Source organism: Mixophyes fleayi, chromosome 7 (assembly GCF_038048845.1).
Source record: "Mixophyes fleayi isolate aMixFle1 chromosome 7, aMixFle1.hap1, whole genome shotgun sequence".
In the NCBI taxonomy this organism is placed as follows: domain Eukaryota; kingdom Metazoa; phylum Chordata; class Amphibia; order Anura; family Limnodynastidae; genus Mixophyes; species Mixophyes fleayi.
In genome coordinates this window covers 114,637,194-114,771,929 of record NC_134408.1, presented here as the reverse complement: position 1 = coordinate 114,771,929, position 134,736 = coordinate 114,637,194, and the positions used below count along the sequence as shown (strand labels likewise).

The following is a 134,736-nucleotide window of genomic DNA, read 5'->3' as shown; positions in this document are numbered from 1 at the left end:
TCGTAATTGCAAAGTGAACAAGGTGAATTCCACTGAATGGGTAAAAAAATGACTGATGCAGGTGCAAGCAAACACTTATATGACAGAGACTGGGAGAAATAGGAGCTATTCAGATGGTGTCTGAACAAAAACAGATTGATGTTAAAATTAAGATAAAAGAATTCATGCCCCCCAATATTTGTTATTGTAAACCAGAGAAGCCCCTTTGTTATACAGTATACTGCTTACAATGATCACATTTTACAAATTGTCTGTAAATATTGTTCTCTGTTACGTGATAAGTGTCCCCATGATCTGGAATTTAGAAAACCAACCCTTATGTCCTATCATATTTCATACTCCCCTCGGCCTGGTGTGGTGTTCTTTTTCTTCTTTGCGGCGCCGAGTCTTCTTCCACCCATCGGCATCCGCTTCTGGTCCTTATATGATTTCGGTAACATGACTGCTTCTGCCCCTGTCACGCCCCCTCTCTCATGCCAGTATTTAAAGTCGCTCTGTGCACCGTTAGGTATCCTGGTGCAGTACCTATTCCACTGGTATCATGGTGGAATTCCTATTCTGCTGGTATCCTTGTGCAGTTCCAAACCTCTGCCATCAACGCCACGCAGTTCCATATTGCTAGCATTATTCTGGTGCAGTTCATATAAAGCTGGTATCTGTGAGCAGATCAATACTTTTTTATATACTCTATCAATCGGTGATAATCATATTTCTGACGGAAGAAATACTGACATTTATCCTTTTGACACAAAGACTAAATGCCAGTATTTTGAATATCACAGGCAATGAAAAAATACTGACAGTGTGCTTGCCGACAGTCACAATGCCAACAATAAAATGGCAATGTCTGTGTGTGCGGTAATGACTGTACAGTTTACACCAGTGATGGGCAACCTGATATACTTCAAGCACCAGACCTCCCTACATGCCCCTCACATGCCACTCAGAACTCCCCAAATGTCACTCAGACCTCCCCATGGGCTCCTCACATGCCACTGAGACCTCCCCACATGCCCCTCACACACCAGTCAGACCTACTCATAAGCTGGGGATGGGGATGTTCGAGTACAAGAATGTAACAGGGTGAGAGAGACCCTTGTCTCGTATGCAGTGCACTTCCAATGCAGTGGCAGTCATATATCCGACGGTAGTAACACTGATGGAAATATAACTGACGGCAGGCTGAATGCCGACATGTATATAATCCCGACATTGAGATTGCTGACAGTGAAAACGCTGACAGTCGCAATGCCAGCATTAAAACGTCAATGTGAGCGGGTCCGGCCGGCAATGAACAGTGTTAAAAATAGACAAATATAAAAAAAATGAGCGCTCTCCAGTCATATTAACCCTAGTGATGCCAGCCTAGTGCTGGTTGGAGGAAAAATGGGGAGACAAACAGCATTGGGTAACCCCGATTTTCCTCCAATCAGCCCTAGTCATGGTGGTACTATAGCAGGTGAACCCGCAGTAGGGGGTTACAGTGCCACCAGCCTCGGCTGGCTAAGCCTAGGAAATGCTGGTGTGGGAAGAGCCCTTGTGCTATCAGCACAACGCTGGATACACCTAGGGAGGGGGCCTGCATTTTTTTGCGGACCGCAACTTCCTAGGGAATCTATCCCCGTGGTGGTTAGCCTGGGACTGGTTGGCATCATAGCAGGGGGACCCCTGCTGCGGGTTCCCCGGCTATAGTGCTACCAGCCCTGGCTGGTTTTCCTCCAACCAGCACTAGGCTACTAGGCTGGCAGCACTAGAGTTAATATCACTGGGGAGGAGGGGAGGGGCCCATGTTTTCTTTTACATTTATGGATTTATGTTTAACACTTGTGGTATTGCAGTTTTAATGTCGGCATTGTGACTGTCTGCATTTTCACTGTCGGCAATCACAATATATATATTTTATAAGTGTTGGCGAAATTGAAATGCTGCCATTTAGCTTGTTGTCAGGATAGGTGTCGATATTTCTTCTGTCGAAATTTCGTGCCCAACCCTATCAATAGGCACACACTGTGAAGTTCTTTGTGGTATAGCAGTTGTGACCGAGTAAGGGGCCCGGCACCATCTCCTGGGGCAGATGGTGTTGATGGCAGTCAAGAGATTTCACACAAGTCCAAATATTTCGTGCAACTGGCCGAAGTTAGTTTTATTCAGTAAGAAAACTAAAGGAAAACTCCAAAATAAACACCTTGCTGTCCGGTTCCAACTAAACACTGGTCACTCCTGAATAACAAACTAAGGCAAAGCAAAAAGAATTTTCAGTAAGTTTACTTCCAGCAGATATCAGGCTTTCTCTCACAGCCCCTGTCCCCAAGCAGTGAGAGACTGACTGAGCTGTCTTGCAACCTTTTACCAGCACCACTCATGTGCAACTAATGATTACCAGCAGAATCACTGGTAACTTGGAAGACTCTGTAAATGTGCCTAATAGATGGAGCCTGCGTTCTCTCTCTCTCCATCCATACACCCTGGGCCCTTTTCCGCCTTTTCAACAGATCTATAGCCCTTCAGCAGCTTACACACAATACACATTTTTCTGGGGGTTTAAAAGAAGTAGGTTAAGAACCTATATGAAATATACTTGCCATCAAACTCTAATCCAGTGACTCTGCCACACTATTTATAATAAACTGTTTAGTTATCAGCATACAGACATGAGAGGATCTTGCATGAACAGCAGCAATTACTAAAACATGCCTGTACAACAGAGTACATTTCTATAATACAGAGTGATAACACATCAACAAATTTAGTAACCACCTGTTGTCCCGCCAGTGTAATCACTCAAATACCAAGTCTCAGTCTATTGTAATATCTCAACATTATCCAGGTGCAGTTCCTGCATCGTTTACATCTGATGCTGTTCCCTGCTATGTTGGTGATGTTCACTGTTGGCACTGTACCTTACAGACTATTATATAGTGCACCTTATTCCGCCAGTGGCATCCTTGTACCTACCTTCCAGTATTCCTCAATAGATATTTATACATCAGATACATTTCTGACATAAACCCCACTCAAGACCTACTCCAGGAACAGCGTGTTACACGCCGGTCCCATAGCTAGGTGCCGGCGCTGTGACTTTCTCTTTAAGAACCATGATTGTGCTTGCTTCTGCTTCAGAGACATTACTTTTATACAGGTGTTCCTTGCTACCTTGATCTGGACCTCCTCCCGAATCTAATTGGTCCTGGAGCACTATTTTAACCTCCTATGATTATGGACTCATTGCCTGTTCATCGTGTTACCCACGCTGCATTGGGATCTGGCTGTATACATTGACCTTCCGTTTGTCCGTTACCTGCTTGCTGGGTTATACTTGCTGCCGAAGTTACCTGTCATCTTTGATTCCTGGTCGGCTCAGCTGAAACTCCTCTCCGCTGTTCATCTGCACGCTGAACTACTATCCGCAATGGATGTCGGGCGGGCGTGATGACGTCACGCCCGACATGCACTGCGAGCGTGACGGAGGAGGAGACCAGGGAGGGAGCCGGATCGCCAGCTGACAGCACGGTAAGTATTTTCTTCTTTTCTTTTTACAGGTTTTTTTTTTTTTGGCTTCCTCCGACGGGCCCCCCTGAGCTGCAGGGCCCCCGGGCACCTGCCCATTGTGCCCTATGGGAAAGACGGCCCTGCATTCGGCTTTGCAGTGTACTCTGGTGAAGACCGGCGTCTGTTAGACTCTGTGCCCTGGGAATAGGTAGCACAAGCTGGACTGGTTTCTGATCATTTCCTCAGTGCTTCCTGATATGACACTCTGGCCATGGATCCTGCGGGAAATCCATTGCCGCCTTATGTTCTTCAACATATTCTGGGCCGAGTGGAGAAACAAGAGATGTCTCATACACAGCTCATGCAGTGTCTTCAGAGTTTCTCTTCTCGTCTAGACACGCTTTGAAATACTCTGGCCAGGGCTACCACCAGAAATTGCGGGGCCCAGTACATACGTAACAGACAGGGGCCCCTCTTTCCTTCACCCCACCCTCATTTTTAAATTATTCTCTACCGAACATTTGCCTTCTCCCCATTCTCTACAGTCACCCCCCATCCCCAGTTCCATCTATTCCCTGCAGTAGTTTACTTACCTCTCTGTATCATCTTGCTGTCTCCTTTCAGCTCCTCTCTATTGACAGCGCTGTGACGTTATTAAATAATCTCTGTCTGGGAGCTGGGCACCTAAGGGGCTGGGACTCGAGCAAATAGCGGCAGCTCTGGGGCCCCAACACCTTGGGAATGGAGGCAGACATGCTGTCTTCAAGGGGACTTGCTGCCGCAACCTTAAATACGTGCAGAGGTCTCTCACATCTCAGGCACAACTGCTGCTTAGATATTGCTCCCGCTACCTCCCCTTATTAACTGGGGAGGCCTCCGCCTTTAATAAATTTGTTTGGGCCCAGAGCTGGTGGGGCCCCATACTGCTGTACTCCCTGTATCCCCCTGATGGCGGCCCTGACTCTGGCTACCCCAAAGGTTTTTGCTCCTACATCCCAGGTGTCACGAGCCGTGGCGGCTCCGGGCACTGCCGCGACTTGCTCTCAGCATCCCGGCCGTCGTCATGACTACCGGGGCGTCACTTCCGGTTGGTCCCGGCCGTTGCCAAGGCAACGGTCAGGACACTATCTTGTAGCACCGCGTCCCGGCAGCCGGGCACGTGCGCAATTGGATAATTAATCAACAGCCCCCTGTGGCTGATGATTCCTGCTGTGTCCCAAACAAATGCCATTGGCTATTGCCTGTATATTAGGCAGGGATGGCCAAGCCTCCCTGCCGGTTATAGTCCCTGCTACCCTGTATATTTCTCTTGCTGTGTTGTTGCTCCTGTTATTGTTATTACCGTTGCTGAGCCCTTGCCTGGATACTGACACTGTTGTTTTGCCTATGACCCTTGACCTCTTGCCTGGATATTGACGCTGTTGATCTGCCTGTTACCCTGAAACCTTTGCCGGGACCCTCACTCGGCCTCTTTGTTAAACACCTGCACTATGTTCTTAGGCTATCAACTCCTACTACTAGAAAACAAGACATGGGGGCATGCAAGTACCTGTGAGCGCGTCCGGCTGCTATAGGCGAAGACCTCTGAAGTGGTTCTAGGAGTTGATACCTGGGGCGTGAGCCCTAACACCAGGTTGCTTCTTTCTCAGCATATCCCTCACAACTATGGAATTCGACTCCAGCTAACTTTGATTGTGATCCTAACACCTGCCGCGAGTTTTTAAATCAATTTCCAGTTCAGTTTGAATTTCTCCCAGCCAACTTCCCTTCTGAAAAGGCCAAGGTGGCATACATCATCTCTCTGGTTAAGCCTTGGCGCGAGCCTCACATCAATGGGAGCACAGTAATTCGTTGCTCCAAAACGGTTCCCTATTCCTGTAAACCTTTCGTAAGATATTTGATGAGACTGAATTGGCCATTTCAGGCATTCTACTTTTACGTGAAGTTTGGGCAGTATGGAATGCAGTTCCGTACATTATCTACTGAGCTTTAGTGGAACAACAAGGCTTTTGTGGCTACCTTCTGGCAAGGATTTTCTGTGGGAGTCAGGACTATTATCTCCCTACATTCCTCTTTGGAAAAATCCCTGTCAAGCTAGATGGTCGCAATTCTATTCCCAATTTGATCTCCGTGTCACTTTCCATTCAGGAGAAAAGACTAAAAAAGCAGACGTTCGATCTCGATCTTTTGAAAGCAAGGATTTCGAGACTTTCAATACAAATTATTTAATTCTGAATTCCCAAGCCATTCATTTAGCAGCAACCTCTGCTTCTCAAGATCCTCCTTCTGGTAAAACTATCAGAAAATCTATGGAAAAAAACTTCTTCACTGGGCTCATACCTCTCGCTTCTCTGGACATGCTGGAGCCAAAAAGACATTTCAGTTAATTATTAGAAACCATTGGTGGCCATCTCTTCATAATTAAGAGAGTATGTGGCTGTGTGCCAAGTTTGTGCATAAAACAAGCATAAAGTGGCATAGCCCATTGCTTCCTTTAGCTCCTCCCATATTACACTGGTCATCACCAAACCACCTACTAGTAAAGGATTTAATCTGGGTTGTGATGGATCGATTTTCCAAAGATGTTCATTTCATTGCTCTTGTCACTCTTCCTAGTGCCTCAATTCATGCAGAACTTTTCGTTAAAGAGATTTTCTGCTTCCCTGGTTGTCCTACGGAGATCATCCCTTACCGCGGGGTACAATTTGTTTCCAGGTTCTAGAGAGCTTAATGTAAAGAACTTGAGATTCAGTTACAATTTTCTTCCGTCTTCCATCCACAAACTAATGGCCAACGGGAGACAGTGAACCAAGTCTTGAACACATTTATAAGAATCTACTCCTCTGCTAGCCAAGACAACAAGGTGAACCTGCTACTTTGGGTGGAATTTGCCCACAATAGTCATTATCATGAATCATCTTCTTTTTCTTCATTATTTTTCATGTATGGATGTCATTGTAGACTTCCGTACTTTAAGGCTGCTTCTTCAGAAGTACCAGTCGTAGAGGTTCTATTTTGTACATTTTCTACTATCTGGTCCATTATTAAAAGGAATCTCTTGAAATCATCATCTTGCTACAAATTATTTTCTGACGAAAAAACGTCGATCTGTTTCTGATGTGCAACCAGGTGTCTATTGTCCACTCTAAATATTTCTTTGTGACTTCCCAGCCTGAAGTTTGCTCCAAGATTTATAGGGCCTTTCGAAATCCTACAGATTGTCAACCCAGTGGCATTCAGACTTGAGTTACAATCTACTCTGCTCATTCCCAATGTGTTCCATGTCTCTCTGTTGAAGCCTCTCATTATTACAAAATACTCTTCTAAGCTTCAAACACTTCCTGCGGTAGATGCTCCTCAATTTGATATATTTGAAGTAAAATTCTTTTGGGGGAGGTTCCAATTCCTTATTGACTGGAAAGGATATGGTCCTGAAGAGCATTGTTAGGTGAAAGCTAAGGATGATTATGCTCCCCGCTCCTTACAAGAATTTCACAAAAGATTTCCTCTCCAGTCATTTCTAAAGTGTTCACCTCTAAAAGGGAGGGGGGGGGGGGGTAATGTCACACTCCGGACTCACCAGATCATTTGTTTTTGACCCCACTATAGGTTGTTCTTGGCTTTCTGTACTATCAGTTATTAGTATTCTCTAAATTGTTTGATTCCAGTGGTGCAGTACTCTTCCGCTGTTAGCTTGGTGCAGTTTCTATTACGCATGTACCCTAATGCAGTTCCAATCCGCTGGTATCCTGGTGCAGTTCCTATTCCGTTGGTATCCTGCTACAGTTCCTATTCCACTGGTATCCTAGTGCCGTTGCTATTCTGTTGGTATCCTGGTGCAGTTCCTATTCCTCTGGTATCCTGCTACAGTTCCTATTCCGCTGGTATCCTAGTGCAGTTCCTATTCTGTTGGTATCCTGGAGCAGTTCCAAACCGCTGCATTATGTCGGTGCAGTTCCATATTGTTGCATTATGCTGGTGCAGTTCATATTCCGCTGATATCCTGGTGCAGTCCCTGCATAGCTTACCTCTGGTGCTGTTCCCTGCTAGCATATGTTGGTGTTGTTCTCTGCTGGCCCTGTACCTTATTGACTATTATTATTTGCACCTTCTTCTGTTAGTGACATCTCTTTACCTATCTTCCAGTGTTCCTCATTTGATATATATACGCTATTTCCATTACTGCACATAAACCACGCTCAAGACCTACCCCAGGGTTCGCAAACTGCGTGGCACACACAGTCATTTCCATCCTGCTTTTTAGCGAGCTCTTGTGAAGACTGGTGCTACATTAGACTCTGCGCCCTGGGAATAGGTAGCACAAACTTAGGCTGGTTTCAGATCATCTCCTCAGTGCTTCATAGAGGTAAAATCATGTGTCGATAATTCTTTCAATATGATTGTCAGGATGAGAGCATAAATCTGATATGATGAAATAGAATATTGAATGTCAGGGCCCAAATAAAACTTTGCATGGCTACATATAAATGAACCTGATCTTTAGCTCAGATAAATGTGTGACCAAATGTTTGTTTTTGTTTTTTTAAATGAAGCAATGAGCCCAGTAGGAGGTAATTAAGTTAGGCAAACCCTTTGTGAAGAGACCAGCTTAAGATATGCAGATCACAGACATCCATTATATTTGATCATGTATTTCCCTAGCTAATTGACTTCCTTTCAATAGGGTTGTAATCACAACTAACCACTAGGTGTAAATTGGAGAGCCATATGCCTAGGTGAGAATCTTGGAGACTCTTGTATAAAACCGGTATGGTCTTTATGCAGATATATAGAAATATGGACTTGATAGGAAATGCCTTCATTTTTCATATTTTGGGAAATTTGGGTGCCACTCCGTACTGAGGGGCAAATACTATGCAAGGGTCTTAAAACAAAGACACCAACTACACAGGGAACAGCCATAGTCACATGTATTTCATGATGAGATTGGATAGTGTTGCAATCTCATCATATTTAAATGTGCTGGAAATTATGAACGGTTTATTGAAGGGAATGCTATGTCTCTGGGAGATATGTGAGAAAAGCTAAGACCGGTGAAAACTTAGGAATAGTTTGAACAAACCTTAGGTGACACCCAGGGGACATTTCCGCCCCACTTTAGCATTCACACTGCACTTGTGAATGCCGTCCCATTTGAGTTTGCTTAAAAATCTGTGTTCTGGAGGGACAAAGGGTCAGACTTTTTGGGGAAATCAAGTTACATTGATAAGCTGTCCATCTTCCTAGCCAATTCCCCATGGCACACAGTATGCAACTCACGTAAGTGCTATTCTGAATGTAACCCTTTTTATTTTAAACTGTTTTTGCTTGTTATGTCAATATATTAATTGTTTATTCATTATTTTTCTTTATATCTGAATGCCCTGTATTTTTGTATATTAAATCTATAATTTAATAAGTTGCGTCCTTAATACTCTAACGAATCCATTAGCCCATTAGAAGAGAGCTCGACCAAGTTAACCCTTGGAATGCCAGTGTGTGATTTGTTGATACATTTGGTTAACAAGCTGTGTGTGCTTGCATTTACATTTGTGTAACAGTCTGGAGGTGTGAAGAGTTAACCATGTGTGTGTGGTGTGGGTCTTGCTAGTTTGTGGAACTAGAAGCCCGTGTGCCAGTGTGGGACAGTATATTGGGGTCCTATTGCCCGTACTCAATAGTTGGTGGCAAACCTGAAGTGTCTGGGGGTGTGAGAGTGCTGTGTTTGGGGTCGATTCCGTAGGTCTATAACCTATGTGATAGGTAGAGAGAGACTGCGGGCTGAAATCGTGTGTGACCTCACACAGCGAACACCCCAAAGTCACGGCAGCTGGGAGCGTGTTCGTGACAATGATTTATCCTGAAAAAGTAGTAATGGAAAAGATTAGTACTTTTCTAATTATTTTTAAATTACGCTATCCATGTTTGTTCTATACTCAGTGCAGTAGTGTTATTAAAGAGTCTTATTTACACACTCTCATTCCTGTAAAAAAAAAAAGTATGGCTAGGGATTTCAAATAGAAATAAAAGAGAGCGCTAAGGTTAAAAACACTAATTCCCTAGGAGGTGGACCAAAGAGGATTACCTAGAATTAAGCTGGGTACACACTACAAGGTTTTCAGATACCCAGTTAAACAAGTGTTTGACCCGATATCGCATTAGTGTGTATGCTCGAACGATTATTGTTCCAAAGCACATCATATTGTTTCATTTGATTTTTAAACTGAACTAAAAATCTTGTTCAACAATGGAACAACAATGTTCCAATCCTGCAGTGTGCTTGCACTCACATTCAGGATCTCCATAGAGTTTACAGTGTTATGATCTTTACAGCAGATGGTTATGACAGATGAGGAACACAGATCTGAGGGTAAATTGTGTGTTGTGTGTACACCTCAATCGGCATGCTGATCGTGACTTTTTCTTTTCCAGTTGTTTGTAAAGTCGTTAATGATATTGCATATAGATAAAAAAAATTGTAGTGTGTACCCAGCTTTACAAACATGCTTCTCAGTGGCATTATGGGTGTCCTCATTCTTGAAATATGTTTATATACATGTATCTACTGATCCACTTAGTAACATTTATAAAATTTAACACTGTGGATAGCGGCGGATTGGGAACTTAAAGTGGCCCTGGAAAAAATTCTTCAAGTGGCTTCATGTGGGCGAGACCAAAACAACTGTAGGTGGATCCAATACAAAAATAGACGATTTTAGAACTACTGTAATTTGGTTGTAGTAACTTTTAGGAAAATCTAGATGTGATGACTTAACATTAAATTAATAACATACGCATTTAATAAATAAATCAATTTCCCTCTCCCCAAACAGCAGTAAATTAATAGCATTTGCGTTTAATAAATATAACCATTTCACTTATTCTTCCCTGGCTTTAAATAATTCATATTCACATTTAATAAATAGCCCTCCTACCCAAACTCAGCATTAAATTAAAGATCCTGTCACCTCACTTTAAATTAATAGGACCCACTATTAAATTAAATAGCCCCACCACCCCGCATAAATAAATTAATAGCAACCACATTTTAATAATTAGCTGAGTCACAGTCCAAAATTAAATTTATAGCCTACCCCCCACCCAAATTACAGTAGACACTCCTGCTGAGCAATAAAATCATAGCATTTATGTTAAATAAATGTACCTATTTCCTGCAACTATCACTGCCATTAAATATATAATGTATTCATATAAAACAAGAAGTTTATTTGTTTGTAGGCGAATATCTTTGACACCCCTGCACTGATTGGGATGAAACCAACCTGAGGTAGTCCAGTTGGATTCTGGTGTACGCTAGAAAGAACTTTGACCCGAGGAGTCTGTTCTGGGCCTTCCACTGGATGGATTTGGATAACATGTAATATAAAAAACAAAAACGACTCTGGGCAGCCATTTTAAAATGTGACAGTTACATCCAACTCATTGATAACTCAATAACTTGAAGATTTATGATCTGCAGGCAAATGAAGTTAGGTGGTTGGTCCCGGAGGAGGGGCCAATTTTAAAAATTTTAATTTTTAAAATAATAATTTTTAAAATAATTAAAAAAACAAAACATCAGGCGGCCTCATTCCCGATAAGGCTTATGCCCAATCCGCTTTAACTATGGATTCAATTAAATATTATTTAATAAGATCTTGAGAAAAATTCAAACACATAATTTATCTATAAGTATATTACTAATTGCAATTGTTTAACATTAAACATGTCTATGTATGTACAATTAAGTATAATTAATAATATAATAAAATGAGGACTCTTTTCATGTAACATTGTGTTATAGATGCAATTTGTACATTATACAATTACCCAATTGTAAAGCGCTATGGAATTTTCTGGCGCTATATAAATAAATGTTGATGATGATGATAAACATTTAGTAGCATATTAAGTTACAAACAACCTCAAAATAGCATTTAACCCCAAACTACTAGTAATACTAAAATCTCTAAACAGAAAAATAAAAGAACACTTCTACAGGTACTAAGAAATAATGGCATGATAGATAGATTGTACAATAGATTAATAACAAATATTACAGAAATTCAATCAACAGATAATATAAATGTTCAGAAATTGGCATAGGTGAACAAAGGAATAGCAAATTACATATACTACAATCTATTGGAAATTACGCATTAATTTCAAATTCGGATATATGGTCTCACACATATACAGTATATACAGACATACAAGTAAGCCGGGCTGGGCGCCCAGTGTGAAGCATATAGTCAGAGTCTTTTGTAAGATTGCACAGCATATGTAAACTTTGTTCACCAGTGTCACGCTTCAATGCAGAAAACTGGAAATCACAGCTATGGAGCCCGGTATATGATGAAAGCATAAGATGTTTATTGAACAGGTAAAAACCTGAAAATACAGAAAATGGTAGGAAACAAATATTGCAGATACTGAACATGGATTTCTGAGTGAAGCTGAAAACTGGTAGCAATAAGGAATACAGCTGATGCAGGTATAATGAATGAGTGGAGAGAAATTTGATACAGCGATATCAGCAGCAGCATGTAGATGTCCCAGAGAACAGGAGAAGCATGAGAGCACTACAATAAGGAACAGCAACATAACAACAATGACCAGCACAGGTAATTGGTAGAGGCAGGCATAAATAGGAGACAATCAGGTGCAAATGATAAGCTTAGTGCAGCTAGTTAACCTCTGGTAGTGAGAGGAAAAAGGCAACTCTGGTTGTTCACAGGTACTGCAGAGTAAACACAATAATAAAGTCCAATATAGTCCCAGAGGCAGGAGCTGCTAAGATGAAGCAGCATCCTGAGGCGACACTGCAGAAGAAGCAAGGCAGATCCTGACAACCAGGAGCAAATTTTATAGTATTTCTGAGTATATAGGGCTATCCAATTATGAAAACTTGGGTATTCAATAGCCATCCATGTTCTTGCAATAACGATCTTGGCCAGAGATAATAGATTGATTACATATTGTATTGAGGTGTTATTTAACAGTAGGTCTAATGCAATTGTGAATATACATGTTTTAGGGAATAAAAGAGGGACATTTATACATGTCTTTTGTGTAGCTTCCATCATCGCAGCCCAAAGCAGCTGTACCCTGGGACTTTCCCATATTAGATGCTAGAAGGAAGCAAATCCATTCCATATTTAGGGTGTTTAGAATTGTTTATTCTGCCCAACTGAAGAAAGCCTTAGGGGAGGATAGTATACCCTGTGAAAAATGTACATTTGGATTTGTCGGAATCTAGTGCATGAGGTGGCGTGTTTCGCACTAGATAACATAAACCTCCATTCCTCATCAGCCAAGGGTCCTAAGTCAACCCCCTATTTATGTTTGAGATTATTCAGATCATTTGTATTAAGGTGGGGAATTATAGTAGCATGCATACATAGGAGAGATAGTGTTTTTTAGTACAACTGTTTGAGAAGTAGTTTAATTGGGGTGGGACTGAGTGTGATGGAGAAACCACCAACTGGGCTATTATGGGATGTCTCAGTGATAGAAAATTCTTCTTTACTTTTTCAAAAGATTTGAAATAATTATTGATGTACAAATGGCCAAATGAGTGGACTCCAATTTTATGCCAATTGCTGTTCTTTCCTAATTTGTTTAATTCCCTAAGGTCGGAGTTATTCAAAACAGGGGAGTCTGGGTCGATACCTATGTCATCCAACGCCACTTCCATCATAATCCAAATTAGCACTGCCTGTCAGGGAAGTGGTGCCTTCTCTGGAGACTCTCATACCTGACTCTCGAAGTGAAGAGTCCCGTCTGCTCATAGAGGGACCCACATAAAATATCAGTTTGGGAGTCCCCGATCCATTCTCCCAAATGTGCAGCTATATAATATTCTTTCAAATTAGGAATTGCTAGACCACCTGAGTGTCACGGGCACTAGGAGTCTTTACCCAGGAATCACCAGATGGTAGGCTTACCAGAGCAATGTAGATGGTAATAGGGTACTCTGGTAGCTGGGTGATCACGGAACATGAAATGATGACCGATGAGATGCTCAGGAAAGTCTATGACTAGCAACACTGGAAATGAGGTAATGATAAACAAGGAACTGTATGGACAAGGACACGTGAAGGTAGTCAGTGGTCTGCGATAGCAAGTTGTACCACTGCTATAGTGAGGGGGAATGTCCAACAGAAACAAGGAGGTGATGAGAGTCAGCGGTCTGCGGGTAGCAAGTTGCACCGCTGTCTGAGTGAAGGAATGGAATCCAAGTGGAGGTATCCAGGTAGTCAGTGGTCTGCGGTAGCAAGTTGTACCACTGCTATGTGAGAGAATGATGGAACAGGTGATACCGGAAACAGGGATCAGTGGTCTGACATCAGCAAGTTGTACCACTGAATATATATGTGAGGAGGTGCACAGGGGAAGACTGCAACACAGGATATACACAGGCACCTTATACACGATCCACAGTAATATGCACAATATAGATATATATATATATAAATGACTGAGCAGGTCTGCAATCTAGAAAGTCTCTTGAAGTAGTCCAGCACAATGATAACACAGTCAATGATGGCAATAGACTCAGCGGATAGCAGACTCCAGAGAGAACCAAACACAGTCCAGCAAGGTATGCAATACACAGTCAATGATGGCAATAGACTCAGCGGATAGCAGACTCCAGAGAGAACCAAACACAGTCCAGCAAGGTATGCAATACACAGCACAGTCAATGAGAAGTATGCATACCGTGGTTCAGCAGTAGCAGTCAGATGGGATTGCAGCGGTACCTGAGCGGCTGGAGACCGACTGGATAGGAAGTCCCTGGATAGGTGAAGCAGCGGTCAGCAGGTGCAGCGCACAGGTGAGTAGACCGACAGGGACACGAATCCACAGAAGTCAGCAACAGGTGGAACTGGACTTATAGGAAACCCAGGAGAATGGAGATGATCCAGCAGAGGGTAGTAGAAGCGATACAAATCCAATGCTGACAGGAGGGTAGAGACCAGTGGAACACGTGAAGGCGTGGAGAGAGGATCAGCAGGAGATGGACGATAGCGCTGACCACAGCGGCAGGACTCAGCGGCACACGGAGGTAACCAGTAGCAACCACAGGAACCAACAGCGATGGGAAACAGGAGTGCAGCGCAGGGCAGGAGCAGATGATCACGAAGTGTAGCAGATGATAATGAAAAGCGGCAGTCTCGAGGAAGCCACAGCAAAGATGAGATGAGAGTGTAGTGCACGGAGGCAGCGGGTAGCAATCAGCTGGCAGTCACGATGTTGAACACAGGCGAGTTGCAAGCAGGAGACTGTAGTGCACAGCGGCAGCGGATAGTAGTCAGCTGGCAGTCACGATGTTGAACACAGGCGAGTTGCAAGCCGGAGACTGTAGTGCACAGAGGCAGCGGATAGTAGTCAGCTGGCAGTCACGATGTTAAACACAGGCAAGTTGCAAGCAGGAGACTGTAGTGCACAGAGGCAGCGGATAGGAATCAGCAAACAGACTTGATGAGAAGCAGGTGAGTGAGGTAAAAGCTGGAGTGCACGGAGGCAGCGGATAGCAATGAGCAAACAGTCACATTGATATAAAATAACGTTGAAGTGGTTTAGCAGACTGTAGTGCACAGAGGCAGCGGATAGGAATCAGCAAACAGTCATGATGATACAGTTGATGGTAGAAGTGGTATGGAACCACAGTAGTAGAAGTGGTTAGGAAACCACAGGAATCAGCAGCGCTGAATACACGAGTAATACAGGAACACCTTCAGAGACTCATGAGGAATGAGACTCCAAGATCAGGCAACGTGGTGTTGACCACAGGTGCTTAATATAGGGAGTGTTGCCTGATCTGCCAATTGAGTTAAAGGGGTATACACTGAAGTATAGAAAAGGGCTGCGCATGCGCAGACCCTCAGGATGGTGGACGGCCACGGTTCCTAAATGTCCGGGAAGAGGCACTCACGGTCCGGTGAGTGACAGTACCCCCCCTTTTAAAGGTGGGCACAGAACGCCTGGAACCGGGCTTGTCCGGATTTTTGGAGTAAAACTTCTTCAAAAGGGCAGGAGCATTAAGATCTTCAGCTTTGATCCAAGAGCGCTCCTCAGGACCAAAGCCCTTCCAATGAACGAGGAAGTGGAGGACTCCTCGCGAAATTTTTGCATCTAGTACCTCGGTAATCTCAAAATCCTCCTCCTGATGGACTTGAACTGGCTGCGGAGCTGAGGGAGGAGTTGAAAAACGGTTGATAATAAGAGGTTTGAGCAAAGATACATGGAAGGCATTAGGAATCCGAAGACTTTTAGGAAGAAGGAGTTTCACACATACTGGATTGATAACTTGAATGATCCTATATGGACCAATAAAACGAGGGGCGAATTTCATGGATGGAACCTTCAAACGAATATTTTTTGTGGATAACCAGACACGATCTCCAATTTTTAGTGGTGGAATAGCCCGCCTCTTCTTATCAGCGAAAGATTTATATTTGACAGATGTCTTCTTTAAACAGGTTCTGACCTGAGACCAGATATTTTTAAAGGTCTGACAAACAGTTTCCACCGCAGGAACTTGGGTGGGCGGGAGGGCAGGAAATTCCGGAAAAGACGGATGGTGACCGTGAACCACCAGCACTTGACTTTTTGAAGATGACTCCTGAGATCCATCTTCAACGTCCGATGACGTCATGAACGCCCGATGAGGAGGAAGGCGTTCAGACTGAACTTTATCACACAGATCCGTAGATGAAGGATCTTGTGGAGGAGGACCTGGTGGAATAGACGAATGCTGTCTTTTGAATGAAACCACTTGGGAGAGACAACGATGATGACATTCAGTTCCCCAAGATGTAACTCGAGGAGTGCGCCAGTCAATCTGGGGAGAGTGACACTGAAGCCATGGAAGGCCTAAGACAATCGGACTTGTCGTAACTGGAAGGATCAAAAACGATATTTCTTCATGATGCAGGGCACCAATCTGAAGGGTTACTGGAGACGTACTCTGGGTGATGAGACCGTTGATGAGACGTGATCCATCTATAGCCGTCACAGTAATGGGTGTTTTTAAGGTAATCACTGGTAGAGACCATTGATTTACTAATGATTTGGAAATAAAATTTCCTGCTGCTCCGGAATCAATCAATGCCTGTGACTCAAAGGTTTTGGTAGCACAGGAAATCGTAACGTCAAAGGCGCAGACTTTAGATTTCATGGAAGATGGAGAGGACTCCAAAAACCCTAACCTTATCTCCCCAGTATTGGTTAGAGCCCGGCATCTCCTGGGACAAGAATTGAGCATATGCGTAGAATCGGCACAATAGATACAAAGTCTATTCTTTATTCTTCGGTCCCTCTCCTCTAAAGTTAATTTGGAGCGACCTATCTCCATGGGTATCACCGGAGATGAAGCTGGGTGAAATTGAGGATTTGAGAGAGGAGGTGTTTTAACCGAAGTTGTTTTCTCAGGTTCTCTTTCACGAAACCTCAGGTCTACCCGATGGCAAAGAGAGATCAAATCTTCTAAAGAGGAGGGTAGTTCTTGTGAAGTCAGTGCGTTTTTAATTTTATCGGAAAGCCCCTGCCAGAAGGCGGCAACTAGTGCTTCAGTGTTCCACTGAAGTTCAGAGGCTAAGATCCTAAATCGAATGACGTACTGAGCCACAGTGCGAGATCCTTGGCGAAGACGGAGAATGCTGGATGCAGCGGAAATGACACGACCTGGTTCATCGAATACACTTCGGAACGTGGAAATAAACTCGGCACTATCCTGTAACAATGGATCGTTTCTCTCCCACAGAGGGGAAGCCCATGCGAGAGCTTGTCCAGAAAACAATGAAATAAGATAGGCCACTCTGGAACGATGGGTAGAAAAATTTTGAGGTTGGAGCTCAAAATGAACTGAGCATTGAGTAAGAAATCCCCTACAAGTTTTGGGGTCTCCATCGTATTTTGACGGAGTAGGCAGGTGAAGCGTGGAAGCTGTAAACACCTGGGATGGCACTGGGGAAACGGAGGAAGGCACAGGAGCATCAACAGTAGTTGTGGCATCTTGTACAGACGGTCTTTGGGAGGCTAAGGCCTGGTAACACCGCAGTAAATGCCGTTGGCGAACTTCCTGTTGCTCAATACGAGTAACCAGATGCCGCAGCATCTCTTTGGCTGTAGGTTCCGTATCTGGGTCTGTCATGGCCTGATCTTACTGTCACGGGCACTAGGAGTCTTTACCCAGGAATCACCAGATGGTAGGCTTACCAGAGCAATGTAGATGGTAATAGGGTACTCTGGTAGCTGGGTGATCACGGAACATGAAATGATGACCGATGAGATGCTCAGGAAAGTCTATGACTAGCAACACTGGAAATGAGGTAATGATAAACAAGGAACTGTATGGACAAGGACACGTGAAGGTAGTCAGTGGTCTGCGATAGCAAGTTGTACCACTGCTATAGTGAGGGGGAATGTCCAACAGAAACAAGGAGGTGATGAGAGTCAGCGGTCTGCGGGTAGCAAGTTACACCGCTGTCTGAGTGAAGGAATGGAATCCAAGTGGAGGTATCCAGGTAGTCAGTGGTCTGCGGTAGCAAGTTGTACCACTGCTATGTGAGAGAATGATGGAACAGGTGATACCGGAAACAGGGATCAGTGGTCTGACATCAGCAAGTTGTACCACTGAATATATATGTGAGGAGGTGCACAGGGGAAGACTGCAACACAGGATATACACAGGCACCTTATACACGATCCACAGTAATATGCACAATATAGATATATATATATATAAATGACTGAGCAGGTCTGCAATCTAGAAAGTCTCTTGAAGTAGTCCAGCACAATGATAACACAGTCAATGATGGCAATAGACTCAGCGGATAGCAGACTCCAGAGAGAACCAAACACAGTCCAGCAAGGTATGCAATACACAGTCAATGATGGCAATAGACTCAGCGGATAGCAGACTCCAGAGAGAACCAAACACAGTCCAGCAAGGTATGCAATACACAGCACAGTCAATGAGAAGTATGCATACCGTGGTTCAGCAGTAGCAGTCAGATGGGATTGCAGCGGTACCTGAGCGGCTGGAGACCGACTGGATAGGAAGTCCCTGGATAGGTGAAGCAGCGGTCAGCAGGTGCAGCGCACAGGTGAGTAGACCGACAGGGACACGAATCCACAGAAGTCAGCAACAGGTGGAACTGGACTTATAGGAAACCCAGGAGAATGGAGATGATCCAGCAGAGGGTAGTAGAAGCGATACAAATCCAATGCTGACAGGAGGGTAGAGACCAGTGGAACACGTGAAGGCGTGGAGAGAGGATCAGCAGGAGATGGACGATAGCGCTGACCACAGCGGCAGGACTCAGCGGCACACGGAGGTAACCAGTAGCAACCACAGGAACCAACAGCGATGGGAAACAGGAGTGCAGCGCAGGGCAGGAGCAGATGATCACGAAGTGTAGCAGATGATAATGAAAAGCGGCAGTCTCGAGGAAGCCACAGCAAAGATGAGATGAGAGTGTAGTGCACGGAGGCAGCGGGTAGCAATCAGCTGGCAGTCACGATGTTGAACACAGGCGAGTTGCAAGCAGGAGACTGTAGTGCACAGCGGCAGCGGATAGTAGTCAGCTGGCAGTCACGATGTTGAACACAGGCGAGTTGCAAGCCGGAGACTGTAGTGCACAGAGGCAGCGGATAGTAGTCAGCTGGCAGTCACGATGTTAAACACAGGCAAGTTGCAAGCAGGAGACTGTAGTGCACAGAGGCAGCGGATAGGAATCAGCAAACAGACTTGATGAGAAGCAGGTGAGTGAGGTAAAAGCTGGAGTGCACGGAGGCAGCGGATAGCAATGAGCAAACAGTCACATTGATATAAAATAACGTTGAAGTGGTTTAGCAGACTGTAGTGCACAGAGGCAGCGGATAGGACTCAGCAAACAGTCATGATGATACAGTTGATGGTAGAAGTGGTATGGAACCACAGTAGTAGAAGTGGTTAGGAAACCACAGGAATCAGCAGCGCTGAATACACGAGTAATACAGGAACACCTTCAGAGACTCATGAGGAATGAGACTCCAAGATCAGGCAACGTGGTGTTGACCACAGGTGCTTAATATAGGGAGTGTTGCCTGATCTGCCAATTGAGTTAAAGGGGTATACACTGAAGTATAGAAAAGGGCTGCGCATGCGCAGACCCTCAGGATGGTGGACGGCCACGGTTCCTAAATGTCCGGGAAGAGGCACTCACGGTCCGGTGAGTGACACTGAGTCTCTAGATCTGTATAATGTAGGCAGTTTATTACACGTCTCCCCCCCTCATACCAGAGAAGAGAAATAATTATTTATCTTCGAGAAGATCCACCATGGGAGATATAAGGGGGCATATTGCAACTGATATAAGAATTTGGGTTGAAGGATCATCTTAATCAGGATAAGCATTAGTCTAGATCTAGACTATCTGTTGTTAAGTTTGCAGTCATAGTTTTTGTGTAAGTGCAGATTTTGACTATAAGGTACATTTAATATACTTTCCTTTTTGTGACAGTATGTGAATCAAATTGACATTTGTAATTTTAAAATGTGTACTGGTAAATATTCTATTATCTCTAATTGAAATATTTTAATCTAGGAAAATAATTTTAGTTATGGAATATGTATGGATGCATTTTAGATTATGCTTCGCAATTTTCAAAACCAAAGTAAATTCATCTTCAGTATGCTGAGTACCATCCCATAACATGAGGATATTGTTGATGAATTATATCCACAGAATATTCTTTGGAAGAATACAAACCCAACAGTCTATTAACTTCCCACTACACCAAATAAAGGTTAGCAACAAAGGTGCAAAGTGAGTCGACATGACAGTCACATACTGTATGTCTAGATATAGAATACGTCTTCAAAAACAAAACAATTGTAAGTATAAATTTAATAGGTTCTAAAATAAATTGTTAGTGAAGTGAAGATAAGTGACTGCTGGGTAAGTAATGAGAAAGTGCTTTTAATCCCAATTAATGTAGAATCATGGTGTAAAGAGAATGAATGTCTATTTAACCAAATAATAAGTAGAATGACAAGTTAATTTTGACAATAGAGTGAGAAATATTATGACATTTGAGAAACCAATGGTTGTAAGTAATATTATAGATCCTTTCTCAGATACTAAGTGGTGGTGATGAGGACGGACATATTATTATGGATTTTGGTAAGATGATATAAAATAGGTATCATATATTCCTCAACTATAATATTTTTATATTCTGTTTTGTTGCTGTAGCTAATAAATAATGTAATTCTATCCGGTAGTGAACTGTAGGGTCTATTTTTGTAAAATTATTAATCAGATAATATTCTATACACTTCCTGGCAATATTGATTCTATATTAATACTCTGCTGCCCTTGTCAGCTTCCTTAATACCTATACGGGGATGTTTTTAATTTTCTGTAAAACCATTTGCTATTTATTGGTAAAGATTATTATGGAATGTATTCCTACTTTTAAGTTTATTTAATTAATCTTAAATGGTAAAAATCAAACAATTCTATTGTTGGGCATGAAATCTAGAGAGTGGACTGGAAAGTATACTTGTTGGAATCTTATGATCTGAAGAATTGCTCATACATAAATTATTATTAACAGATAAATATGATCTCTTTAAAGTTCATTTTCTTAGAACTTTTTAAATATCTAAATAAATATTGAATGCATTAGTATTATTTTTAAAGGGGCAAAATTTAGACAGTAACTGTCCTTCTAGGGAAGAAATATTAAATGCACCAGTAGAACCTATATTTATATTGTCATTTTGTGTTTTGTTGGAGGATCTTTGTAAAACACCCCCTTGGTATAGGGCTGTTTAATTTTTATCTATTTCTAATATTTGGATCCTATCTTGTAATTTAATCAGATTAGAAGATAATGCCTTTACATTCTGTTATCTTTTATTAGCCACCCTTCTCCACTGATTTTCCTCTTATTTTTTTAGATAAGTTCTTTTTAAATCTGGTTTAGACTGGTAACCTAATTGTCTATTATAAGGTTTTAGTACTAAGTAGGGATAGTGAGTGCTAAGCAGTTAGCACTAATATCTTTGGTCTCTGGAAATTTTTACTTTCTAATATTTTTTTTTATTGTATAAGATGATTCTCCATTTATGATAATAAATCAGAAAACTGATATTTACTTCTCATATTTCCAAATCCAATGTTTTAACTTCCCTTTTACATTATTGAATGAGCAACCCATCAAATAAAGTCAGCAATTTCCTAGTTTTATATTCCATTCACTCATGCATTTCTTATTATTGATGTTGTGGGTAAGTAACTAATGAATCCTCCAGGCCTAGGGACTCTATATATTCATCTACAGTGACTATATACACCACCAAATCTGTAAATCCATGTCTAATTCATATATGAATGCATACTCCTTTACTTCAGTACTATCAGCCCTCCTCCTAACTCGTTTACCTCGATTATCATCTTCACTCCCTAACTTGGTACCACCCTATATGAGTCTTCTCCTTCCCTTTAGCATTTAAGCTGTCACGAGTAGAGCCCTCTTTCCTTGTGTTCTTCTTCTACTATTTCATCATCCCTGTACCTCTAGGCCAGTTTTCCTAGCCCTGTTTTCTTGAGAAAAGGCTTATTTCATGTTGGACATTATAAAAAAGTGGGGGACTATGTAGATTAACGTTATATATTACACCAAATGCTCCTATTTAGAATGATATATTGGGTGTATTATTCATCATGTGTTCATAGAAGGTACAACCATTATACATAAATAAGCATTTGTCAAAAAACAAAGAGAAGAGTATGTATACTCCACTGCACCCTACATCTCCACCCTCCTCTCTATTCATGCTCAATCCCGCCCTCTCCGATCTGCCAATGACCGTCGCCTCTCTTCTCCCCTGATCACCTCCTCCCATGCGCGTATCCAAGACTTCGCCCGCGCTGCCCCCCTCCACTGGAACAAGCTCCCTCCCTCCATCAGAACTTCCCCTAATCTGTCCAGTTTCAAACGGGCTTTAAAAACCCACCTTTTTCGTAAAGCCTTCCAGTCTCCCACCTAATTACCTTCCTTTTCTTCTGCCTCTTCCCCTTCATTCCCCTTCCCCTATCCGTCATTCCTCCCTCTCTCCCCCGTGTCTTTCTGTCTGTCTACCTCACCCCTTAGATTGTACGCTCCTTTGAGCAGGGTCACCTCTCCTCCTGTCTCACCACTGTTAACTCTGCTCTCCAGCAACCTTGTCGTCCTCCTCGAGGACCCTCTTCCCCCTGTCCCCTACCGCTCCCTCCTCTCCTCCCCTGGGGGTCTCCCTATAATCCGTGCCCTCCCTCTTGGGCTCCGTCGTATGCAGACCTTCCCCTCTCCCCTCCCCCGCCCTTGCTGTGCTTTGAGCTCACGGAGTTACTGTGCTTATTGTTTACTGTACTGTGCTGTCTCTCCTTGTATTGTAATTTCGTTTGTCCCTCTACGGCGCTACGGACACCTAGTGGCGCCCTATAAATAAAAATTAATAATAATAATAATAATATACAAAAAGATACACATATCTGGAATTCCCTTTTAATAGAGTTATTCATGTTGGACATTAACATCACTCTCACTCACTGTTCCATAAATAACTTCATCTGCATTACCATGCTATCTGTGTATTATCTTTTTATTTAGTACATGTCTGGTCTTTGTATTATTATGTTTTTCATGTATTATGTAATGTGCTTTGGATCCTTGCTATTTGTGTATTGTATACTACTGTAAATGTCATGTATGGCACAGCAGACCTTTTCTGGTGCCTTAGCAATAAAAGATAATAATTTAATAAATGGTCGTGTACATACAGTGTTAAGTATCTAAAAAAATGCATATTTTGGATGTTTTGTTTAGATTTGTGTGACATCTGCTCTCTAAAATGACTGTGTGGCATCTTATATATTGGGGAAAACTCACAGAACATTATAGATCATGTATCTCACCTTAAAGTATAAATTAAAAGCAGTGTGCACTCTATGTGATACATTTTTGACAAATAAATAATGACTATCCTTTATAGAAAATCAATTTTGCTCATTTGAAGCATTGGGGTAAATAGGGAAAGAGAGGTTAAAGCCATGAAATAAAAATACTGGTGTCTGAAACGAGAGGCAAAGGGCCTGCTAGAGACTTAATTCTGTAAGTCTACCGGTTACATTTTTGTACTTTCCACTCATTTTAAATTATTTTTTGGTACAGGTATGCACACTTGTACTTTCTATAAAAAAAAATTAAAATTAGGTGGGGGGTGGGGTTATATTAAAAAAAGAATGTTAATACTGGAAAGAGAAAAAAATAGGGTTATTAAAAGTTGCAGAAGGTAATGTACTAGATAATAATTTAAGGTCTCGTACCCACTGGTGTTTAATAGCTTTTGAAAGCTAGTGTGATGTAGGTAAACGTAGGTACCATTGGAACCCATTGTTTACAATGTCACCACAGCCAGTTGTATGTTTACTTGAGGCTGGGCACATTGCCTTTGTGATGCATTTTTTATTTTTTTTTTTAAATAAAGTTTATTCAGATTTTTGTCAAAAATAAACGGTACAGCATTTGTTATGGTCAAACAATTCATAACAATATTAACAAGAGTTTGCAACACAGGTGAGGCATAGAACTCGGAGCCACCATAAACGTAGTGGTCAGCAGGATTAGTAATGTGCAGGTAAACGAGAGTCAAAAGAGATATGGTTATGAAATATCCGGGGTACCATGAGGGGAAGCAGGAGAGGGGGAAAGGGAGAGGAAATAGTGGAAGTGGAAAATAGAGGAGAAGGGGAAGAGCAAAGAAGAAGGAGGAAGAGGAAGCAGAGCCTAGCAAGACTTAGCGCTAACAATTACTAAAGTACATTATTTTCATTCTTTAAGAAAGGGAATGTGTAGCAGAGAAGTGATCTTGCCACCTGTGCCATGTGGAGAGAAATTTGTAGGGGCGATCATTAACTACACTAGTCATGTGCTCTAGGTTGTGTATTTGCCAAACACTTTGAATTAGTTCCGAAACAGAAGGGCACTCTGATTGTTTCCATTTCTTGGCTATTAAGCATCTGGCTGCGGTTAGGATATGGCCCGGAAGTAACCACATAATTTTATGGGTGTCAGGGGGTAGTCGAGGGAGGAGAAAGTATGAAAGATGGAATGGAGATCTTAGATTAGACACTTTATAAATAAGGTCGGCTACCTCCTTCCAGAAGGGGATGATTTTCGGGCAGCTCCACCAGATGTGGGACAGGGAACCACGCTGGCCACAGAAGCGCCAGCAGAGGTCCGAAGATGCCGGGTAGATTGTTTTCAGTCTGGATGGGACTAAATACCACCGGAACAATAGTTTGTAGGAGTTTTCTTTTATATTTGTACAGATGGAGGATTTGGCGACAGCCTCGCGTATCTCAGTCCATTCCTCCGGATCCAGAGACTCGGCCATCTCCTCCTCCCAGCGGACCTCATGAGTCTCCTTGTCAGGCAGATTATGATTCAATAGTAGAGAATAAAAAGTAGATATCAAGCCTTTAGAAGACGTTTTGTTTTTACAGAAGGTTTCTAGGGGGGAGCGATTGTGAGGAGCACGAGGGTCTATTAAGGAGGAGAAAATGTGACGAATTTGAAGATATTGGTAAAACACGGAGGACGAGAGATGGAAACGCTTACGAAGATCAGCAAAAGTCGGAAAAAAACCCATTGGGACAATATCGGAAAGAAACAAAATATTCTGTTTTGTCCATTGGGAGAAAGATTTCAGGTTGACCCCTGGAGGGAAAGAGGGGTTATGCCATAGAGGGAACATCCGCTTGGGGTTAGACAAGAGTTTAAAAGTGCGTGTGCTATATCTCCATATTTCAATAGAGAAACGAACTGTAGGGGGGAGGGAGAGCAGGGGAGGAAGGTCCTTCGGGTCTAGCCGGAACAAAATACTGGGAGATAGCATCTGGAGGAGGTCAGCCTCTGTGTCGACCCAAAGCCTAGTTTGGGGGGGAGAATGAGAAAGAACGGCTTGGGTGAGGTGTGACGCCAGGTAGTATTTATGGAGGCACGGTAGCCCTAAACCACCGTTCCGGGCGTGACGAAAGAGAACTTTGAGGCGAACTCTAGGACGACGGCCAGACCATATAAATTGTGAGATGCTTGCCTGGAGATCTTTCAGAAAGAGTGATGGGACACGTACAGGGAGAGTCTGGAAAAGGTAAAGAATCCTTGGTAGAATATTCATCTTAACGGAAGCCACTCTACCAATCCAAGAAATATACCTTGGGGACCAGGACTTAAGATCGCGCTTCAGGGCGGCTACTAGTGGGGGAAAGTTGGCCAAAAATAGACGATCATATGTTTTGGTGAGATTGACACCTAGGTATTTAATGTGATGGGGTTGCCAGTGAAATTTGAAGGTGTCTTGTAGGTGAGATTGGGTGTTCGGATGGAGATTAAGGGCTAGGGCTTCAGTCTTATCGGAGTTGATTTTAAAGTTTGAAAGGAGACCGTACTCGTTAATTTCAGCAAAAACAGACGGGACAGAGACATGAGGGTTTGTAAGGGTTAGAAGGACGTCGTCTGCGTACAGGGCTAGTTTCGCCGATCTTAAACCTGTGGAAATACCAGATATATTAGGGTTGAGGCGAATCCTGGAGGCCAGAGGTTCCATCATTAGAGCAAAGAGGAGGGGAGAGAGGGGGCATCCCTGTCTGGTACCATTCCGAATTGAGAAAGCCACAGAAGCACATCCGTTAGCCAGGACCGTTGCTGACGGGTTGAAGTAGAGAGAGGCAATTCCATTGAGGAAGGGACCTTGAATGTTTGATGCTTTGAGAACCTCGTGCATGAAGGGCCATGAGACCCGGTCAAAGGCTTTTTCAGCGTCAAGCGCGAGCAACAGAGCCGGGGTTTTAAGCTTATTTGAAGCATGGATTAAGTTGATGGCTTTCCTTGTGTTATCGGCTGCCTGGCGGTTGGGAATGAACCCCACCTGGTCAGGGTGGACCAAGGAGGGGATCACACCGGCCAAGCGGTTCGCTAAAATCTTAGCGAAGAGTTTCAAATCAGTATTTAGTAATGATATTGGGCGATAACTAGCACAAAGGCTAGGATCTTTACCCTCCTTCGGGATCACCACTATATTGGCTCTGGTGGTGGCGCTGTCAAACTTTTGGCCCTTGAGGATCGAGTTGAAAAGATCTAGGAGCATGGGAGAGAGGACAGGGAGCAACTTTTTGTAGTATATGGCAGTGAGACCATCCGGGCCCGGGGCGGAGGTATTTCTCAGAGATTTGACCGTAAGTTTCAATTCGTCAGCAGATATATCTTGACTAAGTGAGGTAGATTGCGATATGCTTAGCACTGGTAGACCACAAGTATTTAAGAATGTTTTAATACGAAATCTGAGGTCTCTAGGGGGGGAGCGTCAAGATTGAAGGTTGTACAGTTTGGAGTAAAATTCCTGGAACCGGTTAGCTATTTTTTGTGGATCAAATTGCTTACAGGAGGAGGCGTCTAGAATATGAATAATTCTGTTGCGGGTCCGTTTGTTACGTAAACTACGAGCCAAGAGGGCGTCAGCTTTATTTCCTTTCTCATAGAATCTTTGGCGGAGCCATTTCAGGGTGTTGGCTGCTTTGGTGGACAAAAGTTGCTGTAACTGAGCTTTTACAGCCAGGATTTTGAGGTAAGTTTTGCGTTTTGGGTAGCGTTGATGTTTCTTGGTGAGGGAGAGAAGCTCAGATTCGAAATCTTGTATCCGAGTTAAGTGAACTTTTTTCTGGGCTGATGACATGCTAATTAAGAGGCCTCGGATAGTGGCTTTATGAGCCTCCCATAAAACCGAGTGCGAGATATCCGGGGAGGAGTTGAAGTTCTTGAACTCCTCGATTGCCTGTGACACTTTCTGTAAGTTTTCCGGTTTGGTGACAAGGGTGTCGTGCATGCGCCAGGACCGATGAGGGCGGACTGCGGGAAGGATGTCGACATTAAGAGCGACCGCCGCGTGATCTGACCAGGTAACTGGGATTATATCCGAAGAGCGCAGGGTGGAGGTGGAAGATTTATCTGTGAGAATCATGTCAATGCGTGTATGGACGTTGTGAGGGACGGAGAAATGAGTGTATGCGCGAGCAGAAGAGTTCAAAACCCGCCAAGAGTCATAGAGATCATATAGCTTTATTAGGGAGCAGAGATGACGAGAGTCTCTAGAAGTCCGCAAGGTGGAGGGTGACGGAGGAGAGCGGTCTAGCTTTGAGTCCAATGTGACATTAAAGTCACCACCCAGAATGACGTGTCCCTTAGCTGATTGAAAAAGTTTAGCGAAGAAATCTGAAAAGAAGGATCCCTGTCCCACATTAGGAGCATAGAGAGTCGCTATGGTTATAGGCGTTTGGGAAATAGATCCAATCAGTATTGTATATCTGCCTTGGTCATCTGTTATTGTAGAGTGTACGGTTAATGGAACTGACTGATTGACTAGGATAGCAGTACCGCTAGTTTTGCGAGGGGAGGTGGAATAAAATGCGTGCGGAAAGGTTCTATTTGTAAGGCTTGGGTGCGAGTGTGTGAAATGTGTTTCCTGCAAGAGGACTATGTGAGCCTTCAGGCGTTTTAATTCTTGGAGCGCCATGGTGCGTTTCTGTGGGGAATTGAGACCGTTAACATTTAAAGATATTATCTTGATAGTCATGGTGGGTGTAGAGAAGGAAAGCTTAGTGAGGCTAGCCTGCAAGCTAGGCAAAGAGGGGGAATCAGAAAAGATGTTAGTAAGAAGGGGGAGGAAGGGGAAGGGAAGGGACCGGAGATGGGAGTCCCAGACTCCGGTTTAAACCTATGTGGAAGACACATCCTGTGTGTCAATGTTCGTGGGGGTCGTGACTGGCAGTCCAAGTGACAGTCAAGGACCAGAACCAGCTAACAAAGTTGTTCAGTTAGAAGGGGGGAAGTATGGTGAACCTTGGGGAAGGGATCGTGATCTGAGGGGGCATTTTGGGAGTGATGCCATGTCTAGGGGGGGGCCCAAGACCTATATCCCGAAGCTCCATACAGACAATGGCATATCATTTGAACTGGCATAAAATCATGTCTAATATAATAAAGTGAGATCTGGGGGGGACATCCATAGAAGCGGGCAACATCGCAAAAGTGGATTAACGACTATATACAACTGGGGAGGGTCTCTCGTCAGGTCAGGGAGAGATTAAATGTGTGCGTTTTAGAGGTTCAGGGTTTGTATAGGGGGAAGTCTGAGAATCGAGTGGACATAACGACAGTAACATGTTTTAAATCAACAGCATCTAAGAGGACTAACAACATCTCTAGAATAGTGAACATATCTAAAGGCAGTTATTGGGTAACAATAACCTATCTAGTATACCCTTGTCGAAATAGTGTAACTTAGGGAGGACTCACTGTGCAAACATGATCTCCAAATAACACCACTGTGACGGTCTATTAAACAGACATTTTACAAAAGAGAAAGCATTATGCGAAATATCAAACAAGAGTTATTGGAAACAATGGTATTAGGGTGTGTTAACTAACAGAGTCATAACCTTGTCAAAGTAGTGTAAGTTGGGATGGGCCCACCTGAAATGCATAGGTCAGTCACAGAGTAAACCACCCTGTAGAACTATTGAGTAAGAAGATAATCACTGGCTGGAAGTGACAAGGAACAACAAACATATATGAATAATAAAAAACAAAAAAACCCCCCAAAAAACAGTTACATGAGTACTATTAAGTCGAGTCCTCTGAGGATAGTCCGGGATCTAGATCGGCGCTGATCTGGGGGTCCGAAGAACCTGTAGTGGAAAGCAGAGAGAGGGAGAGAAAAAAGAAAACAGGGAAAAAAAAAACAGCGATGCATTTTTTAAGTTACTGCCTGCTTCATTTTTTGCGTTCAATACAAGCGATTTAATTACAATCAATGAACAGTCCTCCATAAGCCTCCCCGAACACTCGTTAACCACTGCATGTCATTTGTAACCTGGGGAGGCACATTTACCCCTAGAAAATCTAGCCCAATGCTGATTAGCCTAGGGTACCACATTGCAGGTTTCCCTGCCATAGTACCACCAACTCTGGGTACCATATCCTAGTGCTGGTGGAACTGGTAATTTCAGGGAAACCCTATATTTTTTGTGTATGCTTTCTTTTTTTTTGGGGGGGGGGGGCGCTCATTTTTATTTATTTACTCTTCTTTATAACAAAATGCAAGGTCCATACTGATGATCCTCATCTTGCAACAGGGGGTAAGCAGTCACAGCATATTTGCCTCCTAGAGGAGTAGCTGCTTCCTCCTCAAAATAGTACATAATGAGTGTTAACACCTATGCCTGTCAGGATCTGCCTGCAAGCTTATGCATTACATGCTGCTTTGCCTGGCAGCTCCTGCCTTTTCTCCTTATTGTATTGCAGCAGTACCTCTGATTACCAGAGGTGCTGCTATTGTGCCTATCTTGTTTGCATTAGGGGTTAACTTGTTCACTAATTATCCCATGGACCTGGGTGTGTTCTCATTTCTCCTATGAATACCTGTCTCCCCCAGCATTCATTGCTGGTTATTGATGTTACACTCTGTGGTCACTTCCTCCTGCTGTGTTCCTGCGTTTATGCTGCTTGAGATCTCTACTTACATTCTGCTGACCTGTTTCATCTGTGAACCTGGTATTTACCTCTGCATTTCCCTGTACTCCTGTTTACCTGCAACTGCTGTATACCTGGCAATTACTGCAAGCTCATTAGTACATAATCTGTTCAGACTCTTCAGCAATAAACTTGAATGTTTTTTCACCTTATTTATGGCTCCTTGGCTGTATTCCTGCATTGGTTCGTGACAATGCCTATCCCTGCTTGCCCCTTCCCTCCCCAATTTTGTGGGGAAATGCTCGCATACTGATATGTAAATCTTCATTTGCATTTGTGCAGTAAGTAAAAGCGCATTTTGCACTTCTGCATCGATCTTAGGTTTGACTCTACATGACCCTCCCTTATGGTCAAATGCTAGAGGACACCCAGTGTAAAGTCTTAAGGTGGACAATGCCTCTAAGAACTTATTTTACATTATTTGATAAATATTCATATTATGTAACACAAATTTCAACTTTTGGGAGCAATACTAAAAGGTTTTTAGTAAACTATAATCTGTAAATTTTAATTACAGGTAATTGCAAAAGGGAAACATGATTGTGCATTTTAGCAAATTCATCAGTTTAAGTTTTTGTTCTTGTTCATAGTAATATGCACTTCTGTCCATAAATATATTTTAAGAAACTTCTTTTATTTTTTGTATTGTGAAAATGGCAAGTATACAAATCAAACAGCAGGTTAATCAGCAACATTGTTCTGACAAAGGACATACACCAGATAAAGATAAGTTTTCCAGGTTATTAGGACAACAAATAAATCTGAATTCTCAGTATCCTATCTGATCATCTGCAGAGATGCTGCTGCCGATTTCATCTAGTTCTGCTCTCCTCTTTGTCTTTATAGGAATTATAAGCCAAGCTAATGGGGGTAAGCTGCTGGTTGTCCCTATGGATGGCAGTCACTGGCTCAGTATGCGTCCTGTGGCAGAGAGACTGACTCAAAATGGGCATCAAGTTGTTGTAGTAATGCCTGATAGCAGCTTATCTATGAGTGGATCTAAACTATACACTATGAAGACCTTCTCTGTCCCATTCAACAGCCAAGAGATAACTGCACTATTAGAGAAATTTGGAAGCAATCACTTTACACTTCCCTCATATTTCCCCTGGGTTGGTATTAAAATGCTTGACGAGATGATGAAAATATTAGATGTGTACCACACAATGTGTGAGAGCTTACTACTCAATCAGGAATTCATTCAGAATCTTCGGGATGAGAGGTTTGACGCTGTGCTCACTGATCCATTTTTTCTATGTGGAATGTTACTAGCAGAACATCTTGATTTGCCAAATGTGAATTTCTTAAGAGGGTTGCCCTGTTCTTATGATTATCAAAGTGCTCAATGTGGAATCCCACTGTCCTATGTGCCCAGATTATTTAGTAAGAACTCTGACAAGATGATCTTTATTGAACGTCTGAAGAACCTATTTTTCAAAATGCTTGAACCCTATTATTGTGGAATCGCTTATTTACGAATGGAGCGGCTGGGCTCCGAGATCCTAAAAAAAAAGGTTACGACTGTGCAGCTCCTCAGCAGAACATCTATCTGGCTCCTGAGATATGATTTTGTCTTTGAGTATCCAAGACCAATGATGCCAAATATGGTTTTTATTGGCGGCATCAACTGTGGCCTAAAGAAGTCTCTGCCCAAAGTAAGAATCACCTAAATGTTTAGTATGTAATAAAATATGTGTGTTGACTTTTTTTCCCTTTTATGGTTTATGTTAGCTGGGAACTTTTACAAATGTGTACGGATAAAACTACTCGACTAAAAAAAGTAATTTTTGTCCAAATTGGGAAATAATGCTGTTTAGATGCACAATACTTTTTTTAAAAATTACTTCCATAAAGCTGCTGCACTACATTTTTGTTTGTGATAGATTCCAATAGATTGGCAAGTAATTAGCAGTGTTTTTTTTCAACCATTAGGCTAGCGACACAAGACTAATTTGTTCGATTAGTATATAGATGGCAAAGTGCTTCTGTGACTGCTTAAAGATTTTCACACTCCTATCCAAAATTCTTCTTTAGTCACTATTTTTGTGTATTAATTATTAATTTTTAGTTAGTAATTCACAAAATAATGTTTAATATCTTTTAATATTGTGATCACCACAATACTAATAGGTAAATATTGAGTTGTAAACCTAATAATAATATTGGTATCCTATAGTATGGAAATGTACAGTAAATGAATGACTTAAGTGTATAATACTGAATAAAAAAACTAGTATTCAGATACAAAATACTATGGTAAAAATTCATAGCATAATAAAAATATGAAAGTATCCAAAGAGCATAAATAAAGCAATTATATCAGGAAAATAATTGTTCATAACTTGGTGATTTGTAAAATGGATTGCAATAACATAATAAGTAAGGATGAGCGCGCTCGGATTTCTGAAATCCGAGCCCACCCGAACGTTGCGGATCCGAGTCGGATCCGAGACAGATCTGGGTATTGGCGCCAAATTCAAAAGTGAAACTGAGGCTCTGACTCATAATCCCGTTGTCGGATCTCGCGATACTCGGATCCTATAAATTCCCCGCTAGTCGCCGCCATCTTCACTCGGGCATTGATCAGGGTAGAGGGAGGGTGTGTTAGGTGGTCCTCTGTGCTGTTTAGTTCTGTGCTGTTTAGTTCTGTGCTGTTTAGTGCTGTGCTGTTTAGTGCTGTGCTGTGCTGTGCTGTGCTGTGCTGTGCTGTGCTGTGCTGTGCTGTGTTCTGCAGTATCAGTCCAGTGGTGCTGTGTGCTGTGCTCTGTCCTTCTGAGGTCAGTGGTGCTGCTGGGTCCTGTGCTGTGTCCTGTTCAGTCCAGTGGTGCTGTGTCCTGTGCTCTGTGCTTCTAAGGGCATAGTTATTTCCCCAATATTCCCCTGTGTTTAAAAAAATAAAAAAATTTTTTTTTTATAAAATACCAAAAACTACTTTAATATTTTTTAATTACCACAAAATTTTCACAACCAATCCTGCAGTATAAGCCCATTGGTACTGCAATATTACCAAGTTCACACATTCAGCAGTAAAAGTCCAGTGGTACTGCAATATTACAAAGTTTACACATTCTGCAGTATCAGTCCAGTGGTGCTGTGTCCTGTGCTCTGTCCTGCTGAGTTCCGTAGTGCTGCTGGGTCCTGTGCCGTGTCCTGTTCAGTCCAGTGGTGCTGTGTCCTGTGCTCTGTGCTTCTAAGGGCATAGTTATTTCCCCATTATTCCCAAGTTTGTAAAAAATAAAAAAAAAGTAAAAAAAAATAAAAAATTAAAAAAAAAAAAAAATATATAATAATTATAACCAAATTTGCAAAACCAATCCAGCATTATAAGTCCATTGGTACTGCAATATTACCAAGTTCACACATTCAGCAGTAAAAGTCCAGTGGTACTGCAATATTACAAAGTTTACACATTCTGCAGTATCAGTCCAGTGGTGCTGTGTCCTGTGCTCTGTCCTGCTGAGTTCCGTAGTGCTGCTGGGTCCTGTGCCGTGTCCTGTTCAGTCCAGTGGTGCTGTGTCCTGTGCTCTGTGCTTCTAAGGGCATAGTTATTTCCCCATTATTCCCAAGTTTGTAAAAAATAAAAAAAAAGTAAAAAAAAATAAAAAATTTAAAAAAAAAAAAAATATATAATAATTATAACCAAATTTGCAAAACCAATCCAGCATTATAAGTCCATTGGTACTGCAATATTACCAAGTTCACACATTCTGCAGTATCTTGTGCTACATATAATGGAGAGCAAAAATTTGGAGGATAAAGTAGGGAAAGATCAAGACCCACTTCCTCCTAATGCTGAAGCTGCTGCCACTAGTCATGACATAGACGATGAAATGCCATCAACGTCGTCTGGCAAGCACGATGCCCAATCTCCTAGTACAGGGCATGTAAAATCCAAAAAGCCCAAGTTCTCAAAAAACAGCAAAAAAAGAAACTTAAAATCATCTGAGGAGAAACGTAAAGTTGGCAATATGCCAATTACGACAAGTAGTGGCAAGGAACGGCTTAGGCCCTGTCCCGTGTTCATGACTAGTGGTCCAACTTCACCCAAGGATCAAAGCCCTCCTCCCCCCCCCTACAAAAAATTTAAGAGAGTTATGCTGTCAGCAACAACAACAAAACAGCAAAGAACTCTGCCTTCTAAACAGATGACATCACAAATCCCCAAGGCGAGTCCAAGGGTGTTGTTGGTTGTGAACCCTGACCTTCCCATCACTGTACGGGAAGAGGTGACTCCATCCAGCATTTGCAGCACGCCCTCTGCATATGCTGGAAGGATCACCCACAGTCCAGTTACAGATTTGGCTAATGAAGGTGTGAATGTTGTGCACTGGGAGGAGGATATTGATGTAGCTGGCGCTGAGGAGGATGTTGATGATTATGATGCAGACAGATACCAAATTGCATTTCTCAATTTCTATTTATATTCTAGATTATATAACGGCTGAAAAGTTTTCTGTTTTACTCCTAGTGGAGAGGGGATCTGATGCAGACAGATACCAAACTGCCTTTGTCCATTTCTTTGTATATTTGAATTGCTAGTTCTACAGTCTATGCAGGCTGCTTTATTTATATTCAACTACAAGTGTAGGGCGGGGGGGGGGGCATAGATAGCCACCAAAGTAACGTGGTCCATTTAATTTCACTTTCTAGCTCCACAGTCTGTGCAGCCTGCTTTTTTTTTATCTTCAAAGTATTTATATTTACAAGCCTTGCAATCTAAATTAACTAGAGGTAGTGACGTGGTAGAACTCCAAAAGGCAGTTTGGAAGCCCCTGTACAAACTGGCTCTATTTTTTAACTGAGTTGTCCCCCCTCCAGTGTGTACTCGGAAAGAGTTTTTAGTGCAGCGGGGAACCTGGTCAGTGAGCGGCGAAGGAGGTTGCTTCCTCACAACGTTGAAAAAATGATGTTTATAAAAATGAATAATCAATTCCTCAATGAAGTACAGCACTGCCCTCCAGATACTACAGAGGGACCTGTGGTTGTGGAGTCCAGCGGGGACGAATTGATAATGTGTGATGAGGAGGAAGTAGACACTGTAAGGGGAGAGGAATCAGAGGTTGAGGATGAGGACGACATCTTGCCTCAGTAGAGCCTGTTTAGTCTGTACAGGGAGAGATGAATAGCTTTTTTGGTGTGGGGGCCCAAACAAACCAATCATTTCAGTCAAAGTTGTTTGGTAGGCCCTGTCGCTGAAATGATTGGTTTGTTAAAGTGTGCATGTCCTATTTCAACAGCAGACCTCTCAACTGCAGCTCATCCCTCCTCTGCGGGGATAATGTCTCCTGTGCTCTGACACGTCACTCTGTGTACTCTCAGCCTCAGGATCTGACACTACAGCTACCATGCCTCTTGTAGCAGCCCTCACTCCAGGGCCTCTTCCATGTGCAGTGTCCCCCTCTCTCTTGGGTTCACTATAGTGGCATGGAGTTCTCCCCCTCATCCAGGGCACACATTCCTTGCCCTGGCTCAGTCACCACGCTCAGACTTCCAGGCAATGCTGGGGGAGCCTGGGAGCTTCCACCCCAGGTCCCCAGCTACAACTCTCCTCTCCTGTGTCTTCTCTCTCTTTCTGACACTTGAAAGATCGTGCCTTTAAATGAAAAAGTCAGTCTTGATTGCACGACTATGTGCAAGTGCAACAGGGACATTTTTTTGGGTTTACAAAGTCAAACAGTAACACTACGACCCTGTCTGTCTGGGGTCTGTCAATGACGAATTGTCTGGAGCATGTTTTGAGGAGGTATTGTGGCCCCGGTATCAAATTGGGTACCGGGGCCACCCCACTATGCAGTCCAGATACTTGTTTGGTGGAATTCCGACACGTGGAGGGTTTTTTAATTATATTGTGGCCTCGGTACCAAATTGTGTACCGGGGCCACCACACTACGCAGTCAAGATACTTGTTTGGTGGAATTCAGACCAGTTGAGGGTTTTATTATTATATTGTGTGGACCACTCTATCTATACCACACTACAACTCTATACCACTCTATTTCCTACTTTAATTCTATTTAATTCTATTTCCTACTTTAATTCTATTACTAATTAATTACCATAAAGAGGAACCAAAAAAACCAATTTTACCAAAAGTATAATATGACTTAGACTTACAAACACTACACTTGAAAGATCGTGCCTTTAAATGAAAAAGTCAGTCTTGATTGCACGACTATGTGCAAGTGCAACAGGGACATTTTTTTGGGTTTACAAAGTCAAACAATAACACTACGACCCTGTCTGTCTGGGGTCTGTCAATGACGAATTGTCTGGAGCATGTTTTGAGGAGGTATTGTGGCCCCGGTATCAAATTGGGTACCGGGGCCACCCCACTATGCAGTCCAGATACTTGTTTGGTGGAATTCCGACACGTGGAGGGTTTTTTAATTATATTGTGGCCTCGGTACCAAATTGTGTACCGGGGCCACCACACTACGCAGTCAAGATACTTGTTTGGTGGAATTCAGACCAGTTGAGGGTTTTATTATTATATTGTGTGGACCACTCTATCTATACCACACTACAACTCTATACCACTCTATTTCCTACTTTAATTCTATTTAATTCTATTTCCTACTTTAATTCTATTACTAATTAATTAACATAAAGAGGAACCAAAAAAACCAATTTTACCAAAAGTATAATATGACTTAGACTTACAAACACTACACTTGAAAGATCGTGCCTTTAAATGAAAAAGTAAGTCTTCATTGCACGACTATGTGCAACAGGGACAGTTTTTTTCTTTACAAAGTCAACTAATAACACTTGGACCCTGTCTGTCTTTAACATACTTAATGGGATCTCAATGACGAATTGTCTGTAGCATGTTTGGAGGAGGTATTGTGGCCCCGGTATCAAGTTGGGTACCGGGGCCACCCCACTACGCAGTCCAGATACTTGTTTGGTGGAATTCTGACACGTGGAGGGTGTATTTATTTTATTGTGGCCCCGGTATCAAGTTGGGTACCGGGGCCACCCCACTACGCAGTCCAGATACTTGTTTGGTGGAATTCTGACACGTGGAGGGTGTATTTATTTTATTGTGGCCCCGGTATCAAGTTGGGTACCGGGGCCACCCCACTACGCAGTCCAGATACTTGTTTGGTGGAATTCTGACACGTGGAGGGTGTATTTATTTTATTGTGGCCCCGGTATCAAGTTGGGTACCAGGGCCACCCCACTACGCAGTCCAGATACTTGTTTGGTGGAATTCTGACACGTGGAGGGTGTATTTATTTTATTGTGGCCCCGGTATCAAGTTGGGTACCGGGGCCACCCCACTACGCAGTCCAGATACTTGTTTGGTGGAATTCTGACACGTGGAGGGTGTATTTATTTTATTGTGGCCCCGGTATCAAGTTGGGTACCGGGGCCACCCCACTACGCAGTCCAGATACTTGTTTGGTGGAATTCTGACACGTGGAGGGTGTATTTATTTTATTGTGGCCCCGGTACCAAATTGTGTACCGGGGCCACCACACTACGCAGTCAAGATAGATAGATGCGTATCATAGATAAAGTACATTCAGTGGTGTGGGGCAAATTGAAAAATATTCAAAATGCACTGACATTATCAAAAACAAGAGGTTGTCACACGCTAAAACTCCAACATGTATATGATGGAGAGGATGGAGGAGCAGCCGTATGTGTAGTGTAATGCAGACCTGTTGAAGGTTTTTTATATATTTTATTGTGGTGCCCAGTGCCCACTCCTCTACGCAGTCCAGGTACATTTATTGGTGCGAATCAAACAAGTTGATGGTTTTCTTATTATATATATTGTGGTGACCCACTCCTCTACGCAGTCCAGGTACATTTATTGGTGCGAATCAAACAAGTTGATGGTTTTCTTATTATATATATTGTGGTGACCCACTCCTCTACGCAGTCCAGGTACATTTATTGGTGCGATTCATAAAAGTTCAGGGTTTTTAATAGATATTGTGGTGACCCACTCCTCTACGCAGTCCAGGTACATTTATTGGTGCGAATCATAAAAGTTCAGGGTTTTTAATATATCTTGTGGTGACCCACTCCTCTACGCAGTCCAGGTACAATTATTGGTGCGAATCATAAAAGTTCAGGGTTTTTAAGATATTGTGGTGACCCACTCCTCTACGCAGTCCAGGTACAATTATTGGTGCGAATCATAAAAGTTCAGGGTTTTTAAGATATTGTGGTGACCCACTCCTCTACGCAGTCCAGGTACAATTATTGGTGCGAATCATAAAAGTTCAGGGTTTTTAAGATATTGTGGTGACCCACTCCTCTACGCAGTCCAGGTACAATTATTGGTGCGAATCATAAAAGTTCAGGGTTTTTAATATATATTGTGGTGACCCACTCCTCTACGCAGTCCAGAAAGATACCTTGTTGCAACGTTTTGGACTAATAACTATATTGTGAGGTGTTCAGAATACACTGTAAATTAGTGGAAATGCTTGTTATTGAATGTTATTGAGGTTAATAATAGCCTAGGAGTGAAAATAAGCCCAAAAACTTGATTTTTAAACTTTTTATGTTTTTTTCAAAAAAAATCCGAATCCAATACCTTAAATCCGAACCGAGACCTTTCGTCAAGTGTTTTGCGAGACAAATCCGAACCTCAAAAATAACGAAAATCCGGATCCAAAACACAAAACACGAGACCTCAAAAGTCGCCGGTGCACATCCCTAATAATAAGTAGCAGGATAATAGAGAGCTATTATTGATTACTAGATGGTGTCAAATTAATTGATTACAGTCACATAATGATATATTGTAGCTAAAACATAATAGATCAGTTTACCCTAAAGATGACACAGTTCTGTAAGGGAAACTGACTGCCAGTGAATTGTGACCTACAAACATGTTTTCTGTAATTATATTATATGAGATCTTTGCACGGTTATGTTTGTGGATAAGGCTCTCTTCTCTTTTCTCTGGACCCTGTTATCAATCATGAATAGGGACATTTCATGGCAGATTAATTATATAACTTAAAGGCACTATTTCACTTTCTGGACACTATTTTTCTTGGCACTACAATTTTGTTTTGCATATGACATTTTTATTTGTTTGCATACATACTGCATTCATTTTTGCGGGACTATTTTTATAATCATGGCAACAAATACATATTTTTTGGGCATAATTATGTTGCCTTTGAATAGTTCCACTAGATACAATTCTGACTTAATATGTTTTTGATATAATCAAAATATAATTAAGCTATGCTAATACATTTATTGGACATCATCTATCAATCAATAGCAGGAAATTAGTTTAAGCTCACCGGAATATTTAAAGGGAGTATAGGCATGTGCTTGTAAATGAAACTTATTTAGGATAAGGTATTAAGAACAGGAGTATAATGTATCTTCAAATAGAGTGAATGTGAACTGTATTAGGCGTACAGAAATTTAAACATGCATATGGTTGGCAAGCGGGTAAAGACTTTATTCAGCATGCAAAAACACATAAATATCGAAGTACATCAGAGTCATAAATATACTGTATTAGGCATACAGAAATAGTAATACATATGTTGATAATCTCAATATTCACAAAAATCAATGATTGAAATCTGATACATACATATGCTAAATTGCTGATTTGGTTGCTGACAGTATCATCATCATCACCATTTATTTATATAGCACCACTGATTCCACAGCGCTGTACAGAGAACTCATTCACATCATTTCCTGCCCTATTAGAGCTTACAGTCTAAATTCCCTAACATACACACACAGACAGAAAGAGAGAGGCAGAGAGAGACTAGGGTCAATTTTGATAGCAGACAATTAACCTATTAGTATGTTTTTGGAGTGTGGGAGGAAACCGGCGTACCCGGAGGAAACCCACGCAAACACGGGGAGATCATACAAACTCCACACAGATAAGGCCATGGTTGGGAATTTAACTCATGACCCCAGCACTGTGAGGCAGAAGTGCTAACCACTAGGCCACTGTGCTGCCCCCAGTATGCGACTCACTACTGCCAATAGAGATGCCAGTAACTCGGTTTTAAGGTGAATATATGTGAGGGTTTGTACATTAACCTCAACAAAGTCTTTTATGTTAGTGACAGGCTTATAGAGTCTTAACACAGTAGCTTTGCTGGTGGGAGCAGGTTGATTATGAGTTCAAGACTGTAAGTATAGAGTGCTCTGTGGTTTCGTAACCGGTAACGTGGAAGCGCTATAAGTCCATATCGTGAGGCTAGTTGAAGCAGGAAAATAAGTGATATGTCTTACCAGCTGGTGCTGGGGTGGAGATTTGTTCCACGATGGGTACTTGGTAGAGTAAAGTCGTCGTGTCTGATGGAAAAATCTCTGCTAGATAGAAGTCGGCAGTATACAGACAAAGCTCTTAAAATCTGCTGTTGTGAACGAAGTCTCCAATGCGGATAGGGGTAGGATGGGACTGGTCCACAAAGAAGAATAGAAGGGTCAGGTAAGTATAGTAGCCCTTAAGGGAAATGCAGGTACCTACATGTTTCGCTTTACAGGCTACCTCAGGGATCAGTGCAGTGTACTAAGCACAAGAGGAGAAGCTCTTTTGAAGTCCATGGCTGTGGGTGTGTGTAAAAGAACCCACGTTTATGCCTTAATTGCGCACACTGTCTTGTATTCTGTTCCTGGATGCGTTTGTTACATAACTACACGCTTTACACTTTCCCTCTTATGACACGACTACTTCAGTCCTTTATATCTAATTTACTGTATCTCACAGAGTTCTATATATAATAATATCTCCTGCATCAAGGCATTATAAATTCATAATGTAACATAGATATATATGTATGAAATAGGATCAATAATATAATATAATTTCAATAACATAATCTTACACATGGTACATATAATAGATAACAATCTATGTGTAGGTACAGTAACTTGTTAATTTCTTGTTAATTTCTTGCTAATTGTGTATTTCTTAATCATGTGGATGAGTGTATATATGTGTATGTATCTCAGAATTCATTACCATTCCCATGTTCACTGCATTATCTCCACCTTACATATAGTGATCCAAAATATATATATCACTATTCCAATACATATAATCTAGTGCTCACAATAAAACTTATTTTACAGCCAAATCTTGCCAATACAACATCACAGCTTAATAAAATGTCCCTGCGCAAAGGCACTACTTAAAAGGTCGACCTCATACCATGCATTGTTGAGGAAACATGCTAACAGCATGTGGCTCTCTGATGGCCCTTTTTCTAATTGCCTGGTTTACACCACTGAAGATATGTGGCTATAAAACAATGCAACCTTTATAACTATAGAAACAAGCCTAGTCCTTAACTTATTAAACTATACAACCAGTATTAGCAATATTCTTATTAAACCTCCAATCATACATTATTATACAATACTTGCAAGTCCACCACAAATATTTCATAATATATTAGACATTACACATTGTCCACTAATCTCCCTTTGGTCTCACAGGGGGAGGGGATGTCTACAAACAAACCAACAGTTTTCTAACATTTACTAACAATTAATACAAATATTTACTACGTTCTATCAATACTATCTTTCCCACTAACATTCACTACAATTTCATTACAAACTATGTGCAAAGTCACTACTTATATCTCTTTAGAACAATATCTCTAAAGCACACTTACATTTATTAGGCCCAGGAGTTAATTCTAACTTCTGCAAACCAACTAAAATGCATTTACAGAGTCCCACAATTGTACAGCATTGCAGGATTTAATTCTAATATCTGCAAACCAAAACCAACCACAATGTATTTATAATGTTACAATATCATAGTCACACACATTTCTACAATCCAAAGACAATTCCAATCTAACACCACATCATTGCTGACCAATTTATGTGATCTTTCCAAGAAACCAGTCCTCCATGTTGCCCTAACTCAGTACCACCCTATTTGAGTCTTCTCCTTCCCTTTAGCATTCAAGCCCTGATGAGCAGGGCCCTCTTTCCTTGTTTTCTCCTTCTACTATTCCATCACTCATGTACTACTAGGCCTGTTTCCCTAGCCCTGTTTTCTTGAGCCCAGGCTTACTGCATGTTGGACATTACCATCACGTTCACTCCCTGTCCCATAAATAACTTTATCTGCATTACCAAGTTATATGTGTATTATCTTTTTAGTTAGTAGATGTCTGGTTTTTGCATTATTTTGTTTTTAATGTATTATGTAAGGTGCTATGGATCCTTGCTATCTTTCTATTGTGTACTACTGTACATGTCAGGTATGGCGCAGCAGACCATTTGTTAAAGATAAAATAATAATAATAATACTTTTTTAAAGATTTTGGTATAAATACAGTGTTAAGTATTTCCTCTGAAGAAATCACCCGGCAGGTGAAGAAACGCGTCTGGTGACTTGCATACCGCACTGAGCCGCTGGATATTATTGCCCCTTGACCGGGTTACCTTTCACACTGAATCCCTGGAGGTTGTCTTCACTTTGGTTTGTGCCACTGTCATCCGTTTGGTGTTTCGCTTGTGTCAGCCGCCATCTATGCCTTCATTTGGACTGAAAATCTTTGGCTAAAGGCGTCACTATTAGCTCTACGGAGCTTCACCATATCATGAGGTGTGTGCGCATCCAGACCTTAACACAGGACTGAACATTGACCAGGTCTGTATTGCGCTAACTGCTGAGGCAGTGAAGTGACCTTGTTTCTTTCAAAGAGTGTTTCTGCATTTGCCATTTATGACAGACATCTACCTCCGGGATCTATGTGTTATTATCACTGAAGTGATGTTTATTGCATCAACGGTACCATTCATCGTGTGATTAATAGTGTGGCCACACTTATACATCGTTTACTGCTTCACTTCAGGCTTTTATACCAGGTCATTACCAGGTCATTGGACATTGTTATTTCCATTGCGGGACTTACAGTTTGTCACCTATTACTGAGTGACTGAGTAGATTATATATTATTTGCATTACATGTTTTTTATCAATGCTACGGATTCATCCGATTTTTATTTATCTGTTTAGTCCTTCATTCACTGGCCAGTGAGGATTTTTCATTCATGGTTTGTTTTTAATAAAGTGTTATATACCACCACACGGTTCTATTTTATGTATTATTCGTGTTCATCAGTTATCAGCACTGTTGTTTGTTGAGTTGTATTTCAGAAAAAATGCCTGTTTTGGATGTTTTGTTTAAATTTGTGTGACATCACATCTGCTCTCTAAAATGACCGTGTGGTATCTTATATATTGGGGAAATAATGTATCTCACCTTAAAGTATAAATTGAAAGCAGAGTGCAATCTATATGATACATTTTTTGGAAAATAAATAATGACTATTTTCTATAGAAAATTAATTTTTCACATTTAACGCATTGGAGTAAATAAAGAGAGAGAGGTTAAAGCCATGAATGAAAGATACCGGTGTCTGAAACAGGAGGAAAAGGGCCTGCTAGAGACTCAACTCTGTAAGTCTACTGCTTACATTTTTGTACTTTCCATTCATTTTATGTTATTTTGTTGGTACAGGTATGCACACTTCTACTTTCTATAAAACATAAATAAGAAAAAATTAGGGGGGGAGGGTGTTATATTAAAAATTGCAAGTTAATGCTGAAAAGAAAAATAAATAGATTTATTAAATGTTGCAGGAGGTAATGTACAAGATAATAATTTAAGGTCTTGTACCCACCAGTGTTTAATAACGTTTCAAAGCTAGTATGGTCTGTGTAAACGAAGATACCAATGGAACCCATTGTTTCCAATGTCACCACAGCCATTTGCATATCTACATGAGGCTGGGCACATTGCCTTTGTTTTGCATTTTTTATGATACTGCTTGCTTCTTTTTGTGCGTTCTACACAAACGATTTAATTACGGTCAATGAAGTGTCTTCCATTAACATCTCCAAACATTTGTTAACCTCTGCCAGGCAACCGTATCCCGGTGGGGGGCACATTGTCCCCTAGGAAACCTGGCCCAATGCTGATCAGCCTAAGGCACCACGCTACAGGTGTCCCTGCCATAGTGCCACCAACCCTGGGTAGCATATCCTAGTTCTGGTACCAGTAATTTCGGGGAGACCCCATGCTTTTTGGTTATGCTTCTTTTTTCTTTGTGTAAATCTTCATTTGCACATGTGAAGTAAGTAAAAGCGCATTTTGAACTTCTGCATCGATCTTAGGTTTGACTCTACATGACCCCCGTTGTGGTCAAATGCTAGAGGACACCCAGCCTAAAGTCTTGAGGTGGACAATGCATCTAAGAACTTATTTTACATTACTTGATAAATATTAATTTTATGTAACACAAATTAAACTTTTGGGAACAATACCTTGATTGGGAGCAATATTTTGTCCTAAAGTGGACAATTCAAGAAACGTTTTAACTTAAAAATGTAATAAGCCAAACTTAAGTAATTTTGAAGTAATCTTTGCTTACAAACGAAATGATGATCTTTCAATTATATAGATATTTGTTCGGGGATAAAATAAAAGGTTATTAGTAAACTAAAATCTGTACATTGTTAGTACAAAAAGTAAACTGGATGCTCTGCAAAAGAGAAACATGATTCTGCATTTTAGCAGTTTATGTCAGTTTCATCAGTTTAAGCTTAAGTTCATGTTCATTTGCTCTTCTATCCATAAATATATTTTAACAAAATTATTTTATTTGGAAAATGGCAAGCATACAAAGCAAACAGCAGGTTAATCAACAACATTGTTCTGACAAAGCGCACGCAGATAAAGATACGTTTTCCAGGTTATTAGGACAACAAATACATCTGAATTCTCAGTATTCTATCTGATCATCTGCAGAGATGCTGCTGCCGATTTCATCTAGTTCTGCTCTCCTCTCTGTCTTTTTGGGAATTCTAAGCCAAGCTAATGGGGGTAAGCTGCTAGTTGTCCCTATGGATGGCAGTCACTGGCTCAGTATGCGTCCTGTGGCAGAGAGACTGACTCAAAATGAGCATCATGTTGTTGTAGTAACGCCTGATGGCAGCTTAACTATGAGTGGATCTAAGCTATACACGATGAAGACCTTCTCTGTCCCATTCAACAGCCAACAGTTAATTGCACTATTTGAGAAATTTGGAAGCAATCACTTTACTCTTCCCTCGTATTTCCCCTGGGTTGGTATTAAAATGCTTGACCACATGGTGGAAATATATAATGTGCTCCACATAATTTGTGAGAGCTTACTACTCAACCAGGAGTTAATTCAGAATCTTCGGGATGAGAGGTTTGACGCTGTGCTCACTGATCCAATTTCTCTATGTGGAGTGATACTAGCAGAACATCTTGATTTGCCGAATGTGAATTTCTTAAGAGGGTTGCCCTGTGTTCAGGATTATCAAAGTGCTCAATGTGAAACCCCACTATCCTATGTGCCCAGTTTATTTAGTAAGAACCCTGACAAGATGATCTTTATTGAACGTCTGAAGAACCTACTGGTCAAAATGCTTGAACCCTATTATTGTGGAAAGACTTATTTACTATTTGAACGGTTGGGCTCCGAGTTCCTAAAAAAAGAGATTACGGCTGTGCAGCTCCTCAGCAGAACATCTATCTGGCTCCTGAGATATGATTTTGTCTTTGAGTATCCAAGACCAATAATGCCAAATATGGTTTTTATTGGCGGCATCAACTGTGGCCTAAAGAAGTCTCTGTCCAAAGTAAGAATCACCTAAATGTTTAGTGTTTCATAAGAAATGTGTGTTGAGTTTTTTCTTATATTAACTTTTACAAAAGTTTACGCTTAAAACTACTGGACTAAAAAGCAAAGACACTTTTGTCCAAATTGGGTAATAATGCTGTTCTATTGCACAATACTTTAAAAAAATGACTTCTATAAAGCTGCTGCACTACAATTGTTTTGTGATAGATTCCAATAGATTGGCAAGCAAATTATCAGTGATTTTTTTTCCCACCATTAGACTAGTGACACAAGACTACTTTGTGTTCTATCAGTATATAGACGGCAAACAAAGTGCTTCTGTGACTACTTAAAGATTTTCACACTACTATCCAAAATTCTTCTTTAGTCACTATTTGTGTGGATTAATTATTAATTTTTAGTAAGTAATTCACAAAATAATATTTAATATCTTTTAATATTTTGATCACCGCAATATTAATAGGTAAATCTTGAGGTGGAAACCTTATAATAATATTGGTATCCTATAGTATGGAAATGTACAGGAAATGAATGACTTAAGTGTATAATACTGAATAAAAAACTAGTATTCAGATAAAAATAACTTTATCTGCATTACCAAGTTATCTATTATCTTTTTATTTAGTATATGTCTGATCTTTGTAATATTTTTTTGTTTTTCATGTATTATGTAATGTGCTATGGACCCTCGCTATCTGTTTACTGAACACTACTGTAAATGTCGTGTATGGCACAGCAGACCTTTTCTGGCGCCTTATAAATAAAAGCTAAAAATAATAATTTTAAAAAAATGGTGGTGTACATATAGTGTTAAGTGTTCCAGAAAAAAATGCCTATTGTGGCTATTTTGTTTACATTTGTGTGACTTCACATCTGCTCTCTAAAATGACCATGTGGCATCTTATATATTGAGGAAACCTCACAGAAGATTGGAGATCATGTATCTCACCTTAAAGTATAAATTGAAAGCAGTGTGCACTCTATGTGATTCATGTTTGTCAAATAAATATTGACTATCTTGTATAGAAAATCAATTTTGCTCATTTTAAGCATTGGGGTAAATAGGGAGAGTGAGGTTAAAGCCATGAAATAAAGACACTGGTGTCTGAAACGAGAGGCAAAGGGCCTGCTAGAGACTTAATTCTGTAAGTCTACCAGTTACATTTTTGTACTTTCCACTCCTTTTATGTTATTTTTTGGTACAGGTATGCACACTTGCTCCTTCTATAAAAAAAACCTGAAAATTAGGGGGGGGGGATTTATTAAATGTTGCAGGAGGTAATGTACAAATGATGTGTGTTAACGTATGGCAACTGTATCCTGGGGGGGGGGGGAATTTTCCCCTAGGAAACCTGGCCCAATGCTGATCAGCCTAAGGTACCACGCTGCAGGTGTCCCTGCCATAGTGCCACCAACGCTGGGTAGCATATTCTAGTTCTAGTACTGGTTATTTCGGGGAGACCCCGTGCTTTTTGGTTATGCATTTTTTGTTGTGTAAATCTTTATCTGCACATGTGCAGTAAGTAAAAGCGCATTTTGCACTTCTGCATCGATCTTATATTCGACTCTACCTGGCCCCCTTATGGTCAAATGCTAGGGGACACCCAGTCTTATGGTGGGCAATGCCTCTAAGAACCTATTTTACATTACTAGATAAATATGAATTTTATATAACACAAATTCAACTTTTGGGACCAATACTTGGGTTATTTACAGGTGTTCTAAAGTGGACAATTAAAGGAACTTTATAACTTAAAAATTTAATAAGCTAAACTTAAGTAATTTAGAAGTAATCTTTGCTTACAAACCAAATGATGATCTTTCAATTATATTGATATTTGTTTAGGGATGTTGGAACAGTCAATGTTCTTCCAAATAAAATAATATTATTAAACTACAATCTGTAAATTGTTAGTGCAAAAAGTAAACTGGATGCTCTACAAAAGAGAAACATGATTCTGCATTGTAGCAGTTTCTCAGTTTAAGCTTAAATTAAGTTCATGTTCATTTGCACTTCTATCCATAAATATATTTTATGAAAATTCTTTAATTTTTTGTATTTGGAAAATGGCAAGCATACAAAGCAAACAGCAGGTTAATCAACAACATTGTTCTGACAAAGCACACCCAGATAAAGATAAGTTATCTAGGTTATTAGGACAACAAGTACATCTGAATTCTCAGTATCCGACCTGATCATCTCCAGAGATGATGCTGCCGATTTCATCTAGTTCTGCTCTCCTCTTTGTCTTTTTGGGAATTCTAAGCCAAGCTAATGGGGGTAAGCTGCTAGTTGTCCCTATGGATGGTAGTCACTGGCTCAGTATGCGTCCTCTGGCAGAAAGACTGACTCAAAATGGGCATCAAGTTGTTGTAGTAACGCCTGATGGCAGCTTAACTATGAGTGGATCTAAACTTTACACTATGAAGACCTTCTCTGTCCCATTCAACAGCCAAGAGTTATCTGAAGTATTACAGAAATTTGGAAGCAATCACTTTACTCTTCCCTCATATTTCCCCTGGGTTGCTATTAAAATGTTTGACGACATGATGGAATTATATGATGTGCTCCACATAATATGTGAGAGCTTACTACACGACCAGGAGTTAATTCAGAATCTTCGGGATGAGAGGTTTGACGCTGTGCTCACTGATCCAATTTCTCTATGTGGAATGATACTAGCGGAACATCTTGATTTGCCAAATGTGAATTTCTTAAGAGGTTTGCCTTGTTCTTATGATTATCAAAGTGCTCAATGTGAAACCCCACTATCCTATGTGCCCAGAATATTTAGTAAGAACTCTGACAAGATGATCTTTATTGAACGTCTGAAGAACTACCTGATCAAAATGTTTGAACCCTATTATTGTGGAATTGCTTTTTTACGAATGGAGCGGTTGGGCTCCGAGTTCCTAAAAAAAGAGATTACGGCTGTGCAGCTCCTCAGCAGAACATCTATCTGGCTCCTGAGATATGATTTTGTCTTTGAGTATCCAAGACCAATAATGCCAAATATGTTTTTTATTGGCGGCATCAACTGTGGTCTAAAGAAGTCTCTGTCCAAAGTAAGAATCACCTAAATGTTTAGTGTTTCATAAGAAATGTGTGTTGAGTTTTTTCTTATATTAACTTTTACAAAAGTGTACGCATAAAACTACTGGACTAAAAAGCAAAGACACTTTTGTCCAAATTGGGTAATAATGCTGTTCTATTGCACAATACTTTAAAAAAATGACTTCTATAAAGCTGCTGCACTACAATTGTTTTGTGATAGATTCCAATAGATTGGCAAGCAAATTATCAGTGATTTTTTTCCCCACCATTAGACTAGTGACACAAGACTACTTTGTGTTCTATCAGTATATAGACGGCAAACAAAGTACTTCTGTGACTACCTAAAGATTTTCAGACTCCTATCCAAAATTCTTCTTTAGACACTATTTGTGTGGATTAATTATTAATTTTTAGTAAGTAATTCACAAAATAATATTTAATATCTTTTAATATTTTGATCACCGCAATATTAATAGGTAAATCTTGAGGTGGAAACCTTATAATAATATTGGTATCCTATAGTATGCAAATGTACAGGAAATGAATGACTTAAGTGACGGGCAGCACAGTGGATTCCCGACAATGGCCTTATCTGTGTGGAGTTTGTATGTTCTCTCCGTGTTTGCGTGGGTTTCCTCCGGGTGCTCCGGTTTCCTCCCACACTCCAAAAACATACTGGTAGGTTAAATGGCTGCTATCAAAATTGACCCTAGTCTCTCTCTGTCCGCGTGTGTGTGTGTATATTAGGGAATTTAGACTGTAAGCTCCAATGGGGCAGGGGCTGATGTGAATGAGTTCTCTGTACAGCGCTGCGGAATTAGTGGCGCTATATAAATAAATGATGATAATGATGATAATACTGAATAAAAAACTAGTATTCAGATAAAAATCACCATGGTAAAAATTCACAGCATAATAAAAATATGAAAGTATCCAAAGAGCATAAATAAAGCAATTATATCAGGAAAACAATTGTTCATATCTTGGTGATTACCAAATTTGATTGCAATGACATAATAAGTAGCAGGATAGTATACAGCTATTATTGATTATTAGATGGTGTCAAATGAATTGATTACAGTCAGAAAATTATATATTGTAGCTAAAACATAATAGATAAGTTTATCCTGAATATGGCATGGTTCTGTGAGGAAACTGACTGCCGGTGAATTGTGACCTACAAACATGTTTTCTGTAATTATATCATATGAGATCTTTGGACATTTATGTTTGTGGATAAGGCTCTCTTCTCTTTTCTCTGGACACTGTTATCAATCATGAATAGGGACATTTCATGGCAGATTAATTATATGATTTAAAGGCACTATTTCACTTTCTGGACACTATTTTTCTTGACACTACAATTTTGTTTTGCATATGACATTTTTATTTGTTTGGATACATATTGCATTCAATTTTTGCGGCACTATTTTTATAATCATGGCAACAAATACATATATTTTTGGCATAATTATGTTGCCTTTGAATAGTCCCACTAGATACAGTTCTGATTTATTATGTTTTTGATATAATCAAAATTTAATTAAGCTATGCTAATACATTTATTGGACATCACCTATCAATCAATAGCAGGAAATTAGTTTAAGAGCACCGGAATTTATGGAGTATAGGCATGTGCTTGTAAATGAAACATATTGAGGATAAGGTATTAAGAACAGGAGTATAATGTATCTTCAAATAGAGTAGAGATGAGCGGTTCCGGAATTACTAAATCAGAACCCCCCCGAACAGTGCCGATCAAAGCCCGGATCCGAGCACTGTTCGGGGGTTCCCGCTGATCACGAACCTCAGAACGAGGCAAAACCTCGTCATCACGCCGTCGGATCTCGGGAGGTTTTATTTATCCCGTGTGTAAATGACAGGGTGGTGAGAACTAGGAGGGAGGAGGGAGGCAGTAACAGTCGAGCAGGTTCATGTGCCTTTTAGCAGTGCCTTATGACTCGTCACCCAGCAGCATATCTGAGGCAGAGGCTACATATAGATAGATATACAAATAGTACTCTTCATTATCACTAGAGAGAGGGTGGTGAGTAGCTTGCGACTTGCAGCACAGACAAAAGCCAGCCCTTGCCCGAAGCTGACAGATCAGTGCACAGTCTCCTATGGGCACAGGGGAAAGAAGGAGTCTGCTCTGAATGCCTGCACACTGGAGGAGATGTTTGCAGCGTAACATACCCTGACACCTCTCTGCATTGCCTCCATTGAGATCTGCTCCCTTATCCTTTCTCCAACTACATTACCAATAGACAAGCAAAAAGCAACGCAACATGGGGAAGAAGATGAAGAAAGGTTGCGACTGCAAACATATACTGAAGAACAACTGGCTGCTCCTGACCACCGTAGTGGCAGTGGTTTTAGGTCAGTTCTCGTATTATCCAATCTCTGCCTATGTAAAGCATCCATATTATGTGCAGAATTCTACCCTATCTATCTATGTAGCGTTGACACTACCATCCTTAGTGTGCTCATTTCTAACTGCAGAAATCTGGCATTTGTATTCCTGCCTAGTACCATTTCTGCAGCCTAAACTGAGCAGTAAGCAGTACATTATATGTAATTGGGGTGGGGGATTAGGGGGTTATTAATTGCAATAATTGGTTTTTGTTTAAATTGCTGGGTGGATGGTGACAATTTGCTAACAAATATGAGATAAATGAACATCATAAATATCCTATTCTTATACAGTGTCTTAGGAGATTTGCGTCTATCCACCTAGTTTATTTGTAAAACGTGTTGAAGGAGCTGTGAAATTTGCGTTACCTAGGAGACTGCAAGCAAGGCACTGATCCTGCCGTATAAGTCCAGTGGTACTGCTGTTTAAGTCCACTGATCTTGCCACGTGTTGGGCCACGTGTTTGTGCCTCCCACTTGTGTCGCTTAGCTTAGTCATCCAGCTACCTCGGTGCAACCTTTTGGCCTAAAAACAATATTGTGAGGTGTGAGGTGTTCACAATAGACTGGAAATGAGTGGAAATGAATGTTATTGAGGTTAATAATAGTGTAGGAGTGAAAAAAAACCAAAAAAACCCAAACAACTGGTTTTTTAGCACTTTTTATGCTTTTTTTTAAAAAAAATCAGAACCCAAAACCCGAAATCAGAACCAAAACCTTTCGTGGGGTGTTTTGGCAAAACAAATCAGAACCCAAAACCTCAAGCTAATCAAAACCCAAAACGCCAAAAGTGGCCGGTGCACACCCCTAAAATAGAGTGAATGTGAACTGTCTTAGGCGTACAGAAATTTAAACATGCATAAGGTTGGCAAGCAGATAAAGACTGCAAAAACCAAAAATACAGAAATACATCATAGTCATAAATATACTGTATTAGGCATACAGAAATAGACATGAATATGGTGATAATCACAATATTCACAAAAATCAATGAATGAAATCGGATTTATACATATGCTAAATTGCTGATTAGGTTGCTGACAATATGAGACTTACTACTGCTTATAGAGATGCTGGTAACACTGTATCAAGGTTAATAAACAATACATGGACAAAAATATTTGGCCACACCTGTTAATTATTGATTTGAGGTGTTTCAATCAGACTCTTTGCCAGAGGTGTATAAAACCAAGCACCTAGCCATGCAGTCTCCATTTGCAAACATTTGTGATAGAAAATGGGTCGTTCTGAAGAGCTCAGTGACTTCAAGCGTGGTACTGTGATATGATGCTACCTTTGCAATAAGACGATTCGTGAAAATTCATCCCTGCTGGATATTCCACTGTGAACTGTAAGTGATATTATTAGAAAGTGGAAGCCTTTAGGTGCAACAGCAATTCAGCCATGAAGTGGAAGACCACGTAACATCACAGAGCAGGGTAAACGACTGTTAAGGCGCATGTACGTAAATTTCACCAACGCTCTGCTGATTCCATAGCTAAAGAGTTATGATCTTCCAGTGGCATTAATGTAAGCACAGAAACTTTGTGGTGGGAGCTTAATGGAAGGGGTTTCTATGGCCGAGTAGCTGCATGCAAGCCTCACATCGCCAAGACCAGTGCAAAGCTTCAGATGGAGTGGTGTAAAGCACACCGACATTGGACTGTGGAGCAGTGGAAACGTGTTCTGTAGAGTGACGAACCACGCTTCTCTTTTTGGCAGTCAGATGGGCAAGTCTGCGGTTGGTGGATGCCGCGAGAACGTTACCTGCCTGACTGCATTATGCCAACTGTGAAGGTTGGTGGAGGAGGGATAATGGTATGGGGCTGTCTTTCAGGGTTTGGGCTAGGCCCCTTATCTCTAGTGAAGGGCATTCTTAATGCTTCAGTTTAGGGAAGGCCCTTTTCTATTCCAACATCACTGTGCCCTAGTGCACAAGCAAGGAGTACAAATACATAGTTTGATTAGTTCGGTGTGGAAGAACTTGACTGACCCGCACAGAGCCCTGACCTCACCCCCCTTACCTCATCCCCATCGAATACCTTTGGGATGAACTGGAACAGAGATTGCGAGCCAGGCCTTCTTGTCCAACATCAGTGCCTGACCTCATAAATGCTCTACAGAATGAATGGGCACACATCCCCACAGGAACACTCCATCATCTTGTGGAAAGCCTTCTAAGATGAGTGGAAGCTGTTATTGCTGTAAAAGGAGGACCAACTCCATATTAAAGTATATGTATTTGAATACAATGTCATTAAATTCCCTGTTGGTGTAATGGACAAGCGTCCAAATACTTTTGTCCATATAGTGTATGTGGAAGGTTTGTACATTAATCTTAATAAAGTCTTTTATGTTAGTGACTTGCCGCTTATAGAGTTGGCGGGAGCAGGTTGATTCTGAGTTCAAGACTGTAAGTATAGAGTGCTCCGTGGTTTCATAACTGGTACCGTGAAAGTGCTGATGGAAGCGCTATAAGTCCATATTGTGAGGCTAATTGAAGCAGGATAATAAGTGATACGTCTTACCAGCTTGTGCTGTGGTGGAGATTTGTTCCACGATGGGTACTTGGTAGAGTAAAAGTCAGTCTGTCTGAATGGAAAAATCTCTGTTAGATAGAAGTTGGCAGTATGCAGACGAAGCTCTTAAAATCTGCTGTTGTGAACGAAGTCTCTGATGCGGATAGGGGTAGGATGGGAATGGTCCACAAAGAAGAATATAAGAGTCAGGTAAGTATAGTAGCCCTTTAGGGAAATGCTTGGACCTATGCGTTTTGCTTTACAGTCTTCCTCAGGGATCAGTGTGGTGTACTAAGCACAAGAGGGGAAGTTATTTTAAAGTCCACAACTGTGGGTGTGGGTAAAAGAATCCGCGTTTACGCCTTAGTTGCGCACACTATCTTCGTATTCTGTTCCTGGATGCGCTTGTTACATAACTACATGCTTTACAATTTTCCTCTTATGACACGCCTACTTCAGTCCTTTAAATCTAATTTACTTTATCTCACAGAGTTCTATATATAATATCTCCTGTATCAAGACATTATAATTTCATAACGCAATGCAGATATACTGTATATGTATGAAATGGGATCAATAATATAAAAATATAATTTTAATAACACAATCTTACACGTGATATGTACTGTATAATAATGACAATCTATGTGGTCCAGTAACTTGTTCATTTCTTGTTATTTTCTTGCTATTTGTGTATCATGTTGGTGAGTGTATATATGTGTATGTATCTCAGAAGTCATTACCATTCCAATGTTGGCTGCATTATCTCCACCTTAGATATAGTGATCACATATATATATATATATATATATATATATATATATGTCACTATTCCGATACATATAATCTAGTGCTCACAATAAAGCTTATCTTCCAGACAAATCTTGCCAATTCAACAACCCTGCGCAAAGGCACTGCTTCAAATGGCCGACCTCATACCATGCTTTGCTGAGAGAACATGCTAACAGCATGTGGCTCTCTGGTGGCCATTTTTCTAATTGCCTGTCTTATACCACTCAAGATATGTGGCTATAAAACAATGCAACCTTTATAACTAGAGCAACAGACCCAATCCTTAACTCAATAAACTATGCAACCAGTAATAGCAATATTCTTATTAAACCTCCAATAATACATTATTATACAATACTTGCAAGTCCACCTCAAATATTTCTTTATCCAGCAGCCATTATACATTATCCACTACTTTCCCTTTGGTCTCACAGGTTATTAACACAAAACCATGTAGTCTGTATCTTTAACTAGCAGCCATTACACACTGTCCACTAATCTCCCTTTGGTCTCACAGGGGGAGGGGATGTCTACAAACAAATCAACCCTTTTCTAATATTTACTTACATTTAATACAAACATTTACTACAATCTCTTTAAACTATCTCTCCCACTAATTGCACATAGTTTGTATTGAGATTGTAGTGAATAAGTCACTACTTATTTATCTTTAGAGCAATATACCTTAAGCACAGTTACCTTTACTAGTCCCACAATTGTTCAGCATTGCAGAATTTAATTCTAATCAGCAAAGCAACTACAATGTATTTACAATGTTAGAATATCACAGCCACACACATTTCTACAAACCAAAGACAATTCCTTTCTAACACCACATCATTGCTGAGCAAATGATATGATCTTTCCAAGATACAAGCCCTCCATGTTGCCCTAACTCGGTACCACCCTATTTGAATCTTCTCCTTCCCTATAGCATTTAAGCTCTCATGAGTAGTGTCCTCTTTCTTTGTTTTTTCCTTCTACTATTCAATCACCCCTGTACCTCTTGGTCAGTTTCCCTAGCCCTGTTTTCTTGAGCCCAGGCTTACTGCATGTTGGACATTACCATCACTCTCACTCACTGTCCAGTCAATAACTTTATCTGCATTACCAAGTTATCTATTATATTTTTATTTAGTATATGTCTGGTCTTTGTAATTTTTTTTTTTCATGTATTATGTAATGTGCTTTGGACCCTCGCTATCTGTTTACTGTATACTACTGTAAATGTCATGTATGGCACAGCAGACCTTTTCTGGCGCCTTATAAATAAAAGCTAATAATAATAATTTTTTAAAAACGGTGGTGTACATATAGTGTTAAGTATTCCAGAAAAAATGCCTATTTTGTTTATATTTGTGTGACTTCACATCTGCTCTCTATAATGACCATGTGGCATCGTATATATTGGGGGAACCTCACAGAAGATTGGAGATCATGTATCTCACCTTAAAGTATAAATTGAAAGCAGTGTGCACTCTATGTGATTCATGTTTGTCAAATAAATAATGACTATCCTCTATAGAAAATCAATTTTGCTCATTTGAAGCATTGGGGTAAATAAAGAGAGAGAGGGTAAAACCATGAAATAAAGACACTAGTGTCTGAAACGAGAGGCAAAGGTCCTGCTACAGACTTAATTCTGTAAGTCTACCGGTTACATTTTTGTACTTTCCACTCATTTTATGTTATTTTTTTGATACAGGTATGCACACTTGTACTTTCTAAAAAAACTTTGAAAATTAGGGGGGGGGGGGGGTTATATTAAAAAAATGCAGATTAATGCTGGAAAGAGAAAGAAGTAGATTTATTAAATGTTGCAGGAGGTAATGTACAACATAATAATTTAAGGTCCCGTACCCACCAGTGCTTAATAACTTTCCAAAGCTAGTATGATGTGTGTTAATGCATGGCAACTGTATCCTGGGGGGGGGGGGAAGCCTGGCCCAATGCTGATCAGCCTAAGGTACCACGCTACAGGTGTCCCTGCCATGGTGCCACCAACGCTGGGTAGCATATACTAGTTCTAGTACTGGTTAATTTGGGGAGACCCCGTGCTTTTTGGTTATGCATTTTTTGGTGTGTAACTCTTCATCTACACATGTGCAGTAAGTAAAAGTGCATTTTGCACTTCTGCATCGATCTTCGACATTCGATCTTCGAGATTCGACTCTACCTGGCCCCCTTATGGTCAAATGCTAGAGGACACCCAGTGTAAAGTCTTATGGTGGGCAATGCCTCTAAGAACCTATTTTACATTACTAGATAAATATGAATTTTATATAACACAAATTCAACTTTTGGGACCAATACTTGGGTTATTTACGTGTGTTCTAAAGTGGACAATTCAAGGAACTTTCTAACTTAAAAATGTAAGAAGCTAAACTTAAGTAATTTAGAAATAATCTTCGCTTACAAACCAAATGATGATCTTTCAATTATATTGATATTTGTTTAGGGATGTTGGAACAGTCAATGTTCTTCCATATAAAAGATTATTAGTAAACTACAATCTGTAAATTGTTAGTGCAAAAAGTAAACTGGATGCTCTACAAAAGAGAAACATGATTCTGCATTGTAGCAGTTTCTCAGTTTAAGCTTAAGTTAAGTTCATGTTCATTTGCACTTCTATCCATAAATATATTTTAAGAAAATTCTTTTATTTTTTGTATTTGGAAAATGGCAAGCATACAAAGCAAACAGCAGGTTAATCAACAACATTGTTCTGACAAAGCACACCCAGATAAAGATAAGTTATCTAGGTTATTAGGACAACAAATAAATCTGAATTCTTAGTTTCCGACCTGATCATCTGCAGAGATGCTGCTGCCGATTTCATCTAGTTCTGCTCTCCTCTTTGTCTTTTTGGGAATTCTAAGCCAAGCTAATGGGGGTAAGCTACTAGTTGTCCCTATGGATGGCAGTCACTGGCTCAGTATGCGTCCTGTGGCAGAGAGACTGACTCAAAATGGGCATCATGTTGTTGTAGTAACGCCTGATGGCAGCTTAACTATGAGTGGATCTAAGCTATACACTATGAAGACCTTCTCTGTCCCATTCAACAGTCAAGAGTTTTCTGCAGTATTAGAGAAATTTGGAAGCAATCACTTTACTCTTCCCTCGTATTTCCCCTGGGTTGCTATCAAAATGTTTGATGACATGATGGAATTATATAATGTGCTCCACATAATATGTGAGAGCTTACTACACGACCAGGAGTTAATTCAGAATCTTCGGGATGAGAGGTTTGACGCTGTGCTCACTGATCCAATTTCTCTATGTGGAATGATACTAGCAGAACATCTTGATTTGCCAAATGTGAATTTCTTAAGAGGTTTGCCCTGTTTTTATGATTATCAAAGTGCTCAATGTGAAACCCCACTGTCCTATGTGCCCAGAATATTTAGCAAGAACTCTGACAAGATGATCTTTATTGAACGTCTGAAGAACTACCTGATCAAAATGTTTGAACCCTATTATTGTGGAATTGCTTATTTACGAATGGAGCGGTTGGGCTCTGAGTTCCTAAAAAAAGAGGTTACGAGTGTGCAGCTCCTCAGCAGAACATCTATCTGGCTCCTGAGATATGATTTTGTCTTTGAGTATCCAAGACCAATAATGCCAAATATGTTTTTTATTGGCGGCATCAACTGTGGCCTAAAGAAGTCTCTGTCCAAAGTAAGAATCACCTAAATGTTTAGTGTTTCATAAGAAATGAGTGTTGAGTTTTTTTCTTTGTATGGTTTGTCTTAGCTGGGAGCTTTTACAAATGAATACGCGTAAAACTAATCGACTAAAAAAAGTCTCTTTTGTCCAACTTGGGAAACAATGCTGTTTAATTGCTCAATACTTTAAAAAGAGGACTTCCATAAATCTGCTGCTCTCTAATTTTTGGTGATAGATTCCAATAGATTGGCAAGCAATTAGCAGTGATTTTATTTCCACCATTAGGCTAGCGACACAAAACTACTTTGTGTTATTTTAATATATAGATGGCAAACAAAGTGCTTCTGTGACTTCTTAAAGATTTTCACATTCCTATTCAAAATTCGTCTTTAGTAACTATTTTTGATTAATTATTAATTTTTAATGATAACTGGGGTGATCACCACAATAATAAAATCTTGAGTTGGAAACCTTAAAAATATCCTATAACAATGAAACGAACAGGAGATGAATGGCTTAACTATATAATTTCTGTGTTTTTGAATGCTCAATACAGTCTTTATCTGTTTGCCAACCTAATGTATGTTTAATTTTCTGTACACCTAATATAGTTCACATTCACTCTATTTGAAGATACATTATACTCCGGTTCTTCACAACTTATCCTCAATACTTGTTTCCTTTACGAGTACATCCCTATAATCCCTTTATAAATACTGGTGTGCTTAGACTAATTACCTGCTATCGCTACATGTACTTGTAGGAAAGGTTACTTTACTAAGTCAGAGTAGCACCATACTCTATACCTTCACACAACCCTTGATAGCACTTAGAGAAATATCTTCATATCTATCAAACAATAACTGCTCTCTATAATCATGACATTTATTGAGTCATTACAATAAATTCTGGACATCCACCTACTGTAGTTATGTACAATTGGTTCCTGGATATTATTATGTTATTTATGCTTTTTGTGTGTAATCATGTTTTTATCATGTTATGAATAAATATAGGGATTTTATATACATAATTACCATGGTAGTCTGAGTACTAATGTTTTTCTGCACAGTGTTATGCACTTAAGTCTTTGGACTCCTGACAATTTCCATTTAAAAGTTAAGAATTATAGGATACCAATATTAATTATTATATTAATTATTATTTTCAAATTTTCAACATATTTGCAAGTTTTTTCTATTGCTTTTGGCAGTTGGGTCTGATAAGTTTTATGCTGTAACCCGTGGCACTTTACAAATCAACAAAAATAATATCAATAACGCTATATATATATTCCAAAATTTTGATAGGCTGCATGATGTTGTAACCCTGTGAATGTTATTGCACCCTGGGTATAGGTTAATACTCTGACATACACATGGGCATTCTTAAATTAGTGCTCTGTTCATAGTAGTGTTTTGTGTTTTTTGTTTGTTTTTTTACTTTTCTTGGTATTAAACAATGCTCAGATCTAATATTTTCTAATGGGATTTTATGGAAACTATGGTCATTATATAGGTATAGACTAGTGTTATTGTGAAGACTGCTTGAAGTGGGGGTTATCTTGATCCCCAAGGGCAATATTTAGTGATCAGTCCTCTATTCACAAATAGCCCAACACAGTTCGTCCATTTGAATCTTTCAAAAACTAAATTAATAATACCCTCTTTGTACACAACCTAATAATGTAATGAAACATGTTTTAATACATGTTTACAAATAGAGTAATGTAGTGTTGTATTAATGAAAGCGAAAATCGCATTTACCATATTAAAAAAATAACATAAAACACCTTAACATTTGTTGTGCTACCCTTTAAAAAATTAATTGGAAATCGTCTTTCCTGCAGCAATCTGTATGCAGGGGAGGGTTGGCAAATTTTAACCCGGGGGAGCAAGACTTGACTATGCAGACTATTAGGAACATTTTAAAGGAAAAAAAATGAGGGACACCCAGTGACCCACCCCAAGGTAGCCCACTATGGGACCGGCCTGGGGGACAGATGCCACCCTGCCCCCAGCCCAGTCTGCCCCTGTCTGTATGGAAATGACAAGTAATGTGGAAAGATGGCCGTTAATTAATTTAATTAATTGACCTTACATAGCTGCAATGCTAATGAATTAAGTACAACAATTAACTACTACTACAGTTGGAGGGCAAGCCACAATCAGCCAAATCAGAAGTGATAGACAGTACTGAAGATAGTCATCTTCATCGCATATATTTGCACAAACAGCTTATATGCAGGCTCTGGTTTTAATCACAATAAGAAATCATCAGGTATGTTGATTATATATGTTTATTTCTTAGTAGTAATACTTGCAGTTAAATAGAAGTCACACATGCTGTTGCTTCTTTCCTCTCTATTTCTCCCTTTCACTACCGGTTCACCTGTCTGTCCTGAGCTGATGTATTCCTAAAGGTACACTACCTTTAACTACTACTTCTCAGTGATGTTATATATATATATATATATATATATATATATATATATATATATATTTCTATCTCTCTCCTCTCTCTCTCTCTCTCTCTCTCTCTTTATATATATATATATATATATATATATATATATATATATATATATTCTGACAAAGTCACTGGATGAATGCTAAGTCACAGAGATATTTTGTACCAGGTCCCCTGTCTTGTATATGCTAACAGCAGGAAGATTGTTTAGCTCTGTGGGGCAAAGCTTCCCAGAGTATGTTTCACAGCAGACTAATTAAGAGTCGCACCTGTGTGGGGCCTGTAAAAGGTTTCAGCCCTGATCACTCTGTCTCTGAGACCTGGGGAGGAGGCTGGCTGCCACCTGAAGGAACCTGCTAAAGGGTAAGCAAATAACCTTTGCTTGGCGTTTGAGTCTCGGACACAAGGTCTCAGACTTGAGAGGGGGCATCTAAGGAATGTCTAGTTAGTGCTGGACAGGCAAGGCTTTATATATATATATAAAGTCCTACCCTTTGGGTTGCATGGGGCACCTGCCACCTTCCAAAGGGCCATCAATAAATTGTTACGACCTCACACAACTTATGCAGCTGCTTACTTGGACAATATATTGATTTATACCCCAGACTGGGGATCACATTTAGCCAAAGTTGAGGCGGTCTTAGCTTCATTAAGGTCAGCAGGGTTAACAGCTAACCCAGAGAAATGTCCCATAGCCATGAGAGAAGCCAAATATTTGGCGTACGTTGTTGGTCGAGGGCGTGTAAAACCCCAGCTAGACGAAGTGGAGGCAGTCAAAAATTGGGCAAGACCAGAAAAAAAGTCGCAGTTAAGAACCTTTTTAGGCTTAGTAGGTTACTACAGGCGGTTTGTAAGCCACTTCGCCACTAGAGCTGCTCCACTTACGGACATGTTAAAAAAAAGTTGTCCAGATAGATTAACCTGGTCTGATTCTGCAGAAACCGCCTGGTCTGATCTTCGGTTAGCTCTTTGTTCCTCCCCAGTTCTACAAGCACCGGATTTTACCCGGAGGTTCTTCCTCCAAACTGATGCTTCTGGTGTTGGCTTAGGTGTAGTCTTGTCACAGGAGAGGAATGGAGTAGAAAATCCTGTCCTGTACCTAAGTCGTAAGTTACTTCCAAGGGAACAAAAATATGCCACTGTGGAGAAAGAATGTCTCGCCATAAAATGGGCTACAGAAGCTCTGCGCTATTATCTCCTAGGCAGAGAGTTCACCTTAATAACAGATCATGCACCATTGCGATGGATGCAGAACAACCGGGAAGTAAATGCCAAGGTAACCTGCTGGTTCTTGGCACTAGAACCTTTCAAATTCTCGGTAGAACATTGACCTGGGATTCTACACAAAAATGCAGATGCGTTGTCACGAAAATATGCGCTCCTCACGGATTCCACGTCCCCCTACTTGGTGACGCTAGGGGGAGGGATATGTAACAAAGGGAGGCATTAAGTTGGCAATATGCAGAGAAAGCATGGAAGTAGAGTAAAACATTTGTGCAGTAATGCACCTAGATTGATGACTTATGTGTAACAAACAATAGTTTAAGTTGGTTAACTTACCTGATAGAGAAATCCTTCCTCTCAGCAAACAGACAGGGTGTGTCTTTTAGTACAAACAGATCCAGTGATGGGGCGTTTCCTTTTAAAGAGAAGGTGGGTGTGTCACCTGTCCATCAAGCTAAGGCTGGGGGAGGAGTATCAGGTATAAAAGCTTGTTTGTATCATTTGTGCACGAAGACCAACGCTGGGTAAGCTGGCTGGTCCTGAGAGAGAGCTGGTCTATGTATAGCTAACATTTAGGGTCTCCATAACTGCTGTGAAAGTATACGGTGTCAAAACATTACAATCCTGACAATAAAGCTACATAAAAAGGAAGAAGTTGTTCGCGTGTGCTTCTGCAGTAGCGGTCTCTTGCCACAAGTGGTGTCAGGAGTGGGATACTCCGGGAAGCAAGTTTCCGCTACCCAACACGCGCAGACGTCAACATGGAGAAAGTACTGAGAACCCTCGTGAATGTGGCCGCTGCGCAGCAACAGCAGCAAGCTCAGATGCTACGAGTTGCCGAGGCACAGGTGGAAAACACAAGGCTCTTAAGAGAATAGTTAACTACAGGGTCCAATGGCAAAACTGTTATGGTGGTAGCTGCCATAGCACCTAAACTCCCATATCCACTCATTTAGGGGCGAGACTTCACACTGTTTAATGATGTCCTCGGTGAGCGGATCCGGCCGGACATGCCGGCAACTGATGCAATGGTCGGAAGCCCAGTCTTAAAGGAACCGCCTAAGAATCCACAACATCTGGACATCGATCTTTGGGAACCGCCAAACCAGAATGCCATCCTGGGAGTCACAGCAGGAGTTCCACAAAAGCATCTAACTGCGGGGAAACATGGACAGTCCAAACTAGCATTGGTCGGTGATGTCACAGATGAGCCCACCCCGCCTGTCAGTGAGGATACGGACTGGTCCGCAATACCAATTTTGTTTCCTCTGCAGGACTTTGCTCGAGACCAACTTAATGATGCCACTTTGGAACATGCCTTTAAAAGTGTGACTGAGGTAGTGAGTACTGCCATTGAAAAGTCTGAAGTGCCCTTAGAGCCAGCTTTGTCCATTCAGCAGAGACAGCAGACTGAAGAAATGATTCGCCGGAACAGGGATGTCTTCTCTTCCCTTCCTGGCTGCACTACCTTAATCGAACACGACATTGTCACTGCGCCAGGAGTCATTGTAAAGCAGAAGCCGTATCATATTCCAGAAACCAGACGGGTGGACGTGAGAAAGGAGGTCGAGAAGATGCTCCAGTTAGATGTGATTGAAGAGTCCACTAGTGAGTGGAATAGTCCCATTGTGCTTGTCCCGAAACCCAATGGGATAATTAGGTTCTGCAATGACTTTAGACGCCTAAACAATATGTCGCAGTTTGATGCCTATCCGATGCCACGTGTGGATGAACTAGTGGAAAATCTTGCTGGTAGCAATTATTTAACAACCCTTGATCTAACAAAGGGTTATTGGCAAGTTCCCCTGACTTCCACGGCCAAGCCAAAGACTGCATTTTCCACCCCTGATGGTCTCTATCAATATAAAGTCCTACCCTTTGGGTTGCATGGGGCACCTGCCACCTTCCAAAGGGCCATGAATAAATTGTTACGACCTCACACAACTTATGCAGCCGCTTACTTGGACAATATAGTGATTTATACCCCAGACTGGGGATCACATGAAGCCAAAGTTGAGGCAGTCTTAGCTTCATTAAGGTCAGCAGGGTTAACAGCTAACCCAGAGAAATGTCCCATAGCCATGAGAGAAGCCAAATATTTGGGGTACGTTGTTGGTCGAGGGCGTGTAAAACCCCAGCTAGACGAAGTGGAGGCAGTCAAAAATTGGGCAAGACCAGAAAAAATGTCGCAGTTAAGAACCTTTTTAGGCTTAGTAGGTTACTACAGGCGGTTTGTAAGCCACTTCGCCACTAGAGCTGCTCCACTTACGGACATGTTAAAAAAAGTTGTCCAGATAGATTAACCTGGTCTGATTCTGCAGAAACCGCCTGGTCTGATCTTCGGTTAGCTCTTTGTTTCTCCCCAGTTCTACAAGCACCGGATTTTACCCGGAGGTTCTTCCTCCAAACTGATGCTTCTGGTGTTGGCTTAGGTGCAGTCTTGTCACAGGAGAAGAAGGGAGTAGAAAATCCTGTCCTGTACCTAAGTCATAAGTTACTTCCAAGGGAACAAAAATATGCCACTGTGGAGAAAGAATGTCTCGCCATAAAATGGGCTACAGAAGCTCTGCGCTATTATCTCCTAGGCAGAGAGTTCACCTTAATAACAGATCATGCACCATTGCGATGGATGCAGAACAACCGGGAAGTTAATGCCAAGGTAACCCGCTGGTTCTTGGCACTAGAACCTTTCAAATTCTCGGTAGAACATTGACCTGGGATTCTACACAAAAATGCAGATGCGTTGTCACGAAAATATGCGCTCCTCACGGAGTCCGCGTCCCCCTACTTGGAGACGCTAGGGGGAGGGATATGTAACAAAGGGAGGCATTAAGTTGGCAATATGCAGAGAAAGCATGGAAGTAGAGTAAAACATTTGTGCAGTAATGCACCTAGATTGATGACTTATGTGTAACAAACAATAGTTTAAGTTGGTTAACTTACCTGATAGAGAAATCCTTCCTCTCAGCAAACAGACAGGGTGTGTCTTTTAGTACAAACAGAGCCAGTGATGGGGCGTTTCCTTTTAAAGAGAAGGTGGGTGTGTCACCTGTCCATCAAGCTAAGGCTGGGGGAGGAGTATCAGGTATAAAAGCTTGTTTGTATCATTTGTGCACGAAGACCAACGCTGGGTAAGCTGGCTGGTCCTGAGAGAGAACTGGTCTATGTATAGCTAGCGTTTAGGGTCTCCATAACTGCTGTGAAAGTATACGGTGTCAAAACATTTACCATCCTGACAATAAAGCTACTTAAAAAGGAAGAAGTTGTTCGCGTGTGCTTGTGCAGTAGCGGGCTCTTGCCACTATATATATATGTATATGTGTATATATATATATATGTGTGTTTATATATATATGTGTGTATATATATATATGTATATATCTATATTTGTGTATATATCTATATATATATATATATATATATATATATATAAAGTTAACCCGTGCATGATACTCATGCATTCTAGTCAAATCAAGCTACTTAAGGTGTTAAAAAGGTTCTTGTCATGCATTTGGGCCATAGCCCAGGCCTCCTCAGGGGAAGAGCGTTACTTCCCGACGTAAGCGCCCTTTTTTTAACGTGGTTTTGTCTACATGTCACCAGCTCATCATTCTTCTCCATCACCTCATCCTTCATTTTCATCGCCACATCTATCCAGATGTCTATCCAGACACAGGGATCTCTCTTAGCGGTCCTGAGTATCACACTCCTCTCACTCTGTCACCCCCGGCAACCACCAACCACTCCCCACTGTCACCCCCGGCAACCACCAACCACTCCCAACTGTCACTTCTCCTTCAAGAAATATATATATATTTTTTTTAATCTTTATAAACACTTTTAACAATTAACAAATTAAATTAACAAATTAAAAACATCTTAGTATACCACATTTCAGCCCTTTCTGAATTTTTTTTCCCACACACACTAAGAATTTAGTAGGTCAGTGTATAACTCCGCCCAGCAGGTGGCGCTGCAGCTTGGTTTTATTTTTTCCACACACACACACACACACACACACACACACACACACACACAGACTAACACACGCCACTAGACATTTATATTATAGATATATATATATATATATACAGCATTTCTGTCGCGGGGGCGGGACCACGACCCCTCCCGCCCTCTAGTCACGCCCCTCTCCCGGAATACTTTTGCCGAAAGTTAGCAAGTATGATCTAAGCTTATTCCTCTAGAACACATTCATACCCGGTTCTCATTCACACTAACATTGCCATATTGGGTAATGTACTGATCATAAATTTGATCAGGTTCTAATAGGATCATGTTTAAAAATAGAAGCAGAAAGTTTGCTAGAAAAGGGGACTTAATGAGGTATACCTAGCAATTTTATGATACACAGTTTGTTTGATCACCTGCCCTTTTCTTTTCTTTTTATACATTTCGCTGTTTTAATTTGAAATACATAATTTTTAATTACACATAATAAAAGTTATATTTTAATAGCTCCTTGACATCCCTCCCAGCTTCATATTCTATGTTCATGCTAGACAGTTATAGTGCACCAATTTTCTAACAAACTTTCTGCTTCTCTTTTTTAAACATTATGCTCAAGTGTTTGGTGGCACCCTGAAGAAGTTAAATATAAACCAATAGACAGTTGTGGTTATTATATAATATAACTATAAGGGAATTTAACTCCTAATAATTGGTGTGACAGAACTTTTTCGTTCCCTCCTTTAATAGGATTATATCTTATATAAATTCCACAATAGGAGTAGCAAGCGTTATTTATTCAGAGCCTTACAAAAACACTGTTGTTAAAGATGTTTAATAGTAGTAGAGGCCTGTCACCTACTAAAATAATTTTGCAATGAAATGTAAATTTTGTGACGGCAGAGCGTCTTAGTATGAATAGTGCTGTGAAATTCAAATTTTGTACTAATAAATTTGGTCCAAATCAAGGCTTGTTAGTATGAATGTAAATCTTTTGGCGCCCTCATGTGACATTGAGAGGAAGTGTTGTCAGTCTTTACTGTTTCCAATGGGGAGCATAGAGAATGTATTATTATCTTTTATATATAAGGCGCTACAAGAGGTCTGCAGAGCCGTACATGACATTTACAGACAGTAATGATTCATAACACATTACATAATAACATGGTAATGCAGATCAAGTTATTTACAGGACAGTTAGTGAGAGTGATGTAATGTCCAACGTAAAGTAGGCCTGAGCTTAAGAAAACAGGGTTACGTAAGCAGGCCAAGAGGTACAAAGGGTGATAGTAGAAGGACAACACAAGGAAAAATGGCCCTGCTCGTGAGAGCTTACACTCTAAAGGGAAGGAGAAGACTCAAATATGGTTGCACCGAGTTAGGGAGTGGGGGTAATAGTCGAGGTAAAGGAGTTAGGAGGAGACCTGATAGGCATGAAGTAAGGGAGTATACATTAATATATGAATTAGGGATTTACAAATTTGGTGGAATATAGTCCCTAAGGGGAAAGGGATGCACAAATAGTGTGGTACCGAGTGGGTGAGTGGAGGTGATAGGCAAGACAAGGGCGTTAGGAAAAGGGCTGATAGACTTGAATAAGGAAATTATTCTTATGTAGCAGGATAACAATAGGCACACTGATAATGTTATGGATAAAAGGGCCTACTTATTATGCATACCACTGTTTCCCCATTCATTATCATCTGTCATCGCATTGATGACAAATGAATTAACGTGGCAATTTCCTATTATTATTAACATTTATTTATAGGGAGCCACATTTGGCAAACAAGACAGTACATGGTATAACAGTACAATAGTCTAAACAAATAACACTGCAACTCTCACCTAATAACACTACAATTCTCAACAACTGCTGATAACCTGGTTGGGTAATGGGGTGCAAGGGGTATATTCAGCACAAGCTGAAACCTGTGCCCATAAGCATGGACACAACTAATAGGTTTAGAGCCACTGAAAGAGATGCAAAGACAATGGAGGGATGGTCTGATAGAACGAGGGAAATCGTGGTTGAGGGGAGGGCAGCACCGGAGAAATCTTGGATTTGGGAGTGAGATGTGATTGCCAGAGGGAGGAAAGGCAATGGTAATTGACCAACTGGAGAGGGCAGGAGGGAGATGAGGTTGGAGATATAGGGAGCACTGGAGTTGGAGAGGGCCTTGTACATATGGATGAGGAGTTGAAGAGGATTCTGTAAGGAAAAGGGAACCAGTATAAGGCTTGGCAGAGAGGGGAGTCAGATGTTGAGTGGCAAGAGAGGAAGATAAGTCTAGCTGCAGCATTATGTATAGGTAGAAGAGGAGCAAGATGTGAGTGGGGTGGCCAGTAAGAAGGTTACAGTAGTCGAGACAAGAAATAATCAGTGAATAGATAAGAATTTTGGAGTATTGGGAAGTGAAAGGTCTGATATGTTGCAGAGCAAGAGGATTGGGCAAGAGATTTAATGTGGGAGGCGAAGGTGAGGGAGGAGTCAAGAATCATGTGGAGACAGCGCACTTTGGCAGATCCGAGGTGGGGACGATCTGGGCAATTGCCCCGCTTAGCAGAGGCGTTCTCCCTGCTGCCGCACACTATGTGCTGCAGGTCCATGTCTCCAGACAGACAATCCTTCGTGGCCACTGTGATCGTGTTTCAAACGCAATCAGTGCAGCCCGGGCAGCATACTCTGCCTGCTGACACGGACCTGCAGCACATAGTATGCGGCCGCTGGCAGTCCACTGATAAAAGTAAAAGAATGTAAGCTCGGCAATTACAGCATTCTCTGACCATTCACTGGATTAAGTTTTAGGCTCCTCCATTGTCAAGTCTAAGGCTATCTCCATACATTATAATTACTTGCAAGCCCCTATTGATCACTCTGCTTCCACTACAGGGATGGGTCGCCGACTCTCCATCTTTCCGTTTTAATGATCAAAGATCTAACACGAGCCCTTGAAGCTCCTTGTAAGCTCATGCTCTGTAGTATATACACTGAGATGTTTTTGACTATCGTCACCGAGCATGCTTATCTCCCCATCGTAGATTTTAAATTGTAATTTCTGCCAACTGTCATTACAGTGGATGGAGGATACAGAACTATAATTAGAGGTTTTTGTTTGCAGATTAGAAGATTTGCATTAAATGATCTTCTTAATTATATCCCTTTTCCCCCGGAGTGGTACATTCTTGGTATATTACCACAGAACCAGAGAATTATTGGGGTGGTAGGAGATTACTTTTAGCTTTTAGCGCTGCCACGAGTAAAACCATCTTTCATACTTGGATACATAGGGCCTGAGTCATTAAGGAGTGCAAGACAAAAATAAGGAGAAAAATTGATCCTGGACAAAAACATGTCACAATGCAAGGGGTGCAAACTAGTTTATTATTTTGCACATAAAGAAAATACTGACTTTTTTTGTCATGTAGCGCACAAGTACTTGATACCTTTATTTTTGCACTCAAATTTAATTTTATTTGATCTAGGACATGCCCTACCCCAACTATAAATCTGTCCCCACATTTTAAATTTACCTTTCCCTCCAATGCGCCATGGTTTTGTTGAGGTACAAAGTTACTCCTTTATTTTTATTTGCTCTCCTTAATGACTCAGGCCCATACTAGCCAATCTTCCTTTATCTATTCAGTATGGACTGGGTAGAGGTGTCTTTGTAAAGGCAGTCTACAGTCAAACGCTTTTTTGATATGTGGGAAAGTTATATTGCCATCTTACCAGCCTCTACCAGAAAGCAAATTCATAAATGCCTCCGACATACCACATGGTACAGTCTCAGGGAGATAGTGGATGACCTCTCCCGTATGTCTGTCAACCACCCTCATTCTTTTTGCTTTTGTGCTCCTCTTCTGCGCCTGTCTCCCACCTCCAGCTATTGGAGTGACTGGCATACTTATTGAGAGCAATGTAACATTATTATATTATACTGATTAACCTTGATATATAAGTCCTTCAAGCTTTATTTCTTGGTATTTATAGATGTAATTCCAGCTGATGTTAATAGTTTAAATGTTTCAATGAAGCTACTATCTCATTGAATGTCATGTGCATAATTTATGTGTTTGCAACTTTTGTCTATTTCTGCCTGTATTGAATTACAAACTTTTTTTAAAGATACCTTACGATGTGAATAGGGGTAGAAATATGTTCCATATAAACAGTATACAGGCGAAAGTAGTTTTTTGTGGCAATTACACTTTTTACTACATGCGTAGTTACCAATAATTCACATCAGAACCCACATACTTGAATTTCCTCAATAACTCTCATTAGACCAAAAACAGTGTTGCCTCCTGACAATGATTTAATAGTAACCCTTTCACTGCATTACCTATTTCACCTGCACTAAGTGATGCTAACAATTAGCCCTTTATCACAACCTTTACTGTCAAATTCGTATTATTTATAAAAATGTACATTTCAGTAATACAAAACACACAATTTTTTTTAACATCAAAAATTCAAACAAAAACTGTTAACAATATAATAAACTTACAATTAAAAAGGTAGTTAAGCAATAAGTTAAAACTCAAAGTACTTATCTCCACTTGGCCTTGGCCTCCCTGCCTCTGTGTTTATTTGTGCCAAATGCCTGATAGCCTGATAGCTAGGGATCATGGGTTCTTTCAGGACATTTAGCAACCAGGCATCAAATCTGGAGAGGTGCATCACATGTTGCCGAACATTTAACGAGTGGAAATGTTTTTCTATCGCTACAAATAGCTTAATTTCCAGCTGATGGGATCAGGGCTATATGTGTACCATCCACTGCCCCTATAATGTGTGGAAAGCCAGCTATGATGGCAAATTGCTGCTTTTTGAGCACAGGGGACAGCTCTGCGATTGATGGATGTGTGTCAGGAAAGCCCACAGCACTACCTTGAGTACATGACTAGGTAGGTTGGGACATACCTGCCACAATACTCATGGATCACCTAGCATCTGACATCCCCAAAAGGCTGACACGTGGCCTGAAGACATTCTCCCTGGGCTGGCGATGTTGTTCCAGTTGCTGGTTTTGGGGACTGTTGGTATATGTGAGAAAGTAGGTTGTAGAGGGGAAATTACCTTTTGCAAATCTTCAAAGTGTACATTTTTTTAGATACTAACATGCTGCATGAAAGGTAGCAAATAAAGACAAAATGTAACATATCTCCTAAACAGCGAATAACCGGAGTCGTAGCGCTTGAAATAAATGAATTGGCAGAATCAATCTATTAATTGTTATATAATATTTATGTAAGGTATCTTTTCGGAAGGTATGTGAGAAAAAGGTGGGGAAGGTGTTTTCCCATACATGGTACGCTTTCATTCTGTAATTGCAGACTGTTTTGTCCACATTTTGATCAATAAATTACTATATTGAGGACCAGCTATGCTGCATTAACTCACATTTGGGGCATTATACCATAGGCTGCTTTAAAACCAAATGTGAGTGTTTACAGTGTCCACAAAATTACTGATAAAACAACAAATTGCACTTTGCTACATAAGAAACTTAAATACAATGTCAAAAATATCAAGAGAGGGGCCTTTTATTTGTATATTTGTGAATGTTATTGACCGCTGATCTATTGAAGGAATTTTTTATTTTTTAGGTGTGCAGTATTTGTCATTAAATTAACATTTATGAAAAATAAGGAGAAAATCCATCAGTTTCTATTTCTAAAATTGCTGTATATAGCAATGGCCTCAAAAGTTGCAATGGTTATCAGGTACATTGACATTTGCCCTTTAAAACCAATACAAATAACCAGTTCATAGCTCAACCTTCTGTCACGGGCACTAGGAGTCTTTACCCAGGGATCACCAGGTGATAGGCTTACCAGAGCAGTATAGGTGGTAATATGGTACTCTGGTAGCAGGGTGATCACGGAACAGGAAAAGCAGATGATGAGATGCTCAGGAAAGTCTATGACTAGCAGCACTGGCAATATGGAGGTAGTAATACACGAGGAACTGTATGGACAAAGGACACGTGAAGGTAGTCAGTGGTCTGCGGTAGCAAGTTGTACCACTGCTATAGTGAGGAGGAATGTCCAACAGAAACGAGGAGGTGATGAGAGTCAGCGGTCTGCGGATAGCAAGTTGTACCGCTGTCTGAGTGAAGGAATGGAATCCAAGTGGAGGTATCCGGGGAGTCAGTGGTCTGCGTTAGCAAGTTGTACCACTGCTATGTGAGAGGATACTGGAACAGGTGAAACTGTAAACAGGAGTCAGTGGTCTGCCACTAGCAAGTTGTACTACTGAATATATATGTGAGGAGGTGCACGGGGAGAGACTGCAACACAATATATACACGGGCACCTTGACTTTGATCCACAGTAATATGCACAATATAAATGTATAAATGACTGAACAACACTGCCAATATAGAAAGTCTCTTGAAGTAATCCGGCATAAGATAACACAGTCAATGATGGCAGTAGAGTCAGCAGATAGTACACTCCAGAGGAGAACCAACACAGTCAATGATGGCAATAGACTCAGCGGATAGTACACTCCAGAGGAGAACCAACACAGTCCAGCAAGGTATGCAATACACAGCACAGTCAATGGGAAGTATGCATACCGTGGTTCAGGAGAAGGCAGTCAGACAGGAGTGCAGAGATACCTGAAGGGCAGGAGGCCAGCAGGATAACACAGGAAGGCGTGGAGAGCGGATCAGCAGTAGATGGATGAGTAGCGCTGAGAAGTAACAGCAGCGGGTCTCTGCGGGAACACGGAGGTAACCAATAGCAACCAGCAGGTGCAGTAACGATGGGACACCGGAGCAGAGTTGAACTGGAACAGATGATCACGGAGAGTAGCGGGTAGCAATAGTGGCAGCAGACTCAAGGAAACACGGTAGAGTAGACAAGGACTGAAGACTGAAGCGCACAGAGGCAGCGGATAGGAATCAGCTAAACAGTCACGATGAAACACAGACGGGTTGCAGGTTGAAGACTGTAGTGCACGGAGGCAGCGGATAGGAATCAGCTGGCAGTCACAATCATGAACAGGTGAGTGGATGTGGTTGAAGCCTGTAATGCACGGAGGCAGCGGATAGGCATAGCTAACAGTCCCAATGATACATGGTAGAGTTGAAGTGATTAGAAGACTGTAGTGCACGGAGGCAGCGGATAGGAATCAGCTCACAGTCACGATGATACAGTAGATGGTAGAAGTGGTATGGGAACCACAGTAGCAGAAGTGGTTTGGAAACCACAGAGGTAGAAGTGGTTTGGAAACCACAGGAATCAGCAGGGCTGAATAAACAAGGAAACACAGGAACACCTTCAGAGACTCATGGGGAATGAGACTCCAAGATCAGGCAACGTGGTGTTGACCACAGGTGCTTAATATAGGGAGGTTGCCTGATCTGCCAATTAAGTTAAAGGAACATACACTGGAGGTATAGAAAGGGCTGCGCATGCGCAGTCCCTCAGGATGGAGGACGGCCACGGTTCCTAAATGTCCGGGAAGAAGCACTCACAGTCCGGTGAGTGACAGTACCCCCCCTTTTAAAGGTGGGCACAGAACGCCTGGAACCGGGCTTGTCCGGATTTTTGGAATAAAACTTCTTCAGAAGGGCAGGAGCATTAAGATCTTCAGCTTTGATCCATGAACGCTCTTCAGGACCAAAGCCCTTCCAATGAACGAGGAAACGGAGGACTCCTCGCGAAATTTTTGCATCCAATACCTCAGTAATCTCGAAATCCTCCTCCTGATGAACTTGAACTGGCTGCGGTGCTGAGGAAGGAGTCGAGAAACGGTTGATGATGAGAGGTTTGAGCAAGGACACATGGAAGGCATTGGAGATCCGAAGATTCTTAGGAAGAAGAAGTTTAACACATACTGGATTGATAACTTGAATGATCCTATATGGACCAATAAAACGAGGGGCGAATTTCATAGATGGAACCTTCAAACGAATATTTTTGGTAGATAACCAGACACGATCTCCAATTTTTAGTGGTGGAATAGCCCGCCTCTTCTTATCTGCGAAAGACTTATATTTGTTAGATGTCTTCTTTAAACAGGTTTTGACCTGAGACCAGATATTTTTGAAGGTCTGACAAGCAGTCTCCACAGCAGGAACTTGGGTGGGCGGGAGGGCAGGAAATTCCGGAAAAGACGGATGGTGACCGTAGACCACAAAGAATGGAGTTTTGGATGATGACTCATGGTACATGTTGTTATGGGCGAATTCAGCCCAAGGGAGCAATTCTACCCAGTTGTCTTGGTTGGCTGAAGAGAACATCCTAATAAAAGTCTCAAGATCTTGATTGACTCGTTCCGTTTGTCCGTTAGATTGCGGATGGTAAGACGATGAGAGTGCTAATCGTATGCCCAAGGTTTTACAAAGGGCCCGCCAGAATCTGGAAACGAATTGTACTCCTCTATCTGACACAATCTCAGACGGACATCCATGGATGCGGAAGATTTCTTTAATGAAATGTTCAGCCAGAGTAGACGAGGAAGGTAAACCGGACAGAGGGACGAAATGAGCCATCTTCGAAAATCTGTCTACCACTACCCAAATAGTATTGTGATTCTTACTTGGTGGCAAATCAGTAACGAAATCCATACTAATATGGGTCCAAGGCTTGGACGGAATGGGTAGTGGTCGCAGCAACCCTGCTGGAGTTCTGCGGGAGGATTTGAACTGAGAACATAAATCACAGGAAGCAATAAACTCTTTGACGTCTCTCCTCATTGAAGGCCACCAGTAACTACGAGAGAGAATCTCAAAGGTCTTATGTTCACCGGCGTGTCCAGAAAAACGAGAGGCATGGAACCACGAAAGGATTTTCCTCCTCAGAGTAGGAGGCACGAGGGTCTTCCCAAATGGTAGCATTTTGGTGGATGAAGCAGCCAGAGAAATACATTTGGGATCTAGAATAGCATGGTTGGGAACCTCTTCTACATCAGAGGACGTCACAAAAGCTCGAGATAGAGCGTCAGCTTTCTTGTTCTTAGCAGCTGGTTTGAAGGTTATAATTAATTCAAAACGGGAAAAGAAAAGAGACCATCTTGCTTGACGAGGGTTCAAGCATTGAGCAGATTGCAAATATGACAAGTTCTTATGATCCGTGAAGATCGTCACCGGATGGCGAGCTCCTTCCAACAAGTATCTCCATTCCTCTAATGCAGCTTTGATGGCCAGCAACTCCTTGTCCCCGATAGTATAGTTTTTCTCTGCGGGCAGAAGACCCCGAGAGTAGAAGGCACAAGGATGTAATTTTTGTTGCTCCGAGCGTTGGGAGAGAATAGCTCCTAAGCCCACATTAGAGGCATCTACTTCTAGGAAGAAGGGGAGTGTCACATCAGGTTGTCGCAGAATGGGAGCAGACGAAAAGGACTCTTTGAGGATTTGAAAGGCTTGGAGAGCCTCAGATGACCATTGCTTAGCATTAGCCCCTTTCCGAGTTAAGGCCACAATGGGAGATGCAATGGATGAGAAGTCTTGAATGAAGCGTCTATAGTAATTGGCAAAACCTAAAAAACGCTGGATGGCACGAAGAGTAGTTGGCTGAGGCCAATGTAGTACAGCATTTACTTTGTCTGGATCCATCTTCAGGCCAACTCCGGAAACTATATACCCCAAGAATGGAATCTGGGGTAACTCGAATGAACATTTTTCCAATTTACAGAACAACGAGTTTTTCCGTAGTCTGGAGAGGACCTCTGCCACATGTTGGTGATGAGAAGGCAGGTCCTGTGAGAAGATCAATATGTCGTCCAGGTAGACAACGACACATACATATAATAAGTCCCGAAAGATCTCATTGATGAAACCCTGGAAAACCGCGGGGGCATTACACAGCCCGAAGGGCATTACTAAATATTCGTAATGCCCATCTCTGGTGTTAAACGCGGTCTTCCATTCGTCACCGGAACGGATTCTAATTAAATTGTAGGCACCACGAAGATCCAACTTAGTAAATATCCGAGCTCCCTTGATGCGATCAAATAGCTCAGTGATCAGCGGAATGGGATACCGATTCTTGATAGTAATGGCGTTGAGTCCACGAAAATCTATACAAGGGCGTAATGATCCATCCTTCTTTTTGACGAAGAAGAACCCAGCTCCAGCGGGAGAGGTGGAAGGTCGAATGAACCCACGCTGGAGATTCTCCTGTATGTACTCAGATGTGGCTTGAGTTTCAGGTAACGAGAGAGGATAGACCCGACCCCTGGGAGGAGTCTTGCCAGGTAGAAGGTCGATCGGACAATCCCAAGAACGATGAGGAGGAAGACGTTCAGACTGAGCTTTATCAAACACATCGGCAAATGAAGCATACTGAGGAGGGAGTCCCGGGGAGGAAGATGAGATGGAAGATTGCTGTACTTTAAGAGGAATAACTTGAGAGAGACAACGATGGTGACATTCAGGCCCCCAAGACGTAACTTGAGGGGTGCGCCAGTCAATCTGGGGAGAGTGACATTGAAGCCATGGAAGGCCTAAGACAATCGGACTTGTCGTAACAGGAAGAATTAAAAACGAAATTTCTTCATGGTGTAGTACACCAATCTGAAGGGTTACTGGAGACGTACTCTGGGTGATGAGACCATTGATGAGACGTGATCCATCTATAGCCGTCACAGTAATGGGTGTTTTTAAAGTGATCACTGGTAGGGACCATTGATTCACTAGTGATTTAGAAATGAAATTTCCTGCTGCTCCGGAATCAATCAATGCCTGTGACTCAAAGGATTTGGTAGCAAAGGAAATCGTAACATCGAAAGCGCAGACTTTAGATTTCATAGACAATGGAGAGGACTCCAGGGACCCTAACTTCACCTCTCCAGAACTAGTTAGGGCCTGGCATTTCCCGATTTCTTAGGGCAAGAACTGAGCATATGTGTGGAATCAGCACAATAGATACAGAGTCTATTCTTTACTCTTCGTTTCCTCTCTTCTAAAGATAATTTGGAACGTCCTATCTCCATGGGAATCACAGAAGGTGAAACTGGACGAAATTGAGGGTTTAAACGAAGAGGTGCTTTAGCAGAAGTTGTTTTCTCAGATTCTCTTTCACGAAATCTCATGTCTACACGATGGCAAAGAGAGATCAAATCTTCTAGTGACGAAGGAAGCTCTTGGGTAGTCAGTGCATCTTTAATTTTATCGGAGAGCCCCTGCCAGAAGGCGGCAACTAATGCTTCAGTGTTCCACTGAAGTTCAGAGGCTAAGATCCTAAATTGAATGACATACTGTCCTACTGTATGGGAGCCTTGTCGCAAACGAAGAATGCTGGAAGCAGCGGAGGTCACACGACCTGGTTCATCGAACACACTTCGGAACGTGGAAATGAATTTGGCACTATCTTGTAGAATTGGATCGTTTCTTTCCCACAGAGGGGAGGCCCAAGCCAGGGCTTGTCCAGAAAACAATGAGATAAGATAGGCCACTCTGGAACGATGGGTAGAAAAATTTTGAGGTTGGAGTTCAAAATGGACTGAACATTGGTTAAGGAAACCTCTACAAGTTTTGGGGTCCCCGTCATATTTTGACGGAGTAGGCAGGTGAAGCGTAGGAGCTGTAGACACCTGGGATGGCACTGGGGAAACGGAGGAAAGCACAGGAGCTTCAATACTAGCTGTAACAGTCTGTCCAGATGTTCCTTGGGAGGTTAACGATTGGTAACATTGAAGTAACAGCTGTTGGCGAGCATCCTGTTGCTCCACACGGCTGACCAGATGCTGCAGCATCTCTTTAGCAGTAGGTTCCGTATCTGGGTCTGTCATGGCCTGATCTTACTGTCACGGGCACTAGGAGTCTTTACCCAGGGATCACCAGGTGATAGGCTTACCAGAGCAGTATAGGTGGTAATATGGTACTCTGGTAGCAGGGTGATCACGGAACAGGAAAAGCAGATGATGAGATGCTCAGGAAAGTCTATGACTAGCAGCACTGGCAATATGGAGGTAGTAATACACGAGGAACTGTATGGACAAAGGACACGTGAAGGTAGTCAGTGGTCTGCGGTAGCAAGTTGTACCACTGCTATAGTGAGGAGGAATGTCCAACAGAAACGAGGAGGTGATGAGAGTCAGCGGTCTGCGGATAGCAAGTTGTACCGCTGTCTGAGTGAAGGAATGGAATCCAAGTGGAGGTATCCGGGGAGTCAGTGGTCTGCGTTAGCAAGTTGTACCACTGCTATGTGAGAGGATACTGGAACAGGTGAAACTGTAAACAGGAGTCAGTGGTCTGCCACTAGCAAGTTGTACTACTGAATATATATGTGAGGAGGTGCACGGGGAGAGACTGCAACACAATATATACACGGGCACCTTGACTTTGATCCACAGTAATATGCACAATATAAATGTATAAATGACTGAACAACACTGCCAATATAGAAAGTCTCTTGAAGTAATCCGGCATAAGATAACACAGTCAATGATGGCAGTAGAGTCAGCAGATAGTACACTCCAGAGGAGAACCAACACAGTCAATGATGGCAATAGACTCAGCGGATAGTACACTCCAGAGGAGAACCAACACAGTCCAGCAAGGTATGCAATACACAGCACAGTCAATGGGAAGTATGCATACCGTGGTTCAGGAGAAGGCAGTCAGACAGGAGTGCAGAGATACCTGAAGGGCAGGAGGCCAGCAGGATAACACAGGAAGGCGTGGAGAGCGGATCAGCAGTAGATGGATGAGTAGCGCTGAGAAGTAACAGCAGCGGGTCTCTGCGGGAACACGGAGGTAACCAATAGCAACCAGCAGGTGCAGTAACGATGGGACACCGGAGCAGAGTTGAACTGGAACAGATGATCACGGAGAGTAGCGGGTAGCAATAGTGGCAGCAGACTCAAGGAAACACGGTAGAGTAGACAAGGACTGAAGACTGAAGCGCACAGAGGCAGCGGATAGGAATCAGCTAAACAGTCACGATGAAACACAGACGGGTTGCAGGTTGAAGACTGTAGTGCACGGAGGCAGCGGATAGGAATCAGCTGGCAGTCACAATCATGAACAGGTGAGTGGATGTGGTTGAAGCCTGTAATGCACGGAGGCAGCGGATAGGCATAGCTAACAGTCCCAATGATACATGGTAGAGTTGAAGTGATTAGAAGACTGTAGTGCACGGAGGCAGCGGATAGGAATCAGCTCACAGTCACGATGATACAGTAGATGGTAGAAGTGGTATGGGAACCACAGTAGCAGAAGTGGTTTGGAAACCACAGAGGTAGAAGTGGTTTGGAAACCACAGGAATCAGCAGGGCTGAATAAACAAGGAAACACAGGAACACCTTCAGAGACTCATGGGGAATGAGACTCCAAGATCAGGCAACGTGGTGTTGACCACAGGTGCTTAATATAGGGAGGTTGCCTGATCTGCCAATTAAGTTAAAGGAACATACACTGGAGGTATAGAAAGGGCTGCGCATGCGCAGTCCCTCAGGATGGAGGACGGCCACGGTTCCTAAATGTCCGGGAAGAAGCACTCACAGTCCGGTGAGTGACACCTTCTCAACACAGTGTCCTAGCACATCGCTCAGTGACGTACTAGACACTGTTGTATACCAAAGTACAGATCTTTAAAAGCAGTTTGCAGATAAGCTTTATTCTGCAGAGTGAAGACATGGCTAGCATGCATCTCTCTTTATATCTTACAGTTACCATTGTATTAGTTACTTTTTGCCACATAACATTTATTGAGAGTGGTAAAGTTCTTGTGGTGCCTATAGATGGCAGTCACTGGCTTAGCATGCGCCCTCTGGTGAAATTATTGAGACAAAGAGGACATCATGCTGTTGTGGTTGCACCGGACATCAATCTCCATCTTCAGACCTCTCAGGACTTTCAGATGAAGTTTTACCCTGTATCCTTCTCCTCGGAACAGCTACACAATCATTTCTCATCTATGGCAAGAGAAGTTTTCACAGAAAGACCTTTTCTGCAGAAATTTCTAAAGCTTCAGGAGAAGATGAGAGAAGGAACAACGTTTATGTTAAACACATGTCAACGACTGTTGAACAATAATCCGTTAATACAGTCCCTGGAGGAAATGACTTTTGATGTTGTCTTAACAGACCCTGCTCTTCCCTGTGGTCAGATACTTGCCGAGCACCTATCTGTGCCCTCTGTTTTCTTCTTACGTGGCATACCTTGCCACTTGGATTCTAAGGCTTCTAAATGCCCAATTCCATTATCTTATGTCCCACGGATTTTGACAAGTTTGACCGATGAAATGAATTTTCCTCAACGGTTGAAGAATCTCATGTTTGACCTATCTATGTATTTCCTGTGTGATTTCGTTTACTCTCCATACCAGTTACTGGCCTCTGAATTCCTCCAGAGAGAGATCAATCTGCAGGAAATTCTCAGTCATGCATCCATCTGGTTGATGAGAATGGACTTTGTCTTTGACTTCCCAAGGCCGGTGATGCCCAACATGGTCTTGATAGGAGGAATCAATTGTGTCCAAATGAAGGTTCTTAATCAGGTGGGAATTCAAATATTTTATAGCATTTCTTTTTACCTAAAACATACTTGCTCAATATTGTAGGGGATTTGGTTTAATTAAATATATTATACTTTTTATTTATATAGTACCTTCATATTGCAGAAGATTTACAGAGAATATCAGTCTTTGCCCCATTGGAACTTGGTGTTTAAATTATCTGCCACTACAAATACACACACAATGGTTATTATTATTATTATTATTATTATTATTATTATTATTATTATTATTATTATTATCCTTTATTTGTTAGGCACCACAAGGTTTTTGCAGCGCCGTACACAGTACAAACAGTAGACTAAACAGGGTAAAACAGTAGAAAACAATAAACAAAAATACCAATACTTTAGAAACTCCAGGCTGGCTGATGTAGTAAACAAGGAGCAGAAGAACGGTTAAGGAGACATGAGGGAAGAGGGCCCTGCTCATGTGAGCTTACATCCTAAGGGAAATGGTTAATTTTGTTCGAAGCCAATTAACCTACCAGTCTGTCTTTGTACTGTGAGAGCAAACCAGAGCACTCACAGACCTGGGGAGAACATACAAATGCTACATAGATAGTGCCGTTGTTGGAATCTAAGCCATGGCCCCAGTGCACTGCTAACGTATATGTTGGGACTCAGGGTTTTCCGGATAATGTTTTCCTGTATTTTTAAGCACCTTGTCTAAAATATCATAAAATAATGTTTTGTTTTGCTCCACACTGCCCCTGGTATTTATCTTCTCATTGTATTGTTCAGCAGCGCTCCGCATGTTAACAAAAGAAAAAAGCTCTGCATGATCATGTTTATGTGTATGACAATATTACCTAGCAGCAGCGATTATTTACTTTTGTGCTTCCTGGGTTTCTGGAATGTAATATATATAATATAAACGTAATATATTTCATGTACAACATATTCCATTGTTATACACATTTAAATCTTTACTGTCGAGGTAACAGATAACTAGCCCCAAGGGGAGAATTCAATTCCCCCCAGAATACTGTTGCGGTAAACCTATTACCGTTAATACAGTAACTTTAACACAGATTTCTGCTCGCGGCTCAGGGAGTTGAAATTAGCGTATTAACGGTAATTATGCGCACTATTACCGTAATATCAGTATTAGTGCGCAGCCAGCATTATCTTTTACAGTAACGTGGCCAATTGAATTCCCCCCCACAAAATAAGGATTATCATCTTCATATGTACTTTCTAGTCCGTCTGACTTTCTACCTATCTCTTCGGAAGCTTTATCTCTCACTGTAACAACCAGATGTTTTAGCAAATAATCAAAAACACAATAATCACAAAACACAGATAGGCACTTTTCATGATGAACCCAAGCAGATGTCAATATAACGGAAGGAGACATACTATCAGGGGCGAGAGCAGGACTTTGATGTAGAGGTTTTCCAAGTTTGTCCTTCACCAAAATATTCATGTTTATGTTTGTACATACCCTACAAATACTACATACAGTACATACAGTAAACATTATAAAGTGCTACATATAATTCCCACTAAATATATAGGCAAAACTGCTGGCATAGAAAGTTGGTGTATACTGGACATAATATATTTGAATGTACTTTTGTGTGGAGAATAGACCTGATGGTAAACAAGAGCGATGTTATAAAGAAGGTGGTATAAAGAGTACTGTATGTATGAGCTGCACTGGCAAAGCTTAGATATAAAAAGTAATAGTAGTGGCTGCTACAAATGGCAGGACATTAGGATCTCTTCATATTATAATCAACAGGTATCACACCTGCATATAAAACATGTCCAAACTGACACTCTGCCAGGATACTTGGCGCAAGCCCAAGGGGGCGCCGCCGCCCGATACCTGCCTTCGTGCCCAGAGGAATCGCCGCTCTAATTCAGCTCTCCTACAAGCAACAATCCATTCCCGGCAATGCATGCGTTCCAACAACAGGAAGTTCGGCATTTGGAACGCAAATGCGTTCCAAATGCCGAACTTCCTGCTTTCACATGCGTTCCACTGCATTGCTGGGAATGGATTGTTGCTTGTAGGGGAGCTGAATTAGAGCGGCGATTCCTCTGGGCACGAAGGCAGGTATCGGGCGGCTGCGCCCCCTTGGTCTTGCGCCCGGGGCGGTCCCACCGCCCGCACCGCCGTCGTTACGGCTCTGCAGTTTACGTCTGATTACAGTTACTTTTTACCTCTGAGCTATTAGCTATTGCTCTCAGGTGGTTCCCTTGTGTACCGATCTTCTCTGACCATGGACACTAACTAGCTATTAGTTGGCTACCAGGCATTGGGTTCCATTGTTGAGCATAAGTTACTACAAGCAAGTTGCAGATACCATTATATTGTGTTACCTGCTGCAGCTTACTGAAGCTCCCTCTAGTGATGAGGCTGTGGCTGTTTTATAGCGACCAAACAGAATCCTGTGATTGGTTAAGAATGTATACAGATTCCTATTGCTTACATAACAGCAGCCATGTTATATCTCCTAACACAATGAAAAAAAACAAATAAAAGTGCATCCAGTATGAAAAGATAGAGAAGAGGTACAGTTCAGTTATTAATATATTACACCCTTAGATAAAGCTCACGAATAAAACTGTCATAGGTACCAATTATGGACACATAATAACTGTGAGCAGTCCAGCAGGTTTAAATATGCATTTTACATACAACACAGCTTACTCCAGAAAGTCACACACCAAAACTAAAATCCCTAAAATGTTCACAGATACATTATTTACTTAATTTGTTTGAGGGGAAGGAGACTGGAGTTTTGTTTTTGTTTTGTTTTTGTTTGTTTTTTTGTAAGTAATACACTTATGTAATATGCAAAAAATGTTCTGCATGCATCCCCAAGTAGTTTGATGCAGAGTTGGATGCAAATTGGGTGTAATTTATGATGAAAAAAGCAGCACATAAAAATAGCATATTTATGCCTATATGCTGAGCTGTATTCATCTGAAGATCCATGCAGATCTGCACCAGTAGCATTTGCTTACACGAGGCACATGTAACAGACTCTGACGTTTTATATGCAAAAAATTAAATTTGCTATTAGGCATCAATCAAACTTAAAACACTGCTCTAATAAAGAGGAAATAACTCCCCAAGTTGTGTATGAAAAAAATGTTTTTGCTTAAATACACACATAAAAGTAAAATATACACCTGAGCGCCAAAGAAAGCACCAATCAGCATCAGCGGTACAATTGATAGTACTGCTTGTGACTGGCTGTTTTCATCATCCGCTATTTGCATCTGGCCCGGACCATTCACAAATAATACGGATTTTTCAGACTTATATGTGTCTTTTCCCTTGTATCCATTCGCAATTGTGTAAACAAATCCTTACTGTACTCAGCCTACTTTAGAACACCTCCGTCCCACTTCCCCAGATCACAGGCAAGTGTAAGTGGCAGGATCACACAAATATGCATAAGCACATAAACCTGCACCCACTTTCTGGGCATGCACTCAGCAATGTAACTCAAGATATGCTACACAAACTGGCATGTTACTTACTCTACATCATCCCCAAGGTCATAGGCAAACCGAGGGGGGGTTTCCTAGTGCCTAGCAACCCCCTTCCAAGCTGGGGCACTGTATAATTGAGGTGGCTGGACCCTGCTCCCGTTTTACACAGCTCTGCTTGAAAAGAGAGAGCTGCGTGCACCTAACAGTAGTGCACGCAGCATTGCCCAAGTATATTATGAGAATAGGAAGAGTTGGAGAGCAGCCAAGCACGGTCTAAAATTATAGCCACACCCCCCATGCATGCTGGTCACGCCCACTGATGGCGTGGTGTGGAAACCCCTCTCTACAAATCCTGCGTTTGCCCCTGAAGGTATCTAGAGAACTTCTACATTTATATGTAACTAGGTTCCCCGGGTATGCCAACTGATTGCCCAGTTTGTTACTCATATTAAAGGGTCAGGTTTTCATGACTTTCTAATGCTTATTAGCCGATTACTAGGTTGTGGGTGAACATTGCACTACAACCAAAATAAGTGATCTATTACAGGAATAGATCATATTGATTACATTTAAATATACTAAAATGTTACAATTTTTAATCTCTCATTTCATTTTATATATTTTTTGACCTTATTAACAATCTCAGGAGTAAATCTTAATCGACCTTTTGCTTTTGTGGCGCTTGTTCGGAACAAATGGTGAGGGGGAGTTGGTTTATAGCCTCCAGCCCTCTGATAGAGTGTCTGGATCCTTCAGTGGCGATATGTACAAGAGCAGAGAAAGTGGGGCTTAGACACCAGGGTAAGGTGGAGGGTATGGATATGGGAAAGATTATGTGATTTTTGGTTGTGTCATTTTGAGGTGTCAGCTTTCTGGTATGCTGCTAAGCTTCTGTTTGGTAAAATATTGAAAAAAGCTGACACCTCAATATCACACAACCAAAAATTGCACAATCTTTCCTGTACCCGTACCCTCCTCCTTAACTATTGCACCTAAGCCCCTCTTTCTTGTTCTAATAATGCATGAAGCTTGGCATTGTTTCTGGGGATTTAGCAAGAAGTCCAGTAAACCATATGTCTAATTTTGAAATAATGCCCTTTGTCATTTGACATAAATAAATATTTATCTACATTTTTATATAATATTAGTGTAGTGTATTTTATTGAAAGATATGTGAGAAAAAGGTGAGGGAAGGTGTTTTCCCATACATGGTACGCTTTCTTTCTGGAATTGCAGACAGTTTTGTCCACATTTTGATCAATAGATCACTATATTGAGGACCAGCTATGCTGCATTAACTCACATTTGGGGCATTATACCATAGGCTGCTTTGAAACCAACTGTGAGTGTTTACAGTGTCCACAAAATTACTGATAAAACAACAAATTGCACTTTGCTACATAACAAATATAAATACAATGTCAAAAATATCAAGAGAGGTGCCTTTTATTTTTATATTTGTGAATGTTATTGGCCGCTGATCTATTGAAGGATTTTTTTATTTTTTAGGTGTGCAGTATTTGTCATTAAAGTAACGTTTATGAAAAATAAGGAGGAAATCCATCAGTTTCTATTTCTAAAATTGCTGTATATAGCAATGGCCTCAAAAGTTGCAATGGTTATCAGGTACATTGACATTTGCCCTTTAAAACCAATACAAATAACCAGTTCATAGCTCAACCTTCTCAACCCAGTGTCCTAGTATATCGCTCAGTGACGTAGTAGACACTGTTGTATACCAAAGTACAGATCTTTAAAAGCAGTTTGCAGATAAGCTTTATTCTGCAGAGTGAAGACATGGCTAGCATGCATCTCTCTTTATATCTTACAGTTACCATTGTATTAGTTACTTTTTGCCACATAACATTTATTGAGAGTGGTAAAGTTCTTGTGGTGCCTATAGATGGCAGTCACTGGCTCAGCATGCGCCCTCTGGTGAAATTATTGAGACAAAGAGGACATCATGCTGTAGTGGTTGCACCGGACATCAATCTCCATCTTCAGACCTCTCAGGACTGTGAGGTGAAGTTTTACCCTGTATCCTTCTCCTCGGAACAGCTACACAATCATTTCTCATCTATGGCAAGAGAAGTTTTCACTGAAGGACCTTTTCTGCAGAGATTTCTAAAGCTTCAAGAGAAGATGAGAGAAGTAGCAACGTTTACGTTAGACACTTGTGAACGACTGTTGTACAATACTCCGTTAATACAGTCCCTGGAGGAAATGAGCTTTGATGTTGTCTTAACAGACCCTATGATCCCCTGTGGTCAGATACTTGCCGAGCACCTATCTGTGCCCTCTGTTTTCTTCTTGCGTGGCATACCTTGCAACTTGGATTCTAAGGCTTCTCAATGCCCAATTCCATTATCTTATGTCCCACGGATGTTGACAAGTTTGACCGATGAAATGAATTTTCCTCAACGGTTGAAGAATCTCATGTTTGACCTATTTATGTATTTCCTGTGTGATTTCGTTTACTCTCCATACCAGTTACTGGCCTCTAAATTCCTCCAGAGAGAGATCAATCTGCAGGAAATTCTCAGCCATGCATCCATCTGGTTGATGAGAATGGACTTTGTCTTTGACTTCCCAAGGCCAGTGATGCCCAACATGGTCTTGATAGGAGGAATCAATTGTGTCCAAATGAAGGTTCTTAATCAGGTGGGAATCCATATATTTTATAGCATTTCTTTTGACCGAAAATATACTTACTCAATGTTGTAGGTGATTTGGTTAAATTAAATATATTATACTTTTTATTTATATAGTACCTTCATAGTGCAGAAGATTTACAGAGAATATCAGTCTTTGCCCTATTGGAACTTGCTGTCTAAATTATCTGCCACTACAAATACACACACAAGAGTTAATTTTATTAGAAACCAATTAACCTACCAGTATGTCTTTGTACTGTGAGAGCAAACCAGAGCACTCACAGACCTGGGGAGAACATACAAATGCTACATAGATAGTGCCGTTGTTGGAATCTTAGCCATGGCCCCAGTACACTGCTAACGTATATGTTGGGACTCTGGGTTTTCCAGATAATAAGGTTGAATCATGATCAACATTTTTGAGTACAATTATTATAAACTAATTGTTGTTTTCACATAATTGCCCTTTTCATAAGCAGCCATGTTTTCACTAACACAATCACAGGTCACTTTTATCCTGAAAAAATATCTGCTGATGTAAACATTAACTAGCTACAATTTGTCCTATCAGCACCTACTTGACAACTGGGCACATCCCAGACAAACAAATTATGAGGATTAGATAAAATGAAAGGGGTCATAGTTATGCTTTTTGGTATATTTTTTTTTTATTTTAAAGATTTATTTTTGCAAGAGTCAACCAAAAGTAACATTCTGTACAGCACTGTGTCATAAACATCTGAAGAATACATATGTATTAAAACATACAGGGTCTTGTAAGAAAAGCGTATTAGTAAGGATGTTGACCCAATTTTTCCAAAAAAGCAGCAATTTTAGAAAAAGTAGTAAGACTGAGAAGAGTAAGGGGGGAAGGGGAGGGGGGGCGGCGTGGCGGACCGCCTAAGAGTAAGAGAGGAAAGAGTGTAGTAGAATATGGGAGAAGATAAAGAAAGAGAAGAGATGGGAGGGATGGAATAGGGAAGGGAAGAAAGGATCGCTTTTTGGTATATTTTTATGAACATCTTACTATAAGTAGCTGCTGTCATGAGCTTAGTAGAGTCTATAAGGGAGCGTATCACTGGGTCCAGAGTGGGAAGGAAATGGTCAAGCCAGAGTACCATTCCTTACTTAATGTTCCCATAGTCTATTTCCCCACAAAATGTTTTTATGTTGAGACATGCTCTTGTGTTTCGGGGATGTGAATGTTTAGAAGGGTGGGGTGCGTATTCCCGACAACTACAATTCCTATATACATAACATATTGACAGAGAGATTGGCAGTTTTAAAGCGGCAATGCCTGGAACCAGCGGATAAAAAAAGCATTGGCGCTTTAAAGCCAGCAATCTCCCTGCCGCTATGTTAAGTGACGGGAATCTTTAGTGCCAGCATTTTCACCTGTCGCACATTTTAGCCCAGCAGTCGGATATCTCAGTTGCCTTTTTTCTGGTAAGTTTGAGTTTAGACATGGTAGATTGTAAGCATTGGCCTTTTTGAAGTCGTTTAAACTTCTGTAGGAATTGTAGTCACTGGGAAATAGACTATCACCGGTTAGGAAAAGCTCTATGGGTTATTACAATCAGATTGTGAGACTGTCCTCTTTACTTCGCTGATGTAGAGTTGGGCTGGAAGGAAAGCCAGGTTGAATGGACGTATGGCTTCATGTTTATCTATGGCTTGAACAAAAGTTTTTCTATTTAGCAATTCATAGACTTGATGTCTGCTTTATCCCGGAATGAGGAGGGGTAGGCTGTTATGCCTTCTTGGAATGTAGCTATGTAATAAAGTTGGGTGGATGAATTTGGAGATGTTCAACTTATATATATGTGTAGATTTGCCACAGTCTGCGTGTGGACTTTAGTAGCAGTACAAATAATATTAGGGCGCTAGATAGGACCTATAAGATAATTACAGCTGCCCCTAAACGCTAGGATGCAAACCTAGACCAAAAGACAAATAGACATAAAACAGATATAGAGGCGCTAGTAATTACTTGATTAAAAAATTATTGACATTTATTGTTATAAACATACACCAGGAACATATATTCCCTAAATAGGGATTTTAACAAAAGGCTCCTATACCTTGGGTGGAGCAGGTAAAAAATCACAGCACTATCAGCTATGAGCACTCAGACAGTTATTTGAAATGACAACCAATATTAATAAAAGTCAATAAACTCCATAGATGAATTGAATGAAAGTGGGGATGACACAATTTGTTAGGAACTCATATAGTGTAGAGTATCATGTTAGACTCTTGCTGAAATACATGTCCAGATGGTATAGCAAACACCATATATGAGTTCTCACAATGCCGTTTATGCAATGGTATAATTTATCAAACCGGCATCATCTCCGCATGAGAGACCACCAGGGAGAGAAACACAATATCAATGGTTTGAAAAGAATAAAGGGGGCAGTGCACCCTTGATCCTGCTTCTGATGAAACGACATCTGTCGAGAAACGCGTCAAGCTTTTACATTTATAACTTTGAAAGTTTTTCTTGAAAATCTAGAGACCCCGGGGATCTCACTAGCGGATATCTGGTTTGTTTGTATCTCATGCAGACTGACGGACGAAACAACGGCTTTTCCATTCAAAGTTTTTTGCATCTATTTCCAACAATCGTCTGAGGACGCTCTGGAAGATGAAACTTTGAGGTTATATTATGCTAAGCTTCAGTGAGCCGCAATAACCGTCTGAGGACACTCTAGAGGGTGAGAGATCAAAACCACGCTACAAAAAGTGAGTTTCTTTTTTTCAAAAGAACATTTCCAAACTGCAGTTTGCTACATTGACTATACTAAGCGCTCTCCTTATACTGAAGATGGTGATCTAATTTTATCATATTTCACCAGAAGAGATCCAGCTTGTATTAAGATCAAGGGTGCACTGCCCCCTTTATTCTTTTCAAACCATTGATATTGTGTTTCTCTCCCTGGTGGTCTCTCATGCGGAGATGATGCCGGTTTGATAAATTATACCATTGCATAAACGGCATTGTGAGAACTCATATATGGTGTTTGCTATACCATCTGGACATGTATTTCAGCAAGAGTCTAACATGATACTCTACACTATATGAGTTCCTAACAAATTGTGTCATCCCCACTTTCATTCAATTCATCTATGGAGTTTATTGACTTTTATTAATATTGGTTGTCATTTCAAATAACTGTCTGAGTGCTCATAGCTGATAGTGCTGTGATTTTTTACCTGCTCCACCCAAGGTATAGGAGCCTTTTGTTAAAATCCCTATTTAGGGAATATATGTTCCTGGTGTATGTTTATAACAATAAATGTCAATGACTTTAGTAGCAGGTTATCTAGGATTTCCTTGGTTGTGTAGAATTAGGAAAGATATTAAGTTGCTGTCTATGATGAAGCTTTTCCTGAGAGAGGTGTGGACACAGTTATCTTAGTTATGAAAACAGTCCCTTTAATTGCACAGGTCTGTAGCTTAGTTAGGATTTGCTAAGTTCGGGACATTAATATCTCAGAAAGGTTTTGATTGTTTTAAGTTGGATATGTCTATCCTAAATCTTTTGCCTTTCCAATAAAATTGGCATAATGTATGATTAATTAGAATTGTACAACGGTCATGGAAGCCCTTAATCTTAAGGCTAGACTCTGGGGATGTTGCCGACCACCATTATCAACAGTGATGGCACAACTGTGGTCAGAACTGTACTCTGCAGTCTAAGCTGGAGTTTAGAGGGCAGGGTAATTTAAGTCACCAGAAGGCAGTGAATGATTTATGTGGAACTGGGGCAGACTTAAAACACGGTCCATCTTCGGGAGTCAACATAAATACTTTATAACGTAAAAGTCTGTGAGATTATTTCAAGAGTGTTAAAAGAACTGAAGTAGTCATGATGACTATTTTTTAACCTAGATTGAAATTTGTTTTTTATTATTACATTTTTATTTCACACAAATGGTAACAACAGGTGCAATACACAGCACAAATTTGAGATATTTGTACTTCATCATTCAAGCTTTGCTGAAAACTAGGCGATCCTAATATCTAGCCAACAAGACTTAGGGCTAGATTTACTAAGCTGCGGGTTTGAAAAAGTGGGGATGTTGCCTATAGCAACCAATCAGATTCTAGCTTCCATTTATTTAGTACCTTCTACAAAATGATAGCTAGAATCTGATTGGTTGCAATAGGCAACATCCCCACTTTTTCAAACCTGCAGCTTAGTACATCTAGCCCTTAATCTGCTTGGGTTTTAAAATGCAATTTATCATTTATATTAATGGTAGCAATTCTGCAGTTATCTCAATCTTTGGCAAACATGATAATCTCCTGATTTAGAAGGGAGTGTTCAGTGCCTGACTCATTGTGATATTTAAATAGTTTTTTGACTCACTGGAAGCAAAATATATAAGAAACAATTTACCAGTAGTTCTCAGATGTGGTTTAACTGGAAGTACAAAGCTCAAAGATGGCACCAATATACCATTATCTCCTGGGTCTCTGTATCTCTTTCGTAATGGATTGTCCCACTCTAGTTGAGAGTGGAAATTTACTAGCAATCGCTCAGGACACAGATGTGTGGCTGGACATGCGTCCTATGGTGGAGAGAATTCAGCAAAAAGGACACAAGATTGTATTGGTGATACCCATGAACACAATGATAAACTCCTCTGAGGGAATCACAGTGATAATGTATGCAGCACCCATTCTCGAGCCTGGGCTAAGCATGGATCTGGAACCTGAACCAGCTCAGTCTCTGATTGGCAGCTTGCTGAGCGCTATCAGTAGAGAATATAAAAGGATGAAGTACACAGCATCCATCCTTTCTCATACCTGTCTGGATCTGCTGGCAGATAAGTATTTGCTCAGTTACTTGGAGAGAAGCCTTTTTAATGTTGCTGTCATGGATCCATTTTTTCCTTGCGGTCCCATCCTTGCAGAACATCTTCATCTCCCATCCATTTACTTTTTGCCACTGTTACCCTGTGCTTGGGGTGTCAGGGCCACTGGGCTCCCAAATCATTTAGACCATGCACAGATGGGTTTTGTGCAGAGACTGCTCACTCACTCATTAGAGTACATAGCTTGTCAACAAATTGAGACAGAATATACAAAGATAGCCTCCCAATTCCTGCATAGAGAGGTAAAGATACTTCAGGTCTTTAGTCAGGCTGAACTCTGGCTCTACAGATACGATTTTGTTCTAAGACCCCCTAAACCACTAATGCCAAATATGGTGTTTGTTGGAGGACATAGCTGCGCTGTGAATCAGAAAGTAGACCAGGTGAGTGGCTTTCCACAAATGTCAACCAGCTGTGCGATTCATATATTTATATATTTTATATATTACAAAATGCAATAAATTCTCAATGGGCCTGAGTCATTAAGGAAAGTAAAGCAAAAAAAGATGTAAATATTCTCCTGGACAAACCATGTTACAAATTACAATGCAAGAGATGCAAATAAGTTTATTATTTTGCACATAATGAAAATACTGGCTGCTTTTTCATGTAGCCCACAAATAATGGCTTTATTGTTACACTGAAATTTAAAGTTGATCTAGGACATGCCTTACTCCAACTATAAATCTGTCCCCACATTTTACATTTATCTCCATCTCCAATGCAACATGGTTTTGCCAAGGTGCAAAGTTAATCCTTTTTTTTTTGCTTTGCTCTCTTTAATAACTGAGGCCCAGCATCTCTAACCTCCACTGTTTCTGAGACTTGACTAATGCATTTTCCAGGAATTACCCATGAGAATTTTTCACATCTGGGATTCCAACTGTGTACACATTTCAATCAGGTCTCCGCAAAGTAGGACCCGATATACAAAGCTCAGCGGAATATTAAGTTGGGGATACAGCTGCTTTATTTCAAAGTATGAAACTATATCACCAAAATAAAGTGGTGGAATGATGCTCTGGGGGATAATGTAAGTTGTACAAATAAAGTACCCCTTTGTGGAGGCACAATTTAATTTGCGTCTTCCTCCAGAAGGAGATCACAGGGAAAGGACATAATGCAGGTACGAAGTGTGTGTGAAGCATTTTTAAATGACAATGAGGAAATGTTCTTACTTAGTGTACCACTACTGCGTACTTACCAACTTTTTGCTCTTTCCCTTTGGGACAACTCGGAGTTAAGTTGAAGTAAGACGATAGAGGGAAGTGGGGCGCGGTGAATCATGTAATTTTGTCCCTGCACCTGTGAAGCAAAGAACCAAAATCATAATTTTGCGGGGGGGGAAGGAACAGAGCCAAAATGACTCAGTTCATCATGAATCACGTCATGAAGGCTCCCATCCTGTCCACTTCCTAGCGTGAAAATGGCCAGCTCTCCCAGGAGTCTAGGAAACCTACCTGGAATTTGTGAGTCTCCTGGATATTTCAAGAGAATAGGCAAGTATGTACTACTGTCTTACTGTCTTACACGATTCACAAATGCTCCTGCTAGCCATGTAAGTGGTGATAGTGACAAAATATGGGGATTTATTTATTAAAGCCCCCAGGGCAGTAAGGACTATTGCCGGAGGTAGCCTTTGCTAGGGGCCTCTAGCTAATCCTATTTACAAGAACAGTTGTAGTCCTCCTAACGATATCCGGAGATCAGTAAAAGGAAAAAATGCTTTATTATTAAAATAAAGCATATTTTACTTTTTTTTTTAACAATTTTTTTTTAAATAACTTTATTTTTTAGTGGCTCAACTGCCCCGTTCACTTTTTTTTATTGTAAATTCCAGTGAGTGAAGGTTTTCCATTGCTGTGATAACCAGTGATAGAAAATTTTCAGAAAGGAGGATTCTTGATAAATAGACCCCATGGTGTGAATGCAAACCACAATACAACTGATTTTTTTAAACTTTTTTAGATATGATAATAAAAATATACAATGCCCAGCGACTGTGATTAACAGAGCGCTCTTGTCAACAGGTCTTTCTGGACTTAATTCTCAAGACAACAATAGTGAAAATTTTACAGGATTATAATATTTACTCGGTCATTTAATTTTGGGATGTGTACTGTATACCTCTACTATATACTTCTATATTTGTGTGTTTTACACTGTTCATTAATGTACATATACCTATAAAAACACAAGGGTATAAGGTTATTGCCCAGATTATATTACTCAATTGCCTGAGAATTAGAAGTAGGTGAAAAATATTTGCAAAATTGTTGTATGCTGTCACTAATCAAGGACAAAAAAAAAATCTCGGCCACAATAAAATGTAGAAAGTCAACATTAAACTAGTTTAGTGCAAGACTTCAGTGAGTACAGCCTTTAACTTCTCCTCTTCTTCAGTTAATGTTTAGTCCAGGCCTGTCCAACCTGCGGCCCTCCAGATGTTGTGAAACTACAAGCCCCATCATGCTTTGCCAGTAGACAACCTATTGATAGCTGGAAGGGCATGCTGGGACTTGTAGTTTCACAAACATCTGAAGGGCCGCAGGTTGGACAGGCCTGGTTTAGTCAGTGCAGCTAAGATAATCATAATGCAAATAAGTGCATTTCTAGGTGCACTCTGACCAATGTAAAACAAAGTGTCACACACACAAAAGGGACATATATAATAAAACTTTCCCAATGTCCACTCACACTCATGATTTATGAGAAAACCTGAAATGTTTATTTTTGATTAAAAGCTACTATAAATACTAAAGGGCAGGGAGGCTAGATTTCCACCAGACCCTTGCACTTTTCTTACTTCAATAATTTTTATTAAGCTTTTCTAAATTATATGGGACACAGAAATAAAGAAGGGGAACAACAAATACACATAAAGGGGCAAACAGAAGGGTAAAGGAAGGGATCCCCCTTGCAGAGGGGAGGGAAAGTCACTCAATTGAGACAACATACCCATCAACATAGATATTGCAATACAAAGCAGGTATGGAGCATTCTTTTTGGTCTCAACTCAACCCTTGCACTTTTCTATAGTGTACTTACCAAATAATTTTCCTCCTCTTTGCACATAAAAGTGTGCTTTTACTTTGCAAAGGATACTCCTAAGTGGAAAAGAGGAGTTGGGCAAATTGCAATTTTTTGGGAACCAGAAAACCACACTTTATTTACATAATTGCATAACGATATATACCTTGCCCCGCCCACTTCTGGACAGGGGTGCAGGAACTGGGTGGGCAGTGGGGGCAGTTGACCCCCCAATGTTTCTGTTGAGTGGGCAAAGACTGTGTTTTGCCCCCCCCCCCATGAACTTCTACACAAAAGCCTTCATGCTACTTTATTAAGTCATGGTATCTGTTCTATACTTGTGAAACTGTTTTAAATTATAGATTGTCTTAGTATAACTACAAAATTTTCATAATAAATAAATACATTAGTAAAATAAACAATGAAACTGAGGTTGGCCAACCCCTGAAACACTGACAAATGTTAGCACAGATTGGGAGTCTTTGTATATCTACAGTCACTGTTACAACTGTCGTAAAACGAGAACCCAAACGTGAGGAAAAGGGGCTCCAAACCCTATAGTAGTCCTTGGCCTTTTGCCTCCTCCCATAAAATTTTCGTTCCTACACCCCTGCTCCAAGGAAGACAGATATTGAAAAGTAGACAAGTATGATATTATGATGATGACTATTATTGTTATTGTTTTTTATTACACGTTATAAGGGATTGGTTAGATCACATCTGGAATATGGAGAACAGTTGTGGGCACCTGTCTATGAGAATTATAGGAAAGCTATAGAGATCTACAGAAGGGTAAGCTGCAGACAACCTTATTAAATGGGGGAATGTAGGGTTTAAACTAAAATGGAACATTAGACAAATTGAGTTAGCGCACATACACACAGAATAACTCAGCACAATGACCTTTATCTGTGATAAATAGTGGTAAGATTTGTAGTCTGTCTATAGCAGAACAGACAGGAAAGACATCCTTGCCAGTCAGAAACTCACTATTGCAGTAGAATTCTTTGAGTATGGGTTGGAAGGCTAAGGGGTATATTTACTAAACTGCAGGTTTGAAAAAGGTGGCGACGTTGCCTATAGCAACCAATCAGATTCCTCTTTCATTTTGTAGAATGTACTAAATAAATGATAACTAGAATCTGATTGGTTGCTATAGGCAACATCTCCACTTTTTCAAACCTGCAATTTTGTAAATATACCCCTAAGCCCTCAACCAAATCCTATGCCTTGCCCCAGAAAATAAATATTCTTATTAAAATCCTTAACGCTCTCGATAATTTTCTTCGGGTAGTTAAATATTGCTCACCCCCATTAGCGATAAAATAATGGTAAATTAAACCGATAAGTAATGTGTTATTGATGTGCCTACCTTAGAATGTATATTGTTGTTATGTGCTATGAATAATAAATTGCGCTCAATGTAAATTTGAATTGAAAATGTGTTGTGAGTTTTCTATGTTTATGGGGGTCGTTTACAAACCAGATAAAACAAGGAGGCAGAAAATGGATAGAAGGCTATTCTCACTTTGTTTGTGATATAGTTTGCTTATTTTGTGCAATTGCAATTAAAGAAGGAGGAGATTAGCTGATATAGGCAGATTGGAGCATTCAATCTGTTGATTGTAAGCTAGCCTAATGCACCAATATACACTCAGGCTAGGTACACACTGGAGGTTTTATAGCCAATTATCAGGCCAATCACTCAATAAACGACCGCTCAGCTATATTGTCATTTCATTTGGTTGGTCGTACTGTTTAATAATCTCGTTCTAATCACCTGCCGATCCTGCAGTGTGTGTGCACTCACGATCACGATCGCCATAGAGTTTACAGAGTCATGGGGGTAAATGTATCAATCTGCGGGTTCTTCAACACCCGCGTGTTCAGCCTCTTCCGCAATTAAATTTCAAGCGGCGCTGCATTGTAAAGGGTTAACGTCCCTTTACAATGCAGCGCCGCTGAAATTTAATCGCGGAAGAGGCTGAACACGCGGGTGTTGAAGAACCCGCAGATTGATACATTTACCCCCTGGTCTTTTCAGCTGATGCCGGCAATGAACACGTCCTGGTGACTAAATGTAGAGAATGCTGTAGATGGAATAGTTTGTTCTTTTGTTCTGAGACTGAATATTTTGTTTCAGAGTCACAGAAGCTACCAAAATTCGTAAGTACATGTGGATAACTATAACAAGGTGGTTTTAAGTGTGACAGGAATGTATGAATGAGTGACCATTGTGCTGTCATTCTCTAAACGACTGTAGGACCAGATGAAAAGCACAGATCTGATGGTAAATTGTGTGTAGTGTGTATGCATGAATCGCCCGGGCAATCGGACCTTCAATTGTAGGTACAATCGTTGTAGATAACACATCAGTCAGAAAGTTCTCCAGTGTGTACCTAGCCTTGCACAGCATTTCATTGGCCCTGTGTCTAGTTTTTGTTTGCATCGCTGCCAGATATTAGGCAACAGTTATTTTTCAGCTTAAAAAGTTTGCATGAGATACAAAGTTCATTTTGTACCTATCGATAAGTAAACAATGATTATAATTATGGACTGATTTATCCAAGTTAATCAAACTCTCTTAAACCGACACACCGTAAGGAGTTTTTTCATTTTGCTCCTGGCTGCGCTGTGGACGTAGACATGAGTAACCACTCTCTCTGCCACATCGCCTTTCAAATTCTTCTTTGTGTTGTGGCATGTAGACTAACCGAGGGAGGAAAACTGCTTGTTATACCCCAAGATGGAAGCCACTGGCTCAGTATGCATAACTTGGTGGAGACGTTATCTCATAGAGGTCACCAGATTGTTCTGGTTGTCCCTGAAGTCAACTTTCATATCAAGAACATAGATCATCACACAGTGAGAACTTTCTCTGTGCCATACACCAAAGAGTTTATGGAATCAATGATACAGGAAGCCATCAAAGAAGCATTTGAACATAAGACATTACTACAGAATATAAAGAAATTTCATGATAGAATAGTAAATATTACCAGCTTTACCATAGCTGCCTGTGAGAATTTTCTTCAGAATGACACTCTTATCAGGTATTTAGAATCCTGCAATTTCGATGCTTATTTGAGTGACCCTGTTTTCCCATGTGGAGAAATAATAGCTGAACACTTATCTCTTCCTTCTGTGTTTTTCATGCGGTCTGTATTTGGAGTAGACCAAGAAGCAACTATGTGTCCTAGTCCACCATCGTATGTGCCCAGATTGTTCTCCACCTATACTGACCACATGACCCTCAGCCAGAGAGTGAGGAACGTTCTACTGAGATCTGTAGAGTATCTTGGATATAATGTTATCTATGGACCCTTTGCCCACCTGGCTTCAGATTTCTTGCACAGAGATGTCACCGTTGTGGATCTTTTCAGCCGGGCTTCCATCTGGCTCTTGAGATATGACTTTGTCTTTGAATTCCCCAAACCTTTAATGCCAAATATGATTTTTATTGGAGGCATCAACTGTGGGAACAAGAAGCTTCTAACTCAGGTAGAAACTATTTTTTATTTTGTTACTTTGGATACAGCCAATTAGTACCACTTAGGTTGGTTTGGAATTCGGCATGTCAGTGACTTTCCGATTATTCTTAAAAGAGGTGTTACCTTTTTCTAACAGAAATATCCTGACCAAAGTAATTGCTCTTTATTCCTCAGCCTTATATTTTCTAACTGTACAAATAGCCATAAAATAGGCAAAAAGGTGCAATAAATGTATTATTCTATCTATGAAATATAATAATAAATGTAGAAGAACATTTAATTGTTTTATGCCCAAGGCTTTTCAATACTTCTCTAGTAAGAATTTACCTAACATTTAGAAAAAGCTGATTGGGTATCAGTAGTTGTTAATATTCATTTGTTTGCATTATCTCTCTTCCTCTGCAAAAAAAAACCCCCTGTGCTGTGTGAGGAAGCAGCATGTTTTATTACAGCTTTTATCACTATCAAGTGAACTATATGCCGCTACATATTGCCTTTTAAACACAGTAGGAATGGCGAAATTACTGGGATAATTGACATATGATAGAATATACACATGGAGAAGGGTTCTTGCAGACAAGCAGCACCATTGAGTGCACCAATTGCGGAAAACAGAATATTAAGTGACAAATTATGTAATGTAGTACACTCTGCCACCTAAAAGCCACTTATACAGTTGCCAGAGTGGGCCGGATGTCTAAAACCCGTTCCATCTGTAGTGTGATATTTAGTGAACTAATAGGGTCATGGCTAGACAGGGCAAAGCTGTTGCACCTTTTTGGGCTACCAGGGAAAATTACTAAAATTAGGCAAAGAAAAACACAATTGTTTCAAGTTGTCCTTTATTTCTCTTATCTTTTATGCTGGGATATGTGACAACACTATATTTATAATTTATGTTTATGGGGAGTTTGTATGTTCTCCCCATGTTTGTGTGGGTTTCCTCCAGGTGCTCTGGTTTCCTCCCACACTCCAAAAACATACTAGTAGGTTAACTGGCTGCTATCAAATTGACTCTAGTCTGTGTGTGTGTGTGTGTGTGTGTGTGTGTGTGTGTGTGTGTGTGTGTGTATGTGTGTGTGTGTATCAGTGAATTTAGACTGTAAGCCCCAATGGGGCAGGGACTGGTGTGAGTTCTCTGTACAGCGCTGCAGAATTAGTGGTGCTATATAAATAGCTGATGATGATGATGATGCTTGTAAGTTTGTAATATTTAAACAATGAATTTTCTCTACATGGTCATTACTTATTTGTCTATTTATTTGTTCATGATCTCTACCTTCAGTTAAAACACGTTTATCTTAGTCACAGTACTTTGCATGACCAATTGCACTACTTTCTCATGATGAGCTATGATGAGCTATGTGCTCCCTGCAATGTGCTCACCTTTGAGACTGGTATAGTCCCGGCACTCTCTTAACAGTAAACCACTGATAGTGTTGGTATAATCTAATATAGAAAAATATTGGAACAAATAAATACGTATTATGTACTCAAGTGGTTCACAAATAACACACCTCTTATTCACATATTTGCCTACTTTTCTTACTTGCCTCATGGAGATCCAAGGGATTGATGGCATAGTTTGCACTGTGACCTGGAACACCTTGTTATATGTAAGCTCTCCAAGGAGATTTATGTGAAATCTGGGAGGTCTCCCCCAATTCACAAGTCTCCCAAGCCTCCTAGGAGAGTAGGCAACAATGCTTATGTCCAGCTAAAGATCATGTCCACTCTCCACTCATCTACAAATACTAAACCTCTTTAGCTTCTGTTATGAATGAATGAATGAATGAATGAAATGAAATGGAGTATTTTAAAATGTGCTTGCTAGGAAACTCATATAGTAGCTGGGAGTTGTTATGATGCTGAATAATACTAGGAAAGTATTATTCTAAGTTAAGAATGGGTATTCACAAGTTCCTAGTATCGTCTATTTATTCAGCGATAGTGGTTGCTAGGCACATCGCTTAGTGTATACTTGGCGACTGTGCTGTTGGCGTCTCTTACTGACAAATCATGGTGCTGTGGAATCTATTCCTATAAGACTGTCCAACAAAGTCATCAACTGTATAACCCAGGTATTTGTTTTTATATTAATCTGGCATTTTAATATTAATTGGTCAGGTTGATGTGATTAGTAATAATTTTGTTGAAATTATTTTAATATAGCTTAAAATTGTGAAGGAATTGGGGATGCCAGAAATAGATTTGATAGAATCTGAATTGAGCAGCAAGGTTCTTCATTTTATGGCAATGTTGTGGGTCCCCAGTCGGAAGGCATGGATACTCTCTCTATGCAGTGGAAAATCTATTTAGTGTTTTTCTTCTCTCCCATTCTACTTATGCTGAGAATGAAAAGAGATCAATGAGGAAGTTGTTTAGGCTATTGTAATTCTGCCACATTGGTTTGTGGAGTTTGTATGTTATCCTGTGTTTGCGTGGGTTTCCTCTGGGTGCTCCGGTTTCCTCCCACAATCCAAAAACATACTGGTAGGTTAATTGGCTGCTATCAAAATTGACCTTAGTCTCTCTGTCTGTCTGTCTGTCTGTGTGTATGTTGGGGAATTTCGACTGTAAGCTCCAGTGGCGCAGGGACTGATGTGAATGAGTTCTCTGTACAGCGCTATGGAGTAAGTGGCGCTATATAAATAACTGATGATGATGATGATTGGTTTCCCTGGCCTCTGGTTGCCAAACTTACCAACAAGGTTGGTGGCTTTTCCTTGGCCATTTTCAATAAACCCAGTCCTTCTTGTTCAATGCAACATCATGCACCAAAACCTACAGAGGCTACATTGACAGTATGGAAGTTAAGGATTGTACCTAGGTTGTCTAATTCAGAGGTAGATAGTCTTCTGAAACCAAGAACAAAGTCAAATGCACCATATTACAGAATTTGTGAAATGTTCTTTATGTGGACAACAGTTTGGAACATAGATCCATTGAAGTCATCACAATTAAGAATTGGACTTTTTGCAGCTGCACCAGAGGGGCTTGTGCGCTAAAGGCTAAAAGCAATAATGATTTAACCTTTTGAACCCATCCGATCTATCGCTATGTGGTATTTAACTGTGTTTTTTGGGTCACCATTGTCTCAGTGAGATAAATATATAGATACAGGTACTATTCTGGGTAAGAGAATTGTATACAACATGTATCCTTATAATGTTATTCTAATACTGGTGCAAGAACGTCTTTATTTCATATTAATGAAACACCTCAAAAACCGTTATGGCATAATCGTAGAGTAAAATCAGCCAGACTTTGCCCTAACTTAGGGAGCAAGAATGGGTCAAGCAGACATCCCTGGGTCAATTGTTTTGTAAATAAAGAAGATGATTATCCTCTCAAATAAAATGTCTGAGAAGGATCCGTTTTCAGATGTTACAGTGTGTTTAATGAGTGGGGGGGACATATACAGCCCACCTTTGCACTCCTGGGACTAATCATGTGGCAGGTAATTGGGCTTTGCAAAACATTATAAACTAGACTTGGCATCTGCCATCATTATCATCATCAGCAGCAGCAGCTATATATATATAGCGCCACTAATTCCTCAGCGCTGTACAGAGCACTCACTGACATCAGTCCCTGGCCCATTGGACCTTACAGTCTAAATTCCCTAACATACACACACACAGACAGAGAGAGAAACTAGGGTAAATTTGATAGCAGCCAATTAACCTACCCGTATGTTTTTGGAGTGCCATAGAGTCTACCTTCTGGAAAGAGTTTTTAATTTCTGTGTCATATTAATACATCCTCTTGTTCTAGTATGATTCACACCTGTTTTCCCTAGTTAAATCTAATATGTATGTTGCTGTAATGGATACCAGGGAAATGGAAAATTATTATAATAATGTACTCTAATGTTCGGTAAGTATTCTGATAAAAAAAAGTCATTATATATGTACTACTCCAAACTACAGAAGTTCAAAGACCAAACTATGGTCCCTTGGAAAACATTTCATGCAATATAATTATATGTCAGCAAAAAATGCTTGTCGGCAATAAACTTTTAGAAATTTGTCAGTAAAGATCTGACTTGCACTTCAGTGTCCCCTTGGGACCCACCATTAGCTGAACTGAAATACTGCACTAGTGGGTGGGAGAGTCAAACAGCAGGGACTGGACGTGTGTAGTAGAGGGTTGGACTGCGGCAGCAGCCCTCCAATCAAACACCTTGTTCAATGTATTGCTACCTCTGTCCTATGCAACTGAATCCCTAAGATGTGTTCAGACCTCTAGTGCTCACAACTCTTTCCAGCCTCTTGTAAGTTGCTGAACCCCCCAGTTCAGGTAAGGGTGGAAGTAAACAGGAGTTGGGGGAGAGCCTACACCAAATGCCGCATTCCATATCTGACAAAATAATGGCTGTAAAGAAATTGAAATGGTAAATTTATATTCCATTATGGTTTCATGTGTTCTTAAAATGTCCCAACTTGTGAACAAAAATAAACATTTGAAAAAATGGTTCAAAAGCTACTGAATAACTCATCCAAAGTTGGTGTATCAGAAAAATATGTAAACATAAAATCAAAGTATATTTATAACCCTATATGTCTTCATAGACATTAGCACGTAGGAAAATGGCAGAAAATTATTCAAGCAAATCCTGTGCTTGCTACTTTTTGTAGATCCAGGCACAGACTTATATAGAACTTAAAACCTTACTGCATTTTTCTTTAATGCTTTCTTTTTACTTTGGAGAACAACTATTGTCTTATATATTAAAATTAATTTCAGTTCAGACACTTCCCGTTCTTAATTGTGCACCGCCAAAAATGTTGCCCCCCGCAAAGTTTTAGGTCCTAGGCTGCAACCTAGTCAGCCTAGTCAGACTATTTGATAATCAGGCCCTGGTGCAGGTATGACAGGGTCAACCACTAGTCCAGAAAAAGAGATAATGAAAGCTCTCCTGGCACTTTGTAACTTTAAGTAAAAAGATTGTATTCAATCTTTTTGGATCACATAGACCCTTGGTCCAGATGGATCCGAGACATTGGTAAAAGAAAAATCTTTTCACATACAATTACAAAGTTCCAGGAGTCACTTTAAATTTACTCAATACTATATAGGGAGGGGACATAACTCCCATGTCATGCGAGTGTAGAGTGTGCTAATAACAGCCATGTGTTGGGAAACCGCTTTTCTCTCTCTTAGAATTTGCTGACAAAAGCAAAGTTCACTTGAAACTATTACAAAGCAAACTATGGAACTCATGAACTGATTTCACCTAACCCTGCGAAGGTTTATTGGCAGATAACCATAAGAGCATGATCAAAGAGGAGATAATCAAAGAGGATGTTTCACCATGAGTCAGCATTTTAAGATACTAAGCTGCCTCAGCAATAATCAGCGATAGAAAACCAGTCCTGTCACTGACCATTAATAAATAGGCCTGTAAGACACAAAGTTTTGACTAGCGGTACCATATGCCTTTACAAATACCAATTCATGCTTCTCCAAAGTCAGTCAAAAAGGAACTATAATTTTTTTTTGTCACTTCAAATTATAGTATTAAAAATAAAATTGGAAAAATTATGACAAACCTCACCTTCTCTGAAGACTAAACTATGAAGAATAGTCTTATCATCCATCACTAATCCTGCTTATACACGATTGTAATCCAGGACAGAATTGACTATGTCAGTGGATCCGAAACTTTCTCAGTTCAAGGCACCCTTAGGGTCTCCATAATTAATTCAAGGCACCCCTAAGCCAAAATATTTACCAAGAAGTCCCTGCTTTCCTTACATACGGCCTTGGCTGAGGCACCCCTGTGAGATCGCCGCAGCACCCCAGGGAGCCACGGCACACAGTTTGGGAACCACTGGACTATGTATCAGAAGTCTATAGGTATCTATCTTATCAACAATGGATTTTCAATGGGAGAACTTTTGCACCTACTTTATACAGGAAAGTGCCTTATTACCAATGTCCTAAAAACATTCAAATGTACAAGAGTGACCCATGTAGTAAAGACAGTCCCTATGTCCTCTCACTCACATGATATAATTAGGACATAAATGAGTCTAAACCTAAGAGAATTTAAGGAGACATTGTAAAAGTTTGAAATGATGAAGGAGCAGTCCAAATGTGGTGGTGGTGGTGTCTCCAGTAGGATCGCTTGTAGTGATGCTTTTACTGTGTATATCGAACCAGACCAACAAACCAGCATAAGGTTGCACAGATCGTTTTTCCAGTAGGTACAAAAGCTGGACTGTAGATATGCTCCTCGCTGTGCAAGAGACAACTGCACAAGATCAAGTGCGCTATGTGACTGATATTTTGCGGTTCGCCGTCATGTTGATTTACATATTTGCCTTTTATGATTATCTAAAGTATAAATATATTGTGGCGCATGCTGTTATTTCCCAAATTGATGTTAGGGTATGCGTTACATCTTATGGGACAAATCTAATGTTGTGTACCAAAATATATTTTAGTTTTACAGGACACTTTTTCCTTTGTAAATCAAGGTTCTTCTATCACTACTATACTAAAATGATGCTTTTAGTTCATAGTCTGAGATCTAACTGATGTACAACACAGCTCCTACACAAATAAATGACAAATTTTCAAAATTTAGTTTGTGCTACAAAATTGGCGACATTCCATGTAAAAATAAATAACTTGCATAACTTTTTATGGTACTATAGCTATTTTGTATAACTGTATTTGTTAAAGAACATGGATGAAGAACATGTTGGTTTGGTCAGGTGATGTCTTACTCTGTAAGTTTCTGTATAATGACTATGGATACTTAGATTCTGAGCTTCTGCAGAGAGACAGTGGCGCACGCAGGGGGGGGTTTCTGGGTCTCCAGAAACCCCTCCCCTCCGCTAACGATATGCCCCACGTATTGTATACAGCACCGCCGCAGACGCTTCCTTGACAGCGCCGCAGCTGCTGTATAGTACAGTGCTGCCTGCTAAAAAGGACCTGCGCGGGCACATGCTCAGCAGCTCTCTAGTTTTTCTTTTTTTTTTTCTTCTTTTCGGTGGGGGGGAAACCCCCCTCCCTTACAATCCTAACAATCCTGCGTGCGCCCCTGAGAGAGGTGTCAATGGTCGACCTATACAGTCGAGCATCTATATGGCTCATGAGGTATGACTTTGTGTTTGATTTCTTCAGACCAGTAATGCCTAATATGGTCTTTATAGGAGGCATCAACTGTGTACACAGAAATAGCCTATCCCCGGTGAGTACAATGGAACACAGAGCTTCTCTCTGTTTTCACAGCATTTATACTCTAGGGGGCGTAGTGTCCTATTTGTATATGTGGGGCCCAGGTATTTGCAATAGATCACACAGACAGGGCTGGTGATGAGAAAGGCGGGGGACTACTTGGTAATTATTTTGGATTATTTTGGGTGCCTTGAAAAAATTATGGAGACCCTAAGGATGCCTCCAACTGAGAAAGTTTGGGATCCACAGCAATAGATTGTTTAAAAACAAAAGTACCAACTAAATCATGTCATGGAAAACTGTATACATTGTAAAACTTTTGGGTTCTATTGGAACAGTACCAAAACTAAGTGTGTGGATCCTTATAAAAAGCATTATTGGACCGAAAGGTGGATGGGTGAAATAAAATCCACATGGCCTGGAAACTATATATATATATATATATATATATATATATATATATATATATATATATAAAAAAAATTTTTTTAAAGGAATGGAACACCATTGTGTAATTTGTTATTTTAAAATGAAATGGTATAGATTCACAGGGCCTGGTTAAATTCTCTGTGATGGCCAGTGGAATGGGTGCAGGTGCACTCTCTGTTAATGTAAGATCACGGATCTGTTAAAATCCAACAAGAACATACAAGTGAACTGTTCCTTTTATATTTGTTCCTTTAAATACATTGGGCCTGAGTCATTAAGGAAAGTAAGGCAAAAAATGAGTAACTGTTCTCCAGGCAAAACTATGTTACAATGCAAGGGGTGCAAATTAGTTTATTATTTTGCACACAAGTTAAATACTGGCTGTTTTTTCATGTAGCACACAAATACTTGACAGCTTTAATTTTACACTGAAATTTGATCTAGGACATGCCCTACCCCAACTATAAATCTGTCCCCACATTTTAAATGTACCTCTCCCCTCCAATGCAACATGGCCCAGGTGACAACTTACTCCTTTTTTATGCTTTACTTTACTCAATGACTCAGGCCCATTATGAGTACAATGTAATATATGGATGACATGGAGACACTATGGGATATATTTACTAAACTGCTGGTTTGAAAAAGTGGAGAGGTTGCCTATAGTAACCAATCAGATTCTAGCTGTCATTTTGTAGAATGTACTAAACAAATAATATCTAGAATCTGATTGGTTACTATAGGCAACACCTCCACTTTGTCAAACCCGCAGTTTAGTAAATCTAGCCCTATGATACATGTGCATATTTCTCAGTAAGCACAATTATTTATGATGTAGGTGAGTTTGAAAACTATTCAGGATGTGTTACAGTATATCTTTGGCAAAATAACACAATGCCATTGAATGAAATGACACATTCTTATACTTTATTTAAGCTGAAGTTGCTGTGTACACTTTAAATGATTACTCACATATTGTCCAAAATATCATAGTTATATTTGTCAATTCATTTTGTAAAACATCTTTGTAGGAAATAATATTGAATCATGTTTAGTATTTTGAATAAATCACAACAAAGCTGTGAAAATACAATAAAACTAACAATTGCATGGGTTTAATTAAGGCAAAAGAAATGTCTTGGTTGGGAACGTTACAAGTAATGTCAAGCAAAACTGAAATGACTGTGAAGATAGCTGGAGAGTAAATGTAAAGTTGCTCAATAATGCAGTAGGTAAACAGGTAGCTTGGTAATTATCCTAGTACTGCCCTTGTATTATAAAGTGCACTCTATGAACCCATCACCATTTATTTATATAGCACCACTGATTCCGCAGCGCTGTACAGAGAACTCACTCACATCAGTCCCTGCCCCATTGGAGCTTACAGTCTAAATTCCCTAATATACACACACAAACAGACAGAGAGAGAGAGACTAGGGTCAATTTTTGGTAGCAGCCAATTAACCTACTAGTATGTTTTTGAAGTGTGGGAGGAAACTGGAGCACCCAGAGGAAACCCATGCAAACACGGGGAGAACATACAAACTCCACACAGATAAGGCCATGATCGGGAATTGAACTCATGACCCCAGTGCTGTGAGGCAGATGTGCTAACCACTTAGCCACTGTGCTGCTCTAGAAATTAACCAACAATATAGTTTGTATTTATTCCAAAGATAAGGTAGTTTTCTCCAGTACCCTCCATGACCTTTCACCAAAGTGATTTTGTTGCTGAAGGTTCTATGCAAAATGAGGAGGCAAATTGCCTTTTGTTATAGCTGAAAGAGATCACTATTAGTAATAAAAATGAGCACAGGAAGCAAGTTTATTCCTTAAAAAGCAACAAATAAGATGATATTTTATCAATGTTTTCTCCTGCATGGTGAAACCTGCCGTTTCCTATCATATTGTTATCACACTCTTATTTTCAGGATATCTTTATGAAAGTCTGTGGAAACCCCTTCAATTGTTTTAATCCCATTGATATAACATATATCGTGCAGGGGTACAGCTGGGTACATACTGAATCGTGCAGATCACATGATAAACCACCATTTGGTCAGATATCGCATTAGTGTGTACTCTCCCATGATCATGTTTTATCGTACCAAAGCACATCGTATCGTTCGATTTTCTTTTTATAAACTTCCTAAATATTACGATCAACGGAACAATGTCGGGCAAACGTAGAAGTGTGTACGCGCTCACGACCAGCAGTGTAGACTGATCTCTGTACAGTGTGCAGAGTCACCATCTTTTCAGCAGATGCCAATGAGAGATAAAAATCACAGATCTGATGGTAAATTGTGTAGGAGTATATGCATGGATTAGCATGCTCATCGGGACTTTCATTGGTAAATATTGTTGCATCTGAAGTCATTCTTAATAGTGTGTACCCAGCTTAATGCAGCCAAAGCAATTATGGTTGTTATCGTCAGTGAGGTTGGACTCGGTTTATCCTTCAATTGTGAGCTGAAGTTCTGACTGGCTGCCTATATGTACATGAACTTTGCAGCTAGAAGCCCCAGAGTGACATTAGAACAGTCATTTGATCATTTCTCTGGGACATTCTGCATCAATGCCCTACCACCTATTTGGGATACAGATCATTCTCTAGGGACATATGGTATAGCTTAGTGTGAAAGTTCATGTTTGCTAGCGAGAGGATGACCTCCTAGCCCTTTCATCACTCAGCGCTCCTGGTAGTGGATGATGGTGGGGAGGAGGAGTTGAGGTTGGTGATAGAGTTGCCAAGTTGCAGAAAAGCACCAGATACAGAATTGTGGGGAGATGGCAGAAAGCCTAAGTTCACCTCTGTCACTTCTAATCAGGAGCAGTCATAGACAAGAGCCTTGGGAGGGGGCAACATGCATGGTAAAGGCTGTATGTGACTGAGTTCATTGAAGTTAACACTGAAAGCTGTTGTTATTTCATAGACAATTAATTAATGCTGACATGCTTTATTCTTTATTAGACTTACTGCTAGGTATTGCTCTGAGGCCTCTCTGTCATCTGATATAATATTACTCAGCACTTGCAGGGTCAAATAGTACTGTGATGGGCTGATTTAGTAAATTAAAATTAGTAAAAAATGACTTATGATCTTTGGTGGGCTAAGAAATTGTCCAATTTAATCATTTTGTCAATTGAACATAAGATTGCTAACTCATTAAAATATAATGGTACCATGGATGAATTTACTTTCAGTTTGAATACTGAATTTCAGAAAACTACATTTGTGTACAAAATGTTTTTTTTTGACACACAATTCTACAATGTTTGCTGCAGATCAGAGATTGGAGAAAAATATATAGAACTTTTTATTAACACCTGAAGGGGAGGGAGTGGGACTTGGTCTCACCGCAGGCACGATACTTCCTTACTACAGCCCTGTCTATGCTGGGACAGTACGACAAGGGTGGGTTTACATTTTCTTTTCTATTTTTTTTGCCTAATTTACTTGGCAAACAATTACAAAAATAAGAAAACTTAAAATACAAAACATGCCTCAATGCCACTACTTTTGATGATACACTTGCATTCCTTCTAATCGTGCTGTATTCTCGGCACGGTTGAACATCCAAACCATCACTTCTACTTATCATAGCTTTCTCTTTTTGTGACCTATAGAAATCTCATTTGACTAAATAGAGATTATGTTATTCCAAATATCTTTTTATAGGTGGCACCAACTGGTGTCAACAGAAAACCTCTTAGACGGTAGTAGCTACATTATGGTGTCCAAGAGAAATAATAATAATTTCCATGATTGTTTTATAATCTCTATATATGATACAGACAGCATGGAAATAAAGCAGGAGTTGTTTCAAGTTTGATTTTTACAGAGGTATAACAGTAGGACAGCACTGACTCTGAATGTGTGGATTTTATAACAATGCTAAGAATGACTCAATCAATACAATGAATCAAGTGTAGAAATAGTTGTGTTTATCTAGTAGCACTTCTGCCTTGCAGCACTGGGGTCATGAGTTCAATTCCTGACCATGGCCTTATCTGTGCGGAGTCTGTATGTTCTCCCCGTGTTTGCGTGAGTTTCCTCCGGGTGCTCTGGTTTCCTCCCACACTCCAAAAACATACTAGTAGGTTAATTGGCTGCTATCAAATTGACCCTAGTCTCTCTCTCTCTATGTCTGTGTGTGTGTGTGTGTGTGTGTGTGTGTATGTTAGGATATTTAGACTGTAAGCTCCAATGGGACAGGGACTGATGTGAATGAGTTCTCTGTACAGCGCTGCGGAATTAGTGGCGATATATAAATAAATGATGACGATGATGTATATCTTCACTAGAAAGGACAAAGTGAAGGTTGCTTTTGGCATTTTGCAATACAAATGTAAATCTAGAGCTTTAAAAAACCTTCCATTGTAATTAAAGCAAACATGTTTTATTTACTCAATTTATTCCAACATCCCCCACTCCGAAAAACAGATAGCAAAGGTCAATAGTTTCAAAACAGGAAAAACAGAAAACTGATGAACTAACACCAGTTACCTGTTAGGTAGTGAGAATAGAAGTGCCTGGTATATTCTGTAAATATGGAGCAGAAGAGGTCTGGGTCTTGGCCATCTCTATATCAGTCTCTTATTCTGTGTTTGGGATGTCTCCACTGTTCTCATGCTGGGAATCTTCTGGTGATACCCATGGATGGCAGCCACTGGATCAGTATGGCCACATTAGTAGAGGAGCTGGGACAACGGGGTCATCAGATTGTGGTTTTGGCTCCACAGAGCAACATCCATATAAAACCTTCAATGAATTATATCTTGAAGACATACACCGTACCATATACAACAGAGCAACTTAAAGAAGAAATGACAAGGTCCAGCTATGATAAATTTACCAGTCTTCCCACTGGCAAGAGATTAATGAAAACCTATGAAAGAATAACTAATATCACCAGCCTGTTGCTTACAACATGTCAATATCTACTGCACAATGAGGAAGTTATCAGTTATCTGCAGGCATTACCCTTTGATGCTACATTACTATCTCCTATTTTTCCATGTGGACAGATTGTATCTGAATATCTTGCTCTCCCCTCAGTTAACTTTTTGAGAAGTCTACCATGTGGGATTGACCTTTTGGCTACACAGTGTCCGAGTCCTATTTCTTATGTCCCCAGATATTTCACCAAGTCCACTGATCACATGAGCTTCCCTCAAAGGATAAAGAACATGTTGGTTGGGTCAGTTGATGTCTTACTCTGTAAGTTTCTGTACAATGACTATGGATACTTAGCTTCGGAGCTGCTGCAGAGAGAGGTGTCAATGGTCGACCTATACAGTCGAGCATCTGTATGGCTCATGAGCTATGACTTTGTGTTTGATTTCGTCAGACCAGTAATGCCTAATATGGTCTTTATAGGAGGCATCAACTGTGTACACAGAAAGAGCCTATCCCCGGTGAGTACAATGAAACACAGAGCTCCTCTCTGTTCTCACAGCATCTATACTCTAGGGGGCGTAGTGTCCTATTTGTATATGTGGGGAGAATGTATTTGAAACAACTTGTTTTTAAAATTTGAATAACCATCTAAATAATATTTTGGAGAACTGTATACGTTTTCAAAATACACTCTATTGCTACAGTGGCGAAAATAAGTGTGCTTTAATTAATCCATCATCTTTATGGACCGTTATAAAAATCATTATTGGACTAAACTGTTAATTGGGTAAATAAAACCAACATGGCTTTGAAACTGTACCTGTGAGACCTGAGAGTGACTTTTTTATCTGTGTGGTTTGGTTCCTTGTAAACATGGCAAACAGGCTAGAACTTGAATATTTGTGAGTGCCCACTCCATGGAGTAATTATATATATATATATATATATATATATATATATATATATATATATTCTTTTAAAGGAATGGTTAATCACTGTAGAATTTGTTATTTCAAAATTAAATTCAATAGATTCATGGGCCACCGAGTGCCTTCAGAGGGGTTGTGGGGGCACCCTGTGTCGATGTAACATAGTGGAGTTCACTCGCACCCAAGAGAGGTGTTCGGTTCCAAGCTGTTGGGTACCATAATACCTGGAGTAGTGCATGGCCGAACATCGCGGACCCATAGGGTCTATTTTGAAAGTAAAAGTCTTTAAACCTAGTAGAGTGTATCTAACAGCCATCCTAAACTGTTAAAAACCAACAAAAACATAACAGTGAATTATTCCTGTACAATGTGTTTATTTAAATACATTTTGTGTACAATGCATTACATGGATAACATGGAGACATGACTATGAGTTTACTGAGATATATGCACATATATCAATTATTTACAATGTAGGCGAGTTTGAAAACTATTCAGGATGTGTCACAGTATGTATATATCTTTGGAAAAATAACACAACAGAATTTAATTAAATGACACATTCTTATACTTTATTAAAGCTGAAGTTGCTATATAGACTTTAAATGATTACTCACATATTGTCTAAAACATCAGAGTTATATTTATTATTATTATTATTATTATTATTATATATATTCTATAATATAAATGTCTAGTGGCGTGTGTTAGTCTGTCTGTGTGTGTGTGGAAAAAATAAAACCAAGCTGCAGCGCCACCTGCTGGGCGGAGTTATACACTGACCTACTAAATTCTTAGTGTGTGTGGGAAAAAAAATTCAGAAAGGGCTGAAATTTGGTATACTAAGATGTTTTTAATTTGTTAATTGTTGAAAGTGTTTATAAAGATTTTAAAAAAATATATATATATTTCTTGAAGGGGAAGTGACAGTTGGGAGTGGTTGGTGGTTGCCGGGGGTGACAGTGGGGAGTGGTTGGTGGTTGAGGCCTGGGCTATGGCCCAAATGCATGACAAGAACCTTTTTAACACCTTGGGGTATATTTACTAAACTGCGGGTTTGAAAAAGTGAAGATGTTGCCTATAGCAACCAATCAGATTCTAGCTGTCATTTTGTAGAATGCACTAAATAAATGAAAGCTAGAATCTGATTGGTTGCTATAGGCAACATCTCCACTTTTTCAAACCCGCAGTTTAGTAAATATACCCCCTTAAGTAGCTTGATTTGACTAGAATGCATGAGTATCATGCACGGGTTAGCTTGTATTATATATATATTTAACATTAATTTTATAAAACATCTAAAATATAATTATTTTTTTGTAGGTTTAAATATAGTATCAATGTTTTGAAACTAATCACAGCAAAAATGTAAGAGTACAATACAACCAACATTTGCATGGGTTTAATTAAGGTAAAAGTACATAGGCAAGCACTGGGTAGCACACAAAAGTGTTTAACATGCATTTTAAATGCTTTGCATGACGTAGTATTTTTTGGGGAAAGGAAAGTCTCCTAGTCATTGCCGTTCAACACACATTTATCCTTCCATTGAAGCCAATGGAAACGCCATATAAACACAGGTAAACACTTGATATATGTTTGGCCTCAAGCATGTGACATGCATTTACAGTGTGATCTAACAATGAAATGCATCCCAATAGTTTGGAACGTATTTGATTATAAGTACAGTACAATAAGTACATAGAAATTTAACAATGCTTTGCAAAACCGCTATAAAACCGTTATAAAAACTTAATGCATGCGATCCAATGCGCTCAGTTCAGGTGTATATTGGTGCCCATGTTTATATACCCTTAGCTAGGGTAAATGTATATTACCAATAGTGACTTTTAGTGTATCTTAGATGGACCTTCTAGAGTATTTATAAGATGAAGTGATAATTCTGCAATACATGTATCACTCAAAAAAAGTATCTATTACATTTTTTTATATCATTGAATTGTCAAACTATTACTATATAAGTGTGCAGGGGCGCACGCAGGGGGGTTTCTGGGTCTCTTGCTAAAAAAGTGCCCTACATAGCGGCACTGTACTATACAGTAGCCGTGGCGCTGTCAAAGAAGCGTGCGCGGCAGCTCTCTCGCTTTTTTTTGGGGGGGGGGGGATGGAGGGAAAACCCCCCCTTAAAAATCCTCCGTGCGCCCCTGTTGTGCTAGGCTGCTTAATGTCTTTAAGGGTAACTTTTAACTACAGTACAACTTTTACAATGCTACAACTTAGTAAGCTACATTTTGATGCTTGAAAGAGGACTGCTGTCTGAAATTGCCTATTGAAAACCCAGAAACACACTGTTCCTGCCATTTGAAAGATATAATGTTAGTAACATCTATAACCATGAAAACAATCAGCACAGTCCTTGTTTTTTTCCCCCCCATGATACAGATGTCACTAAGGAACATCAGACCTATCCACGTCTGTTCTATCTAAGGGTCATTTAATTCTCTTAAGTAATGTGTACATGCAGCTAATCTGATTTTGCGCAGATACGCTCCTCTGTCTGCTTAGTCCATATATTATAGCTTGCCCATCTGAAAATGTGTATGGTGGAAAATGTAAAAAATTCACTTGAAAGTCCTGCCAAATACCACTTTACAGCATTTCCTTCATTAATTTAAAAATTTTAAATTTTTCACCTGATATGCGGCTTGTTTGATCATCATTTGCGACTTTATTGCATGCATTGGGATTGCCTTTATTATATGTATTTCAATGTTTTAAATTGGTAATTCTGTGCTTATAAATGCTGTTACTGGCAGCCCCAGAACTTTCTGCATGGAGAAAGAGGCTCTGCGGAACACCCCATTAATGTGCCCCTGTCACTTCTTGCATTTCATTTCAGTACATATCAGTACAAAAGGAAATCTTGCATTTGCCCTGCGTATGAGGCACACTCATGTGCCTTATTCGCATTTATCTAGGAACACCTCGATCTGCAGAGTTCCTCTTTCAGAAGATAAAAACCTTGAACCACACATTTGCCTGCTCTTCCCATAAAAACACATGTATTTGCACACAAGCAGGTACATTACGTCATAGTTGCCTACTCTCCCAGGATGTCCGTGAGACTTCAGAATATCTAGGAGGAGAGCAGGGCAACCTCCTGGGTCCTGGACGCACTTAAATAATTAAATGACGGGAGTGGGGTTTATGTCGTGAATCATGCGTCATCGTGGACCCGTCTCCTACCATAATAGGCTAGAATTATGGGCAGCACGGTGGCTAAGTGGTTATCACTTCTGCCTTACAGCACTGGGGTCATGAGTTCAATTCCCGACCATGGCCTTATCTGTGAGTAGTTTGTATGTTCTCCCCGTGTTTGCGTGGGTTTCCTCCGGGTGCTCCAGTTTCCTCCCACTTTCCAAAGAAACATACTGGTAGGTTAATTGGCTCCTAACAAATTGACCCTAGTCTGCGTCTGTCTGTCTGTCTGTGTGTGTGTTAGGGAAGTTAGACTGTAAGCTCCAATGGGGCAGGGACTGATGTGAATGAGTTCTCTGTATAGCGCTGCGGAATTAGTGGCGCTATATAAATAAATGGTGATAATGATGATGATGAATTGATTATGTGTTTTAGGGGGTGGGGCCAAACGATGCGATTTGCCTAGCCCCGCCCCGACATGCCCGTCCGCATCTCCTGGAGGCAAACTTGTCAAAGTTGGCAAGCATGCATTACCTACCATCTCGTTATCCATGTCTCCAAGATAATTTCTGAAGCAACATATAGACAGAATAATACATATTCTATACTCCATCCATTTTCACCTCCATTCATGAAATGTCACAATGCCATAAATAATGACAAAATACAAAGTTCTTTTCTCTTTTACTTGATGTTAATCTGTGATTTCTCCCTTGTAAACATGTTTTTTCACTTTTTTTTCAGGAGTTTGAGGCTCTGGTGAACAGTTCTGGGGAACACGGCTTTGTGGTTTTCTCCTTAGGATCGATGGTGTCTGAAATCCCTATAAACAAGGCTATGGATATCGCAGAAGCCTTAAGATACATTCCTCAAAAGGTAGCAATGTCATTTTATAAGGGCTGCATTTGACAAAATCAATTCATTATCATGGCTTTAGTGAATACAGATTAACAATATAGAGGAACTACATTTATCATTGCTCATTATTGCTTTCATTATATGAATAGAAAGGCTCACTTGACAGCAGGTGTATGTGTTTATGAAGTCTGATTGTAGCATATACACTTTGGGGGGGAATCATTTTAAATACTCAAAATATGTAAATTTCCTCATATATTTATATGCAAGCCGGATGGTCAATTGTAATTGCCACTGAATAATACTGGAAAGTACAATAGATATCTGATGAATGTGAATGCAACTACTCAGTGGAAACTGCGGATACCTAACCCCCCGCCCATCTGTAATAGAAATTCACCAACAGTGGTAGAAAACATTGGACTTGTCAGCTAGTTTAAAGTCTTTGTTTAAGTAATCAATTAATTTAACTTGATGATGATGAATGTTTGTGACCCTTAAATATATCATCACATTTTTCTAGGCTGTTTAATGATGGGCACCATGTAAGTAAAATGTTGGACAGGTGATGAATCACCATTACCCATCAACCTTGACATTAACTGATGCATTCCTTTTGGAACTACCACATAAAAATAAAATAACTTTGTGAAGCAGTAAAACGTAGACTCTAGCATAGACTCTCTGAAGTTATCCAGAGGATTCTAGAGCCGCACAGTCACAATGAGCTGAGGATTTTAAATGCAAGCTTTAGAATCTTTTAAACAGCATCACTAAATTGTAATGTCAGCAAATCTATATTGTAATGAATAAGCTTGACCGAGCAAAAATAATGGAGAAGTGGACTAATATGGGCCCATGGTGTCTGTGTAATTATAAACCGTTCAGGTAATTGTTGCGTCTCCCCTCTCAGGTTATATGGCGATATACCGGAACAGTGCCTTCAAACCTTGGAAACAACACACACCTGGTGAAGTGGCTGCCACAGAATGACCTGCTTGGTAAGTATTTATGTATACTAACTACTACAGTAGTGTGTAAAGGTATAATGTTATTGCAAATAATTACATACTGCCAATAACTGATATATCACCGATCTGTATGTGAGTATCCATCTCTCTCTCTCCCCTCTGATTCTGTCAAAACTGGAATGGAGGAGACACAGAGATGGGACAGACAGAAAGTGTACCTATAGGCGCTCACTCTTCCCAATACAGTGAAACGATATTCCTCATAGATATGCCACTGATCTTCAACATATGGGCGCTAAAAATAACTCAAACATGCAAAACATATGGTAATAAAGTCTAAATAAGACAATGCCAACATGTATGGAAATGGAGTTCCAAATAGGGATAGACCCTCAATCCAAGTATCAATGCACATATCGGGAGGGAATGTGCATATCCATCTACTTTCTGGTATAAGTATTTAGAACATCTTTTGGTTTTATTGTGACACTTGTTAGTGTCTATTTTTATCCTTTTAATAAAACGGAATTACACTATACATGTTCCTTTTTTTGGTTCGTCTGCTGAGAGTGTTGGAGGAGTTGGTGTTCACGGCATCTTAAAGACATCATCATCGCCATATTCCATATGCCCAGATTCAGAGTTATTCCGTAAGCAGTTTTCCTATCGTTGGTGTATATTGTTCACTTAGGAGGAGGTCTCTCAGCATTACGTGCACTTGGATCGAGGGTATATCCCTATTTGTAACTCCTTTTCCATACATGTTGGCATTGTCTTATTTAGACTTTATTACCCTATGTTTTGCATGTTTGAGCTATTTTTAGCGCCCATATTTTGAAGATCAGAGTGCATCTATATGAGGAATATCGTTTCACTGCATTGGGAAGAGTGAGCGCCTAAAGGTACACTTTCTGTCTATCATTGTTTGGTTTTTTTTGGGAAGTTGTGGTCTTTCCTTAGTGTACTTTGGGCTGCTTGTTCTATACATCAACGCCAGTTCTTGTTTATCTCCTGTTTCTACAGAGATGAGACAGCCATGGCACTATATAAGAATGGCAGAAACTTAAGAAAAGAAACAGCAATAAAGGATATATTTTCACGATTAAATTTCATAGAGTACAACTTTTTAGAAAAAGCAATATTTGATGGATATGCTACTAAAAATATTGAAGCACTGTGTCATCCTCAGCATTGCATGCTAGCACTAAGCTTTCTTGCTGAAAGGTTTGTCATTTCCAAAGCTGTAGCTCAATGCATTATCTTGATGTTCTAGAACTAGCAATGAACCTACTGCATCAAAGTCCTACAGACATTAATATTCTTTTTATTTCACTAGCTCATCCAAAAGCCCGTGCCTTTATCACACATGCGGGTTCCCATGGCATCTATGAGGGTATTTGTAATGCCGTCCCTATGGTCATGTTACCCTTGTTCGGTGATCAAATGGACAATGCTAAGAGGATCGAATCCCGGGGAGCTGGCGTGACAATTAATGTCTTGGACATGACACCATTAGATCTTAGCAACGCTTTGGAGTCTGTGATAAATATTCCAAGGTAAGCACAAAATATTAGAATTGAATCTCTTAGAGGGATAGTTGTAGACCCAATGGTGTGGCCGCTATAAGGTCTGAAGGTAGGGGCGCCCAGTAATTCCAGACCACCTACCCATGGCCCCCTGTTCTGCACTTCTAAGCACTAGTATGGACCTGTGCTGTAAAGCTCAATTCTAGGCTTCACATGTGCTAAACCCTGTACATCCTCAGAAGAGCAAATCGCTATCCTCTTCTGAGCATGCGCGGGATCGGCACATGCAACATATCCCGAGACCTGCATAGGTAATGTAAAAAGAAACATAGGTGAGCAACAACTCTTTAAAAAAAAAAATCAAAAGTTAATGGCTACCATCCAGGTATTTGCTGTGGCCACTCTAGTAAAATGCAAAGATTTAATTGTTGCAAAAATCACCATGCCCCAGTTTTCCACCTCCTTAGACAGTTATATCAAACCAGGGGCAGGCTGGTCTGGGGGGCATCTTGCCCCCTGGGCTCATCCCATAGTGGGCTAACTTGGGCTGGGTCACTGGGCCATCTGCATTTTTTTTCATTTAAAATTGGCTGTTTAGTCAAGTCTTGTCCTTCGGGCTAAAATATGCCAGTCCTTCCTTGTATCAAATCCACCAAGCAGGATCGGGCTGGCAGATGTCAGCCCGGGGGGCGCACAGGCGGCCGCATCACAGGACACGGGATGCGGCCGCGTCATTGATGACGCGGCCTCATCGCGTGTCACGTGATGCGGCCACCTGTGCGCTGCAGCGGCCGTATCACTTATATTGTGATACGGCCGCCGGTGAAAATGGACTGTATTGCACCCGGGGGGCGGCCGGCCTTTCGCCCGGCCCTAACACCGGTAAGACTGAGTGGCCCGGGGGGGCACTGCCCCCTTGCCCCCCGGGCCAGCCCGCCCCTGCCACCAATCCTGTGATCAACGGAAGTCAGATTATAATCAGAGATGTAGAATTGACTGAACTTGTTAGTCATAAATTACATTGCCACTCATTCTTTTCAGAGTTTGTCCTGTTTAAACTATCCACATAATCTCTAGTTAAATAAAACACACACTCTATAGTAACCTGATTGTATTTTATTTTTCTTTAGCTACAAGGAGAACATTCAGCGACTCTCTGCTCTCCATCTGGACAGACCCATCCACCCTCTGGACCTTGCTGTGCACTGGGTGGAGTTCGTCATGAAACACAAAGGTGCCCCTCACCTGCGGCCGGCCGCTCACGATTTGAATTGGATTCAGTATCACTCCATAGACGTCTTTGGCTTCCTACTCGCCATATTGGTCACCACACTCTTCCTCATTATTAAATGCTGCTCCTTCACCTTCAGACGCTGCTGTGGCAGAAAATCTAGACCGAAGTCCAAATCCAAAAAAGAATAGAGCTAGATTATTTAGAATAACAACATATGCTGCATGCAACGTCAGTCCTTGTTATAACACAAGCTTTTGAGTAAGAAACAAAACCAACACATTTTAGTGCTGAAAGGGAAACTCCACCTTCAGGAAACTTCTGTTGTCCAGGCAGATGTTTATTTTTATTGCCTTTCCACCAGTGGTCGACATGGGCAGGTATACGGTGAAATGACATACCAACACTTCCCCTACTGCTTTGATTGTAAAACTATCAAATTCTATTCACTTACTCTTTCCATACCGCCACTTTTAGATTTCCACTTCGACCACTGCTTTGGACACAACACCAGATGAGCTCAGGATATAATTGTATCTACACAGCAGGGATGTCATCATACCAATCTGTTATCTGTTAAGAGCAACAAATATGTAATACACCTGTCTGGAAGATATAATTCTCTGACTGTGAAGATCACATATAATACACATTGGGCCTGATTCATTAAGGAATGTAAGGCAAATAAAGGAGTAAGTTTGCTCCTGGACAAAACCATGTTACAATGCAAGGAGTGCAAGTAACTTTATTTTTTCTGCACATAAGTTAAATACTGGCTGTTTTTTCATTTAGTGCACAAATACTTGATAGCTGTATGTTTAAACTGAAATTTAAAGTTGATCTAGGACATGCTCCACCCAAACTATAAATCTGCCATCACATTTTACTTCCCCCCCCCCCCCCCTCCCTTCAATGCAACATGGTTTTGCCAAGGTGCAAAGTTTCTCCTTATTTTGTTCTCCTTTCCTTAATGAACCAGGCCCATTATATTTACCTTTACCACCACTCTTGATTATTCATTGATTAGGCTGTAGCGTACAATTGGTCGCAAAATCCTTTCTATACCCTTCACTTTCTATCTGTGAAATTGAAAGAGGACCAGCTCTTCAATGTTGTTGAAAGGTTAATAGATGTGTAAATAGATTTCACATGTCTAGTTTTAAATAAAGGAAGAACATAACTTATGGTGTAGTTTCTGTGATATCAGCACCTCAACTATAAAAGTTAGCAGAGTTAACAGCAGCAAAGAAGGAATTTGGAAGAGGCTGAATGATGTCTGAGAGGTCAGTGGTGCTTGTGATATTGAATTATATTCAACTACCTGCTGTTGACACCCAATAAACTTTAAAACAATGAATACATACAATAGTAAATAATTGGATATATTATTGATACATGCAATCACTTTGTTAATGGATTTTCTGAACAAGACTTTCAACAATCAACAACTGATTCCGGGGGTATGGTATATGCTTTCTTGCATATCGGACACCCTTGTTTTAATTGAATAATAATATTAATATTTGTAAATGGACATGATCATGTCAAAGAGAGGCTAATAGCAAGGCAAATATGCTAATGACCATTTAATTACTAGTCCCATTCATCTCATGAATTAACCAATCACCAAGGCAGTATCTAGTTTATCCAGAACTCCAGGTCCTTTTCTGCTCTAAATGAACTCTGTGTTAGACATATGTATCACTATATACTATTCATTCAGATCATAGCAGATGTGCTAGACGTGGGTCTTACAATCATTTGTGCAGTACATCTAACTTTATTCCAGCCACTCACAAACACATTGGGCTATTTATTTATACAGTATGAACAGATACAAATACAGCTCAGAGACACATGATACATCACACGGACAATTATACTTATATCAGGAAAGATTGCACAAAAAAAGCTTTATTTAAGATATTACTTATTCTTATTACTACAATCTTCATTAACAATTTTACACACAATATAAAACAGTTTTACTCTTTTAACATAGAAGGTACAATATATTATATTCTTTGCCTGCATAAATGTGTATAATTACTTTTTGTGTGTGTGGGTGTATCCTAGATTTCATTACAAATCAGCATTTAACAGCATTAGCTCAGCACTATTAATTATCACAGAGATATCGTAGTATTACCATCTAGCGCAGATTCCTTATACCGCTTGCAGCCAACACAATATGACTTATATATACATATTATAAACTGGGCTAACCACTGAGAGGGGAATGTCATATGGGTGCTTTAACAATATTATTATTATATTTAATATATTTTATAAGTTGCAAAAAAAATACTAAGAAAAGAGGGTAATGTAGAAAATTAGTTCAAAATGTTTAGTCAGAGTTTATTTTATCATTACATTTTACCTTTTCAGTAAAACACATGTACATGATAACTTATTTTACATGAAAGGGGGCTGTCATATTGCATCCTCATTCAAATAACATAAATCATCATCCACAGACTTCAACTGAATAGTGCCCATAACAGACAAACATATAAAGAAAATGGATGTTACAGAACAGTCACGTCTTTTTAAAGGGCCATTAAATGAAAAAAGAAGTTGCCTTATATAAAATAGCAACTAATAACATTCACAACTATATGTAAGAGCCTTGAAAGAATTTCAGATGGCTGACATTCTGTTTAAATAAGCTGTGCAGTTCAATGTTATCCGTTACCAGTCAGTTTTAATTCAAGAGTCTGGTTAAAGGCCCTTCAATGGGTTTGTTGTCAGAAAGTCTGCTATATATATATATCATACTTGCCAACTCTCCCGGAATGTCCGGGAGACTCCCGCATTTTGTGAGAGTCTCCCGGACTCCCGGGCGAGTGTGGCAATCTCCCGAATTCTGCCCACTTCACTAGGAAGTGCCCCACTAGATTACCCAGCTAGTATGCTTCTGGGATCCAATGCTACCAGTCTGTGAATTTTTCGTCCAAATCCATCCAGTGGAAGGCTCAGAACAGGCTCCCTTGGCCAAATTTCTGCCCAGCGATATTTGGCCAAGGGAGATCCAACCGGGTTCCTAATCCCCCTAAAACCTGGCCAGGATCCAACTGAACCAACTTGCATTGGTTTAATCCAATAGGTGCAGGCATGTCTAAATGCAGGCTCAGCACACGCTCCCTAGGTCAAAGTTCTGTCAAGTGTACAACTACAGGAGGTCCGACCGAGAACCTAATCCCCCTAAAACCTGCCAGGATCCAACTGGACCACCTTGCATTAGTTTCATCCCAATCGGTGCAGGGGTATCCTAATGCAGGCTCAAAACATGCTCCCCAGGTCAAGGTTCTGGCCAGCGTACACCAACAGGAGCTCCAACCAGGACCTAACCCCCCTAAAACCTGGCCAGGATCCAACAGGACCAACTAACGTTCGTTTTATCCCAATCTGTGCAGGGGTGTTGAAGCATGTAGTACATCGTATTATGAGCCTGCAAATGTTTTCTACATATGAAAATGGAGCAAGTGAGCCATCTAGTGGCAAAATCAGTTCCATATATTAAAGCACTGTTGGCTATTGCCTCCATGGGGTGGCCTCAAAGATATTATGAATATGTAATATTTAATTAATGCTTGCTTGTCGCTTTTATATCTCACCCCATTATATATATCACACAGCATTGTATACCACCTTACTATAAAATAAATATTGATTTTAATATCTTCAATATGAAAGTTCTAAGTCTTTTTACAGTGTGTAAGTAGATAGATAGATAGATAGATAGATAGATAGATAGATAGAATATCTGAACCTAAATTTTAAACAAGAATTCTAGTAGCTTCCACACTCTGGACAAGTAGACATGGTAATGTCCAGCAATCAGGTCATTCTTAAGAAGATTTTTCTTCCACTTGACCATGTGTAACTTCAGTGTTGGTTTCACTATGTTTGAGAAGGGGAGAGAGGTGACCTGGTGATCGACTTGTTCAAGGAGAGAGACATTATGGTGTTAAAGTCTCCCCCCCCCCCCCCCCAAGAAAAGTGTATAAATGTTAGCGAGGGTGATGTCCGAATTTACCCGTAAGAATGAAGGAACGCCCTTTCGAGTCCTCCTTTGCTTCAGATAAAATTAATTGCACAAAGTTATGGAACAGGATCGGGACTCCATTTTACTTGGCAGGTTCAGAGGTGTAATACACCGATGAATATCGACGAGAGGCCAGGGATGGATGGATGGCTGCCAGCCTTGAATTGGGTCTGTAAAAAAAAATTAACATCACCTTTAAGTTTCTGGGTGGTGTGGAACAGCATGGACCATTTTTGAGGTGTATTCAGGCCCTTGACATTGAGGGAGAGAAATGTAAATGGCATGATGCATGTGTAGGGTCCACAATAAGGATCCAAGGCAGCAGCTAAGTTTTCGTTGGAAAGAGGGATAGGGTTGTGGACTCAAGCCTCAAGGGCAAAGGGGTGGTCTATAGGGGGAGTGCCTATAACCTAAGGTAGTTGTAAACTAGGTGGGTCTCACCTATATAACGTATAGTAACTAGGCACTTAGTGTCGGAGCGCTTCTAACTGTAGGCTAAGTGGAAATGAAAGGGAACCAAGTAACCAGGTTGTGGGTTTGGATCTGTAGTTCCCAATTAGTGAGCGTGCATGCCTTAGGAAAGAGGGAAACCCCCCCCCACCGATCCAATGAAAAGAGTAGAATGTACATTCTGAAACAAACCTGAGAACCTATACATAAGTGTGTAATGTGTAGAAACATTTTGCATTTACCTAGTAACTAAGAGGAATAAACATTCAACATATAAAACAAGAAGAAACACATTATATAACATCCATAATGTCAGAGGTAATTTCGTCACTAAAGCCTATCCAGAGAAAGTGAAGGTCACGGAGGACGTGACGCCTGTGAGCCATGAGGTCCCTCTTGTGTCGCGCGGCCAGGGGATGATAGATTAGGCCAGTGAAGCAAGTCCCTGCCCTCGTCGGGGGTCCTATTGGCCACCTGCCGACCCTCCATCTCCTTCTATAGGCGAAAAGGAAAACCCCATCAGTATTTGTATCCATTATCTCGAAGGGTCCGAGTCACATCTTTGAGATCTTGCCATTTCGTGATCGTGGTGGGGGGCAAAGTTCTGAAACACCTGAATGCGGCTGCCCTCATATAGCACATATGGAGTATTTCTGACTGCTGACAAGATAATTCCTTTTATTTTGAAGGATAATAGCCAGAGAATAACATCTTTAGGGGATCAGAGCCCTTCGGACGAGGACTCAGGACCCTGTGCACCCGCTCTTTTTGTATGGGTTGGTTGGACAAAGCAGGATTCAACAATGAAAAGAAGTTACTAACATAGAGCTCCAAGTCCTTGTGTAATACCCTGCAAATCACAGGTATATTAATGTATGCACTCATTCAGAGAATAGTGCCCGGACGAAGGGAGGGAAACAGTGCCCGAAAGAAGGGGTGATGGGGGGGGGGGAACAGTGCCCGAATGAAAGTGGTGAGGTGGGGGGAACAGTGCCCGAACGAAGGGGTGAGGGGGGGTGGACAGTGCCTGGACGAAGGGGGGGAAACAGTGCCCGAAAGAAGGGGGGGCAGTGTGATAATGAAGGCAGGGAACAGTATGATAATAAAGAGAGGACAGTTTGATAATGAAGAGGGAGGTGGGGAAACAGTATGATAATAAAAGGGGGTTGGGGAAACAGTGTGATTATGAAGGGGGCAGTGTGATAATGAAGGGGAAGCAGTGTGATAATGAAGGCAGGGTGCAGTTTGATAATGAAGAAGGGGGAAACAGTATGATAATGAAAGGGTGAAACTGTGAAAATGAAGGGAGGGGAACAGTGTGATAATGAAAGGGGGGTGGGAAAACAGTGTGATAATGAAAAAGGGCAGTGTGATAATGAAGGGGAAGCAGTGTGATAATGAAGGGGGATACAGTTTTATAATGAAGAGGGGGTGGGGAAACAGTATGATAATGAAGGGGTGAAACTGTGATAATGAAGGGAGGAAAACAGTGTGATAATGAAGGGGAGGACACAGGGAAGGGTTTGCAGATTTTAGTCCGGGGGGGCAAGTATCAACATTTTAAAGGAAAAAAATGCAGGTGGCCTAGTGACCTAGCCCAAGGTAGTCCACTATGGGACCGGCCCGGGGGCAGATGACCCCTGCCTCTGGGGGGACAGTGTGATAATGAAGGGGATGGGGAAACCATGTGATTATGAAGGCGGGGAACAGTGTAATAATGAAGGGAGATAGTTTGATAATAAAGGGGGTCAGGGAAAACAGTATGATAATGAAGGGGTGAAACTGTGATAATGAATGGAGGGGAACAGTGTGATAATGAAAGGGGAGTGGGGAAACAGGGGGATAATGAAGGGGGTTGAAACAGTGTGATGAAGAAGTGGGATGAAAGAGTTCACAGTGTGATGAAGGGGGCACAGTGTAATGAAAGAGGGGGCAACAGTGTGATGATGAAGATAGGGGGCACAGTGTGATGAAGGGGGCACAGTGTAATGAAAGAGGGGGCAACAGTGTGATGATGAAGATAGGGGGCACAGTGTGATGAAGGGGGCACAGTGTAATGAAAGAGGGGGCAACAGTGTGATGATGAAGATAGGGGGCACAGTGTGATGAAGGAGCTCACCAAATTAATTTGCCAAAAAATGTAAAATTTTATTACAAATAATAGATTTTCATCACTTATATTATTCATATAACAATAAATGTTCACTGTTTATTGTATTTATTTGTATTACTCTCTTTATGAAAGTTTATTAAATGATTTGTATTAAAAGAAGAAAAGCTTGATTGAAGGATCAAATAATTTATAAAAGAGGAGGACGCAACTTTATTTTTTGCAGGGGGCTCCAGACATGCTAACACCGGCCCTGCTTGGCATTACAATTATTAAATATTTACAAAACTATTGCCTACTACCACCTAGTAACAACATTAGTCATCATATTTAAATGTTATTTTCAATAAGCACCTAATAATTATTTTAATGAAAAATAATATACAACAGAAAAACATCAAACTGAAATAACAATATGAACTGAATTGCGAGTCCCGAAGCTATTTCATATGGTGGTACTCATTTCCCCGATGACGGACAGCTTGACATGAGTTACCCTGACATTTTCAGAAGAGTGAGATCCCCGACATAGGATAAATGTATCAAGCTGAGATTTTTTCGGTGGGTTTGAAAAGTGGAGATGTTGTGTCACTCACCGGACCGTGAGTGCCTCTTCCCGGACATTTAGGAACCGTGGTCGTCCACCATCCTGAGGGTCTGCGCATGCGCAGCCCTTTTCTATACTTCAGTGTATACCCCTTTAACTCAATTGGCAGATCAGGCAACCTCCCTATATTAAGCACCTGTGGTCAACACCACGTTGCCTGATCTTGGAGTCTCATTCCTCATGAGTCTCTGAAGGTGTTCCTGTATTCCTCGTGTATTCAGCGCTGCTGATTCCTGTGGTTTCCAAGCCACTTCTATTCCTGTGGTTCCCATACCACTTCTACCATCAACTGTATCATCAGGACTGTTGCTGATTCCTATCCGCTGCCTCCGTGCTACAGTCTTCTAAACCACTTCAACGTTATTTTATATCAATGTGACTGTTTGCTCATTGCTATCCGCTGCCTCCGTGCACTCCAGCTTTTACTTCACTCACCTGCTTCTCATCAAGTCTGTTTGCTGATTTCTATCCGCTGCCTCCGTGCACTACAGTCTCCTGCTGGCAACTCGCCTGTGTTCATCATCGTGACTGCCAGCTGACTACTATCCGCTGCCTCCGTGCACTACAGTCTCCTGCTGGCAACTCGCCTGTGTTCATCATCGTGACTGCCAGCTGACTACTATCCGCTGCCTCCGTGCACTACAGCCTCCTGCTTGCAACTCGCCTGTGTTCATCATCGTGACTGCCAGCTGACTACTATCCGCTGCCTCCGTGCGCTACAGTCTCCTGCTTGCAACTCGCCTGTGTTCAACATCGTGACTGCCAGCTGATTACTATCCGCTGCCTCCGTGCTCTACAGTCTCATCTCATCTTTGCTGTGACTTCCTCGAGACTGCCGCTTTCATTACCATCTGCTACACTTCGTGATCTACAGCTCCTGCCCTGCGCTGCACTCCTGTTTCCCATCGCTGTTGGTTCCTGTGGTTGCTACTGGTTACCTCCGTGTGCCGCTGAGTCCTGCCGCTGTGGTCAGCGCTATCGTCCATCTCCTGCTGATCCACTCTCCACGCCTTCACGTGTTCCACTGGTCTCTACCCTCCTGTCAGCATTGGATTTGTATCTCATCTACTACCCTCTGCTGGATCATCTCCATTCTCCTGGGTTCCCTATGAGTCCAGTTCCACGTGTTGCTGACTCCTGTGGATTCGTGTCCCTGCCGGTCTACTCACCTGTGCGCTGCACCTGCTAGACCGCTGCCTCACCTATCCAGGGACTTCCTATCCAGTCGGTCTCCAGCCGCTCAGGTACCGCTGCAATCCCATCTGACTGCTACTGCTGAACCACGGTATGCATACTTCTCATTGACTGTGCCGTGTATTGCATATCTTGCTGGACTGTGTTTGGTTCTCTCTGGAGTCTGCTATCCGCTGAGTCTATTGCCATCATTGACTGTGTTATCATTGTGCTGGACTACTTCAAGAGACTTTCTAGATTGCAGACCTGCTCAGTCATTTATATCCATATATATATCTATATTGTGCATATTACTGTGGATCGTGTATAAGGTGCCTGTGTATATCCTGTGTTGCAGTCTTCCCCTGTGCACCTCCTCACATATATATTCAGTGGTACAACTTGCTGATGTCAGACCACTGATCCCTGTTTCCGGTATCACCTGTTCCATCATTCTCTCACATAGCAGTGGTACAACTTGCTACCGCAGACCACTGACTACCTGGATACCTCCACTTGGATTCCATTCCTTCACTCAGACAGCGGTGCAACTTGCTACCCGCAGACCGCTGACTCTCATCACCTCCTTGTTTCTGTTGGACATTCCTCCTCCCTATAGCAGTGGTACAACTTGCTATCGCAGACCACTGACTACCTTCACGTGTCCTTGTCCATACAGTTCCTTGTGTATTATTACCTCATTATTACCAGTGTTGCTAGTCATAGACTTTCCTGAGCATCTCATCGGCCATCATTTCATGTTCCGTGATCACCCAGCTACCAGAGTACTCTATTACCATCTACATTGCTCTGGTAAGCCTACCATCTGGTGATTCCTGGGTAAAGACTCCTAGTGCCCGTGACAGTAAGATCAGGCCATGACAGACCCAGATGCGGAACCTACCGCCAAAGAGATGCTGCAACATCTGGTTAGCCGTGTGGAACAACAGGATGCCCGCCAACAGCTGTTACTTCAGTGTTATCAGTCATTAACCTCCCAAGGAACATCTGGACAGACTGTGACAGCTACTACTGAAGCTCCTGTGCTTTCCTCCGTTTCCCCATTGCCATCCCAGGTGTCTACAGCTTCCACGCTTCACCTGCCTACTCCGTCAAAGTACGATGGAGACCCCAAAACTTGTAGGGGTTTCCTTAACCAATGTTCAGTCCATTTTGAGCTCCAACCTCAAAATTTTTCTACCCATCGTTCCAGAGTGGCCTATCTTATCTCTTTGTTTTCAGGACAAGCCCTGGCTTGGGCCTCCCCTCTGTGGGAGAGGAACGATCCAATATTACAAGATAGTGCCAAATTCATTTCTACATTTCGAAGTGTGTTCGATGAACCAGGTCGTGTGACCTCCGCTGCTTCCAGCATCCTCCGTCTGCGACAAGGATCTCATACTGTAGGCCAGTACGTCATTCAATTTAGGATCTTAGCCTCTGAACTTCAGTGGAACACTGAAGCCCTAGTTGCCGCCTTCTGGCAGGGGCTTTCCGATAAAATTAAAGATGCACTGACTACTCAAGAGCTTCCTTCGTCACTTGAAGATTTGATCTCTCTATGCCATCGTGTTGATATGAGATTTCGTGAAAGAGAGGCTGAGAGAACGACTTCTGCTAAAGCACCTCTTCGCTCTAACCCTCAATTTCGTCCAGTGTCACCTGCTGTGATTCCCATGGAGATAGGACGTTCCAAGTTATCTTCTGAGGAGAGGAAACGAAGAGTCAAGAATAGACTCTGTATCTATTGTGCTGATTCCACTCATGTCCTCAGCTCCTGCCCTAAAAGATCGGGAAATGCCAGGCCCTAACTAGTTCTGGAGAGGTGAAGTTAGGGTCCCTGGAGTCCTCTCCATCGTCTATGAAATCTAAAGTCTGCGCTTTTGATGTGACTATTTCCTTTGCTACCAAAACCTTTGAGTCACAGGCATTGATTGATTCCGGAGCAGCAGGAAATTTTATTTCCAAATCGTTAGTAAATCAATGGTCTCTACCAGTGATTACCTTAAAAACTCCCATTACTGTGACGGCTATCGATGGATCACGTCTCATCAACGGTCTCATCACCCAGAGTACGTCTCCAGTAACCCTTCAGATTGGTGCTCTGCATCATGAAGAGATATCGTTTTTAATTCTTCCTGTGACGACAAGTCCGATTGTCCTAGGCCTTCCATGGCTTCAGTGTCACTCTCCCCAGATTGACTGGCGCACCCCTCAAGTCACGTCTTGGGGGTCTGAATGTCACCATCATTGCCTTTCCCAAGTCATTCCTCTCAAGGTACAGCAAGCTTCCATCTCAGCTATTTCACCGGGACTCCCTCCTCAATATGCTTCATTTACCGATGTTTTTGATAAAGCTCAGTCTGAACGTCTTCCTCCTCATCGTTCTTGGGATTGTCCGATTGATCTTCTTCCTGGCAAGACTCCTCCCAGGGGCCGGGTCTATCCACTCTCGTTACCTGAAACTCAAGCTACATCTGAATATATACGGGAGAACCTCCAGCGTGGGTTCATTCGACCTTCCACCTCGCCCGCTGGAGCTGGGTTCTTCTTTGTCAAAAAGAAGGATGGATCATTACGCCCTTGTATAGATTTTCGTGGACTCAATGCCATTACTATGAAGAATCGGTATCCCATTCCGTTGATCACTGAGCTATTTGACCGCATCAAGGGAGCCCGTATTTTTACTAAGTTGGATCTTCGTGGTGCCTACAATTTAATCAGAATCCGTTCCGGTGACGAATGGAAGACAGCGTTTAACACCAGAGACGGGCATTACGAATATCTGGTAATGCCTTTCGGGCTATGTAATGCCCCCGCTGTTTTTCAGGGCTTCATCAATGAGATTTTTCGGGACTTATTATATGTATGTGTCGTCGTCTACCTGGACGACATATTGATTTTTTCACAGGACCTGCCTTCTTACCACCAACATGTGGCAGAAGTCCTCTCCAGGCTACGGAAAAATTCATTGTTCTGTAAATTAGAAAAATGTTCATTCGAATTACCCCAGATTCCATTCTTGGGGTATATTGTTTCCGGAGTTGGTCTGAAGATGGATCCTGACAAAGTAAATGCTGTACTACATTGGCCCCAGCCAACTACTCTTCGTGCGATCCAGCGTTTTTTAGGTTTTGCCAATTACTATAGACGCTTCATTCAAGACTTTTCTTCCATTGCATCTCCTATTGTGGCCCTGACTCGAAAAGGGGCTAATCCTAAGCAATGGTCAACTGAGGCTATTCAAGCCTTTCAAACATTAAAAGAATCCTTCTCTTCGGCTCCAATCCTTCGTCAGCCTGATGTGACACTCCCCTTCTTCCTAGAAGTAGATGCCTCTAATGTGGGCTTAGGAGCTATTCTCTCCCAACGCTCGGAACAGCAAAAATTCCACCCTTGTGCCTTCTATTCTCGGGGCCTCCTACCCGCAGAGAAGAATTATACCATCGGAGACAAGGAATTACTGGCTATCAAAGCCGCATTAGAGGAATGGAGATACTTGTTGGAGGGAGCTCGCCATCCGGTGACGATCTTCACGGATCATAAGAACTTGTCATATCTCCAGTCTGCCCAATGCTTGAATCCTCGTCAAGCAAGATGGTCTCTTTTCTTTTCCCGTTTTGAATTAATAATTACCTTCAAACCAGCTGCCAAGAACAAAAAAGCTGATGCCTTATCTAGAGCCTTTGTTACGTCCTCTGATATAGAAGAGGTTTCCAACCATACCATTCTTGACCCCAAATGTATCTCACTGGCTGCTTCATCCACCAAAACGCTACCATTTGGGAAGACCCTCGTGCCTCCTACTCTAAGGAGGAAAATCCTTTCGTGGTTCCATGCCTCTCGTTTTTCTGGACACGCCGGTGAACACAAGACTTTTGAGATCCTCTCTCGAAGTTACAAATCCTCCCGCAGAACCCCAGCAGGGTTGCTGCGACCACTACCCATTTCCGTCCAAACCATGGACCCATATTAGTATGGATTTCGTTACTGACTTACCACCTAGTAAGAACCATAACACTATTTGGGTGGTAGTGGACAGATTTTCGAAGATGGCTCATTTCATCCCTCTGTCTGGTTTGCCTTCCTCGTCTATCCTGGCTGAACATTTCATTAAAGAGATCTTCCGTATCCATGGATGTCCATCTGAGATTGTGTCTGATAGAGGAGTACAATTCGTGTCCAGATTCTGGCGAGCCCTTTGTAAAACCTTGGGCATACGATTAGCACTCTCATCTTCTTACCATCCGCAATCCAATGGACAAACCGAACGTGTCAATCAAGATCTTGAGACTTTTATAAGGATATTTTCATCAGCCAATCAAGACAACTGGGTAGAGTTACTCCCTTGGGCTGAGTTCGCCCATAACAACATGTACCATGAGTCATCATCCAAAACTCCATTTTTTGTGGTCTACGGTCACCATCCGTCTTTTCCGGAATTTCCTGCCCTCCCGCCCACCCAAGTTCCTGCGGTGGAAACTGTTTGTCAGACCTTTAAAAATATCTGGTCTCAGGTCAGAACCTGTTTAAAGAAGACATCTGTCAAATATAAATCTTTCGCTGATAAGAAGAGGCGGGCTATTCCACCACTAAAAATTGGAGATCGTGTCTGGTTATCCACAAAAAATATTCGTTTGAAGGTTCCATCCATGAAATTCGCCCCTCGTTTTATTGGTCCATATAGGATCATTCAAGTTATCAATCCAGTATGTGTGAAACTCCTTCTTCCTAAGAGTCTTCGGATTTCTAATGCCTTCCATGTATCTTTGCTCAAACCTCTTATTATCAACCGTTTTTCAACTCCTCCCTCAGCTCCGCAGCCAGTTCAAGTTCATCAGGAGGAGGATTTTGAGATTACCGAGGTACTAGATGCAAAAATTTCGCGAGGAGTCCTCCACTTCCTCGTTCATTGGAAGGGCTTTGGTCCTGAGGAGCGCTCTTGGATCAAAGCTGAAGATCTTAATGCTCCTGCCCTTTTGAAGAAGTTTTACTCCAAAAATCCGGACAAGCCCGGTTCCAGGCGTTCTGTGCCCACCTTTAAAAGGGGGGGTACTGTCACTCACCGGACCGTGAGTGCCTCTTCCCGGACATTTAGGAACCGTGGTCGTCCACCATCCTGAGGGTCTGCGCATGCGCAGCCCTTTTCTATACTTCAGTGTATACCCCTTTAACTCAATTGGCAGATCAGGCAACCTCCCTATATTAAGCACCTGTGGTCAACACCACGTTGCCTGATCTTGGAGTCTCATTCCTCATGAGTCTCTGAAGGTGTTCCTGTATTCCTCGTGTATTCAGCGCTGCTGATTCCTGTGGTTTCCAAGCCACTTCTATTCCTGTGGTTCCCATACCACTTCTACCATCAACTGTATCATCAGGACTGTTGCTGATTCCTATCCGCTGCCTCCGTGCTACAGTCTTCTAAACCACTTCAACGTTATTTTATATCAATGTGACTGTTTGCTCATTGCTATCCGCTGCCTCCGTGCACTCCAGCTTTTACTTCACTCACCTGCTTCTCATCAAGTCTGTTTGCTGATTTCTATCCGCTGCCTCCGTGCACTACAGTCTCCTGCTGGCAACTCGCCTGTGTTCATCATCGTGACTGCCAGCTGACTACTATCCGCTGCCTCCGTGCACTACAGTCTCCTGCTGGCAACTCGCCTGTGTTCATCATCGTGACTGCCAGCTGACTACTATCCGCTGCCTCCGTGCACTACAGCCTCCTGCTTGCAACTCGCCTGTGTTCATCATCGTGACTGCCAGCTGACTACTATCCGCTGCCTCCGTGCGCTACAGTCTCCTGCTTGCAACTCGCCTGTGTTCAACATCGTGACTGCCAGCTGATTACTATCCGCTGCCTCCGTGCTCTACAGTCTCATCTCATCTTTGCTGTGACTTCCTCGAGACTGCCGCTTTCATTACCATCTGCTACACTTCGTGATCTACAGCTCCTGCCCTGCGCTGCACTCCTGTTTCCCATCGCTGTTGGTTCCTGTGGTTGCTACTGGTTACCTCCGTGTGCCGCTGAGTCCTGCCGCTGTGGTCAGCGCTATCGTCCATCTCCTGCTGATCCACTCTCCACGCCTTCACGTGTTCCACTGGTCTCTACCCTCCTGTCAGCATTGGATTTGTATCTCATCTACTACCCTCTGCTGGATCATCTCCAATCTCCTGGGTTCCCTATGAGTCCAGTTCCACGTGTTGCTGACTCCTGTGGATTCGTGTCCCTGCCGGTCTACTCACCTGTGCGCTGCACCTGCTAGACCGCTGCCTCACCTATCCAGGGACTTCCTATCCAGTCGGTCTCCAGCCGCTCAGGTACCGCTGCAATCCCATCTGACTGCTACTGCTGAACCACGGTATGCATACTTCTCATTGACTGTGCCGTGTATTGCATATCTTGCTGGACTGTGTTTGGTTCTCTCTGGAGTCTGCTATCCGCTGAGTCTATTGCCATCATTGACTGTGTTATCATTGTGCTGGACTACTTCAAGAGACTTTCTAGATTGCAGACCTGCTCAGTCATTTATATCCATATATATATCTATATTGTGCATATTACTGTGGATCGTGTATAAGGTGCCTGTGTATATCCTGTGTTGCAGTCTTCCCCTGTGCACCTCCTCACATATATATTCAGTGGTACAACTTGCTGATGTCAGACCACTGATCCCTGTTTCCGGTATCACCTGTTCCATCATTCTCTCACATAGCAGTGGTACAACTTGCTACCGCAGACCACTGACTACCTGGATACCTCCACTTGGATTCCATTCCTTCACTCAGACAGCGGTGCAACTTGCTACCCGCAGACCGCTGACTCTCATCACCTCCTTGTTTCTGTTGGACATTCCTCCTCACTATAGCAGTGGTACAACTTGCTATCGCAGACCACTGACTACCTTCACGTGTCCTTGTCCATACAGTTCCTTGTGTATTATTACCTCATTATTACCAGTGTTGCTAGTCATAGACTTTCCTGAGCATCTCATCGGCCATCATTTCATGTTCCGTGATCACCCAGCTACCAGAGTACTCTATTACCATCTACATTGCTCTGGTAAGCCTACCATCTGGTGATTCCTGGGTAAAGACTCCTAGTGCCCGTGACATGTTGCTTATAGCAACCAATCAGATTCTAGCTGTCATTTTGTAGACTGTACTAAATAAATTATAGCTAGAATCTGATTGGTTTTTCAAACCCGCCGGAAAACTCTCAGCTTGATACATTTACTCCATAGTGTCTACATCGACTGTTTGATGTGGACACTATCTGCATAATAGT

The 134,736-nt window shown here is 41.1% G+C and overlaps 2 protein-coding genes across 7 annotated transcripts; both read left to right on the top strand.

The window, feature by feature from the left end:
* Window positions 1-30,902: 30,902 nt before the first annotated feature.
* LOC142098015 (UDP-glucuronosyltransferase 1A5-like) lies at window positions 30,903-120,240 on the top strand. 6 transcript variants are annotated; one of them, XM_075180426.1, is made up of 5 exons: window positions 30,903-31,772; window positions 115,219-115,350; window positions 116,246-116,333; window positions 117,640-117,859; window positions 118,960-120,240. In XM_075180426.1, the coding sequence occupies exons 1-5, from the start codon at window positions 30,915-30,917 to the stop codon at window positions 119,249-119,251; spliced, it is 1,590 nt and encodes a 529-aa protein (XP_075036527.1). In that variant the 5' UTR covers window positions 30,903-30,914; the 3' UTR covers window positions 119,252-120,240. The 6 variants fall into 6 exon arrangements, with proteins under 6 accessions (XP_075036527.1, XP_075036526.1, XP_075036525.1 ...); XM_075180425.1 differs by lacking the exon at window positions 30,903-31,772 and adding an exon at window positions 44,878-45,766; XM_075180424.1 differs by lacking the exon at window positions 30,903-31,772 and adding an exon at window positions 57,355-58,224.
* On the top strand, window positions 79,437-80,504 carry LOC142098077 (UDP-glucuronosyltransferase 1A1-like). Its single transcript, XM_075180549.1, has 2 exons — window positions 79,437-80,331; window positions 80,439-80,504. Exons 1-2 carry the CDS (start codon window positions 79,468-79,470, stop codon window positions 80,502-80,504), a joined length of 930 nt encoding a protein of 309 aa, XP_075036650.1. The 5' UTR covers window positions 79,437-79,467.
* Window positions 120,241-134,736: the final 14,496 nt, after the last annotated feature.

What these genes read in the sequence shown, in the direction of transcription:
- LOC142098077 (XM_075180549.1), top strand. Translation starts at nt 79,468, where the DNA reads ATGGCTAGCATGCATCTCTCTTTATATCTTACAGTTACCATTGTATTA. An exon ending in AAATGAAGGTTCTTAATCAG is followed by an intron (nt 80,332 to 80,438) that starts GTGGGAATTCAA and finishes TTATTTATATAG; the next exon opens with TACCTTCATATTGCAGAAGA.
- LOC142098015 (XM_075180422.1), top strand. Translation starts at nt 110,038, where the DNA reads ATGGAGCAGAAGAGGTCTGGGTCTTGGCCATCTCTATATCAGTCTCTT. An exon ending in TAAGATACATTCCTCAAAAG is followed by an intron (nt 115,351 to 116,245) that starts GTAGCAATGTCA and finishes CTCCCCTCTCAG; the next exon opens with GTTATATGGCGATATACCGG. An exon ending in GCCACAGAATGACCTGCTTG is followed by an intron (nt 116,334 to 117,639) that starts GTAAGTATTTAT and finishes TTATTTCACTAG; the next exon opens with CTCATCCAAAAGCCCGTGCC.